This window comes from Talpa occidentalis, unplaced genomic scaffold (assembly GCF_014898055.3).
Source record: "Talpa occidentalis isolate TD23 unplaced genomic scaffold, MPIMG_talOcc4v2.1 talOcc4.12, whole genome shotgun sequence".
Lineage (NCBI taxonomy): Eukaryota > Metazoa > Chordata > Mammalia > Eulipotyphla > Talpidae > Talpa > Talpa occidentalis.
The window spans coordinates 40,332,301-40,454,196 of record NW_023601212.1 but is presented as its reverse complement, the minus strand read 5'-3'; the positions used below and the strand labels follow the sequence as shown (position 1 = coordinate 40,454,196).

At 50.5% G+C, this 121,896-nt stretch overlaps 11 protein-coding genes, 2 non-coding genes and 1 pseudogene across 23 annotated transcripts; 9 read left to right on the top strand and 5 right to left on the bottom strand.

Moving 5' to 3' along the window:
- The first annotated feature begins 277 nt into the window (after nucleotides 1-277).
- On the top strand, nucleotides 278-10,900 carry HOOK2 (hook microtubule tethering protein 2). Of its 2 annotated transcripts, none has more exons than XM_037505919.2 (22): nucleotides 278-404; nucleotides 903-988; nucleotides 1,058-1,130; nucleotides 2,082-2,132; nucleotides 2,226-2,358; nucleotides 2,439-2,506; nucleotides 2,866-2,928; nucleotides 3,350-3,430; nucleotides 3,541-3,701; nucleotides 3,789-3,929; nucleotides 4,872-5,073; nucleotides 5,409-5,519; nucleotides 5,629-5,716; nucleotides 6,070-6,139; nucleotides 6,771-6,908; nucleotides 7,005-7,092; nucleotides 7,288-7,322; nucleotides 9,449-9,531; nucleotides 9,615-9,715; nucleotides 9,915-10,025; nucleotides 10,094-10,165; nucleotides 10,246-10,900. In XM_037505919.2, the coding sequence occupies exons 1-22, from the start codon at nucleotides 360-362 to the stop codon at nucleotides 10,393-10,395; spliced, it is 2,151 nt and encodes a 716-aa protein (XP_037361816.1). In that variant the 5' UTR covers nucleotides 278-359; the 3' UTR covers nucleotides 10,396-10,900. The 2 variants fall into 2 exon arrangements, with proteins under 2 accessions (XP_037361816.1, XP_037361815.1); XM_037505918.2 differs by having other exon boundaries at nucleotides 9,612-9,715.
- Nucleotides 10,901-13,026: 2,126 nt separating this feature from the next.
- On the bottom strand, nucleotides 13,027-17,556 carry BEST2 (bestrophin 2). 2 transcript variants are annotated; one of them, XM_037504374.2, is made up of 9 exons: nucleotides 17,405-17,556; nucleotides 17,129-17,223; nucleotides 15,810-16,043; nucleotides 15,575-15,729; nucleotides 15,237-15,314; nucleotides 14,674-14,826; nucleotides 14,519-14,599; nucleotides 14,181-14,335; nucleotides 13,027-13,728 (listed from the first exon to the last, which is right to left on the bottom strand). In XM_037504374.2, exons 1-9 carry the CDS (start codon nucleotides 17,554-17,556, stop codon nucleotides 13,284-13,286), a joined length of 1,548 nt encoding a protein of 515 aa, XP_037360271.1. In that variant the 3' UTR covers nucleotides 13,027-13,283. The 2 variants fall into 2 exon arrangements, with proteins under 2 accessions (XP_037360271.1, XP_054549913.1); XM_054693938.1 differs by lacking the exon at nucleotides 14,674-14,826 and having other exon boundaries at nucleotides 17,405-17,447.
- A 4,798-nt stretch (nucleotides 17,557-22,354) lies between these two features.
- On the bottom strand, nucleotides 22,355-31,221 carry GET3 (guided entry of tail-anchored proteins factor 3, ATPase). Its single transcript, XM_037505917.2, has 7 exons — nucleotides 29,803-31,221; nucleotides 28,885-29,032; nucleotides 24,587-24,735; nucleotides 24,358-24,508; nucleotides 23,559-23,666; nucleotides 23,267-23,464; nucleotides 22,355-22,698 (listed from the first exon to the last, which is right to left on the bottom strand). Exons 1-7 carry the CDS (start codon nucleotides 29,961-29,963, stop codon nucleotides 22,567-22,569), a joined length of 1,047 nt encoding a protein of 348 aa, XP_037361814.1. The 5' UTR covers nucleotides 29,964-31,221; the 3' UTR covers nucleotides 22,355-22,566.
- A 172-nt stretch (nucleotides 31,222-31,393) lies between these two features.
- Nucleotides 31,394-34,512, top strand: TRIR (telomerase RNA component interacting RNase). 2 transcript variants are annotated; one of them, XM_037504372.2, is made up of 3 exons: nucleotides 31,404-31,804; nucleotides 33,693-33,770; nucleotides 34,066-34,512. In XM_037504372.2, exons 1-3 carry the CDS (start codon nucleotides 31,457-31,459, stop codon nucleotides 34,171-34,173), a joined length of 534 nt encoding a protein of 177 aa, XP_037360269.1. In that variant the 5' UTR covers nucleotides 31,404-31,456; the 3' UTR covers nucleotides 34,174-34,512. The 2 variants fall into 2 exon arrangements, with proteins under 2 accessions (XP_037360270.1, XP_037360269.1); XM_037504373.2 differs by lacking the exon at nucleotides 34,066-34,512 and having other exon boundaries at nucleotides 31,394-31,781; nucleotides 33,693-33,769.
- A 4,301-nt stretch (nucleotides 34,513-38,813) lies between these two features.
- On the bottom strand, nucleotides 38,814-38,913 carry LOC119242408 (U6 spliceosomal RNA; annotated as a pseudogene).
- Nucleotides 38,914-39,374: 461 nt separating this feature from the next.
- On the top strand, nucleotides 39,375-56,402 carry TNPO2 (transportin 2). Of its 8 annotated transcripts, none has more exons than XM_054693297.1 (25): nucleotides 39,375-39,589; nucleotides 40,936-41,047; nucleotides 41,705-41,780; nucleotides 41,863-42,012; nucleotides 44,690-44,796; nucleotides 44,888-45,021; nucleotides 45,112-45,193; nucleotides 45,269-45,391; nucleotides 45,484-45,602; nucleotides 46,431-46,491; nucleotides 46,616-46,781; nucleotides 46,982-47,134; nucleotides 49,796-50,021; nucleotides 50,219-50,390; nucleotides 50,792-50,878; nucleotides 50,958-51,065; nucleotides 51,162-51,320; nucleotides 51,776-51,863; nucleotides 52,055-52,153; nucleotides 52,682-52,777; nucleotides 53,066-53,141; nucleotides 53,391-53,490; nucleotides 53,570-53,644; nucleotides 53,752-53,858; nucleotides 53,960-56,402. In XM_054693297.1, exons 2-25 carry the CDS (start codon nucleotides 40,949-40,951, stop codon nucleotides 54,036-54,038), a joined length of 2,742 nt encoding a protein of 913 aa, XP_054549272.1. In that variant the 5' UTR covers nucleotides 39,375-39,589; nucleotides 40,936-40,948; the 3' UTR covers nucleotides 54,039-56,402. The 8 variants fall into 8 exon arrangements, with proteins under 8 accessions (XP_054549272.1, XP_037361809.1, XP_054549271.1 ...); XM_037505912.2 differs by having other exon boundaries at nucleotides 39,376-39,589; nucleotides 53,036-53,141; nucleotides 53,752-53,879; nucleotides 53,959-56,402; XM_037505916.2 differs by lacking the exon at nucleotides 39,375-39,589 and adding an exon at nucleotides 39,809-39,939 and having other exon boundaries at nucleotides 53,752-53,879; nucleotides 53,959-56,401.
- LOC119242466 (small nucleolar RNA SNORD41) lies at nucleotides 50,075-50,145 on the top strand. The gene has a single exon (XR_005124475.1). It is a non-coding gene; the product is annotated as a small nucleolar RNA SNORD41 (small nucleolar RNA).
- On the top strand, nucleotides 51,905-51,981 carry LOC129145565 (small nucleolar RNA ZL2). Its single transcript, XR_008551312.1, has one exon. It is a non-coding gene; the product is annotated as a small nucleolar RNA ZL2 (small nucleolar RNA).
- A 1,038-nt stretch (nucleotides 56,403-57,440) lies between the features above and the next one.
- Nucleotides 57,441-64,485, top strand: FBXW9 (F-box and WD repeat domain containing 9). Its single transcript, XM_037505908.2, has 10 exons — nucleotides 57,441-57,922; nucleotides 59,016-59,155; nucleotides 59,236-59,364; nucleotides 60,344-60,456; nucleotides 60,542-60,633; nucleotides 61,450-61,598; nucleotides 61,687-61,800; nucleotides 61,917-62,006; nucleotides 62,087-62,152; nucleotides 62,226-64,485. Exons 1-10 carry the CDS (start codon nucleotides 57,514-57,516, stop codon nucleotides 62,298-62,300), a joined length of 1,377 nt encoding a protein of 458 aa, XP_037361805.1. The 5' UTR covers nucleotides 57,441-57,513; the 3' UTR covers nucleotides 62,301-64,485.
- Nucleotides 63,144-70,371, bottom strand: GNG14 (G protein subunit gamma 14). Its single transcript, XM_037505910.2, has 3 exons — nucleotides 69,775-70,371; nucleotides 63,390-63,482; nucleotides 63,144-63,306 (listed from the first exon to the last, which is right to left on the bottom strand). The coding sequence occupies exons 2-3, from the start codon at nucleotides 63,480-63,482 to the stop codon at nucleotides 63,181-63,183; spliced, it is 219 nt and encodes a 72-aa protein (XP_037361807.1). The 5' UTR covers nucleotides 69,775-70,371; the 3' UTR covers nucleotides 63,144-63,180.
- Nucleotides 69,973-74,152, top strand: DHPS (deoxyhypusine synthase). Its single transcript, XM_037505905.2, has 9 exons — nucleotides 69,973-70,366; nucleotides 70,986-71,150; nucleotides 71,404-71,525; nucleotides 71,600-71,696; nucleotides 71,775-71,861; nucleotides 72,661-72,766; nucleotides 72,844-72,947; nucleotides 73,732-73,857; nucleotides 73,943-74,152. Exons 1-9 carry the CDS (start codon nucleotides 70,160-70,162, stop codon nucleotides 74,036-74,038), a joined length of 1,110 nt encoding a protein of 369 aa, XP_037361802.1. The 5' UTR covers nucleotides 69,973-70,159; the 3' UTR covers nucleotides 74,039-74,152.
- WDR83 (WD repeat domain 83) lies at nucleotides 74,044-78,537 on the bottom strand. The gene is made up of 9 exons (XM_037505907.2): nucleotides 77,754-78,537; nucleotides 77,554-77,674; nucleotides 77,367-77,472; nucleotides 77,059-77,107; nucleotides 76,843-76,969; nucleotides 75,723-75,790; nucleotides 75,541-75,649; nucleotides 75,349-75,463; nucleotides 74,044-74,353 (listed from the first exon to the last, which is right to left on the bottom strand). The coding sequence occupies exons 1-9, from the start codon at nucleotides 77,854-77,856 to the stop codon at nucleotides 74,204-74,206; spliced, it is 948 nt and encodes a 315-aa protein (XP_037361804.1). The 5' UTR covers nucleotides 77,857-78,537; the 3' UTR covers nucleotides 74,044-74,203.
- Nucleotides 78,170-79,589, top strand: WDR83OS (WD repeat domain 83 opposite strand). Its single transcript, XM_037505906.2, has 4 exons — nucleotides 78,170-78,285; nucleotides 78,401-78,506; nucleotides 78,994-79,091; nucleotides 79,183-79,589. Exons 1-4 carry the CDS (start codon nucleotides 78,236-78,238, stop codon nucleotides 79,247-79,249), a joined length of 321 nt encoding a protein of 106 aa, XP_037361803.1. The 5' UTR covers nucleotides 78,170-78,235; the 3' UTR covers nucleotides 79,250-79,589.
- Nucleotides 79,590-80,352: 763 nt separating this feature from the next.
- On the top strand, nucleotides 80,353-96,682 carry MAN2B1 (mannosidase alpha class 2B member 1). The gene is made up of 24 exons (XM_037505904.2): nucleotides 80,353-80,534; nucleotides 81,212-81,314; nucleotides 81,487-81,660; nucleotides 81,917-82,110; nucleotides 83,056-83,188; nucleotides 83,531-83,676; nucleotides 84,079-84,195; nucleotides 87,215-87,297; nucleotides 87,394-87,514; nucleotides 87,593-87,671; nucleotides 87,858-87,967; nucleotides 88,833-88,940; nucleotides 89,206-89,322; nucleotides 90,685-90,858; nucleotides 92,160-92,257; nucleotides 92,350-92,467; nucleotides 93,176-93,294; nucleotides 93,390-93,491; nucleotides 93,629-93,716; nucleotides 94,379-94,459; nucleotides 94,841-95,068; nucleotides 95,663-95,818; nucleotides 95,921-96,023; nucleotides 96,448-96,682. Exons 1-24 carry the CDS (start codon nucleotides 80,385-80,387, stop codon nucleotides 96,627-96,629), a joined length of 3,084 nt encoding a protein of 1,027 aa, XP_037361801.1. The 5' UTR covers nucleotides 80,353-80,384; the 3' UTR covers nucleotides 96,630-96,682.
- The last annotated feature ends 25,214 nt before the right edge of the window (nucleotides 96,683-121,896 follow it).

Sequence of the window (121,896 nt, the reverse complement as noted above, 5' to 3'; positions counted from 1 at the left end):
GGCAGCTCCGTCTCAGATCTCAAAAGAGGAGTGATTGTGAGGTCTCTGCTAACCCAGAAAGAGCAGGGGTAATCAAATAAGTGGTAGGGCCACCCTTGATATGCACAAGGCTAGCCCGGACTGACCTCTAGTGGCAGGGCGGGCGCCCAAATGCTGCCCGAATCCAAGATGGAGGTACTGGGGGCCTGAGCGGGCTCTGGGAGATCACGTGTCTGGGGCGGGGCCTGCGCCTAGGGGGCGGAACGGGGCGGCGCTCTAGGCTGAAAGGGAGGTCCCGGCTGCGGGTGCTCGCTGGTGGCAGATCTGGAGGCGGCTGCGTTGGTGGGGCACCGCGGTCGGGTTGAATTCGGTTGGGAGCCATGAGCGTGGACAAAGCCGAGCTATGCGGGTCTCTGCTCACCTGGGTAGGTCGGGGGGCGGGGCCAGGGACAGGTGTGCGCCCTCTCTTCCTGCCAGGAATCCCGGCCCTGGCTTGGTCCATCCCACGGTCCTAGGGCTGGGAGGTGGAAGGGGTCGTCGGCCAACGGGGCTGTTGGACTCTGGCCTGAGCACCCGCCCCCGTCACGTGGCAGGTCTGTAAGGAAAGAACAGATGAGGCCCCGCCCCCCGCAGCTGGGTCATGTGGGGCGTAGGTACAGGTGAGCTGACTTGGTCACGTGGTGCCTGTGGGGCCCGGGTGACTTGTGGTTCCGCCCTATCCTGGTCTTGCGGGGTTTGTTGAGCAGAGGTGAGGTGAGACCACGCCTCCTCTGGTCCCAGGTGAGCAGAAGCAAGGCCCCTGCAATTCTGGTACTCTGGAGCCCATAACCAACCATATGAGGTTTCTGGAGACCACGAAATCCTGCAAAAGGGGAGCAGGTCAGTGCTTCCCAGCCTTCACTGTGTTTCCCTCTCTTACCCAGTTCCAGACCTTCCAAGTCCCGCCCCCCTGTGCCAGCTCCCAGGACCTGAGCAGTGGCCTTGCAGTGGCCTATGTGCTGAACCAAATGTGAGTGGGGCTGTGGGGGAGGGGCCCCAAAGGGTTCCCCAGTAACTCATCCCACCTTCTCACCCCCAGAGACCCTTCTTGGTTCAACGAAACATGGCTCCAGGGCTTCTCAGAAAACCCAGACTCCAACTGGAGGCTAAAGGTGACAGATGGACTCATAACTGGGGGGCAGACTGTTGAAAAGATGACCAGGGGAGCATCAGCTAGTCATGTCCTGGGTGATGGACAGGCAGACCTACCCAGGATGGGGGCAAGTCTGGTGACCAAACATTTGCTCTTTCATTCATTTATGGAGCAGGTCTGGGCCTGCAGCTCCTAGCCAACTTGCCCTCACACAGTCAATAAATATTCTGATAATGCTTACAAACACATAAACATTAGCAACAATATAAAAACAGTGAAAACAGGACTCCAAGAAAAAGCAGCTAGGCTCTTTGGGTGGTTACTTGAGATGGACTGATCTTCTTGCAAGATTTGGAGGAACAGTATTCTAGGTATTGGGAACAGCAAATAAAAAGTCCCTGAGGTGGGGATAAGCTTCGTATGATCCCGGAATGGCAGGAAGTTTTCAGAACAGAAAGCCAGGGGGTAGAAATGAGGTCATCAGGGCCTGGCAGGCCTGGCTAGGGCTGTGGATTCTATTTTTAAGTGCTGTGCAAATTCAAGGAAGGGTTTTAGCAGAGGAAAGATACAACCTGTCTAGGGCTTTAAAAAGCTCCCTGTGGCTACTCTGAGAGAAATGGATTGTAGGCAGCAAAAGTGGAAACTGATAATGGGCTGGCACAATAATCTAAGTGAGAGATGATGGTGGCTAGGGCAAATAGTTAGCAGGACAGATTGTGAGATATTATTGGATTCTGGGGACAGAGGAACAAAGATGGGCAAGTAGATAAGAAGGGCAGGCAGCCACACAGGTCACCCCTAGGAGAGAGGACATTTAGACTGACAGTGGGATCACACAAGAGGATGTGATCAGGGATTGGAAGGGGAGGCAGGAAAAAAAAGGATCGATTAGACAGATTCAGGGTGGGGAGTGCTTGGTCTCTTTCTTGGGTATTCTGGGCCCTGAACACAATTCTTTGCATCTCCCCAGGTCAGCAATCTGAAGACAATCTTACAGAGCCTGGTGGAGTACTATCAGGATGTGAGTAACTAAAGGGATTTAGGTGGTTGGGTTGAGGGAGTCCCTGACACACACCTATGAGTCCCTGACACACACCTCCTCCCATATCCTCAGGTCCTGGGGCATCCTATTTCTGAGCAGCACCTCCCAGATGTGAGCCTCATCGGCGAGTTCTCAGAACCAGAAGAGCTCGGCAAGCTTCTCCAGCTGGTGCTGGGCTGTGCCATCAGTTGCGAGAAAAAGCAGGGTATGGAATGTTAGGAGGTTCCCAGGGGCAAACTATCCTCCCTCCCTTCACTTCTCAGTCTCCCCCACCTTGGTCCCCAGAGCACATCCAGAGAATCATGACGCTGGAGGAATCAGTTCAGCATGTGGTAATGGAAGTCATCCAGGAGGTAGGTGGGGGTGCCCAGTGTGGCAAAGAGCTTTGGGGGAGGAGATGTCTCCAAGACAGAGGGAACTGGACAGAGGCTGGGCTCTGCCTGGAAGTCAGCTGGCCATATTTCCTTGTCTCGTGTCTGGCAGCTCCTTTGGGCTCAAAGTCACAATCTAGCAGCCTCAAAGGACCCAGCCCCTGTGTGTGTTGGGGAATGCATGGCAGGAGGGCATCCTCTGGACTGGGGTGCTTTGGGAGACCTGGCTTTAATGACAGGTGAATGAGGGGTTTTTCAAGCTTATGAGATGATTGAAGCCTTGAAGTCTGCCCTCAGAGATACCAATTCATCTCAGTGTACCCGCCAATATCTCTCTCCAGCTCATAACCAAAGACACCCCTGACTCCCTATCAACGGAGACATATGGGAACTTTGACAGTCAGGTAAATGGTGCGGAACCTGGTTCAAGATCCTCACCCCATTATTATTGGGGCTGCCTAAGGAGTAGGCACTTGTCTTAAACCTATAAAACCCCCACTATGCCTAACCCTCCTACCCCCGCTATCCCTCAGGGTCCTAGTCTTTTCCCTTGCCAGGTTGTTAGACACCCATATTGCCTAAGAAAGTCCCCTGGGACTCTGTCTCTGGTGAATCCTCTCATCTCCCCCCTACCCCCGCACCTCTGGCCTGCATCCCAGTTCTTATATGCATTAAAAAAAAGTCCCCTGGGGTCCCAGCCCTCTCTTCTTCAGATCCTGAGGGTTTCTTGGCCCCCTCTCTGTCCCTAGAAATCCCAGCTTCCTTTCTCCAAGTCTTCTCCCCAGATTCTTGAATTCCTTGCCCCCCATTCCCTACCCTCCTCAGTCCCGCAGGTACTACTTCCTAAGCGAGGAGGCTGATGAGGGGGATGAGCTGCAGCAGCGCTGTCTGGATTTGGAGCGGCAGGTGGGGTGAGGTGGGGGATCACAGATGCTCTTGGGGCAGGGTTGCCTATAGAACACCCCCCCCCACACACACACACCAAGCTCCTGTTCATCTGCATGCCTTGCCTGCAGCTGGTGCTCCTGTCTGAAGAAAAGCAGATCCTGGCACAGGAGAATGCAGCACTGAGAAAGAGTGTGGGCCGGCCTGAGGGTGAGGGTGCCACAGGTCTCACGGCCAAGAAGCTACTGCTGCTGCAGTCCCAGCTGGAGCAGCTGCAGGAGGAGAACTTCAGGTGTGATCAGTGGGGATTTGGCCAGGCAGGCCAGAGGATTAGTGAGGTGTGGCTTCCTTCATGTGCCCTTTACCCTGCGTCCCTCAGGCTAGAGAGTGGCAGGGAGGATGAGCGGCTGCACTGTGCAGAATTAGAGCGGGAGGTCACTGAGCTGCAGCAGCGGAACCAGGCGCTGACCAGTCTGGCCCAGGAGGCTCAGACCTTGAAGGATGAGATGGATGAGCTTCGGTGAGTGGTGGGACCTCAGTCCTGATGCATAATCCATTGTCAGAGTGCCTGTTTGATGCCACAGTACCTCTTTAACTCCACAATGCCCAGGTGAGCCCCACAGTTTGTTCTCAACCCCACTGTCCTGGACTCTACCATGGCCCCTGATCCTTAGTGCCCGCCCCCGTCATGATCCCACAGTGTCCCTTGTTATCCCACATTGTATCCCCTAGACCTAACAGCATCCATATCAGCAAGCCTGGGAGGCTTCCCATGCCTCCCCTGTATCATTCTGGGTCTCATCATGCCCCAGGATCCCATAGTAGCTTCTAGGACCCCACAATACAATAACCTTTTAGCCTCCTATATCCCCATTGTGCCACCCTAACACAACTGTACCTTCTCACAACTCCATAGCATCCCTGTACCCCAGCATGCTTGATGGACCCCCATAGTCCTCATCCCTTCAACTGCACTGTACCTTCTGTATTCCTGAAGGGCTCCCTGTTTGGTCTCATGGTTACTTTGTAATGTTCAACTTGCTAGTGAACCCCTACTGTATCTTTAAGAACCCCATTGTGCCCTGGCTCCAAAGCCCCTCCTCTCAATGGCCCCTGCAACCACGGTGCCCTTTGTTCCCACAATTTCCTGACCCTAAAATGCCCATGGGGGCACTCCTCAGATTATCTTGATCCCTGTCATTTCCCCTGTAGTTCACATTCTGTGTTCCCACAATGTGAGGATTCCTAATTATGAACCTGGGTTGATCATTTGATGCTTAGGCCTCCCTTTTTATTCTCTCATGACCCCCAACTGCACCAGGCTGAGTCTCACCCCGACCCTCATGACCTCTTACCTAGAACCCAAAAAGACTGATACATTTCCTTGGCGTGAGGGCCTCACATCTAAACTAAACCCTGATCCCAGACCCAAACTGTCTTCCTCCTCTTCCCCCCTTCCCAGACAATCCTCTGAGCGTGCAGGGCAGCTGGAGGCCACCCTTAGCAGCTGCCGCAGCAGGCTGGGAGAGCTGAGGGAGCTGCGGCGGCAGGTGCGGCAACTGGAGGAGTGCAACGTGGGCCACGCAGAGCGCACGAGGCAGTTGGAGGATGAGTTGCGCAGGGCCAGCTCTTTGCGTGCCCAGCTCGAGGCACAGCGGAGGCAGGTGCGGAGGGGGCCCTGGGCTGGGGCCTAGGCCTGGAAGTGGGGCATGGGTCAGGTGAAATCTGCAGACCTAGGTGGTCCGGGCTGCAGGCAGCTCACTGTGTGGCCTCCGCCATCATGCTTTCCTGGCTCCGGTATGAGGTGACCTGAGTCCTGCCCAAGCTCTCTCCCTCATTAACCATAGACCATGCCCTTTAGGCCTTGTCAGTTCTCCCTGACCAGCTCTGTTTGGTTTGTAAGCCACACCTACCACTTAAGCCCTGCCCATCTATTTTCATTCCAGCAGTGCCCCTTCTCTTACCATTCCTGCAGTCCTCACCCATCCTTTCTCTTCAGGTTCAGGAACTGCAAGTGCAGCGCCAGGAAGAGGCGATGAAGGCAGAGAAATGGCTATTTGAGTGCCAAAATCTGGAGGAAAAGTATGAATTGGTGACAAAGGAGAAAGAGGTGAGGTTGAGATCCCACCACCCAAGCCCTGTCCTGCCCATCATGGGCTAGCCCAATCCCCAGGAGGCCAGTCTTGCTTCAAGTGGCTTCATGCACCCCTTTCCTCCAGCGGCTGTTGGCAGAGCGGGACTCCCTGCGGGAGGCCAACGAGGAGCTGCGCTGTGCCCAGCTGCAGCCACAGGGACTGACCCAGGCTGGTGAGTTGAAGCATAGAACTAGATCTGGAGGAAGACAGCCCTAGGGCGCTGTTAGGGCAAACAGAAAAAGCAGTGTCCCAGGGCTTGTCTAGGCTGAGGGATCACGCTGGAGGGAGACTGGGTAGAAAGGAAAGAGGCAATGTGGGCCGACAGAAGGCAATGCCTGTCTTTCAGGCTCAGGGTGGCAAAGGCAAACTTAGGCCAAGCATCACAGTCCCTGTCAAGCCTGGGGTGCACTCTCTCCAGTCAGATTTTTGACTCAACTGGAGCCTCCAAGGTGATTCTTAGAAAGAAAACCCTAGGAAAGGGAGCATGGACTGTGCATCAAGCTGAAGATTTCTTGCTTTCTCAAGATCTATCATTAGATCCCACCTCACTGGACACTGAAAACTTAGCAGCGGAAATCTTTCCTGCGGAGCTCAGGTATCCTGGGTCACTCAGACTCTTGCCAACCCTGGCCTGCCAGTGCCCACCCTCAGTCCTGCCCTCAGACCTGCATGCAATTCCCAGGTCCAAATCCCAGCCTGCTTCTTTGGCACAGCCACTCTTAAACTGCCCTAAATTGGACCCAGCCTCTGGCCCTACTTTGGCTCTGGCTCCATACTCAGTTCACAAATTAGGGCCAGTGCATCTGCCTCCTCCCCCAACACCCCCCAAGCAAAAAGTCTATGCCCAGCTCCACCAACATAGGGCTGTGACCACAAAGCACATCCTTGTCCCCACTGTAGCCTCTGTTAGGTTCAGGGACCAGTGACCTGTCTAGAGGTCCCACCTCAGCGCTCCCTGTAGGTGCATCTTTTCCTGTATCCCCAACCCCAGCATGCCAATCCTCTCTTTGGCCCCGCCCTTACGCATAGCCCCACCCACTCTGCCCCCCACCTCTAGAACTCTGCCCACCCACTCTTACTTCGAGTCCCAAGCAATATAATCCTACCCCAGGACTTTCCCCCAGAGTTCTGTCCCTCTCCTGGCCTCTTCCACCTTCACTGGCCTGATCCTGGGCAAGCTTGCAGAGGGTGACTGTCCCCAGTCCTGCACACTCCTTCCTCTGCAGGGAGACACTTCTGAAGCTTCAGCTGGAGAACAAGCGACTATGCCAACAGGAGGCAGCTGATCGCGACCGACAGGAGGAGCTACAGCGCCATCTGGAGGAGGCCAACCGGGAGCGCCACCGGCTGGAGACTCAGCACCGGTGAGGACCCAGCTGAGCAGGGCCCTACGTGGAAGGAATTACAAGACAGGTGCTGGCATTGAGATTTTTCACTTTTCCTCCCCTCTTCCTCCTCAGGCTGAACCAGCAGCAGCTGTCAGAGCTACGGGCCCAAGTGGAGGACCTTCAGAAGGCCCTGCAGGAACAGGAGTGCAAGACTGAGGATGTGAGTCCTCCCCTCCTCCCTGCCTTATTTCCCCTTGTGCCCCCCACAGTAACCCTCCTCTCTCCCCGCTCTGCTGCTGGATGTCTGCTGTAGTCCATTGTAAGTAGCGTGGGCCCAGGGTGGCACCTACTACCCTCACCCCTGGAAGGGGTTGGGTCCTCTGGATGCACCTCACCTGCCTCTTCTCTCCCCCAGCCCACGCTGTTGAAGAGGAAGCTGGAGGAACATCTGTGAGTCCCAGAGGGGGCACTCGTGGGAGGAAAGGCAGGGGCAAAGGTGTGGGGGGGTTGCATGGGGAGTTATTTAGGAGGAGAGCAGAGTCAGCTGAAACACAGACCAAGGCCTCAGATCAAGGGAAGGAATATGGGCTGTTTTTAGGGAGAAATGGGGAACCACAGAAGGGATTTCAGCAAGATGGTGTGACAAAGTTGTTGCCTATATACATTGTTTAAAAATAAGCTATTTTAGGGGCCTCCCTGGTGGCCTAGGGGTTAAGTCTCACTGCTATCACCACTGAAGCCTGAATTCCATCCCTGGCCAGGGAGATAACCCACATATGGGGTAGCAGACTTCTCCTGTCTCACCCACTGCTCCCCTTAGCAGTATAATTCAGTAGATCCACCTTTTCTGCTCCCAACTCCATCTCTGGTGAATCCAGTTGCCATCCTGCATTTCTGTCCTACACCCTAGATCTTCTACACCAAAAAGTCTCCCCATTAGCAGTTTTACCCCATCCCTGTTAGTTTATTATGGAAATCCTTCCAGTTTTTTTTTTTTTTAAAGATTTATTTATTTATTTATACAAGCACTGGGTACAGTGAGAAGCGCGGGAGGGCGAGAGAATTCACCAGAGTCAGAGAGCAGAGCAGGCAGAATGATGAGGTACACTGCTGAGGGGAGCAGTGGGTGGCAGGAGAGGTCTGTGTGCCATGTGGGACCCTCCTCCAGTGGCCAGGGAGCAGGCGGGGATCAAACCAGCGCTGCAGAGGCTGCTTCGCAACCCAGTGCTCAACCGCTGCGCCTCCAGGGAGGCCCCCTTCCAGTATTTTTTTAAAGATTTATTTATTTATGCATACAAGAGCTGGGGTGCAGGCCAGAGATGCTGTGGGGTGGTGGTGGTGAGAAGATTCACCAGAGACAAAGTGGGGAGCAGAACAGGCAGATCTGCTGAAATGCACTGCTGAGGGGAGCAGTGGGCGAGATAGGAGAGGTCTGCTGCTCCATGTGGGTCACCTCCTTTGCCAGGGATCAAACTCATGCTGCAGTGGCTGAGGATAGCTTCACAGTCTTGGATCTTAACCTCTTGTGCCACCAGGGAGGTCCCCTTCCAGTTTTTAAAGCAAATGTAAATGAATGTATATTTTTATTTTCATTCCTTATTTACAAGAAAGATGACTGGGAAATTTCTCTATATTAATAAATAGAAAGAGTCATTATTTTTTGTAAATATAGTGACCTTTGTCAACTAGGCATTACAAAACATGAATTGGGTGACTGCTTTCTCAGTTCTGCCAAAGTTGGAATGTAGCTAGTACTACAAAGCACAGAGACATTCTTTCCTTACAGAGGATGGATACCTAGAGACATTAAAACTTAATTTTCTGTAGAATTCTGGTCCAAAAGGACTGGCATGTACCATTTTTGTAGAATGAACTAATGTATTAACTCATTCTTTCAAGGTATTTGCAATTTCAAACAAGGCAGAAACATATAACCTGTAAATGCATCATTTTGCTTGACAACAAATCTATCACAAAAAGTAGAGTTAGTGTCTCAAATGGCACATGCCTTTGTAAGTTTAGTAAACATACCAATGATTTGCTATTAGATTTTTCTTGTTTTATTTTATTTCTTTATCTTTATTAAAGTTACATTGGTTTACATCTTTGTTATTAGATGCTATATCGTGTTCCATATCCAATGCACAATTCAAGAGAGGAGGAAGGAGTATTAGCAAATCTTGGGGGCTTTGGGACAGGTGGCAAAACTTTCAGAGTGTGTTTCCTTTTGTTATGAGAGATTTGCATCCTAGACAGATCCTTGGCTGCTAGGTGAAGAATGGAAGTAAGGGATTGAGGGTAGCAGAGGCTGGTGGGGGATGTGTGGCTGGATCAGGGAGAGGACTATGGAATGGGGAGCAATGGACTAATGGGCTGGTCCAGGGACCATCTGCTTAGGGTGTGGGGATTATGGCTCCAATGGCTGAGGAAAGGGCACAGAGCTCCAAAGCCGAGTTTACTGTGCAGGCAGAAAGGTCTATGCAGCCTTTCTGGCTGGCTGGAGAGCTATGGCTGCCACTGGGGGAGGAGAGATGGCCCTAAAGGTCAGTTTGCTGCTGCCTATCCCATGCCCATAGACAGAAGCTGCATGAGGCAGATCTGGAGCTGCAGCGAAAGCGGGAGTACATTGAGGAACTGGAACCACCTGCTGACAGCAGCAGTGAGTAGAGCTGGAAGGTCAGATGGATGGAGGGCCTCCCAGAGCTTGATGTGGAGCTGAGGGCTGCCTTGTTCCCTCAGCAGCCCGACGTATTGAGGAGCTGCAGCATAGCCTGCAGAAGAAGGATGCGGACTTGCGTACCATGGAGGAACGGTACCGCCGTTACGTGGACAAGGCACGCACGGTGAGGATGCTGGGTACCTCCTGTGGAAGGTGCTGCGTCCCCATGCCTCAAGTCTCTTGCCAGTTTGCTTATCTCTGCTCCCCATCCCATCATGTCACAGACTTCTATGCCACTGTCAGGAGTTGTCATAACGTACTCCAACAGGTAAAGGGGCCCAAGAGGCCAAGATCACTCTGGTTGTGTCTTTCCCAAATCCTAGGTCATACAGACCTTGGAACCCAAGCAGCGGCCACCTGGGGGTGCACCACTAGAACTCCACACCCTGAGGACACAGCTGCGGCAAAGGGATGTCCGCATTCGCCATCTGGAGGTGGGTGTCCACGTCCCTTGGTGCTATCCCCAGTGTATCCAGGTTCTTAACTATTGCCTCCCTAACAGATGGACTTTGAGAAGAGCCGAAGTCAGAGGGAACAAGAAGAAAAGCTGCTCATCAGTGCCTGGTATAATATGGTGAGTGTACAGTTACCATGGCTAGAGCACTGGGGTGTCCTAAGGGCTCATTTGACCTGAATCATGCCGTCTCCCTCCAGGGCATGGCTCTGCAGCAGCGAGTAGGAGAAGAGCGGGCACCTACCCATGCCCAGTCATTCCTAGCACAGCAGCGGCTGGCCACCAACACTCGCCGTGGACCCCTAGGACGCTTAGCATCCCTGAATATGCGCCCCCCGGACAAACATTGATGGACCTCAGGATTCTGCCACCTGCCCAGCCAGTCAGGGCTTAATCTACCCTGAATTTCCCCAACTTGTGGCAAAGAGCCCAGAATCATGCTTCAGCCACCTGTTGGGGAGCCTCAAAACTGTGATTGCCATCCTTTGCTCTCCCATATGGGACAGGAGTTCAGGATAGGACAGGTGGCAAATATGGCCCTATTCTTTTTAGCAATGTGATTCTTATCTGTGATTTTTCTCCCTGGGGTTCACAAGCTGCCAGAGGAGAGTAATTTTATATTCGAGAAAATAAATAAATAAATAAATAAGACTTTTAATCTGCCCTGGCTAGCCTCTGGGCACTGAGGTGAGAAAGAGAAGATGACCAGAGATGCAGACCATTGTTTTTAAGAAAGGCCTGACTTCTTACTAAAGTGTGAGTGACTTCTAGCACTCAGTGGGAGGTGAAGATCATGTTTATGTGACTGTGTGTTTGTGTGGTGGATTTTGAAGAATTTCAGATAAAAACCCCTGCCTCATGAAGCTGTCTTTTTTTTTTTTTTTTAGATTTATTTATTTATTTGTAAAGATTTATTTATTTATGCATATAAGAGCTGGGGTATAGGCCAGAGGTGGCGGGGGTGCTGGTGAGAGGATTCACCAAAGACAGAGTGGGGAGCAGAACAGGAGGATTGACTGAAATACATTGCTGAGGGGAGTAGCGGGCTAGACAGGAGAGGTCTGCTGCGCTATGTGGGTCACCTCCCTGGCTGGGGATCGAACTCATGCTGCAGTAGCTGCTCATTGCTTCATAGCGCTGTGCTTAACCCCTTGCACCACCAGGGAGGCCCCTATTTTATTTATTTATGTATACAAAAGCTGGGGTATAGGCCAGAGGTGTAGGGTGGGGTGGGGTTAGAGGAGTCACCAGAGAATCCTCTGGTGAGGAGAAAGAGTGGGGAGCAGAACAGGCGGATCTGCTGAAATATACTGCTGAGGGGAGCAGCGGGCAAGACAGGAGAGGTCTGCTGCGTGATGTAGGTTTGCTTTCTGACTGCGGTTCGAACTCGTGCTGCAGTGGCTGCAGATAGCTTCATAGTGCTGAGACTTAACCACTTGTGCCACCACGGAGGTCCAAAGCTGTCATTTTCATTGAAGGTAGAGACAATACATAAAATAGATAAAGTTTGGTGTAAAAAATACTACAATAAAAAATGAAACAGACAGGGCCTCCCTGGTGGTGCAAGGGGTTAAGTTTCAGCACTATGAAGCTATCCGCAGCCACTGCAGCAGGAGCTTGATGCCCAGCCAGGGAGCTAACCCACATGGCACAGCAGGCCTCTCCTGTCTTGCCCGCTGCTCCCCTCAGCAGTGTCTTCAAGTAGATTCACCAGTTCTGCTCCTCACTCTGTCTCTGGTGAATCCTCTCACCCCTGACCCCTACCCTGCACCTCTGGCCTGCACCCAGCAAATTATGAATAAATAAATTTAAAAAAACTTAAAAAAAAAAAAAGAAACAGACAAAAGTGAAGCTGATGCAGGAGGTGGGTTTGGGTAATGGCAATTTTTAATAAAAGGTCAGGAAAAGAGGCCTCATGAAGAAAGTGACAACTTAGGTAGAGGCCTGAACAAGGTAAGGGAGGGGCCACATAGGTATCTGAAGAAGTGATCCAGGCAGAGGGAACAGCATGTGCAAAGACCCTATGATAACTTACTTGAAGGATTAAAGGTGTAATGAGGAAGCCAGTGCAGATAAAGCAGAGTGATTTGGGGGAAAAGAATGTGAAGAGATGAGGGTAGGGATATTGTTCAGGGCCTACTTTAGCTTTTATTCTGAGTTGGGACTCATGAGGGTTGGGACTCATTAGTAAAGGAGCAACAGGATCTGGTTCAGGTATTCATTGGTCCCTTTGGCTGCTGTGTGAGAAACAGACTAGTGATGAGAAGGGTTTGTTAGGACTGGAATTAGAAGAACAGTGCATAAGGCAGTAGACCAGGTAAGTGGGTGGTGGGTTTCTGGCCAGGGCGGGAACCCTGAAGGAGTAGGAAATGGTTCGAATCTGGATACAATTTGAAGATTGAGCTGATGGGATTTGCTGCTGGGTTGATGAGAATGGGCTGAAAGAAGAGTTGAAAGCAACACCCAGGTTTTGGCGTCTGGAAGGAAAAAGCTGTGAGAAGATTGGGAGCTGATAGGGAGCTAGTATGGAGCTATGTTTAAGAGATCCCTACATGGAAATGTTGAACAGGCAGTTAACTTTCTGTGTCTAGAGTCAGGGGAGGAATTCTGGCTGGACTTCTAATGCAGGAGTCCTCAGCATGTAATTAAATTAAGACCTGGAACACAAAAGTGCTATCTGAGAGTGTAAGTACTTGGGACAGATGATTACTTGCAGATTCATAAAGCAAGGCTGGCAGGAAGAAGCTGCCCTCCTGGGGTGGCAGCTGGCACATTAATGAATGAGTAAAACCCTGGCCACTGAAGGGGACATTTCAGAAAGCAGAGTTTGGAAAGAAGTGGGGGGGATCATCAAATAATTTGGAAGAATTCTCAAGTCTTTGCTTTCCATTAAAAGCACTAATATTTTATTGAGCACCTATTATGTACCAAATACTCTGAGGTCATTTCATCTCATCCTCATAACTCAATGAGTAGGCATTCATCTTCATTTTACCAAAAGAATAAAGGCAAGACGCTAATAGAGGCCTCTCAGGCAGTAGGGGATGAGAAGTTGAGCTGCTGATAAAGAACTTTTCAAAGAAGTTGAAAGAATCCCTGGGCCACAGAGTTGCTCCAAAGCTGTGAAGGCAGTGTGCAGGTAGCAGGAACCAGTCAAAAGCTGGCGAGGTGGAGTCCACATGCAGCTTATGCAGACCTGTGTCTGCGAGGGTATGTCTTGATTTCCTATTCTGGGGGGTTATGTGTTCAGGTTAGACTCTTCTTCCTCACCAATGGGGCTGGGCAGCCAGGGTGGAGCTGGTCCCCGGGGTGCGGGCATAGGCACTGTAGTGAAGGGTTCTGCTGAAGTGGGCCCGAAGTTGAGGACAGGAGCAGGTGGCTCTGGTCCCATGGGTGGATCAGGCTCAGGTTCCCGCAGCCCAGAGTCAAGCAGTGGGTCCCCGCAGCCACATTCTGGGGCTGTGCCATCGAGGGCGCCTGTACAGGCACAACTGGCAGTTGTGGAAGAGTCAGACACGCAGCTGTTCTTGCGGCGCAGCAAGGACAGGCGCCTTCCAAGCAGGCCTCCTGAGGTCACATTTGCGCCCAACGGCAAGAGGCGCTGCAGGAAGTCACCATGTGCTTCACCCAGCCGCATATCCACACTGTCCAACCGTTGAAACTGCATGTCCTCCTTGGCCAGCCTACAGAAAGGACCATGGGTCATTGCTGTGGCCTTGCAACACACCCACCACTTTGTCCTATTTATCATAAAAGACCTTGGCCCCTCAACCATGACCCTGACTTTATCCTCTAGCTCTGGCTACATTCAAGCTTAGGCCTCAAAACCTAAGTTTGCCATGGTTCCTTTGATACTGCCTCTGGCCCATTCAACCCACATAGAATTTAGCCCTTAAGTCTGCCCTCAATTAGTGACTTGTTCCCAGACCTTGGTCACTTGGCCAGACCTCACTTGTCTCGATCCCTTATCCCTTGCCTAACTCCCCAGTTCCAGTCCTCATAGACTTTAGGTCTTTCTTAGCTCTGACGCTACAGAGTTTAGCTCTTATCCCTGTCCTGGTCACTTATATTACCATTCAATCAGATATACCCCATAGTGCTGTAAGCCCTGTTCCCAAAGGCCCTGCTGCCTCACGTGATGTCAAAAGTAGAGCCTTGGAAGGAGGGCTGCTGCATCAGAAAGGCAGTGGCTGCTGTGTAGGGGGCACGAGCCTCAGCTGCATCCCAGTACAGGTCCTTCTCCAGCATGGCAAGGTCATCGTACATCTCATCCACAGCTAGCATTGACACCTGTGAACACGAGGGGTGGGGTGACAAAGTACCGGCACCACGGGGTGTACCCCTCAGGTTGGTAGGAATGTGGTGATCAGCAACAGAGCATGGTTCAGGGGCGAGGTCTGGGCAAGCCCTGGTGGGGATGTCACCAGGGCCTCTTTGGGACCCTTGAGAGGGCCACAACAGAGTGAATCTAACCTGAAAGTTGCGGTCTATCAGAAAGTTGGTCTCAAAGTCGTCGTCGTCCTCTCCGAAGGGGTTGATGAGCTGCTCCGCTACCTAAGTGGGAATGGGGAATTAGGCAGAGCCCTGAGAGCAGCTCTCCTCTGTCTCAGATTCGGAGCCCCACGCACCTTCAGCCAGCCAGCGTAGAAAAAAAACTGAAGCAAGGTGAAGATGGGCACACACAGATCGAGGTTGTGGCCACTGTAGCCTTGCGCTGGGTCCAGGAACTGGCGACCAATGAGGCAGGCCAGGAAGTAGCTGTATACTGCAATGGTCACTACCTGGAGGCAGGGCATATTTCCAGGTCAGGTTTCTCCAGGCCTCAGGGAGTCATGGAGAGACCAGAGTGATGGGGTCTCAGCTGGTCTGTTTTCTTTTTTTTTTATTTTTAAATTTTATTTTTTATTTTATTTTATTTTTATTTAATAATAAATTTTGTTTTTATATTCCCCATACAATTGCAGCCCCCCCCATTCTGACCCCAATCCCTCCCCTCCCACCCCCGCCCCCCTAAAAGTGTCTCTGGTTCGTAGTTTTTTGTTGATTTTGATTTTCACTTTCTTATAGTTATTCGTTTTCCTGGTCCCTATTCGTTTTCCTGGTCCCACAGCTGGTCTGTTTTCCCTTGAGACTAGTGCATGGTCGGGGAGGGCCCTGATGTTTGGTATAAAGGGAGGCAGGACGGAGTTACCTGGGTGTAGACAAGGGGTATGCTGATCCAGTCGTAGTGAAAGAGCATTCCACACTTGCCCCGAAATACAGTCAGCTCCTGGCAGTGGATACAGGTCATGAGCTGTGAGCATGTTTTTCTGAACCCTCCAGGAAAAGCACTTAGTGAGTATACAGCTGGGGTAGCTACTACCCTTGAGGGTGTTAGATTTGGGCCTCAGAGATAAAAGTGCACCTGGAGACTGCTAGATAAGGGTGTTTGGAATCTGTTTCCTGGGAGGTGTGTGGAGGTCTAACACAACTCCAGATGGGGTACAATTTCCTTGGTATTTTATAGGAATGACCTCCTGGCGGGCCCACCTCCAGTAGTAGCTTAAGGGCACTGTTGTCTCGGATGCGACCCTCACGCCGGGCCTGCGCAGCCAGGTTGGAGAACCAGACACAAGGCACCCAATACTTGTTGTAGGATGAATTCAGGTTTTCGAACTTCTTGCGCTCCTCACGGGTCATAAACCCTGGAAGGGCGAGGTCAGGAGTTATTCGCCCTGTCCTCCATCCTGGCCCCACCCCACTCCGCTTCTGGTGGGAAACTCACCAGCTTCCACCACGTGGTCTATTGTGGGGAAGCGCTTGAAGACTGCTGTGCTGACAGAGCGCAGAATGAGCACGGCAGAGAGTCCTGCGTAGCGCATGAGTGTGCGTCGGTAGAGACGGCCGCGCTCGTCGCGCCCATGCACAGTGCCTGCTACCACACACATGAGTGCATCTGGCAGAGGCATACATAGATACTGGTTCCACCAGCGGTTTACCACCAGAGTCACATAGAAGCCTGCAGGAAAGCCAGGAATGGGGATGCTCAGAGGGGATCCGGATCGTGGGAAGAAACGTGGCATAGGGCCTGTATCAGGGACACTGGGCTGGGTGGTAACCCTGACCACGCAGAACTACTTGGGTTGGGAACTTGGGGGTTCAGCTCCAGAGGTCTGAAAGGTTTTAGCCGGTGGGGTCACCCTGGCTACTTGGGGTCATGTGGGGTGGGGATTGGGATCCTCCTACAGGCCCATGTTAGGGGCATAAAGGCAGGCTGTCACCCTTACCAGAGGGAACCTTACTCTGCTGTGGGCATGGGACCTCATTTCAATCAGAGATTGGGAATCATGTGAGCACTAAGGAGCAGGTCCTGTCAGATAAATGCCCCCAGACTGACTTGAGAGGATGGCATCTTATGGGGTCCCTAGCAGCCCAAGAGATGGAATGGAGGGTGCTAGCAGTCTCATACAGACACAGATGGGAATCCCTAAAGTGCTCAATGATAAGCTTGGGTGACGCAGAGCTCTCATTAGGGCACCTCGGAGAGCAAATCCATACCTGGCATGAAGGTAAAATGAGAGTCCATGTGGGCTGAATTTGAGGGAAGATTCTGGGAGGGGCAGGGATAGGGGGTTCTACAATGCATGAATGGAGGCCTCCCTGGTGGTGCATCGGGTTGAGCGCAGCACTGTGAAGCTATCCGCAGCATCTGCAGTTCAAGTTTGATTCCCTGCCAGCCAGGGAGATTCCCACATGGCATGGCTGACCTCTCCTGTTGTGCCCGCTACTCCCCTCAGCAGTGTATTTTGGTTGTCTGCCTGTTCTGCTCCCCACTCTGTCTCTGGTGAATCCTCTCACCCTCCCGCACCTCTGGCCTATACCCCAGCTCTTGTATAAAAAATAAATAAATTTTATTAAAGATTTATTTATTTATGCATACAAGAGCTGGAGTACAGGCCAGAGCTACATAGTGCTGTGCTTAATCCCTTGCGCCACCAGGGAGGCTCAAAAATAAATAAATCTTAAAAAAATCAAATAAAATGCATGAATGGAAATGGTTTTCTCGGATCAGGGGAATGGAGGAACTGAGGAGGGCAAACACACCCAGCACGAAAGAGACCGGGATGAGACTGGCGTACTGATCGCAGTAAATGACGAGTTTCTCGAAGTAGCGCTTCTGATCTTCCGTGAGCACCAAGCTGCGAGGGAGGAGTGGGGGTCACGAGCGATCACCCCGTCCCAGCTGCAGAACTCTCCTCCCGGGCGGCCCTCCCGGGCGCGGCCGAGACCTCTCCCCTGCTCGGTCTGCCGAGCCGCCCCTCCTTTCTCCTGGACGCGGGTTCCAGGTCAGTTCCCCGCCACACCCTGGGGCAGCCTCACCGATAGGCGGCACTCAGCGCCATGTAGAGCCCGAGGAAACAGAGCAGCTCACGCCACAGAAGTTTGTAGATGCTCCCCCGCCACAGCAGGAGCAGTTGCGAGAAACCGCCGAAGCGCGCGTTTGCTACGCGTGCGGTGTACGTGACCGTCATTGCGGCGCCGGGCGGGTCCCGCCAGAGGATTAGGGCTTGAACCGGACCCAGGCCTGTGGACCGAGGAAAGCGGGGTTGGGAGGCTGCCGACCTGGGGCTTCGGGCCGGGGTAGAGCGATACTGAGCCGGCTCGCCTCGGTGTCCTCTTCCGCGCCCGGGTCACCTGCTCGCTTCGTCTCTTGCCCAGTTTTTCGCCTTCTCCCAGCCTGGCTCAGTCTTGCCCTAGCCCCCAGTCCTTTAATCTCCCTTTTGGGACTCCAGGTCTCAGCGTCCTGTGCCTACTTTCCTCAGGCCTTCTCTACCCCACCTTCAAGACCACCCCCCTTTAGTGGACTCTGCCTACAGCCTTTCCTCTCCCTAAGTGCCTAGCGCCTCAGTTTCTAGGTTCTCAGGGCTCCGGCTACCAACCAACCCAACTCCCTCTCTCAGGTCCCACCTCCAGCCCCCTCACCCCCAGCCCCCCAGTCTCAGCCCATTCTCTGGTCCTGGATGCCCTTCTGAAGCCCTTGAAGACTCGTCCCCAAGCTTCCAGGCTGCTTGCCTCAGGCTGGCTGGCGCCTCTCCTCTGCCTTAGCCTATCCACCACCCCACTTAATTGCCCTGGCTCTGTCCCCTCCGCCTTCTGGACCCACCTTGACTTTTCTTCTGTCCAGTCTTCCAAGCCCTCCACTCCCCATCCTGAGGATCATCTATCCTCAGAATCCCCTGTTTCCCCCCACCCCCCAGCCTGGGTCCTTCTCACCTGGTGACTGGTGCAGGGACACTTGGGGACAGGGACTGGATAGGCGGGTGGCTGCTGCAGTTGGGTGGGGCTGCAGCCAGACCCTGGGCGGGAGGGGGCTGGGGAGTGGGCGTGGGCGGCCTGGCCCTGGCCCGCCCCCCTCAGCTGCTGCCTTAGAACTTTGTTTGGAGAAGCCAGTTTTGTTACCTGGGGCAGGGGGTAGAAATCCACCCTGTCCTCCTTGCTCCTCCCTGTCCCTCTCCCAGTCACTGGGAGGTCCAAGGGATCTTGGACTTAGAGCTCTAGGAGGGGCAGGTAACTTCTTCCCAGTCCCAGAAACACACACACACACATTCAGGCTTCCATGAGGCTGGGTCAGTCACTCCACAGTCACCTGTGATCACACAGTCACAAAGATGCACAAAGAAACACATATCATAGATCCAGACACAAATTCAGTTTCCCTCAACACAGCCTCCCACAACCAGAGTCACCCAGACAGCATGCCATACACACTGTCAAAAAAGACTTGCAGGGGCCCTCCCCGGTGGCGCAGCGGTTGAGCGCTGGGTTGCGAAGCTGCCCGCAGCCTCTGCAGCTCGGGTTCGATCCCTGGCTGCTCCCTGGCCACCGGAGGAGGGTCCCACATGGCGCGCAGACCTCTCCTGCAGCCCGCTGCTCCCCTCAGCAGTGTACTTCGGTCCTTCTGCCTGCTCTGCTCCCCGCTCTGGCTCTGATGAATTCTCTCACCCTCCCGCACTTCTGACTGTACCCAGTGCTTGTATAATAAATAAATAAACAAATCTTTAAAAAAAAAAAAAAAAAAAAAAAGACTTGCAGGGCCTCCCTGGTGGTGCAAGGGGTTAAGCACAGCACTGGGAAGCTGTCCGCAGCCTCTGCAGTACAAATTTGATCCCTGGCCAGGGAGCTACCCACGTGGTGCAGCAGACCTCTCCTGTCTCACCCGCTGCTCCCCTCAGCAGTGTATTTCAGTATATCGGCCTGTTTTGCTCCCCATTCTTTTACTGGTGAATCCTTCCCCTCACACGTCTGGCTTGTACCCCAGTTCTTTTTTTTTTTTTTAAAGATTCATTCATTTATGCGCACAAGAACTGGGGCACAGGCCAGAAGGTGTGAGGGGTGAGAGGATTCACCAGAGACAGAGTGGGGAACAGAACAGGCAGATCGACTGAAATACACTGCTAAGGGAGCGGTGGGCAAGGCAGGAGAGGTCTGCTACGCCATGTGGGTTGCTCCCTGCCTGGAGATCGTACTCGTGCTGCAGTGGCTGTGGGTCACCCCATAGGTTGCATCTTTACCCTTTGCACCACCAGGGAGGCCCTGTACCCTAGTTCTTGTATGCATAAATAAATAAATCTTAAAGACTTCCACACACACCTAGATCTACTCCTCAGCTCCCCAACACATATGCGGATATAAAGTAAATGGACACTGGGCCTCCCTGGTGGCGCAGCGGTTGAGCGCTGGGTTGCGAAGCTGCTCGCAGCCTCTGCAGCGCCAGTTCAATCCCCAGCTGCTCCCCGGCCACCGGAGAAAGGTCCCACATGGTGCGCAGACCTCTCCTGCCGCCCACTGCTCCCCTCAGCAGTGTACTTCGGTCCTTCTGCCTGCTCTGCTCCCCGCTCTGGCTCTGGTGAATTCTCTCACCCTCCCGTGCTTCTGACTGTACCCAGTGCTTGTATAAACAAACAAACAAACAAATAAATCTTAAAAATAAATAAATAAATAAATAAATAAATCTTTAAAAAAAAAAAGTAAATGGACCCTAATCCACACAGTACTCAGCTCTCAGGTGCTCACAGTGTGCTCCAAATAACCTCCCAGAAGGACATGGGCAGGGATCCAAGTGTCCTGCATTCCCTCATGATCACACCATGTAAAAAAGACACACATAAGGTTATACACCAGCTAAGCACAGACCCTAGACTGCCACATGGCCACACACCAGATGGGAGGTAGCACACATTTTTACTGACGGTCTCTTCTGTGGTCACATACCAGATGTAGGAACCCCTGTCCCCAACACAGTGGCACATGGTCCTGGTGGTCCCTTAGACTATCAATATTGTAGACACTCATGTAACAGTGATCACTCCCCAAAAGTCCCACAGACTCAAAGGGTCACATCCAGGCAGCGTCATGCCTGTAACCCCTTGTGAAACTCACCTGCATTTGCACCTCAACACATCAGACACCTACCCTTTGCTTCCCCTCCCTGCCATGAAAACGTAAGTTTGGGAACACATAACTTTGTTTCTACATTTGTCATGGATGCGTGACAAATACTCCCCCCGCACACACACCCCTATAAAGGGGACACTTCCAATGTGGCAAAAAAGCCAACTTCAAATGGCGCAGACTGGAGTGGGAGGACATGAGGCTCAGGTTTCCAGTCCTGAAGTACCCTGGGGTGCTCCTAAGCCCCTCAAGTCCATCAGGTGTCCTAGGAAGTTTCATGGCTCCCCACAGCCACGCCCAGAAGCCCTACCATCAAGGACGCTGTGTTCCTAGCCAAGCAGATGTCCGCCCCGCCCGGGGTAATTAGGAACCGGCCCAGGCTGGCCACCCTCTGACCCGCGCCTCCGCTATCCAGCTGCTGGACAGCTCATAAAAGGGGAGAGAGGTTGGTGCCACTAGGGGAGGGGACAGGCTGATGGGCCTTTATCCTGACCATCAGCCCCCACTTCCTAGAATGATTTCTCACTTTTACTGAAACTAGCCTCTATCCCAACTTGCACATGTCAGCACATACTTCTGACTGTTGGACCTCTGCTGTGCTAGGGCTGGATGCCCGGGTTAGTTCACATGATTAATAATTGTAACATGCCTTGGCAAGGATGTGCCTAGTGCTATTGTAAAGTTGTCAGATATTTCATCTCATTGAGTCCCTACAAGCAGGAGTGTTGTTATTCCTACCACCCAGGTAGGGAAACTGAGGCTTAGATGACACAGCCATGCTCATGACATGGCTGGGATGTGAACCCAGTTTGTGTTGGAGTCTTGGGTTGGCCACAGGCTACACATCTGAATTTGTTTACAAGCACCACCCCAATGTGCCCACACCTGCTTGTGCACACCCAGCAGTCAAGTTGGGGGACACGTTTAGGCTCGTGGCTGAGTTCCCCCTTACACACACACCCTGGCACGCCCAAACTGGGTGTGCTAGGATGTCTGAACACTTCCTGACTCATGTATGTCCTCACGCACTCCTCTGTCCCCCTCAGCCAGCACTGGCATGGCTCTTGCTAACACTCAGGTTCAAGGCTTCTCCTGGGTCTCTCAAGTGGGCCTCTCAAGTGGGGATGATTGTCGCAATGCAGACAACAGCAGAGAGGAGTGAAGAGGGGAGCTGGCTGGCTAGGTACCTTCTTGGCTGGACTATCAGGTAAATTTGTGCCGCGGTTCTGTGAATGGCCATACTTATCTCCATTTTAGGGATGAGGGGGCTGAACCTCAGACAGCAGCAAACATGATACAGACCAATTGGGGAGACAGCTCTAGAGGTGGCATGCGACTCCAAAGACCCCTCTAACCTGAGTTCTTTGCCATCCTGCTCCTCAGTCAGCCCCCATGTTGCAGCCCTGTGCTGGGAGTGGCCAATGTCATCCATGGGAGGCAGGAATTGGGGATGGGGGTGGGGTGTAGATTGTTAATCCCCAGTCTGGCAGGCCCAGCCTCTGCCCAGGGCGCCCACTAATTCCCAAACCAAACAGCAGGTAGTGCTGGGCTGACTGCTTACCTAATCCGCTCCCCATCAGCCAAGGGCTGGCCAAGGGGCCTTCTGGTTCCCACGTTCCCAGCCTTGAAGCAAGTGGGTAGGTGCCCCTTCTACTCCAGGCTTTACAGCCCCCATAGGGACACCCCTACCCATAAAGAGCTAAAAAAGGCATCTCCTTACTGAGAAACCCTCCTTCCAAAATTCCTACAATAAACATACATCTATTAGGTTTTTGTTGCAACCATGCCCCTCCATATTTGATGTCTTTATGCAGTGTACAACCTGTGCAACTGTTCATGAAGGTGCTGATCCCAATCCCTCCATTCAACATCACAGTGGTTTAAGATCATTTTATTGAAAGGCGAGAGGCGAGGAGAGGTGGGGAGGCAGCTACAGCCCCCATGAGCCCCACCAGGGGGAACAGACACCCTCCCTGCCTCCCACCCCTCAAGTGGCTCCCCCTGTACTAAGGGGGGAATTTGTGCAAACTCTGCCCCGGGATGGGGTGGAGGGTAGGTGTGAAATGGTAGGGGCTGGGGCTGGAGGTGTACTACTGGGAACTGGGGGGCTTGTAGGGCTCCAGGAGGAGGGCAGAGAAGGTATTGACCTTGTCTGCCCCCCGTACTTCGTGGGGCAGCAGCGGCAGCTTTACAATGTGGAAGTCTTCATACAGGTCCTCCATCTGTGGCCGGGCAGAAGGCAGCAGTCAGGGGGTCATAAGGCAGGTACAGGATATGGGTGGATGGAAAGGGTCATGGCTGGGGGTTTCCCAGAGTCAGGGAGAGATTATGGGGGAAGGGTTCACAGGGTCACAAGTGAGTTCAGTATAAGGTTAAAGATCACTAGGCTTGGCCTCCCACAGGCCAGAATTAGGGTGAAGGATCTGAAGTGGGGGAGAACAGGGGCCGGGGATGAGGGTTGGAAGACGTGGATTTTTTTCAATAAACAGTCGGTCCTCCATATCTATGGGTTGTACATTCATGGATCAAGAGGATGCCAGTGGGTTGAGTTTGCATCCTTCTGCAGATGCTAAACCCACGGAGACTCAACTATAAGGCACTTGAGCATCTTCAGATTTTGGTATCCGTGGGATTCCTGAAACTAATCTTGACTACAATAGTAGTTAAGGTTTTTTGGGGGGGATTTCAAGTTTTGGGGGGAATTTTCAATTGTGGGGATTAGTAATGCCTTGCCTGGGCTAGGCCAGGTCCAAGTTCCAGGGTCAGAAGGTGTAAGGCAGACTTGTGTACCTGGTCCAGGTACTTGGCCTGGATCTTGTGGCGGGCCTCACACATCTTGCAGGGCTTCTCGGGGTCAGGGAAGACGAGTTGGTTGACAATGATGTTGTGTGTGTCGATCTTGCACTTGGCCAGCTCCTGGATCAGTCGCTCTGTCTCATATAGGGACAGGAATTCAGCGATGCAAACACAAATGAAGGTTGTTTGCTCCTGCAGGGTGTCAGAGAGGATGGTAAGGGGAAATTCCTGCCTGCCCTGTCCCCATGCTTGGAGCTTCTTACAGCCTACCTGGACCGAAACTCACCGGGTCCTTGAATTGCTCGCTGACGGACCGGATGACTGGCAACGTCTCCTCCAGCTTGGAGGCCAATTGATCTGCATTCATGTCCCCTAAGCCTAGCATGTTGCACATCTGTGGGGAGGACATGGGAGGGCTCAAAGCTTCCCTGTGGCTTATCACATCCCCTGGGTGTCCAGTGATACCTCCCCCCAACACCTCCCAGTGGTTAAAGGCATGGGCCCTGGAGCTGACCCCTCGTCCTAGTTCTGCCATTTCCAGGGAACTGTGGTCAAAAGTTTCTGTTTCTCCAAGTGTAGACTATAATTCTAAGAGCTGTCATGCAAGAAAACTGACACAGGTAATAACTTCAAAGCAGTGCCTGGTACAGTGTTCAAATGTACTACCAAGGAACACATGCCTATAGGAGGACCACACACACCAAGGGGGTGGTGGTGGTATGCAGATGTGTAGGAGCACTGGGACTGTCATGTTGTAACATTAAGAATAACCTATGGAGGCACCTAATGATCTACATTTGATAAGGAATGTGAGGCCCAGAGAGGTGAAGTGACTTACTTGGGGGTCACAGAAGACCTCAAGTTGTGTCAAACCAGAGTAAGAACATTTGAACCTAGACATCTGGCTCTGGAATATGTGCTTTTTGGCTTTATCCTGGACACTGAGTCCTGTGGGTAAGAGTGTAGTCCCTCCATAGAGAACCACCCTACCCACTGGGAAATGCTGAGAAGGGGTGTGTGAGAAAGCCCTGGGGTAGAATAGGCAGAGATATGGGGGCCCACTGCAACTCAGGGGCCCTGCCTGCCTGTGAGATGAAGGGGCTGATCTGGTTCTTGATCTGCATGAGGCGGCCGAGGCCCCGCTCAACGATTGTGGGGAAGTTGAGCAGCCGCAACGTGTGGCCTGTGGGAGCCGTGTCAAACACCACCACTGAGAAGTTCATGCCCTTCACCAGCCTGTGGGGAGATGGGGGTCAAGGTCACTCTTCCACTAGAACCCACCCTCCAGTCCCAACCCCAACAGCCAGGCCTGACCTCATGACCTCCGCATAGCTCATGGCTTCATCAATGCCCGGGAAGGCGCTCATGGCTTCCTGCATCATCTTCTTGCCCATGCTCAGCATGTTGTCCTCCTCGAAGAACTCATCAGGTAGTTCAGCCACACCGAGGCTGGGATCAATCTCCTGGTGCCAAGGAATGGAGACTCAGGATGTGGCTACTGCCAGGGTTTTCCTACTTGGGTGCAGGGCATCACAGGGGACATCCCGGAGGTACCATGTCCTTCCCTCTGGCATGTAAGATTTTGTGGGGGGGTACAAATGGCTTAACCATTTCACAACAAATGAGAAACTGCAAATGGTGACCAGAGTCCCCAGAGGGAAGCCCAAACCCACTGCCGGGCCTTTTCACTGGCTGTTCCCCACCTGGGTCCCTGACTTCTTGCTTATCATTCCTCTAACATGAGTCTTCCCTCATCACTCTAATAATGCAAACCAACACCCTTGCTCCCTTCTCTTCTCCTTTACATCCAGCCATCTCACATCCTACAGGCCTTATAGGCATACCTCATTGTAGTGTGCTTTGCAGATAATGCGTTTTTACAGCACCAGAAAGATTATGACTTGCTGAAGGCTCAGGGATGGTGAGCGTTTTTAAACATATGTATTGGGCCTCCCTGGTGGCACAAGGGGTTGAGACACAGCCTTTGAAGCTACCCACAGCCACTGCAGGATGAATTCAATCCCGGCCAGGGAGGAGACCCACATGGTGCAGCAGACCTCTCCCGTCTCACCCACTGCTCCCCTCAGCAGTGTATTTCAGTCGGTCTGCCTGTTCTGCTCCCTACTCTGTCTCTGGTGAATCCTCTTACCCCCCATACCTCTGGCCTGTACCCCAGCTCTTGTATGCATAAATAAACAAATCTTTTTTAAAAAAAGGAATGACAAAAAAAGTATTGCTTTTTTTCAGACAATGGTTTTACATGTAATAGATTAAATATAGTATAAACATACTTTGATATACCTTAGAAATGAAAAAACTCATGTGACTTGCCTTATTGTGACAAGTGCTTTACTGAAGTGGCCTGGAATGCAGTATCTCCTAGGTTTGCCTCTATTTATAATGTTTATCATGTATCTCCCTAACCAGAATGATGGTCTCACAAGGGCAGGGTTTTTTCTGTCTTGTTCACTGCTGTGTTCCCATTACCTGGAGGTGGCTGGCACACAGTAGGTCTATAACATGCACATGGAATTCACCAGTAGATGACCATCCTTGGGGTCCCTGGTCAGCCCTGAATTCAGGTTCTCCCACTGTGTCTCCTTCCCATGTAACCTTTTTTTTTTTTGCTATCAAAAAAATTTTTTTTTAAATTTATTTTTGTGTAGAAGAACTGTGGTGTAGGCCAGAGGTGCAGGGGTTGGGGGATGAGAGGATTCACCAGAGACAGAATGGGGAGTAGAACAGGAGGCTCGACTAAAATACACTGCTGAGGGGAGCAGGGGGGTGAGACAGGAGAAGTCTGCTGCACTATATGTGGGTTAGTTCCCTGGCCGGTGATCAAACTCAGGCTGCAGAGGTGACAGTGCAGAGACTTAACCCCTAGGGCCCCATGTAACCTCCTCTTGGTGACTTCATGAGTACAACCCCAACTTGCTGGCCTCAGAGGTCATTCCCTGTAGGAAGCTTGCCTACCCATTGCTCCCCAGTTTCAGTTTGGCTGGGTTATTCCTAGCTATTGGGTCACTTGGCCTGGCCTCCATACCTTTTGTCTATTATTCCAAAGCTCTTTGAGCCCCCTCGTTTCCTCACACTGCTCCTTTTCACTGTCCCTCTTGGTCAGCACTCTTCTCCATCTCAGGAGTTTGCCTCTGCAAACACTCCCTCTTCCCTCTGTGGATGGCAAAGTCCCTACCCTGGTTATTCCCAGCCCTTTGCTATAGCTGCATTATGATTAACATGAGGGAAACATACCCAGTGACAAACACCTCGATCCCCAGTCCTTATCACAAATCTCCAATAGGCCCTCAACAACCCAGACAATCCACCCTTGGAAGTGTTTATGTTATTTCTTCTCCTTCCTCAAAATTTCTGTCCTAATCACGCCTTGCTTTTGTGTGTGTATGTGTGTGTGCAGAAGAACTGGGGTGTAAGCCAGACATGCGGGGGGCGGAGAGGATTCACTAGCGACAGAGTGGGGAGCAGAACAGGGGGATTGACTGAAACACACTGACAAGGAGAGCAGTGGGCGAGATAGGAGAAGTCTGCTGCGCTATGTGTGAGTTAGCTCCCTGGCCGGCGATGGAACTCAGGCTGTTGCAGTGAAAGCTGAGACTTAACCCCTAGGCCACCAGGGAGGCTCCCATCTCTCACTTTCTGCTGAGCACTGTCCCTCGCTTGTGCCTCAGCAAGAAAGAGAAGCTACTGCTGTCAACACCCCCTTCTTTCCCCAGGAGATACCCCCACTCTCCACCATCTTCCCTCCGAATTCCTAGTCCTGGTAGAACCCAAGTTCTGGGTCTGTGCACTGGATGGAGCTCATGCCTGCCTGAGATTTGTCCTCCATCAGTATCCTTGCTGCCTCCTGCACCATCAGCTGTCCCACCCCGAAGAAGCATTTGTATCAATAAACAATATGCTCTGGCATCTCCATTCTCAAAATGCCCTCCTTAACACCCCCTCACATTTTCCTCCAGCAATAGCCCTGTTTCTTAGCCCCCATAATGGTGATCACTGTTGCCGCCTTGGCTCACTCACATTTGACTTTTTTTTTCTTTTTTTTTTTTTAGAGGCATGTTTTATTTATTTATTTGTTTGTTTGTTTTGTTTATATATGCACTGGGTACAGTCAGAAGCGCGGGAGGGTGAGAGAATTCACCAGAGCCAGAGTGGGGAGCTGAGCAGGCAGAAGGACCGAGGTACACTGCTGAGGGGAGCAGCGGGCGGCAGGAGAGGTCTGCGCGCCATGTGGGACCCTCCTCCGGTGGCCGGGGAGCAGCCGGGGATCGAACCGGCGCCACAGAGGTCGCGGGCAGCTTCGCAACCCAGCGCTCAACCGCTGCGCCATCAGGGAGGCCCCCACATTTGACTTTTGCAACTACTCCCAGGGTGGTCTTTCTAAAACTGATGTGCTTGCTGGAGCCCATAGCCCATGACCTCTTCCTGACTAAACTGTCTTTGTTCTGGAGCTCAGGAACACATACTCTCTGGCTTTCCTTCTATCTCAGCATTGGCTCCTTCACTAGGGCCCCTGCTGGACCCAAAATGTTGATGTACTCTTGGGTCATTTCTGGAACTCTCTGTTCAATCATACTCAGCTCTACTCACACAGCGTTAAATACCATCCTATGACAACCCAAAATCAACACCAACTCTACCTGAGCTCCAGGCTCACATAATTAAGACACTCCTGATGTCTCCACTTGAATGTCTAGTAGGCATTTTAGATTCACAATTCTTGATCTGTCATTTCTAATTCTACTCTACTCTTAGTTCTCTCCATGGCAGCTGCTCAGGGAACAAACTATGAGATATACTTAATTCATTTCTCACTTATTACAACCAAGCAGTCACATTGCTTTACATCCAAAATATATCCATGTCTGGCCATCCAGCCACTTGCTCCCAACATTCTGCCCCTACACGAGTTTAGGCTGCCATTATCTTTCTGGTTATTGCCCTTGTTTTCTTGCTTCCATTTTTGACTTACAATCTCTACATGGCAGCTAGAGGATATTTTTAAAACATGCTTAAAAACTTGGGGCCTCCCTGGTGGTGCAAGGGGTTAAGACGTAGCAATATGAAGCCATTGTAGCCACTGCAGCATGAGTTTGATCCCCGGCCAGGGAAGTGACCCATATGGTACAGTAGACCTCTTGTCTTGCCCGCTGCTCCCCTCAGCAGTGTATTTTAGTACATCTGCCTGTTCTGCTCCCTACTCTGTCTCTGGTGAATCCTCTCACCCCTGCATCTCTGGCCTGCATCCCAGCTCTTGTATTGCATAAGTAAATAAATCTTAAAAAGAAAAAAACAAAACTTCTCATTAAGCTTGGAATCAATGATAAATGACTCTCAGTAGCTTGCATGGTCCTACTTGAGTCACATAGCTCTTGACATGAGCCTCCTTTCCTCTTGATCACTAAGTTTTGGTGACTTTGGCTTCCTTTTTGCTTTGAAAACATAGCTCACTTCTGGGTATGTTGGGAAAGGGATGAAAGTGGAGAGACAAGATGTAGAATGGGCAGGGCATAATGGCTGATGGTGAGTGTTCACAGGAAAGGGGTCTTTGAAAGGGGACTTTGCCAGAATGGAGAGCTGAGTCTTAGTCCACTCACCATGGCGAAGAGGTTGTCATAGCCTTTGACCTTGGTAGGCACCTTGGAGAACTTCTGGTCAAAAGCATCTGAGATGTTGTGGGCTGGGTCTGTGGAGATGATAAGAACACTCTCCCGCCCCTTAGATAGCTGGACTGCTAGGCTGCAGCTGGGTAAGGAAAAGGTTAAAAGGGGAGAGAGGGGTGAGATTCTGTTCCCTAGGACTGCAAGGGGCCCAGGAGCAGGAGACTAGGATCAGCAGGGCCTTGAGAGGAGATTATAGGTGATTACTGAGCAAGTCTCAATCCCTGCAGAGGGACCCTTTCAGACCTCACCTACTGACTCTTCTAGCTGACTAGACTGGTATGATTCAGCTGATTGAGTTGATCTGGCCTGAAGCTTCTTTGTTCTTTTGCTGGGCAGAGGGGTCTAGTTGTGCAGTCAGCATGGCTTGATCTTGTGCTCCCTTCCTCAATGCTAAGTCCACCGTGCACGATAATTTGCCCGGGGATCCTTCACCCTCCTCCCAGTTGGTTGGGACAGTCTGATAAAGTGCCCTCTCCTCCGCTTCCACCCCCACCCCGACGCCTGACATCGAATGGCAAGGTTCAAAGACTAGGATAGTTTGCTTCGTTGCCCCTCCCCCTAATCTGAGCACTGTATGGACAAGCTGCTTGGGAAATCTCAGTGCCCCTCTCCCCTCAAAGCTGGATTCACTGTGGTTCGTCCCTGGAGCCCCAATGGAGATAGTCCAAATGGATTGTGCCGGGCCTGCATTCAGGAGGTCTCTTCCACTTGTTCCATGTAACTTCCGGAGAGTATAGCCCGGGAGACCTGGACTCAATCCTCTTGCCCAGTTCTGGGTGGAAGAGCCGGTTCCTGACCTCCCCTTCGCCCGGTGGTACATCCCACCCGTCTTCCCACTCTCAGCCTACTTACCTGCAGGTGGTCTTGCCAACGCCACCCTTGCCCCCGACAAAAATCCATTTAAGGCTGCGCTGCTCGATGATGTTGCTAAGCGTGGGCTCCAGCGGCTCCACATCAGGTGCATCCTCGAACTCCTCCGCCTCAACCCCCCACCCGGCCACCCCAGCCGCCATCTTGGAACCGGCTCACGTGATCCAGCGGAGCACACCATACAAAACACCTACAGGGGAGATTCCCTATCACATCCCCATCAAGGGTAGAAGCCTGGATTAATTTCTCCGTGGTCTGACTTTTAGATGGTAATAGAGATATATTTCCAATGTCACCCCCTTTTGAGGTTCACCTTGTGGATCTCTTGTCTATATATTTTCAATGACTCCCCCTGCCTAATTAACAAATTGGTACGTTCCAGGATACTCCCCTTCACGGATTGGGCCCTAAGTCTTGCAGCATTCCTTGCATTGGCTACATCTTTTCTACTTTCACCAATCACTCTCACGTTCGGGTAGCCGCCAACCTCTCCTTAGCAACCAGCCAAACACCCGGTCCATGCCCTTTTTCTGAAAACACATCGGAGGGTCCTCCCTGGACAGACTCCCTAGGCTCCACATCGTGTCGATTATTTTCTTCCACTTTAAACTGGGTCCCTATATCGCCTCAGGGTTCTGTTATCCAACTGGCTGTGAACCACCTTCTCTTAAGGAAAACCAGTCAGAGACGAATGGATTAATTAGCTGCTGACAGTTTCCTGGGCGGCCAGTAGGTTAGAAGGCAGAACGACTCCAGTTGGGAGCAAGTTCTACAAATCCTCGTCCAGTGCATCCTGAAGCCCTGCATAGGGTAGTAATTACACCCGCAACCCGCTTCTTGTCATAGAAGGGACTCTATTTCTGAAATCCTTCTTGTACTTTACTTATTGTTGAAGGGGAAACTCCAATTCGGCGAATTTCCTGTTTGAATCTCTGCCCTGGGCAGGAATGTAAGCTGGGACGTAGTACGCCCTTGGCGGACACTTTTTACCTTAAACGGGAGCTCCATCCTAGGAATTCCTCGAGCTTCATTTGACTAATCCAGTCCATTAAATAATACCGTTATTTTCAGACGAGGACCCCAATTTCACGGAGCAATTGTGTCCCCATTTCTAAATGAGACTCCATCCCAGTGCCGGGTACCCAATCCAGAAATACCTCCATTTCTAGGCGAAAGACCTAAACTAGATACACCCTCTAGCTCTAGTTAGGGACTTAGGTTCCGGGGTATCAGCTGAACACACAGCTTCAGACGGGGTCTCACAGAGATTATCTGTAGTGTCGAAGGGGATTCTAGTCCCAGAAAGCTAATGCGCCTTCAGTCCCAGGCTCCGGAGAGATAGTCCCAGGCCCAGATGTCCCCTCCTAGTCCCGGGAAGACTTTAAGTAAAGTCGGCCCAAATCTAGCAGCGCTATAAAAAAAAATCCGTGGGGCGGGGCGCAGGTCCATCACCACACCAGCCATTCCGCGGTGATAACTCCTTTGCCGCGTTTCTCCAGGCCCCGCCCCCACTGCCGACGCTAGCGGACCAGACTGCTCCTCCCGGCATGCATTGCCCGGAACCAGGCAAGTCCGGCGCCAAGCGCCGGGCCGGAACGGCCTTCCCGGAGTCCTTTGCGCGGCACCTGGTGACAAAATGGCTGCCCGAGGGAGACGGGCGGAGCCTCCGGGTCGGGAGGCGCCGGGCCCTGCGGGCGGCGTCGGCGGCAGCGGGAGTCGATGGGCTGAGTCGGGCCCCGGTACGTCGCCCGAGAGCGGGGACGATGAAGTGTCGGGAGCGGGCTCGAGCCCGGTGTCGGGCGGCGTGAACTTGTTCGCCAACGACGGCAGCTTCCTGGAGCTGTTCAAGCGGAAGATGGAGGAGGAGCAGCGGCAGCGGCAGGAAGAGCCGCCCCCGGGCCCGCCGCGACCTGACCAGCCGGCCGCCGCAGCGGGCCCCGGGGATCCGAAGAGGAAGGGCGGCCCGGGCCCCACGCTCAGCTTCGTAAGGAGCCGCGGGGGTGGGGGCGGGCGCCAGGGCCTGCCGTGGCTGGGGGAATCGGGGCTCGAGAAAGGATCGGGATCCAGATTCACCCTCCCGTCCCCATGAAGGGTCCGTTTGGATTACCCGCTGAAGATGCGGAATCAGGATTCCTGACGAGAGGTCTGGGGGCGGAGGTGGGGATCCTCAGAGCCTACCCTCGGGAACCGAGGAATTGCATTGGTAACAGAGCCCCCGGGATGGGGATACCAAGATACCAGGATTCTTGTGTGGGTGGTAAGCCTAACTTTGGATACTGGAATCGTCTCTCAGTATGGGTAAGGGGGCAAATTCAGGTCTGGATTCTGAATCGCTTACTGAGTGATCTTATGAGAAGTGATGACTTCCTTAAGTTTCATTCGTCCGGTGTTCATTTACTGAGCACCTTACTATTGTGCTAGCATGTACTAGGTGCTGGATGTGCCGTGGTGTACATGACAGACAAGATTTTGGAGCGTCTGGGGTGTCCTACCCCTATTTTCGCTATTTGTAAAAACGGACACATCACATCTGATGTGATGAGGATTCAGAGTGCAATCCTGGAAAAATGGTTATTAGCAGGAGGCCTGCCTTATGGAAGGGACTAAGCTAATAGTTCTCAATTGGTGACAATCACCTAACCCCCACCTTTGGCAAAACCTGTAGATATATTTAATTGTCAGAACAGGGGGAAGTATGATACTGATATCTATGAGTAGAGATGTTATCCTACAAAACACAGGAGATGGGGAGGGTTCATGGAGTAGGGGGGAGGATGTTGGGGGGGAGGTAAAGCGCCTCTCCCAGCAAAGAATGTTCCAGCTCAAAATGTCATTAGTGTGAGATGGAGAAATTCTAGGCTTAACAATTGGCACCTATATTGATGTTCAGCTCTGCGCTTTCTTTGGTGTTAAGATCAAGTCCCTGTGGTTTGGAGAAAACAGTGGTGAATTGAGAACCGATAAGGCGTCAAATTTCCTGGTGTGTTAAAAATGAGTGAGAATAGCCCCACCCTCTCAGATCACTTAATGCCTGGTTTTGGGATAGAGATGAGATGTTGGTAAAGCTTGTTGAAGCCCTGGACACAGGAAATCCTAGGTCAGTAGACAAAGATGGATGAGTGTGTGTAAATCCAGAGTAAAATTTCTGTTGGAGGAAGGAGAAGTGTTGAGTTTTATCTGCTGGTGTGAGGCCTGGGGGTGGAGATCCAGTGCCCCCTTGGTAGGTGGGAGTAGCAGTAATTGTCACTGCCTTTTGCATTGTTCATCAAGAGGCTGTTTAGGGAGCATCCTCAAAGAGGCCAGGTTAGATGCAGGGGACACAGTGTCTTTGGTGGTTAATTGAGGGTGCTGCTCTGTGGCTTAGAGCTACTTGACCCCCAAGTCCAGCTCCAGTGTTTGCTGCTACCATGACTGAGGGTAAAGGACCTTGCCTTCTCAAATACTGTTTCCTCATCTATAAAAGAAAGTGAAAGTCGATGATACATCCAAAGCACTTGGCACAGGGCATGGCATACAGTAAGTGCTCAATAAAGGGAGCTGTTGCTGCCTGTATGGTTCCTTCTAGGAAGGGTGAGGCTTTGGCATGGAGAGTGAGGTCAGAGCTGCTGGTCCCCACCCATGTAGGGATTTTTCTTGTTTTCTGGGAGGGCATCCCGGGGCCCAAGGACTGCCTGGGCAAAGTGGGCCCAGGGCAGGTGCTAAGAGTTGCATGTGCTCCTCTCTGATTGCTGCGCAGGTCGGCCGGCTGGCGGAGCTGGGCGTGGCGTCAGGACGGGCCACCAGGCCGGGCTAGGAAGGTGTAGTGGGCCTCAGCGCCGCCAAGGGCGGGCCCGACTCCTGTAACCGTTGCAGTCTTCTGTCCCTTCACCCAGGTGGGCAAGCGCAGAGGCGGGAACAAGCTAGCCCTCAAGACGGGAATAGTAGCCAAGAAGCAGAAGACGGAGGATGAGGTGAGCAGGCCGGGTATGGGGGGCCATCCCTTATAACCTCTGTGTCTGACCATCTAGCCCTGCCCCTCCCTGTCCAGCATCCAGGCCTTGGATGGGTGTACTGGGTGGGATAGGAGGGCTTTCAACAGCTTCCCAGGTAACTTGACCTTAATATGTTGATCTCAAACCCATGACCTTCAGGGTGACACTGGGGTGGGTCAGCTCTGGACAGTACTGACCCAGGTTCCTGGCCTCCTTGACATACCCTTCCCAACCACCTGTGTCTTTCCTCCCCCTCTCCCCCAACCTGCCACAGGTATTAACAAGTAAAGGTGATGCGTGGGCCAAGTACATGGCAGAGGTGAAAAAGTACAAAGCCCACCAGTGCGGCGATGATGATAAAACTCGGCCCCTGGTGAAATGACCCCCTTCCCCTGCCAGCCCACGGCCTGGGACTCTCTGCGATGTACATAACTATTTAATGCAGCGGCAGCGGAGGCGGCGGCGGCAGCGGCAGCCTTCCCCCGCAAGGACTTATACACAGAAGGAAACTGAGATGCTTTTCGCAGCCGCGGACAATTCTCCAGGACTCTTTTTTACCTGAGCACTTGCCTCCTGAGACTTCATAGAACAGTGGTTTACTGTCCCTTACTTTCCCACCTCTTTACTCTCTCTGGCTCTTTTCTTTCTGTCTTCCTATTCTCACCCTCCCCTCCCCTCAGCCATCACTTCTGGGAAGTAAAGAACTTGACTTAGTGCTGGAGATGTGTGCTTGGTTTGTTTCTTTGCTCGATCCAGCCTGAACCCTCCCCATTTGCTGGTACCACATCCATCAAAGCCTGAGGTTGGCCTAGTGAGGAGGTTTTGGAGGCCTGGGGACAGGGGCACATTCTCTCCTGTGGAGGTCCTCAAGCCCCATCTTTCTTCACCCTTGACTACAGCTCCCTGTTTCTCCTCATGTTTAGTTTCTCTTCACAGTCCCATTTTGACTGGGCCAAAACAACACACCCTGTTCCCTCAGCAGAAACTTACTGAGAACCTGCTTTGTGCCCAGGCTGTTGTAGGGCCTAGGGCCACAGCAGCAGAACAGGCCAGGCCCCCTGCCCTGGTAAAAGGAGTCGGACACAAAAGATGGAATGCTATTTTGGGAGGTGACTACTAGGAAGTACAGGATAGAGGGGCTATGGAGAGGAGGGTCTCTTTCACTGACATCTGATCAGAGTCTTAAGGGAGGTAGACTAAAGAAAGGTGTGAAGGTAACCTGGCCCTAGTGGGGAGTTTTTTCTTTTTTAAAAGATTTATTTTTATTCATTTATGCATACAAGAACTGGGGTGTAGACCAGAGGTGTAGACGGTGAGAGGATTCACCAGAGACAAGAATGGGGAGCAGAACAGGCAGATGTACTGAAATACACTGCTGAGAGGAGCAGCGGGGGAGACAAGAGAGGTCTGCTGTGCCATGTGGGTTAGTTCCATAGCTGGGGATCGAAGTCATGCAGCAGTGGCTGGCTATAGCTTGATAGCGCTGAAACTTTAACCCCTGTGCCACCAGGGAGGCCTAATGGGAAGCTTTGAAGAGGCCCACATGACTGGGCTGGACCCCAGGAGTGAGAGGTATATGGACCTTGTGGGCTAAGACGAGAATGTGGGACTTTGTTCTTAAGTTAGAAGACTCGGAGGCGGGAAAGGGGTTGAGCTAAGGAGCAACAGGATTTTTTTTTCTCTTAACAAGATCCTCTGAATAAAGTGAAGGGAAGATGTGTCTGGGCCATGGGTGTCTTGGGAGGGGTGAAGACTAGGATCTGGATTTTTTTTTTTAAAGATTTTTTTATGCATACAAGAACTGGGGTACAGGCCAGAGGTGTGGAAGGTGAGAGGATTCACCAGAGGCAGAGTGAGGAACAGAACAGGCGGATTGACTGAAATACACTGCTGAGGGGAGCAGTGAGTGAGTGAGGAGAGGTCTGCCGCACCATGTGGGTAGCTCCCTGGCCAGGGATTGAACTCATGTTGCAGTGGCTGCAGATAGCTTCATAGGTTGCGTCTTAACTCCTTGCGCCACCAGGGAGACCCTAGGATCTGGATTTTAGTGGGTTGTATACCAGACCAGGGGTACCTGCAATCCTTCCAGGGAGGCTGTAAAGGGACTATTTGTGTCATGCACCAGTGGAGAACACTGAATGGGAAAATCACTAAGCAGCACACCTGGAACCTCTGGAGGGCAGACAACTGTGGTCCTGAAAGAAGCTTGAGGTGGCACTGGCCTGATCTCTCAAAATTTGCCAGATCCACCCTGGGTGGGGGTGAGAGTAGTGGGGTGGGGTAGGGCCTCCCAAATCCTGATCATCAAAACAAAACTCCCTTCCCTAATGGAGCTGACATTCTAGATTGGAAAACACACAAAACAAAACAGTACATATGGGGGTTGTGGTGGGCGGAGTATGAAAGGATGATGGAGGAGAAGAGATGACAATTTAAATTGATTGGAGTTGGCCTCCCCAAAGTGACATTTGTTCTAAGTCCTGAAGGAGATGGGGCAGGCAGTGAAGATGGTCTAAGTATTATAGGCAGATGGAATAGTGGGTGCAAAGACCCTGAGCTGAAAGAGTAAGCAGACTTTGGAATGGGATATCTAATCCCATCATGCTTCCTAAACACAAGTAATACTTTTCTGGTTTATTTTCCACATCAGCTGGAATATCCCTTCTACTTTGGGGATGTTGAGCTGGCCCCGTTGTGACTTTAGCCTTGGGGATGGAGTGTTGGGGAGGAGACATAGGAAGCCAATGGAGCCACCCTTACCACCTCCCTCAAAACTGTCAGCAACATGCACAGATCTTTAAAAAGAAATAGGAGTAGGTCTCCTTGCAGCATCTCAGCCTCTATTCTGGAGTGTCAGGAGGCAGGAGGAACTGATGGAGTCCTGATACCTCCCTTCACTGCACTCACCAGTCTGACCTGGGCAAAATCTAAAGGAGAATCAAACTCAGGTTTTGGTGAATCACACAGCCCTGATTTCAAACTATTCTGTTGCCTGTTAGCTGTGGGATCTTGGGTAAGTGAGCCTTTTTGTGGCTCAGGTCTTCATTATGAAATAGGGATAAAATACAGAAGAAGTATCTCTAGAGTCCAGTTCTAAAGTAGGGGCAATGTTTAGTCAAGTTAACCTTGTCATTATTTGAAATAGCTGTCATTACTTCTCTGGGTGTAACACTTGTGTAGTGCTAGGGGGCTGACTTTGAGAAATGCTGACCTTTAAATGCCTGGGTGTAGTGTGATGAGAGGCCCAGACAAGAGGCTATTGTAAACAAAGACATTGGTCTCCCATTTCAGATTCACAGTTGGGAGACAACTCCTTGAGTTTGTTTTCTGCCCTCAGCACTTCTAGTCCAACCGAATTAAGTCTGTCGCTGTGCACAGGGCTGTTAGGAGAATTACATTTGAAAACCCTTAACAAGCAGTAGTGCTTAAGAAATTGGGGGAGGGTGGTGAGTGGAAGGGGGCTGTTTCTCTATTCACTCAAATCTACAAGGCAGGGAGAGAAATTTTCCATGACCACACGAGGGCTTATATAGGCAACCAGTGCCACTTTATTCTGCCCCGACTCCTCTCTTCCCCAGGCTCGGGCAGGGCCGTGGGAAACTTGATCTATTAAGATTTATGCGAGCATTAAATTCACTCCAGCAGCTCCTCTCGCTCACCACCTGATCCTTATCTGGGGCAGTCCTCAACCCTGCACAAAAGACTCCTACACTTTGCACCTCAGCCTGAAACTTAAAGGCCCAGTCCCAGCCGCGTAATATCACCGGTACCTTCTCCGTTTCCGTAGGAGGAGGAGGAGGAGAAGTGAGGGCTCCACGCTCGGAATTTGAGTCTCAGCATACCCCGCGAGCACCGCGACGCCGGCGCACTGCTGGACGGGATTTGTAGTTTCAGAGCCTATGTGCGCGAGAGAAGGCCACTGCGCATGCGTGGGCATCAACTTTCCGTATTTGCTTCGTAAGCCAATTTTCTGTTCCCATCCCAGCGAGCTGATGTGGGAATCCCGGGTGGTGTTCTTTAGAACTGTTCCCCGATTCTCGAAGTGGAATTTGGGGTTAGCTGACCCTCCCCAAGTCTCTGCCAGTGACCCGCAAAAGAGCTGATTTTTATGAATGAATGGAGAAGATAACATTGGCGATGTTAGGTGGGCTGAGAAGTCTGTTTCCCCACCTCCAGACTGGGGCAAAAAGTGACCTTGTAATCTCCAGAAATCAAAAAATCTCTCAGGACAAGGCTGTGTTTTCCTTTGGGATTAGACTCCAGTTGATTCAGTAAATATTGGTTTAGGGAGAGGCTGACTACAGTGAAGGGATGGCCTTAAGCCTTGTTGGGTAAAAGCCACATTAAAAAAAAAAGATTTATTTATTTATACATACAAGAACTGGAGTACAGGCCAGAGGTGCGGGGCTGGTGTGTGACAGGATTCACCAGAGACAGAGTGGGGAAGAGAAGAGGCGGATCTACTGAAGGGGAGCAGTGGGTGAGACAGGAGAGGTCTGCTGCCCCACGTGGGTCAACTCCCTGGCCGCGGATCGAACTCGTGCTGCAGTGGCCGGGGATAGCTTCATAGTGCTGAGACTTAACACCTTGCGCCACCAGGGAGGCCCCAAAGCTACATTTAAAAAGAATAAGGGTCTTTAAATAACAGGTAATTCTTAACTGGTATTATCTCTAACCCAGAAAGTATTCTTATATCCTGCTGACAAGTGGAAAACTAAAGCTTGGAGTGGCAGTTCATTCACCTGTTAGCAGGACTAGGAGGGGAAAACCTAAGTGCTTCAAATTCCCTAGTGCCTCCCTGCCCCATCGCTCTGCTCTTGAGAAAGGAAAGAGGTGCCCTACTTTGTCCTCAAACGGCTTAAGGCTCACGAAGATGTCTTTCTTCATGACTCTGCCCTTGCCTACCTAAAATTTCTGGACTGTTCCACCTCATTAAGCTTCAGGTAGGCAAAGGATTAGCTCTTTTGCTCCTGCATCTACATTATTAATTTCATTTTAAATAATTTTATATTCTCGTGGATTTTTTTTTCTGTATGCTTCACGACTTTGTGTGTCATCCTTGCGCAGGGGCCATGCTAATCTCTGTAATGTCCCAATTTTAGTATATATGCTGTCAAAGCACGCACTCTTGTGGGTTTTTTCATATCCTTCTGAAAACTATCAAGCAGTACTGGAAAATAAATGTGGGAAAACGTGGTAGAGGCTTCTGCAGGAACCCAGCCTATCAGGCATTCCATTTGTTTGGCTTTCCACTCTCTGTCTCTGGGGGAGAAAGTTCACCCCACATGCTCAGTCTCACTTTATTTGCGCGCACATATTGTACCCCAAATTACCCTCTGAATGGGGTTACGGAGACAGCTAGGAGGGAGTGACAAAGGCGCAGCTGGTTCTGGTTGGGCGTTCCCGAGAACACCGCACACTGAAAGTCCCCACGCGCCACCACACTTGTTTCCCAACGAAGAGCTGCTGTCAGGTCAGGGAGAGACGCTGAGAAAACGAGATGCTGGGAGGACTGGCGGGCCAGAAGGGCCAAGAGTCGCCAACTCTTCGGTCACGTGACCCTGTATTGGCGGGGCCAGAGTCTCCACCGTGCCAGGCCACGTGCGATGGTTGCTTCTTCTAATTGGCTCTGCTGGGCCAGTTTGAACGGTATACGGAAGCCGCGGCGGCTCATCCCCGGCCGCGTTTCTTTCTTTCTTTCTTTTTTTTTCCCAATTCCCTCTCTTTGGCTCCCTCCTTCCGCGCGAGTCTCTGGAGAAGCCACATCGCAAGGAGACGCTGCTGCCGCCCGGGGCTGGGTAAGTAGGCCTTACCCGGAGCCCGACTGGCCCGGCCCCGACTTGCGTCCACTCGTGCTGGGCTCCCGACCAGCGAGCGCCGCGCGGGGTCGGGGCGTCGGGACCGCGCCAGACCGGGAAAGGCCGAGGACCCAGTTGGGCCCCCGATTCGCAAGGCATCGAGAACCCGCCGGCGCGGGGGAGGGGGAAACCAGCCAGGCTGAGGGGGGTGGGGCCTCGGAGCCAGGCCAGGACCCGGTGCCGCGAGAGTTGGGCCAGCGTGGCGGCTGGGGTTGGGCTGAAGGGGATCTGATTGGGGGAAGCGTCTGGGGACTGTTTAGGGCCTGATGGGGGAACGTCTCGAGTAACGGGTGTGTGTATGTGGCTGTTTTATAGGGGCTTGGATGGGTCTGATTAGGGGAGGCTGCATTGAAAAGTTGGGGTGGGGGCTTGTTAAGCTCTGATAGGAAGGGGCGTCGGGTTTCGGCCTAGAGGGCTTTGCCGGTATCCGTTAGGGGAAATCCTGGGGGCGGGGAGGGGGGGCTTGTTTGGCCAGGTCTAATTGGGAGAAGCTGCAGAGATCGAACGAAGGGAGTTTACAGCACCAGGTGGTCGAGGGTTTGCCCTCACTTAATTGTGGGAAGCGGAGAGTTCCTGCGACTGGGGTGGATAAGGGAAGGCTTGGCCGGACCAGATTGGGGAAACAAGGGGGCCCGTCTAGGGGGCTTCTGTTGTAGGGTGGGCGGGCTTAGTTGGCTCTCATTCGAAGAGGACCTGTCTAGGGACTGCTTCGGCCTAATTAAGAGGACTCCTTTCTGGTCGAGTCTTGCTAGGCCAGAAAGGGAGGGAGTCTGGCATCCTGCTGAGCTTGGAGGGCCCGATTAGGAGAGGTGGTAGGGATGTGAACAGCTGGAGCGCCTTGGGACGGTGCACCTGGGGAGACTCAGGACAGAGGTCGACAGGGATCTGGTGGAGATTGAAGGCTAAATTTCGGGAGAAGGGAGATCTTTGGGTTTCGTGCAAACACCGAAGTGATAACGGGGGTCGGGGGCTATCGTGGTCTCGGGGAGGGACAGAATGGGCTTCGGTGGTAGGAAGGCTTGGTGCTGGGTCGGATGAGGATCCGCTGGGTCCTGCCACCCCCTTCCATGGCATGCTTCCACATACCCCCTGTTCGTGACGCTGATACCCAGACTGGTGCAGTTGACGGGGACCTCACTCTTGGGCAGGTGTGGATGGGCGGCCACTGCCTGTTCGCTGAGGGCGTCCCAATCTTTGGCCGCTGCTTCCATCTCCATGGGGTCTAAGCCCAGGTCTCACATGCAACCCTTGGGACCCAGTGCTGACCACGACTCCTACCCCCGCAGCTCGCCTTGCACCATGGACTGGCAGCCAGATGAGCAGGGGCTGCAGCAGGTCCTGCAGCTGCTCAAAGACTCGCAGTCACCCAACACAGCTACCCAACGCATCGTACAAGATGTATCCACCCTTCCTTCCTTCCGGGCTTGGGGGAACCCCGCAGACATCTGCAGCCCCTGAGAACCCGAGAGGGAGGGCCTGCTTCCTTGTCCCCAGACTCTACAGTCTAGGCTAATTGGTCTTGACAGAAAGTTAAGGATTAGAATTCTTGGACCCTTTTCCAAAGGAAAAGAGGCCCTGCAGGACATTGGCTGGCATTTGGGTTTTGTTTAAATTTCATGGTTAAAAATTTTTTTCAATTGTTTAAAACAAGTTAACCTTCAAAATAATTAAAACATTAGCAAATTTTGCTTGAAAATATGGATTCCCTCTTTCAAAAATCTCTTAAAAAAAGCAATCAAACTTGGACTGTTAGTGAGTGGAGTTAAGTAGCAGCTACCACCTGGGTGTGTCAACCCTCTTCTGTTTTGACCAGGTGTTCAGGAGCTGTGGGAAGCCCAGGCTTGCTCACACCACCCCTTCTCAGCCCACCAGTAAACTTGATGTGCTGGGGATACAGTGTTGTTCCAGGCATGGTGGTTGACAGGCTGGGTCTGGGAAACCTGGCTGCAGGATCCTAATAATCAGAAGTGCTGTTAGTCACATGATGTTGCTAGTGTGAGGGGAGGACCCATCTGGGGATGTCCCTGTCTCCCAAGTCCCTTAACAACCTGACAGAAACTCAAACAACTGAACCAGTTTCCAGACTTCAACAACTACCTGATCTTCGTCCTGACCAGACTCAAGTCGGAAGGTACGCCCTTCGTGCCCCTCCATGCAGGCTGGACTCTGCTTTCTTCCTCATTGTCCCCTGAGCATCAGCCCTCTTCCCCCAGATGAGCCGACTCGCTCTCTCAGTGGCCTCATCCTCAAGAACAACGTGAAGGCACATTACCAGAGCTTTCCGCCACCTGTGGCTGACTTCATCAAACAGGAATGTCTCAACAACATTGGTGACGCCTCCTCGCTCATCCGAGCCACCATAGGTGAGGGGGACAGTGGAGGGTTGCCTGTGATGACTCATTAAGAACTCATTCTTGGCCTAGAAAGCTTCTCAGCCAACTTTTTGGTTCAGCACAAGTGTTCCCGCACTGTGGGCAGTAGTACTATTACTTTTGCCATTTTACAGATGAGGAAACTGAGACACAGAGATGTTAAGGGTAAGTAGCAGAGCTCAGAAGTGGTCAGTGAATATCTGACCTTCATCTTCCCCAACAGCTCTCCTCACTTCTGACATTAGCACTCATTGACTCATTGTTCAGAATTGAAAGCTGGGAGTGAATGCAAAGGATGTGGTAGGTTACAATACAAGGAGCTGAGTGTCATTAGCTAATTCTTACCAATGGTGATTTAGATGAAACATTTATAAAGTTTTTCATGAGGCCTCCCTGTGGCCTACATGTTAAGTCTCAGCACTTTCACTGCTACAGCCTGAGTTTGATCCCTGGCCAGGGAGCTAACCCAATATGGTGCAGTTTTCCCTTCAGCATTTTCATTGCTGATAAATACCAACCCTATTTCTTCCAATTAAATTCCCCTCCCTCCCAGCGTTGAGATATAATTGACATACTTTTTTTTTCCTGTCAGCTTTCAACAGGAAATTGTGTAACAGTGGAAAGGGTTTTTTAAAAAGATTTATTTATTTATGCATACAAGAACAGGTACAGGCCAGAGGTGTGGGGGGTGGGGTGAGAAGATTCACCAGAGTGGGGAACAGAACAGGTGGATTGACTGAAATATACTGCTGAGGGGAGCAGTGAGTAAGGAGAGGTTTGCTGTGCCATGTGGGTAGCTCCTTGGCCGGGGATTGAACTCATGTTGCAGTGGCTGCAGATAGCTTCATAGGTTGCGTCTTAACCCCTAACGCCACCAGGGAGGCCCAAAAAAGACAGATTTGTTTGCCCTAAGTGGAAGGTAGTTTTAAAGACATGTAATTAAAAAAAACAAAACAAAACAGGATTAAATTTGAACTAAATGCTGAGAACTGCAGTGCTGATTAGGACCTGCTGCCTCTGTTAAAAGTGAACCTCACCGGCCCCTCCCTTGTGGCGCAGGGGTTAAAGTCTCAACCTTTTCAAGCTATCAAGCTATCACCAGCCACTGTAGCCAGGGAACTAACCCACATGGCGCAGCAGACCTCTCCTGTCTCGCCCTCTGCTCCCCTCAGCAGTATTTTACTAGATCCTCACTCTTTTTTTTTTTTTTAAACATTTATTTTATTTATTTGTTTTGTTTGTTTATTTATTTATACAAGCACTGGGTACAGTTAGAAGCATGGGAGGGTGAGAGAATTCACCAGAGCCAGACCGGGGAACAGAACAGGCAGAAGTACATTGAAGTACACTGCTGAGGGGAGCAGCGGGCGGCAGGAGAGGTCTGCATGCCATGTGGTACCCTCCTCCGGTGGCCAGGGAGCAGCTGGGGATCGAACCGGCGCTGCAGAGGCTGTGCGCAGCTTCGCAGCCCAGTGCTCAACCGCTGTGCCACCGGGGAGGCCCTAGATCCCCACTTTCTGGTGAATCCTCTCACCCTCCACACCTCTGGCCTACTCCCCAGTTCTTGTATGCATAAATAAATAAATAAAATAAATCTTTTAAAAAAAAAGTAAATCTTACCACCACCACCACCCACACCCCCAGGCCAGCAAATCATAGGATTTGGACTTAATGAACTCATTCTAGGTAAGTATGCTAAGTACTTGAGTTAAGTCCTTCAAGCTTCCTAATAGCCCCAGGAAGCTCCTTTATCCCTTCTGAGGCACAGAGAAGTCAAGTGATGTGGCCCACAGTCATAGACAGGGACAGCACTAGAACTGTATTGGTGCCCTCATGGACTACCCAATGTAGGGATCATTTTTCCCTGCAGTTGTGTGAGCTGGAGTTATCTGGAGTCTTGGCAGTGGCAGCTTGCTCCTGGGGAATACTGCCATATCTGACTAAATACCATCTCTGATACCACCTGTGTTCAACTCAACTGCTAGACCATCCCACTGCCCTCACACTTCAGATACGCACTGCAGGTTGCACTTGGGTTTCTAACAAACAGAACAAGTCCTCCTAGAGGCCATGTGGCCCTGGCCCTGCCACCTCCCACCCTCACGTCCCTTCCCTGTCTCCCTTACTCTCCATATAGCCCCACAGGCTCCTCATCCATCTGAGAATACATCAGGCCCACTCTAGCCCTGGACCTTTGCACCTATTTTGCCTGGGACTCTTCCTTAGGTGGTTTCTCCCATACTTCATTCACATCTCTGCTCAGATAGCAAGTTGTCTTCTGTGTAAGCCCTGCTCTGGACAGCTAATTAATAGTCAACACCTAATTAAAAATCTTCACTCACACTCTCAGCTTTTGCTAGCCATCTTCTATGTTTTATTTCCCCCCAGCTCTTGGCTTCTAGCCTCTCATGTCTCTAGTTGATTTATTTTTACCTCACAGCCTGCCTTATTACACAGTCAGCTCCCAAGGGCAGGAATGTTGTGTTATATTCTGTGCGGCATCCTAGGTCCTGGAATGAGCTGGCTCTCAAGGCTCAGAATGTCTCAAAGGGTGTGTAGGAATTCCATGGGGTAGCATGTAAGTAGGTGAAGTGAGTGTGAGCAGGGAGGCCAAGTTGCCAGGGAGACCCACATCCAAACTAAGAAGCGTCCTTTTTGGTTGCTCCAGGCATTCTTATCACCACCATAGCTTCTAAGGGTGAGCTACAGATGTGGCCCGAGCTGCTGCCCCAGCTGTGCAACCTGCTCAACTCAGAGGATTACAACACTTGTGAGGTAGGCAACAAGCTGGTGCCCACCTGAAAGAGTGAGCTGGAGCTGAGCCAGACTGGGACCCATACCTGTCTGCCTGCTCCTCTCCACTTAGGGAGCCTTTGGAGCCTTGCAGAAAATCTGTGAAGACTCCTCTGAGCTTCTGGATAGTGATGCCCTCAACCGGCCTCTCAACATTATGATCCCCAAGTTCCTGCAGTTCTTCAAGCACTGTAGCCCCAAGATCCGGTGGGTGTGGCTTCCCAGGAGTCTGCAGGGGGGCTGGAGTAGGTGAAGTAGGCAGGGGCTTGGATGACTTGTGTGCCCACTCCCCACTAGGTCCCATGCCATCGCCTGTGTGAACCAGTTCATCATGGACCGGGCCCAGGCACTGATGGACAACATTGATACCTTTATTGAGGTGGGTCCCTGGGCTATTGATGGGGGAGGGAGACGGTCCAAGGCCCTGCTGCTACTGACCCTGCCTTCCCCACAGCATCTGTTTGCTCTGGCCGTGGATGATGACCCTGAGGTGCGGAAGAATGTCTGCCGAGCCCTGGTGATGCTGCTGGAAGTGCGGATTGATCGGCTCATCCCCCACATGCACAGCATCATCCAGGTATGCATGCCGATGCTGAGACTGGAAAGGGGGGCAGATGGGGAGCCGCCCCCAGCTGGACGAGGCCTCAGTCTTTTTCCTACTCTCCCTAGTACATGCTACAGAGGACCCAGGACCATGATGAGAATGTTGCCCTTGAAGCCTGTGAATTCTGGCTGACGCTGGCCGAGCAGCCCATCTGCAAGGAAGTCCTGGCTTCCCACCTGGTCCAGTGAGTGCTGCTTCCTCCCTTAGGCCCACCCCAGACTGAGCCTTCCTTTCTGGTCACCTCCTGTGCTAGTCTCAGATTATGTGTCTAGCTCAGTGTGCTTTCTATCCTTGTTGCACTTATTTTATCAAGTACTAATAATGTAACTTGAATGACTTAAATATTAGGCAAAAATAGGTGGAAAAAATGGAATATCAGTAACAGCTCAGGCATAGCTGGATCTAAGTACTCAAAAAATGTGAAAGGCCTGTGCCCAGTCTCAGATCTATTTCCTGTGTCAGCTTCATTCTCAGACCTGACCTTTCTTCATGTAGTGCTATAGCCTTCCAACTTAGGCACCTTAGAGTAAAGAAATTCTCAGGTAGTATCCCCAGCAAAACCCCTGTGGCTTACTTACCTGTGACTCACCTTAAATCACTCAGTGTTGGATCACTGAGGGTATGTTCTTGGTCCCCCATATTCTTAGATGCCCTGCCTGATTTTTCCCCTAATCTGACCCCATCCAGGGAAGTGCCCAGTGACTAGATCACATGTCCCTAACTTCTGGCGTGCTAGAGTCAGGCACTTTTTCCAGTTTTCAGTGTATTAGGGCTGTTGGGAATTCACTGAGTAACCAGGCTATGTGTCAATTCTGTCATAATCATAGTAGCTAAGACTAGGTTGGGATAGCACTCCCATGGGGAATGAATGGATGCAAGACAAGCAGAATCTGACTGCTCTATAGTCTCTTCCTTGACTTTTTAACCTCCTACCTGCATCTGTTTCCATCTCACCTGGTCTTTGAACCCCACTCTGGACCTCTGCATCCTGATGAACAGCCTCTCCCAACAGGTTGATTCCTATACTGGTAAATGGGATGAAGTACTCAGAAATTGACATCATCCTGCTGAAGGTAAGTCAAGGCTAGTGGCCAGGCCTGGTTGAGCAGGCTAGGGCCTAGGCAGGCAAGCAAGTGTCTGGTGTCAGGGTCAGGGCCTGATGTTTTTTATGGTGCTCAATGTCTCTTTGGCCCTTAGGGGGATGTGGAGGAGGACGAGGCAGTTCCTGACAGCGAGCAGGACATCAAACCTCGCTTTCACAAGTCTCGCACAGTGACACTGCCCCATGAGGCTGAGCGGCCTGATGGCTCTGAGGACGCTGAGGATGATGATGATGATGATGCTTTGTCCGACTGGAATCTGAGTGTGTGCCCTGGTCTGGGGGAGTGGTCTAAGGGAGTGGGGGGACAGCATGCCCTGGGCTGTTTACCTTTTGTGATAAGTCTGCGCAGAGATGTGAAGATGTTAATCTCTGATCCTGGGGGTTTAATCAAGTGCCGGTGGCCTGCCTGTGGAGCTCCCTGAGCCAGCCCTCCATCAGCCCTCCATTCCCTCCCGCCCCAGGAAAGTGCTCAGCAGCAGCCCTGGATGTTCTGGCCAATGTCTTCCGGGAGGAACTTCTGCCCCACCTACTCCCCCTGCTCAAAGGTCTCCTCTTCCACCCTGAGTGGGTAGTCAAGGAGTCAGGCATCCTGGTGCTGGGTGCCATCGCAGAGGGTGAGTGCCCCCAACAACCTGGCTGCACCTGAACTCTGATGATGTAAGACTATTGGGCTGACCCAGACAGGGCTGCCTTGGGGTACAGCTGCACAGTACTGGTGACATCATTCCTAGGTTCTCTCCAGAGACCTACTCACTCCCTTCTAGGATTTGAATTTTCCCCTCAGTCCATGGGCCGGAAAGAAACCCTGAAATCTGCAAATGCAGGCCTACTCCTTAAATCGCCCAGGCAGGTATTTCTCTGAGGTTGTAAAGACAATTACAGATACAGCGACAGTACAGTTACTTTTTTTTTCTAAAGATTATTCATTTATGCATACAATAACTGGGGGACAGGCCAGAGGTGTGGGGGCTGAGAGGATTCACCAGAGACAGAGTGGGGAGCAGAACAGGCAGATTGACTGAAATACACTGCTAAAGGGAGCAGTGGGCGAGTCAGGAGAGGTCTGCTGTGCCATGTGTGTTAGCTTCCTGGCCAGGGATTGAACTTGTGCTGCAGTAGCTGTGGACTGCTTCATAGTGCTGATGCTTAACCCCTTGCGCCACCAGGGAGGCCCAGTACAGTCACTTTTGTAGTGGTTCCCTATAGCAGGTGGCCTGGTCTTGTGGGCTTACCACAACCTTATGGGCTGGGTTTCGTAGAATGGTAACCTGAGATCCAGTCAAGTATATCCATGGTGCAGCTGGGCTTTGAACCTACCCCAGACTGTTAGCCTGGCCTGCCAGAATCAGAAGTGGGTGGTGGTGTTCCCTTAAACTTAACGTGGTGTGCTGATACTGGTGTGGTTTTCCGGTCCTTTTGTCCCCTTGGGTGTACAGCTTGAATTACCAGAGGACTTTGTTTTTTATTTTATTTTTTTAAAGATCTATTCATTCATGCATATAAGAATTGGGGTACAGGCCAGATATGCAGGAGGGTGAGAGGATTCACCAGAGACAGAGCGGGGAACAGAATAGGCAGACTGACTGAAATACAGTGCTGAGGGGAGCAGTGGGCGAGACAGAAGAGGTCTGCCGTGCCATGTGGGATTCCCGCCTGTTGGCTGGGATCGAACCCGCGCTGCAGAGGCTGTGGATAGCCTCACCGCACTGTGCTCAATCGCCTGCACCACCAGGGAAGGCCTACCAGAGGACTTTAAATCTGTTATAGTTATTACCCATGACCATCTCAGCATCCAGCCCTGTCATAAAAAGTGTAGGTCTTAATCTGAAGACCTTTTTATTTATTTATGTATTTATTTATTTGAAAGATGCATTTATTTTTATACAAGAGCTGGACTACAGGCCAGAGGCGCAGGAGGGTGAGAGGATTCACCAGAGACAGAGCAGGGAACAGAACAGGCAGCTGACGAATTACACTGATGAGGGGAGTAGCAGGCGCAACAGGAGAGGTCTGCGGCACCATGTGGTATTCTCGCTGGCTCGCCGGGATCGATCCCGCACTGCCGAGACCGCGGACAGCTTCACAGCATGGTGCTCAACCCGCTGCGCCATCGGGGAGGCCCATATTTATTTATTTTTTAAAGATTTATTCATACATGAACTGGGGTGCAGGCCAAAGGTGTGCAGGGTGAGAGGATTCACTGGAGACAGAGTGGGGCGCAGAACAGGCAGACTGAGTGAAATACACTGCTAAGAGGAGCAGCGGGCGAGTCAGGAGAGGTCTGATGTGCCATGTGGGTTGCTCCCTGGCCGGGGATCGAACTGGTGCTGCAGTGGCTGTGGATAGCTTCATAGGTTGCATCTTAACCCCTTGCACCACCAGGGAGGCCCTGGAGACCTTTTAAAAATTGTCCAAAGAGGGGCCTCCCCAGTGGCACAGCGGTTGAGCGCTGGGTTGTGAAGCTGCCCGCAGCCTCTGCAGCGTCGGTTCAATCCCTGGCCGCCTACACGAGGGTCCCACATGGCGCACAGACCTTTCCTGCCACCCGCTGCTCCCCTCAGCAGTGTGCTTCGTCACTCTGTCTGTTCTGCTTTCTGCTCTGTCTCTGGTGAATTCTCTCACCCTCCCGCACTTCTGACTGTACCCAGTGATTGTATAAATAAATCAATCTTTAAAAAAAAAAATTGTCTAAGGAGAGGTTTCTTCATATAATTGGTATAACATAGCTTGCATTATGGGTGCTATGCCATGACACACACAATTTGTATATCAATAGAGACTGTCTTAGGTGTTCAGTGTGCTAATGGGAAAGAGCTTAAGGGATTGACTCTAAAATGGTAAAACTGGACTTAAGTTATCAGAAGTGTGCGATCATCTGTATTCTCTAAAAGAGCCATGTTGTGGTTTTAAAAAAAAAGGTGAAGAAGGAAAAATCTCAAATATCTGAGAAGGGTTTTAAAAAGAAATTACTTTCCTTTCATTGGGTCACTGCTGCCCATAAGTCCCTGTGCAGTTAAGGACATCTGAATATTTGAATGAGTGCCTGACTGATGTAACAGAAGCCCTGGGATGGCGTGGGTGGGAGGCATCAGAGGGGAAAGACTCTGCCACTTCCCATTCCGACCGTGCCTTTTACTGGCTCTGACTCTGAGCCAGTTATTTGATCTCAGAGCCCTTTAGTTTCCCCATATGTCAGATGCTTCAGTTGATTCCTCAGCAGGGTGGATGTGGCAGGCCCAACTAGCTCAGGCTTGCCCCTGTGCTGGTCCTTTCAGGTTGCATGCAGGGCATGGTGCCCTACCTGCCTGAGTTGATCCCACACCTCATCCAGTGCCTGTCAGACAAGAAGGCCCTCGTCCGGTCCATTGCCTGCTGGACGTTAAGCCGCTATGCCCACTGGGTGGTCAGCCAGCCGCCGGACATGCACCTCAAGCCCCTGATGACGGAGCTGCTGAAGCGCATCCTAGATGGCAACAAGAGGGTGCAGGAGGCAGCCTGCAGGTGACCCTCAACCCCTGGCTCACAGCCCCCATTTTCCCATGCTGGCTGTCCTCCGGGAAGTGATGACATTCATGTAACCCTGACCTCTTGGTGATTTCTCATGTATTCGTACTGGCTGATCCCGCACGCGCCTTTCTGATCCCTTCCTGCACCCAGCCCTTCCTGCTGCTGCCCACTGAGTCGCTCTCTTTCACCAGTGCCTTCGCCACCCTGGAGGAGGAGGCCTGCACAGAGCTGGTACCCTACCTCAGCTACATCCTGGACACCCTTGTCTTTGCCTTTGGCAAGTACCAGCACAAGAATCTGCTTATCCTCTATGATGCCATTGGTACCCTGGCTGACTCTGTGGGCCACCACCTCAACCAGCCGGTGAGACCTTTTAGAGACCCTTCCCAAACCCTATGCCCCTTAATACCCTGTGACCTGGTGGCAACCCTGTGTCACATGCCAGAGACATGGCCATGACCTCAACACCTCAACAAACAGACCTTGCCTTGCCCTGAGCCTACTCCGAGTCTAGCGGGAGACACAGTTATGAGATAGTGTGGTAAGTGCTGTGTCAGCGGAGCTCAGAGAACTGTGGGAACCAGGAGGCACTGAGGGAGTGGGAAAACAGACACAGGATGGATGAGAAGGGTGTGCATGGCAAGGATTTGCAGGGCTCCATGAGCCACTATGATGAGCCCAGACTACTCAGGTGACAGGTGCCTCAGAGTTGTAGAGGCCCCCACTTCCACCCAGGGAGTGCCAACTTCCCACTCCCCCTCCAGGAATACATCCAGAAGCTGATGCCTCCGCTGATCCAGAAGTGGAACGAGCTCAAGGATGAAGACAAGGACCTCTTCCCTTTGCTGGAGGTAGGTGAGCTCCAGGCCCGCTCCTGAAGCCCTGCCCTACCACATCTGAGTTCACCTCTCCTGCTCTCTTCCCCACCAGTGCCTGTCATCTGTGGCCACTGCCCTGCAGAGTGGCTTTCTGCCCTACTGTGAGCCTGTCTACCAGCGCTGTGTCACCCTGGTGCAGAAGACATTGGCCCAGGCTATGGTGAGCACCCACCTGACACTAAACTGCCGCCCACTGTGCCGCTGGCCTGGCCTGGTCCACTTCCCTCATCCACCTGCCCACTCCATCTGTGCGCAGATGTACACCCAGCACCCTGAGCAGTATGAGGCCCCCGACAAGGACTTCATGATTGTGGCACTGGACCTGCTCAGCGGCCTGGCCGAGGGCCTGGGTGGCCACGTGGAACAGCTAGTGGCCCGCAGCAACATCATGACACTGCTCTTCCAGTGCATGCAGGTGGGTGGGTGCCCTTGCAGACCTCTACTGGACAGTGACAGTACCGGGCAGCTGGTGCAGGCCACTCGGGGGTGAGGGGGGTGCTCAGGGCCCCAAGAGACTTTAGGAAAAAAGGGGCCTGTAAAAAACAACCCTTGTAATTATTTTACAAGGTGATCCGAACAATACATGAGTGAAATCCCACTGAGAAATGCAGATGATGTAGAAAACAAAAGTGGAAAACAGGAAATACAAACCATCCCTTGGATGTTACCCCAGCACCATCCCTGAAAGTGTATCAGAATGGTAGCAGTTATGTCTGCTCCCCTCTGCACAGTACTTGAGCAGGCATTCTTGTTACCTGAGTCCAATATGCACAGATGGGGTCGAAAGCCTTGGTGCTGGGAAGTGACAGGGTCAACTGTTGGTTGTGGCGAGGTATACCATCTCACACTGACTGGACTCTGACCCCCCAGGACTCGATGCCTGAGGTCCGACAGAGTTCCTTCGCCCTCTTGGGAGACCTCACCAAAGCCTGCTTCATCCATGTCAAGCCCTGTATCGGTATGACACCCTTCTTGTCCCTACCCCGTGAACCCAACCCTGGCCTCAGGTGATGATGAAAAATGACCAGGAAACACCGTGAACAAACTGGAATGCATTCGTACTGTCTGATGGGGCCTGCTGGGTCAGGTCTGGGACCTCATCCTGGCTGGCTGGCCTGCCTGCTCAGCACCATTCTTTCTCCCCACCAGCTGAGTTCATGCCCATCTTGGGCACCAACCTAAACCCTGAATTCATCTCTGTATGCAACAATGCCACCTGGGCCATTGGTGAGATCTGCATGCAGATGGGTGAGTGCCACTCAAGTAGACCTGTTCCTAACCTGGCTTTGACTGACTGGTCCCTGGTATCTTTGAGAAAGGCCCTGAACATTTTCTTCAGGGCTGGGCCCAGTGGCCAAAAGACCATTTGTGATTGACTTTTCCGAAGAGACTGGACAGAAAGCCTGTTGTGATTATATTTTTGAGAATTCCCCTCTTGTTGACTAAAAGGCACGCTGGGGTTGGTTGGGAGACCTTGGCTGCTTCCCCTGCCCACTTCCCCTCACATGGATTGCGGGGGAGAGTGGAGAGGGAGAATTTGGTCTCATCCTGTTGTTCAGCAGTACTCAAGGAAAGTTACTAGTGTTTAGGGTGTGTGGGTTAGTCTGGTTGGATCTTGGGCTGGGGGCCAGCCAGAGGTTTTTGTTCTGTTAATGTCATGGTTGTGGCCAATGTCTGGATGAAAGTGGGGGCCAAACAGTGAGATGGGACAGTTCCCCAGATTGGCCCCCATGCATGATGTGGGCTATGCTTGGCTCTGACTGGCTGGTCTCCCAGGGGCAGAGATGCAGCCCTATGTGCAGATGGTCCTCAACAATCTGGTGGAGATCATTAACCGGCCCAACACTCCGAAGACGCTGTTGGAAAACACAGGTGGGTGCCCAGACCTTGGCTGATGCCTGCTCTCCCTGTCCTGGAGATGGGGTTTCTGCTTGGGAGGGTAGTTGAAAAGGGCCTTGGGAAGAAACCAGGGAGGGCATCTGCAAGGGCTTCTGGGAAGAGCCCAAAGAAAGCTCCTGGCCTTGAGAGAGACCCAGGTAGCAGGAACTGTTCCCTTGGGCCCCATGGGGCGGGGCTGGTGCCTCAGAGAGGCCCCGCCATGTACCGTCCCGGGGCCGCTCGGGGTTGCAGGTCGCCTGACGAGTTCCTCTGCCATTCCAGCCATCACCATTGGCCGCCTGGGCTACGTGTGCCCACAGGAGGTGGCACCTATGCTGCAGCAGTTCATCCGGCCTTGGTGTGTGCCTACCTTTGTGAGGCCTGCTGTACGGTGGGCCAGGCAGTGGGGTGGGTGGGACAGGCCCTGCTGGTTCCCTCACCTGAGCCCACTGCCATGCCTAGATGCATGTCCCTACCCCACCACCTCCTTCTCCCCATGCCCTTGAGTTACATGTCCTGCGCCTGCCCCACTCCCTCTCCTCCCATAGATGTCCTTCCTGCTGTAGCCCTGCCAGTGGCTGATACCTCATTGTTCGCTTCCCCACAGGTGCACCTCCCTCAGGAACATCAGGGACAATGAGGAGAAGGACTCAGCCTTTCGAGGCATCTGCATGATGATAGGCGTCAACCCTGGGGGCGTTGTGCAGGTCAGGGCATCTGGGTTCTGAGGGAAGGCACTGGGACTGGGCTGGGGCGGCCCCTCACATGGGATCCATCATGTTTCAGGACTTTATTTTCTTCTGCGATGCTGTAGCCTCCTGGGTGAGCCCGAAGGATGACCTTCGGGACATGTTTTATAAGGTAAGCTTTCGCTTGTCCCTTATCTAGGCTTGGCAGGTGGTGAGAGCACCCCCTCTGGAGAGGGGAGGCCATGCTCATGTTACTCTGCTGGGGCATCCCCACCACAGATTCTCCATGGTTTCAAAGACCAAGTCGGGGAGGAGAATTGGCAGCAGTTCTCGGAGCAGTTCCCACCACTGCTCAAGGAGAGGCTGGCCGCCTTCTATGGGGTCTAGAAGAGCGTGGGGACCATCAGGTGAGGGGACCTTGTATGGGGGGAGGTGCCATGATGAGCGCCAAAAGGGTGCAAGCCCTGACCTTTTCTCTTCCCACAGGTTTCTGTGTCCTCGTAGGAGGGGTTGCTGGGGATCGCACTGCGTCCAGAAGTCGCCGAGCCCTGGTCGAGGGGGGTTAGGGAGGAGTGAGCGGGACCCAAATCCAGATGCCTTGCCTGTCCATCTACCTGCCTGGCCCAGCCTATGCGGATGGGCAGGTGGGTGGGGCCTCCATGCTCACCTACAAATGGGAGGGGGGGGTGGGACTTCTTGGCGGCAAGGGCCCCTTGCTCTCATTGGGGTTCACCTCAGGCAGCCCATTTGGACCAGCCAAGTGGGAGGGAAGAATCAACACAGCCAACTGAATCTGGCTTAGGATGAGGCAAGGGAAAGCAGGCGGGGAGGGGGGTCCTTGTAGACAAGTACACTCACACGTACACACGTGGTCACACGCATGTGTGGGCGCTGCAGCCAACCAGGCTGGGCCAGCTGCCCCACCATTTCCCCGACTGCATGGAGACAGTAGAATTAGTGAACCCCTGAGTTAACCTGTAAGGCCTTCCGTGTAACCTGCATCTAGAGTTTAAGAAGCTTCTGCTGTTTTGCGAGAATTGGCGGTGATTGGGGAGGGCTGGGTGGGTTGGGGGCCTCTGCAGGGACCCTAGGGCGGGGTGGGGGGAAGAGATCAGCCATCTTGGGGCTACCCAGTCAGCACGTGCACGCTTTGGATCTGCTCAGCACACTTCCTGCCAGCTCTGGCAGCCTCAGCCAGTGTGTCCCCTTCAATGTCCCGCCCTAGCCTGGAAAGTGGGGACCTCCAGAGTGGCTGGGTCTGCCCAGCGGGCACCCTTTCTCCCTCCCCTGTGCTCCAGCGGTTTTTGAAGACCCTGCGTGGGGGGCCTTTTTCCTGAAGAGACCTGGGGTGGCCACCTGAGTTGCTGATACCTACTTCTCTGTGACTTCTTCAGCAAATTTGTTTCAAGGGCAGTCTATTTCTCTGCTTCTGCAAACCCCCTTCTCAAGTTCCAGGCCTAAGTTTTAACACGAGGGTCAAGGCAGGGGCATTAAATTGATCAATGGCAGAAGACTAAGGTATAAGTTTTGCCAACAAGATGGAAACCGAGGACTTGGAAAAGGGAAAAAGGTCATGTAACTGCTGAATCCCAACTCTGGGCCTGGCACCCTGTTCATCCTAGCTTGCAGTGGGTCCCGGGACCCTGCCAGATTGGGGCAGTGAATCTAGAGAAACTTTGGGGATTGATTAGGGGGACTGAGTCATGATGGGAGAGTCTCCTAGAGAGGGAGGGGCTATGGCTACTTTGCAGTTGGTCTTAAAACTGAAACCTGACCCTGTAGGCCTCCTTATATTTTCCTTTTTCTCTTACTTTCTACTTTGCGGGGCCCTTTTGGCATCTTGTGTGTGTGGGGGGGTTTGACAGGAGTCCTGTTTTCTGGGACCTTCTCCAACCATCCTCTGGGGCCCTGGATTTCACCCCCATTAGCCCTGTATCTTCTCAGACAGGGTCAGACCCTGCTTCTGTGCCCAGGGGCACTTGGTACACATTCCATAAGCACAGTTTTTCCCCCTGTGAAACTCCAGCAGGTCCTCTGGGAACCATTTGTTAAAAAAAAATTGTTTAATTTTCTGGTAATTCCAGTTCTTTGGAGCAGCCTCTGCTGGAACTTGGGGTTTGTGGATGGGTCTGATGGGATTGGTAATACCCTTTCTTCACCCAGGATTTTTTTTTTTGGGGGGGGGGGTTCAAGCCACCTTCAGGGAATGGAAGGAGAGAGCCTGGTTCTAGTTTTTTTTTTTTTTTTTTAAAGAGATCTATTTAATTTTTTAATTTATTTTTGGTTGATTTTTGCACAACGAAGTTTCAACTTCTCAATCTTCTCCCCTGCCCGGGGCTGCAGACCCTAACTGGCCTGGATCTGCAGTCCCTCTCACCCTGTTTACCACATCTCCCTGTACCCCTTCCCCTCCTCTCCACGGGCTCCGGGGTCTGTCCATTTGTTACTGTGCTGTGCTGGGGATTGGTGCTGAGATGGTGTGGTGAGATTCCACTTGTGTAGAACTTTGTTGAGTAAAGATCAGTTTCTTGTGAAACCCTTGGTCTCCATCTGGCCTGCTATGTCTACGGCTTTGACAGAAGAGGGGGGAGCCTGGGAAGCTTTAGAAATGGGGATGCATAGGACTCAGACCAGGAAAATTGGGGGAATGGGGAAGTAAGCAGGCACTAACCAGGCGCATTTCTTGGAAACCCAAAGCCTCTCAATTCCCTGTAAAATGCAAAGGTGAACCTGAAAGGCAAAGATTAAATGTGATAACATGCAGTGTGTTCTCTGTAGCATAATCACAGCTCATTAAACATCCTGAACTCACTAGAGGGAACTCAGCCATTAGCCTTACAGCTCAGGTTTATGAACCCCCATCTGCCAGATTCTGAATTGAGTGGTAACAGTTCTGTCATCATTGACTGATCTTGCAAGTCTGGATTGTTGTAGTTTTTGTAGAAGACTCAGCCCAGTGCTCGACCTGGGGGCGGGGGATGTTGGCGGGGTGTGTGTGTGTGTGTATGGGTGAGTTACTGTGCAAATGAGGAATTGGTCAGCTCTGGGATGTGCAAGGCTCAGTACTGCCCAAGGATCATCTATCTGGAAAACGAAAAAATTGACACCCAAACTTCATGCAGCTGTGTGCATTTTAGTAGGGGCCCCAGAGAAAGAGGACAATGGCATGTCCCATGGACAACGGTATAGCAGGGAGTGTAGAGAAAAGGTGTGGTGGGCACATGAGAGAATGGTCACAGTCATGGCAGGGTACTCCAGGAAGGTCTCACTGTCGGGATGGTGTTTGAGTGAAGAGCCATCAGAAGAATCAACCGGAGGGAAAGAGGCAGGTATTCAAGAATTACGGATTAACACAACATGGTTCAAAATAGGTTTTCAGTAAATAAGATCAATACGATTTTAGGTAAGTTAGTTTGTGGCCTCTACAGTGTATTTCTGGCTCTGAAGGAGAAAGGCATTGGAGTCACCAGTGTCACAGGCTGCCAAATTGGAAAAGGAACTTTGCATTTCGATAGTGCCGCGTTTTTCAAACCGGGAGCACTACCAAATACATGTTTTAAAAAACGCAGAAGGGCCTCCCTGGTGGCGCAGGGTTTAAAGAAAGCACTATCAAGCTATCTGCAGCCACTGCAGCACAAGTTCCATCACCGGCCAGGGAGCAACCCACATGGCACGGCAGACCTCTCCTGTCTCGCCTGCTGCTCCCCTCAGCAGTGTTCGTCAGTAGCCCCGCCGGTTCTGCTCCCCACTCTCACTGCCCCCCCACCTCTGGCCTGTACCCAGTTCTTGTATGCATAAATAATATTTTTTACAAATAAAGGCAGGAGCCAGGGACATGAGTTCAGCAAAAGGACGTTGCAAAATCAGACCCCTCCAACTAGCGGGAATTGGGTAACACGCTAGTTTCCACGAGGGCACCTCACTTCCGGCGGGAGTGTAGCATCATCAGCTAGCGCCGGAAGTATCCTCGCGCTACCTAGGAGACAGGACGCGGGGGCCCTCAGCTGACAGGGCCGGTCAGGGCCGCACCCACCGGTCGCCATGGAGCTACCCCCAGGGCCGCGCGACTATCCCCGCGCTTGGGACGATGACTCCGACTCGGAGCCAGAGCCTGACCCCGACTCGCAGGCCGAGGCTTACGTGGCCCGTGTTCTCACTCCGCCGCAACTCGGACTGGCGCCGCCGCGCGCCCCTCCACTGTCAGCTCCTGCCGCATCGCCTGGAGCCTTGGAGACTCGGGCCGCATCCAAGGGCCCGGTCATGGGCGTCCCGGGCCTGCTGAGTCTTCCCCCGGAGCTGCTGCTCGAAATCTGCGCCTACCTGGACGCACGCCTCGTGCTCCACGTCCTGCCGCGCGTGTGCCACGCGCTGCGCGACCTCGTGCGTGACCATGTCACCTGGAGGCTACGTGCGCAGCGACGTGTACGCGCGCCCTATCCAGTGGTGGAAGGTGCGCAAGCTTGGGGGCTGGGGTTCACCCAAGTCAGGCTTGGGGCAGAAAAGGGGGTGCTGTGAGCACAGCTTTTGGAGCAGGCTCTGGCTGTCCTGGCTCTGATAGGCACCTGAGGTAGTTACTGGTGGGGGCAAAGCTCCTCACCTCTGGTTGGACCATGAGACAGGCACTTGTGGTCCTGAGGCTGAGGCAGTCTGTGTGGGAGCTGGGGTCTCTCAACTCAGGATCTAAAGTATCCAAGGTTCTCAGGCTTGAGTTCTGGTGGTACTAAGACCTTGACTCCTGCCTGGTGTTTGATACGGAGACTTGAAGTCTCAGGCTGTCAGAATCTATGCTAGGGGCTTAGGTTAAACCCAAGACTACTCAAACTCTTATGTCTAACCTAGATGCTGAGGTAGCAATTGGTGAGCCTCAAAACCCTTGAACCTAGGCTGATGTTTAGAGGTTGGGATACCTGATGCCAGCAATACACATCTGATTCTCAAGTATCCCGGAATTTTAGGCAGTAGCCAGTAGCCTAGGCAGGGATGGAGGGAGGAGGGGGAAAGAGAACTTGGGGAACTTGAACTGTTTGGGCTTTCTTGAATAGCTTAATGCTTGGGCCACATTTCTAACACTGAATCTCTGCACTCAATACTTGGGTTCTATACCTTGGCAAAGCTCTCTGGTTTACAGATACTAGTTTGAGAAGCACTTCCCTGGATCCAGTTAAGATGACTGAGGCAGGAAGTATTGGTTAATGAAGTTCTAGCTTGAGGATTGAGGGCTGAGGCTGGACCTCAGTAAGGAGTTGGAGGAGAACTTAACATCATGAGGTTGATATCCCCCTGGCTTGGGTGACCCTGAGGCTCCAATTCCCCAGTTTCTGGAAACAGAAATTGGTGAGAATTAATCAGATCTACTTGGAGGTAGTTGGGCTAGTGGTCCCAAAGCCAGAAGCTGGTCCTCCTTAGGGGAGTGGGAGGGATACAGGTAGGCCTATCTTCTAAGACTGTTGCAGTTTGTACTCCCTGGAAGCCAGAGATGGGCTTAGACAGTGTGGGTGGCAGGGTTCCTGCCATCTGGGAACCCTGCTCATGGTGCCCCACAGAGGAGGACTTTGACTGGCCAGCGGCATGCATTGAGCTAGAGCAGCACCTGTCACGCTGGGCAGAGGATGGACGCTGGGCTGAGTATTTCTGCCTGGCCGATGGGCACTTTGCTTCCATTGACTCCGTGCTGCTGCTCCAGGTGAGGCAGGAATTGGGGGAGGGGGTTAGGTGAGGGTGGGCCAGGGTAAGCCTGACAACATCCCCTTACTCCCTTCCCAGGGTGGGACCCTGTGTCTGTCAGGTTCCCGAGATCGCAATGTCAATCTGTGGGACCTGCGACAGTTGGGGGCAGAGCCCAGTCGGGTCCTGGTCAAGGCCCTGGGCTCCCAGCAGAACAGCACCCACAAGGTAAGGGCCAGGTAGGAGACACGAGGTCTGGGAGGGACTCTGGCTAAGTGCATGGGTTTGGGCACCAGGTCTGACAGGTTTAAATCTAGCTCTGCTATTGTTGGTGTGATGTGTGACTTTTTTTGGCCTCACTTTCTCTTTCTGTCCAGGGGGCACTTAGTATGAGGATGAATGAAATGAACATGCATCTTTTTTTTTTTTTTAAAGATTTGTTTATTTATGCATACAAGAGCTGAGGTACAGACCAGAGATGCGAGGGGTGAGAGGATACACCAGAGACAGAGCGGGGAACAGAACAGGCAGACTGACTGAAATACACGGCTGAGGGGAGCAGTGGGTGAGACAGGAAAGGTCTGTGGCCCTCGGGGATCAAACCGGCACTGCAGAGGCTGCGGACAGCTTCACAGTGCTGCGCTCAACCGCCCGTGCCACCAGGGAGGCCCGAGGCCCCATTCTTTCTTTCTTTTTTTTTTTTTTTTAAAGATTTATTCATTGTGCATACAGGAGCTGGGGTACAGGCCAGAGATGGGGGGGGGGGTAAGAGGACTTGCCAGAGACAGAGTGGGGAACAGAACAGGCAGATTGACTGAAATACACTGCTGAGGGGAGCAGCGGGCAGTCAGGAGAGGTCTGCTGCGCCATGTGGGTTGTTCCCTGGCCTCCTGGGGATTGAACTCGTGCTGCAGAGGCTGCAGGTTCCTTCATAGTGTGGTGCTTAACCCCTTGCACCACTAGGGAGGCTGAGGCCCCATTCTTAATCATATTACTATCTGACCTTAAACCACCATTGGTACTTAATTTAGAAACATTATTGGGTGGTAGTGCAAATGTCCTAGTCTTTAAAGTCAGACAGACCCACTGACCTAAGCTCTAATTTATACTGCCTACTTGTTCTGTCTTCTGGGTACAGTTGTCTTCCTCCTTAGACTCTGTTTTGTTTCTTGTGAAATGGGAATGATCACAAGGGTCCCATCCACAGGGCTGGGTGTGGTCTTTGGCAGCGCTGGACCATCGAGTGTGCTCTGGTTCCTGGGACAGCACGGTGAAACTCTGGGACATGGCAGCAGATGGGCAGCAGTTTGGTGAGATAAAGTATGAGGGGTCCTGGACAGGGGGATCCTGGAGAACAGGGCCCTGTCTGACTCCAGCCCCAGCACTGTGGTCCCTATGTCCCCAGGGGCAAGGCAGCTGTTCTGTGCTTGTCCTACCGGCCTGACATCTTGGTGACGGGCACCTATGACAAGAAGGTGACAATCTACGACCCCAGAGGTGGGCCAGGGCTCTCGGGCACCAGGTGGGGAGAGCAGCGCTGCTTGGGGGCTGCAGGGTCATGCTTATAAAGGGGATGGTTGAGACTCACAGCCTAGCCAGGGTGACAGTCACATAGCCCATACTGCGCAATGAGTGTCTGGTACTGTGTGTAGGGGTAGAGTTTGGGGAATGGGACTGAGTGGTGATAGGAATGGGACTGGTGGGTAAGGAACATGGAGGACTCTCAGAGGAGGGGCCTCTGAGCCTGAAGCTTTGGGTAGGACACATAGCCCTGGAGGTGGTTAGAATCCTGACTCGTTTCCCCATCTGTAAAATCTTAACAACTCCAGTCCCATGTGGTTAATGGGATATGACATAAAACATCGTGGGTTAAATAAGTTTGTTTACATAAAATCCCCTAGAACAAAAGAACACTGCCAGGTATATGTCTTTTCTGTTATTTATTTGTTCTTATTTTGTTTAATTGAAGTAGTGCCCTTAGTCAGACAGCTAGGGGTAGTGTTTGGGTGGGTGTGGGGAGCTTGTCTAGGTGGACCCTTGAGCTGACTAGGTGGTTTGTGCTGGGATCTGCCAAAGTCTGGTCACTCTGATCTGAATTGAGAATAGACGTGACTGGAGCAGATGGAGGGCACAGGTTTTGTGGTCCTGGGAGACTGGATCCAGCTGGGGTGAGGAGAGACTATATTCTGCAGGATGGGGGTGGAGGGGCATTTGGGAGAAGCAGATGGAAAGTTTTGTCAGGTACAATGGAGGCCCAGAATTCTCAGTGGTGGAGGCTGTGATGTCGCCCCATCCTGCCCATTGTCCACAAAGCCGGCCCGGTCCTGCTGAAGAGCCGGCGGCTGCACTCTAGTGCTGTGCTGGCGCTGCTGGCGGACGACCGGCACATCATCTCGGGCAGCGAGGATCACACCCTTGTAGTGTTTGACCGCCGGACCAACAGCGTCCTGCAGCGGCTGCAGGTGGGCTCTCCTTTGGAACCCTTTGGGACCAGGGCTTCTGTGTGGCTAGGCCCAGCCTGAGCTGCTTCAACCCATGTCCCTTCCACAGCTGGACTCCTACCTGCTTTGCATGTCCTACCAGGAGCCCCAACTCTGGGCTGGAGACAACCAGGGCTTGCTGCACGTATTTGCCAATCGTGATGGCTCCTTCCAGCTTGTCCGGGTCTGCCAGGGCCCTGCCTGTCTCTCCTTGGCCCTTTGATACCAGGGTGGTGGTGGTGGTGGTGGGGCTGGCCCTGAGAGCCATGCCTGAGTGTTTCTTGTCCCTCCCTCCTGCAGTCCTTTGATGTGGGCCACAGATCTCAGATCACAGGGATCAAGCACTCACTGGGGGCTTTGTATACCACGTCCACTGATAAGAGCATCCGGGTAAGACCCCTGGATTGGCCATATCCATACCCCACCCCCACAGTTGGAGGTCCTGACCTTCACTCTTTGCTTCTCACTAGATACATGTGCCCACAGACCCACCAAGGACCATCTGTACTCGAAGCCACCACAATGTGCTGAATGGGGTAAGGCCCTGCCCTCTGTGCCTTGCTCAGCTGCCCAGAGTGCCCCTGACTCCTGGTGTCCTTCCCTTCACAGATATGTGCTGAGGGCAATCTGGTGGTGGCTGCCTCTGGGGGCCTGTCACTGGAAGTCTGGAGGCTGCAGGCCTGAGCTGATGGAGTGGATGTGGATCTGCCTGCTGGCTGACTGATCCTCAGGCTTTGTTCTCAGGGGAAACCTCCCCAATGTTGGTGCTGCCTCTGCCTGCCCACATAGGCCTAGGACACAAGAAGTCTGTACCATGGTGGGGCAGGGTCCCAGGCCACAGGAGGGGAGGTTGGTGTTGTGTCCCCCCGCCCAGAGGACTGCTCCCCTGCTTTGGGGCCCTGTATTATGATTCGGATTCCTGCTTTCTGTTGAGTGGGAAGGAGAAATAAACCTTATATGTTGGTGCTCTGGTCTTCCCCAAGGATGCTGCCTGAGTCTGCTTGGGCTGGGATCTGGGGACTCATTTGTGACTGTGTCTCAGCAGCTTCTGAGATAGTCATGGCTATGTCTAGGCGTACCTGTGCCCATCTAAGAGCATTTCTGCAGCTGAGCGTGTCACCTGGGAGATGGGTTTGGAGGTGGGTTTGGGGTAACCCTGCATGTATATGCATGTCTGTGCATTTGAGGTAGGTGTGTATAAGGAAGGGTGAGATTATCACATGTGGGTACCTGTTTGCATTATGGTGTCTGAATGATCATATGTGGGTATGTGACGAGTAAACAGGGACTCTGACCTGAGCTATGTTTTGGCAGTGTGAGAGGGGACTTGCTAATGCCACCCCCTAGGTGCAGGGCTGTGTTCTTCCTTGGACAGCCCAGGTCATGTGTGCCACTATGGCCATGACCCTGAGTGGGTGGGAAGGGAGGCTGGACTAAGTGTATACTTGACTCCCACAAGCATGCACTCCCCCCTGTGCCCTCTATGCTCCCCATTGTAGCCCAGCTGAGCCATGCCCTGGAGAGATTCACTTCATGTTTATTGAGGTCCCCTGGGTCATCAAGGTCACAGGATGGCACAGGGCTTCTTCTCCTTGAAGGGGTTGGTGGCAGCAGGGATGCCCACAAGGAAGGGATCGCTCTTGGCCTGCTCTGTGCAGAACTGCAGCAGATCAGCAGCCGCCTTGGATACCTGCAGGGCAGCCCAGTTAGTCAGAGCCCAGCTTATCCACCTGATCTCCGACCCAAGCATGCCCACCTTACCCCAGCCCTCACCTTTACTCGGTCGATGCCTGCCTCCATCCGCAGCTGTTCCACAGCCCGCCGGGCCTGCCCGATGTCAGTCCCAATGGCCACCTTGCCAGACATCTGGAGGAGGGTAAGCATGTCCATAGGCAGTGGGTTTGACCCCAGACCCCAAGCCTCAAGGTTACCTGAGGTCCCTGTATGTCCCCTGTGTCTCCTGGGGACTGTGGGATGGGGGTGGCTGCTCCCCAACCCCCATCAGGACCACATACCTCAGCTGAGGACTCGACCTGACTGCTCAGTCCTCCAGCGGCGCTGCTCTTGCTCTGGCTCCCTCCACTCACTGGCCTGGCCTCTCCAACCCCCTCCAGTGTCCTTCCCCAACCCCTGTGGAGACTTTGAAGCCAGGATGCTCATGGAGCGAAATGTCACCAGTGGCAGCAGCAGCTGCCTTAGTGGAGGGGGCCCCTGTCCCAAGGGGCCGGGTGCTGCCCTGTTGTCACATGGCACCTGGGTCCCTGCAGGCTGAAAGATTTGGCTGGGGGTATGGGGGGACCCTGGTATGACCCTTGATTTCTGCTAAGCCCACCACTCCTCTTTTGCCAGTTTCTTTGTCCCCCAATATACAGAGTTTTCTCCAGACTCCAGCCCTGTCACTCCTGTCAGTCTATATTCAGCACCCCCAGGGGATTTCATCTACAAATGATAGTCCACATGCTTATGCTGATGGTTTCCAGTGTCCCCATCCTACCCATTCTCTGACCTCAAAACTCCAAGGATCTTTCTGCCTCCTGTGATGGTCCATCACATCTGTCTCCTCAAATTCAGCCAAAGCTGGACTCTGAATCATCTTCCTCCTAGATCTTCTGTTCCCAAGTTCACCACCATCAACCCAATTGCCCTGGCCCAAATCTTGAACTCTTTCATTCTTCTCTTTCTGTGTCCCTACATCTAATCATTCTCAAGAGTCATCAGCTCAACTTTCAAATTAGGTTCTCAAGTTGGTCACTTCTTTCTACCATGTTGGTACTACCTGGTCCCATGCCATCTCTACTCCCTGGACCAGTGTGCCCTCCTTGCCTTGGTCTCCCCTGTCCTTCTACTTCCCTGCACCTGCTCTCCCCAAAGCAGCCATGGAATCTGTTAAAAATAAATCTGATTATGGGGACTCCCTGGTGGACGAGCGGTTAAGTCACAGCACTATGAAGCTATCAGCAGCCACTGCAGCACAAGTTCGATCCCTGGCCAGGGAGCTAGCCACATGGCACAGCAGACCTCTCCTGGCTCTCCCACTGCAGTGTATTTCAGTAGATCTGCCTGTTCTGTTCCCCACTCTGTATCTGGTGAATCCTCTCTCCCCCCACACCTCTGGCCTGTACCCCAGTTCTTGTATGCATAAATAAATCTTAAAAAAAATCCAATTACAGGGCCACCCCTGGTAGCGCAGCGGTTGAGCGCTGGGCTGAGATGCTGCCCGCAGCCTCTGTAATGCTGGTTCGATCCCCGGCCGCCGGCGAGGGTCCCACATGGCTCGACAGACCTCTCCTGCCACCCGCTGCTCCCCTCAGCAGTGTATTTCGTCACTCTGCCTGTTCTGTTCCCTGTTCTGGCTCTGGTGAATTCTCTCACCCTCCCGCGCTTCTGACTGTACCTAGTGCTTGTATAAATCAATCAATCAATCAATCTTTTATTTAAAAAAAAACAACAACCCGATTACAGGGCCTCTCCTGGTGGCGCAGGCAGTTGAGCGCCGCGCTGTGAAGCTGTCTGCAGCCTCTGCAGCACCGGTTCGATCCCAGCTGGCCTGTGTGGGTCCCACATGGCGCAGCAGACCTCTCCTGTCGTGCCTGCTGATCCCCTCAGCAGTGTATTTCATCACTCTGCCTGTTCTGTTCCCCTCTCTGTCTCTGGTGAATCTTCTCACCCTCCTGCGCATCTGGCCTGCAGAGGCTGCTGATAGCTTCATAGTGCTGCATCTTCACCCCTTGCACTCCCAGGGAGGCCTCTCTCAGTGCTCTTTTTTTTTTTTTTTTTTTTAAAGATTTATAAAGCACTAGGTACAGTCAGAAGCGCGGGAGGGTGAGAGAATCCACCAGAGCCAGAGCGGGGAGCAGAGCAGGCAGAAGGACCGAAGCACACCGCTGAGGGGAGCAGCGGGCGGCAGGAGAGGTCTGCGGCAGGAGAGGTCTGCGGCAGGAGAGGTCTGCGGCAGGAGAGGTCTGCGGCAGGAGAGGTCTGCGCGCCACGTGGGACCCTCCTCTGGTGGCCGGGGAGCAGCTGGGGATTGAACCGGCGCTGCAGAGGCTACGGGCGGCTTCGCAACCCAGCGCTCAACCGCTGTGCCACCAGGGAGGCCCTCTCAGTGCTCTTTTAAAACTCCCTGATGGGGCCTCCCCTGGTGGCGCAGCAGTTCAGTGCTGGGCTGCTAAGCTGCCCACAGCCTCTGCAGCGACAGCTTGATCCCCAGCCACCGGCGAGGGTCCCACATGGTGCGTAGAGCTCTCCTGCCGCACCCGCTGCTCCCCTCAGCAGTGTGTTTCATCAGTCTGCCTGTTCTGCTGCCCGCTATGGCTCTGGTGAATTCTCTCACCCTCCTGCACTTCTGACTGTACCCAGTGCTTGTATGGATAAATAAATAAATCTTAAAAAAACAAAACTAAACAACTCTCTGATGGTTTCCCAACCTGTTAGCATCAACCCACCTTCCTTACAACAGTTCACAGGACCCTGACCATTTTGGCATCTTCTGCCCTCTGAATCCATTTATCAACCTCTCTTTAACTTCATTCCTTTTGGATTACCCTAATCACCTTGTGTATGTTTGTTCATTTAGCATCTATACCGGCATGCCACCACTGAGCACAGTAAAAAGAACAGCAGGGGCCTCCCTAGTGGCCTAGGGGTTAAGTCTCAGTGCTATCACTGTGATGACCTAAGTTAGATCCCCCACCAGGGAGATCCCACATGGCTCAGCAGATTTCTCCTGTCTGGCTCTCTGCTTCCCTTAGCAGTATATTTTGTAAATCCCTGTTCTGCTCCCCACTCTGTTTCAGGTGAATCCTCTCTTGCCCTGTACCTCTTGCTTAGCTCTTCCATGCATTAAAAAAATAAGTAAATCTTCAAACAAACAAACAGCAGTAAGACCAGATAACCCTGCCCTCACAAAGCTGCTGCCATTTCTAACCAGGGAGGAATGGACAATAACAAATTTATTAAGTGCCGTGAAAGATAACAAAAAAGAAGGTAAAGTTGAGAGGGTAGTCAAGGTCTGTCTTTTGGAGGAGGTGACATTTGGACTGGGGCCCAGAAAAGGAGCTGGAACAGGGTGTGTTCCTGGCAGAGAGCCGCAGGCAGATGCATCATCCAATCACAAAGCTGAAGTCTGTAGAAACATTTTTTAAAAAAGATCCATTTATTTATGCATAGAAGAACTGGGGTACAGGGCAGAGGTGCAGGGGGGCGGGGGTGAAAGGATTCACCAGAGACAGAGTGGGGAACAGAACAGGCAGAGTGACCGAAACACACTGCTGAGGGGAGCAGTGGGTGAGCCAGGAGAGGTCTGCTGCGCCATGTAGGCAGTTCCCTGACCAGGATTGAACTCATTGCAGTGGCTTCGAGCCAGCCTCACAGGCTGTGTCCCAACCCCTGGTGCCACCAGGGAGGCCCTGTGAAACCATTTTTAAGGTGGAGCCAGCTAGGTAATACAGAGAAACTGCATTACCCACCTTGTTTGTACTGGGATAAAGAACTTTGGACTGGGCAGGAAAGCAATTGTTTTAAGAAATCATCAAGTTAACAACTGTTTGAGAACTGATGATTGTATACTTTTTGCCAGAGAGTAGAATTGGTAACCAATTAAAGTAATAAAGTTGGGCCTCCCTGGTGGCGCAGCAGTTGAGCGCTGGGTTGTGAAGCTGCCCGCAGCCTCTGTGGCGCCGGTTCGATCCCCGGCTGCTCCCCGGCCACCGGAGGAGGGTCCCACATGGCGCGCAGGCCTCTCCTGCCGCCCGCTGCTCCCCTCAGCAGTGTACTTCGATCCTTTTGCCTGCTCTGCTCCCCGCTCTGGCTCTGGCGAATTCTCTCACCCTCCTGTGCTTCTGACTGTACCCAGTGCTTGTATAAATAAATAAATCTTAAAAAAAAAAAAAGAATGGCTGTGAAAAAAAAGTTCAAAAAAAATTTACCTTTAAAGTAATAAAGTTACTTAGTAATAATCAATTCCTTTTTTTTTTTTAAAGATTTATTTATTTATGTGTACAAGAGCTGGGGTACAGGCCAGAGGTATGAGAGGTGAGAGGATCCACCAGAGACGGAGCAGGGAACAGAACAGGCAGACTGACTGAAATACACTGCTGAAGGGAGCAGTGGTTGAATCAGGAGAGGTCTGCTGTGCCATGTGGGTAGCTCCCTGGCCAGGGATGGAACTTGTGCTGCAGAGGCTGTGGGTAGCTTCACAGTGCTGTGCTTAACCCCTTGTGCCACCAGGGAGGCCTCCGTTATAATAATCAATTTTTTTCTTTAACTGCTCACCTCATCTTCCTCTTTTCCTTCCATGAGACCCGCTAAATTTATCCCTTCTCCAGGTACATTTTAAACTTCTGACTAAGTCTGTGCACCCCAAATTGCAAGTCATAGACTCCTAAACAAACACACCTTTTTATTTGCCTCCAAAACTTTTAGGATACTAATCCCTTGACTAGGAAAGAGCTGGTGGGTTTTAGAACAGTGAGGGAGTATGTGAAGGTGGAAGAGAAGTGTGAGAGCAGGGAAGTTAGTATCCTCCAAGAGCATGGTAAAGAGCCTGTATTTTACTCGTAGACAGAAGCCAGTGTTAGAAAGTTTTAACAAAGTGTGATGTTATGATGTGTTTATGTTTAACAAGCTCTGGCCACAGCTGGGAGATAAAGTGGAGGGAAGGGATCTAGCATGGAGGTCATGGGGACTGTGAAGGATGTCAAGGAGGATGTTCTGTTCTTCCTTAAGTAGGCTCATTTCCAGCCTAAGAGACTGCACTGCCTAGTCTTTCTCCCAATGAGGGGAGCTGGGGAAATGGCCTCTTAGATTGTCACATTTGCAGTCTTTCTGGCTTTCTGGACTTGGCTCACGTTACCTTCTTGGTGTAATTTCCTAGCCACCTGTCCCTCCAACTATGATCACCAACCCCTCCATCCACCCCAATCCAAAACATTCAAGCATTACCCTGTTTAAATCCTGAATAGCACTAGCCATGGTTGTTAACTATCTCCCCAAACTGTGGGCTCCAAGAGAGCAGAGTCCACATCTTTTATAGACAGTGCCCTGCAGACACCATCATATAATATAGATTCCATAAATTGTAGAGTGAGTGATTAAAGGGTTCCTTTTTTTATATTTTATATAATTCTTACATCATTTTTCATTTTTGCATAATGTATGCATTTTCATTTTGGTTATATTCCCCGTACAATTCCCACCCCCCTTATTTGTCCCTAATGCCTACCCCCCAACCCCCTAGTGTGTCTCTGGTATACAGTTGCTTGTTGATTTTGACTTTTTCTTTATTATAATTGGTCTTTTTCCTTGTCCCTTATTTAGGTTTTCTAAATTCTTGCTATGAGTGAGACCATCCATCCGATATTTTTCTTTTTCTTTCTGGCTTATTTCGCTGAGCATGATCCCTTCCAGCGCCATCCATGTTGCTGCAAATTGCTTGAGTTTATCTTTTTGAATGCTGAGTAATATTCCATTGTGTATATGTACCACATCTTGATCCAGTCATCTATTTTTGGGCATTTGGGTTGTTTCCATAGCTTAGCTATTGTAAATAGTGCTGCTATAAACAAAGGGGTGCAGGTGCCCTTTGAATTAATGTTTCTGTGTCCTTTGGGTGAATACCTAGGAGTGGAATTGCTGGATCATATGGAAGCTCTATCTTTAGTAGGTTGAGGAATCTCCACACAGCTTTCCATAGTGGTTGGACCATTTTGCATTCCCACCAGCAGTGCAGGAGAGTTCCTTTTTCTCCACATCCTTGCCAACATTTGTTGCTGCTAGTTTTTTAAATATGTGCCATTCTCACTGGTATAAGATGGTATCTCATTGTAGTTTTGATTTGCATTTCTAAAGGGGCCCCATCTGAACCAGATGCTATGCATGATGGTTAAGGGGGCCCAAGAGATAGACCCCATTCCCGAGGGTCTCACAGTTGTTCTGGAGGAAAAGCGATGTGTTAGATCCCAGAGGAGGTCCTTTACCCAGAGGAAGGTCAGGGAAGGCTTCCTAGAGGAAGTGACAGCTACCTCTACCAGGGAAAGATATAGAGGCCTACAGGCTGGAGGCCTACATCATGTGGAGCCTCTGGAGACTTGATAAGCACCAAAAGGAGTCATTATCCCATTTGACAAGACTCTGAAAGACAGAAACGGTCTGACACTACCTGATGACTTAATTCCTGTCCAAGGGCAGTATCTAGGAAGACATCTCTCTTGGAGACAGACACGAACAGGCAAGCGCCGTGCAATGCGTTGAGTTTCCAGCAGGCGGCTGTAAAAGCAGGGTTCTAAAGTCTACCAAAGATTGAAAACACGTGAAAAAGGAAAATAGGCTCCTCCAGGCTTCCGTACACGGAACACACACGCAAAGATGGCCGCGCACCCGCTCAAAGAGGGTCATGTGACTAAGTACTTCCTGCGTCCTCCCCAGCTTTACCGGAGCCTGATTTCCTGCGCTCTTGTAGAGAACACTAAGCCGGGGCTTGGTGTTTCAAGGCCGCAGAAGCCCATCCTGGGGCAGCTCTAACCTGGCTGTGCGGCCGCAGGAGCATGGAGGATCCCCGGGAGGGGAAGGCGCCTGCGGCGGCACTGGCCGCTGTGCTAAAGCACAGCTCAGCGCTGCCGACCGAGAGCGCCCAGGTCCGGGGCTACGACTTCAACCGCGGCGTGGACTACCGCGCGCTGTTGGAGGCCTACAGCACCACCGGCTTCCAGGCCACAAACTTCGGGCGCGCAGTGCAGCAAGTTAACGCCATGGTGAGAGTTGGGGCGGGACTTCCTGGGTCGAGGGGGCGTAGCCTCCAGAAACGCCACCGCGGTACCGGCCGGGGCGGGGTTTCCCTGAGGAAGGAGGCTTGTCCTTCGTTGGGGCGGTCCAATTGTTGGAGGTGGGCGGGGTCCATCCTAGGCGGGCGTTTGTGTGCTTTGAAGGGGACGTCGTTCCCCAGTATCGGTATCGTAGTGTCTACATGGGGTGGGAACTGTTTCTAAATGGCAGGTGGGTTATAGAAAACGTGTGGAAGTGTTTCCGAATGGGCGGATCCGGTGATCCGCTTGGTTGAAGGAGGCGCACAGATCATAAGGGGATCTTGGATTTGCTCTTCTCACTGCGAAAGGGGCCTGGACCTGCAAAGGAGATGCTCTTAGATTCTTGAAAGGGGGCAAATCCCTGGCTTGTTCCCTGAGGTTCCGACTGTGAAGTGGGCCGAGCCCGCACAGGGACTTTTCTTCCCTGGCTCAGGCAGAAGCGGTCCGGTCCCGTATCTCTGGGCGGGCAGAACCTAGGGGTGTAGTCTGACTAAGACAGAAACTCATTTGGGATCCTAGGACTGGAGTTTGGGGCCAGAGGTTAACTCGACTTGGCCCTTACGTCTAGATAGAGAAGAAGCTGGAGCCCCTGTCACAGGATGAAGACCATCACGCAGACCTGACCCAGAGTCTCCGCCCACTCACTGGCTGCACCATTTTCCTGGGCTACACCTCCAACCTCATCAGTTCAGGCATCCGTGAGACCATCCGTTACCTCGTGCAACACAACATGGTGGGGACCGGGTGGGGCTGTGGCCTTGGCCTCTCAGGGTCTCATTGGTTATCTAAGTGAGATAGGTTGATATGGATCAGTATTAAGCAGAGTAACAGCATGGAGTTTTGCTTTGCAGCAGAGTTCCCCCATCTTCCAGTGGGGACTCCTGATGGATGGACCATCAGGATGGGCCTGGATGAGAATTGGGTTCTGCCTGGTATGTGGGCAGAAGCCCCTTTCCTGGGTCAGCTACACTGTCTTGTGACTGTAGGTGGACGTCTTGGTGACCACAGCTGGGGGTGTGGAGGAGGATCTCATCAAGTGCCTGGCGCCCACATACTTAGGCGAGTTCAGCCTCAGGGGGAAGGAGCTTCGTGAGAATGGGATCAACAGGTAGGGGCCCGGAGTGGTGCTGGGTGGGGAGCTGAGCTAAGGGTCCTGGGCTCCCACTTGCCTCCTGTCCCCAGGATCGGGAACCTGCTGGTGCCCAATGACAATTACTGCAAGTTTGAGGACTGGTTGATGCCTATTCTGGACCAGATGGTGCTGGAGCAGAACACAGAGGTGGAGCAATGGAGGTGGGGGATAGAGCATGGTGGAGTCAGGGAGGCACTGCTGACTGAACCCCATGTTTCCTCCCAGGGTGTGAAATGGACACCTTCTAAGATGATCGCCCGACTTGGCAAGGAGATCAACAACCCAGATTCAGTGTATTACTGGGCCCAGAAGGTAAGGGGTGGTTGGGGGCAGAAATGACAAGCCTTGGCATGTATTATTTCATCTTCAGTCAGCTGGGTTTATTATTTTTATCATCCTCACTCTTAGGTGAGGAACCTCAATCTCAGAAGGCAGTTTGTGTGAAGTTACGCAGCTACTGAATGTGGTCTAGGCTCTAGATTACCTGGGAACATTGATGGCGAGGTGAATGTTCCCATGGAGTCTGGTATAGCCTCATGTTCCTCAGAGGCTGTGAGACCCAGCAATTGAAATAATAGGAGCTACCATTTTTTTTTTTTTTTAAGATTTATTTATTTATGCATACAAGACCTGGGGTTAGCCAGAGGTGCAGTGGGGTGAGAAGATTCCCCAGAAACAGAGTGAGGAGAACAGGTGGATCTACTGAAATACACTGCTGAGGGGAGCAGCGGGCAAGAAAGGAGAGGTCTGCTGCACCATGTGGGTTAGCTCCCTGGCCGGGGATCGAACTCATGCTGCAGTGGCTGCCGATAGCTTCATAGTGCTGAGACTTAATCACTGGTGCCACCAGGGAGGCCCAGGAGCTACCATTCTTATGTATTTTGGCAAAAATGGCCTGTGTGTTATCTGCCATTCCTTATGTATTTTATGTGGATTTTCTTGCATATGCCTTATCTCTGAGGGAGGTGTTCTTTCTATCCCCATTTTACAATTGTGGAAACAGAGAGTTTAACATCCTGACCACATTCAGGCAGGGGAGGGGATGCTATTAGGATGGGACCAGGCTTCCTCCACTGGGCTCAGCTCCAGCCATTGTCTTGTCTTTCCCCAGAACCACATCCCCGTGTTGAGCCCAGCACTCACAGATGGCTCCTTGGGTGACATGATCTTCTTCCATTCCTACAAGAATCCAGGCCTGGTCCTGGACATCATTGAGGGTGAGGTGCCAGTGCCACTACGGAGCAGGGAGGAAGGCTGATTGGGCCCACATCCTGACACAGCCTTTCCCCTCCAGACCTGAGGCTCATCAACACACAGGCCATTTTCGCCAAACGCTCTGGCATGATCATCTTGGGTGGGGGTGTGGTCAAGCACCATATTGCCAATGCCAACCTCATGGTGAGTGGGGATGCAGTGTGTGTGGTCTGTAGTGGGGGTGGCTTGCTATGCCGATGTGCCTGTTGGGCCAATAACATGTGCAAGGGAGACAGCAGTGTATTAGAACTGCCTAAGGTTTGCAAGCCCTCTTGGCACACACCTATATACCTTTATACATGTTACCATTCTAGTTGGGGAGACAGTACCAAGTCAGGTGGCAGTTACTGCTATGGAGAAAATAAGGACATAATAAAAAGGGGCACTGTGCAAAAAAAGGGAAGCCTTCCTGGGAAATGTGACCCAGGAAGTGTGAACAGAGGTTTTTGGCAAGTACTTCTCATGAGCCATGTGATTGTCCCTAGCAGAGGGAACAGATGGTGCAAAGGCTCTGAGGTACCAGAAGTAAGTCAAGGAACAACTAGGCCAGTGGGAGGTGACAGGCAAACCTGTAGGGCCTTGAGGGTTGCAACTTGTGTGCTCACAGATACCCTGTGGCTGCTGTGAGGGGAACAAATGTGGGGTCCCTATGAGTAGATGGGGCTAGGACCTGGGTAGGGATGCAGAGGTGGGTGGTAACTCCTGCTGAGATGTGGAAGGTTGTTGCTATGAAGGTGGTAGATTTGGAGAAATGTTGCCCATCATCTGCTCAGCAACCCCCATCCATCCAGTTGACTTGGGCCCCTTCCTTGGAGCCAGGGGCTAGCGAGGGCTTCTTTCATCTAGGACATAGCTGTTAGCCTTTCTACCTACAGTGCCCTGCCTCTTTGTCTCCCTCTTGTGACTGGCTGCCCTGCCCCTCCCACAGCGTAACGGGGCAGACTACGCGGTCTATATCAACACGGCCCAGGAGTTTGATGGCTCTGACTCGGGTGCCCGGCCAGATGAAGCTGTCTCCTGGGGCAAGATTCGGATGGATGCACAGCCTGTCAAGGTGAGAGCTGGTCAGCTAGCGGGGGTGCTGGGTCTCCCAGGCTGCTGCCACAGAGTCGTATGGCTCATTTGGGTCCCCTCTGCAGGTCTATGCCGACGCCTCTCTGGTCTTCCCCCTGCTTGTGGCTGAAACCTTTGCCCAGAAGATAGATGCATTTCGGCCTGAAAAGAAAGAGGACTAAAGGGCTGCAGCCCAAGGGAAGCCTCACTTCCTTCTTGATTTATTCATTTGTAGACCCAGCCCCTTCCCCATTCTTTGGTCAGCAGCATGTCTAGAATAAATGGTGTCAGTTGTCCTTCTTGAGTCTGTGTCTGTGTCCTTAGTGGTGGTGGTGGGTCCACTGACTTCAGCCTGCTCCACCCTCAGCCTCATAGGCCTCTTCCCGCCAGCACTGGATGCTACCTGCCATGGCGGTCAGCAGACAGGGCTCCGTGGGATGAAAAGACAATGACTGCACCACGCCGGGACCAACAGGCAGGGTCAGCGCCAGGGCACCCTGTGGAATGAGGGGATGGGAAACAGTTATGAGTGTGTCCCCGTCCCCTGATCTTCAGCCACCTGATTCTAACTGCATCTCAGACATTGACAACTGAATCTGCCCCCCTAAACCCCAGCTGCTCCAGCCTTCTGGGTGCTCAGGCCAAGTATTTAAGGAGTCTTTCTCACACCTCACATCCCTTTATCAGTATATCCTCTTGACTCTGCCTTGGAACCCTGCCAGGAGACTGCTCATTCTCTCCTGTCCTGTATTGCTCCTAGCTTCTCTTCCTGGCTTCTGGGCTCTACTGGCCCAGTTCAGAGCCTCAATGCTCTCACTTCCCTGATGACTCCAGTCACAGTATATACAGTTCTTCCTTCCACTGTGAGAATGTCCCTTCATGTGCCCTTCCCCTAGGATGATTTCCAGTCTGACGGACCCTCCAGAAGTAGAACATTTCACTTTCTAGTTCCAGAGCCAGATCTGGCCTTTTGAGTCTCTGGGTCCCTTAATTCCTTTCATCCTCTCTTAGGGGGCTTAATACCCCTAGCCCAAAGGCTCCTTAGCCCTGACCACACTAAGCCTGGATGATCTGTTCCCAGCCTGATGCCCCCACCAGGCTGGGACATATCAGGACAGGGCTTACAAGGCTTGAGGCTGGGAACCATGGGGTTGCTCAGGCTCTTGAATAACTATAGTTCCATCTCACTTAGAGTGAGATGCTGTCAGGCCCCATTCTCCAGGGTCAATCTCAGTGGCCTTTGTGGTCCTGCCTGCCTTAGATCCTGCTGCTTCCACCAGCATCCCAAAGTGTTACTTCCTAACTAGTGTGTACATGCCACACCTCCAAGCCTTAGCACATATCATTCCCTTCGCCAGGAATGCCCTTCCTACCTTGTCTTCTCATTCCCTCCTTGGAGATACCAGCTCTAACAGCCCTCCCTTTCCCAGGCCTGGGAGTGACTGTGGAAAGGACAGGTGCTCCAGTGTGGAGTCGGGTTGGGAAGGCTCACCTCTACCAGATCCCAGAAGAAAACCTTCCCATCCTCAGAGCAGCTGACAACATGTATGTCACGTTCACTCAGGCAGCAGTCCAGCTTGTACTCCTGGTTCTTATGGCCTGTGTACCTAGGGGATGGGAGTGGGGTCAGGGAGGCTTGGGCCTCAGTGGATGGGTATGGGACACCACAACTCCAAGGACTCACTCGCCCAGCAGCTCCCCTGTGTCCTTGTCCAGAAGCCGCAATGTGGAGTCTAGGCTGGACACCAGGATGCACTGCCCATCCCGACTGAAGCAGATACAGGTGATGGGGCCTGGGAGGAGGGTTTAGGCTGGGGAATGTGTTGTCTTGCCTTCCCTTCCTCCCACAGCCCCAGTCATACTCACTGCCCACATAGTCTGAAAAGAGCTGCCCCATCCTCATGTCATAGCGCCTCACTCGACCATCCACTGAGCTGCAAGAGAGGGTGGATCCAGCTGAAGCATGGACTTGGGCCAGTGGGTTTGTGGCTCTAGGCACCTGTACCCTCCCACTCTGCGAGGGTCCTCAGGGCAAGGTTGGGCCTTCCCTGCCTGTGCACCTCTCACTGTCATGCTCAGACTCAGGACTTAACAGGGAAACATGGATTGAACTGAACTCACAAGTGGAATTCTGAGGTAGTGGCTTTGAGCCTCAGACCCAAGGGCCAATTGGGTCCCATCTGTAATGAGCATCCTCAGTTGGGACTTAAAAGGATAAAAATATGCAGTCTAAGAGGAGATGGGTGGGAACAGGGCCAGCCACAAATACTGGGCTGTCCCAACTGTCCCCATAGTGGGAATGGCACTCTCCAGGGTTGTGGCAACACTTGGGCAGCACTGCGGGAGTTATTTATTTATTTAAAAGATTTATTTATGCATACAGGAACTGGGGTACAGACCAGAGGTACAGGGGGTGAAGGATTCACCAGAGACAGAGTGGGCAACAGAACAGGTAGACTGACTGAAATATACTGCTGAGGGGAGCAGTGGGTGAGTCAGGAGAGGTCTGTTGCGCCACGTGGGTAGCTCCCTGGCCGGGGATTGAAAATGGTGCTGCAGTGGCTGCGGATCTCATAGTGCTGGGACCTGAGCCCTTGAGCCACCAGGGAGGTCCACGTGAGAGTTTTGTTTTCTATGACCAGAATATCAGCCCTACATTGGCAGGGCTTTTCCCCTGTTTTCCTATTTTGTTCATTGCTGTATGCTCAATAACCAAAAAAGTAGCCTGTAATACGTGCTGAAATACACTTTCAACAAGTAGTAGAAGGGTAAGTTCAGGCAGAGAAAGAGCAATCGCAAAGGTCCTGGGTAGGAGCATGCTTGATATTTAACAGAAACAAGGCTTGAAATGAATAGAAGGTGATACGTCAGCAGGAACCAGATCATTCAGGGCCTTATGAGTTGCTGCGAGGAGAAAGGGTTCTTAATCTAAGTACACAGGCAGCTTGTGTCTGGGGAAGAGAAGCTAGGTTCTGGCTCCACTCACCCTGCCAGGATCTCATGGTCTGACACCTTCACACTAGATATGCCATCCCTTGCTTCATCCATTGTCTGCACTGGCTCAGGCCTCCGAGAGCGGCAGTCCCAGCAGCGAATACTGGAATCAATTGAGCCTGTGAGGCCAGCATGGAGGTTAAATCAGGTTTGGTGGAAGAGGGCAGGGGCAGCACCATGGGCCTCCCTACCTAGATCCTAGACTCACCAGACAGGATGATGGTGGCCTCTTCATTAAACTGCACCGTGTTCACCTTCTGAGAAACAGGAACTGCCACTCAGAGGAGGCTGGGCTTTGGGGGATTGGGATAAATGCCACAAAGGCTAAGGGTAGGGGATGTGAAATACATGTTTGGGGGAAATATAAAGTGAGGGTTTGAAAAAATGCTGGGCCATGGGGGAAGAATACTTGCTCTGTAAGGGTGGGGGTGTGTGTCCGTGTCACCACCTACACGCTAATGCGGGTCACTCCCGCAAATCCACGCTCTAAGGAAACCTCTTCTTGCTTGCACTCACCCCCGCGTGGCCCCGGAATTTGCGCACGGCTTGCCCCGATGCTACATCCCAAAGCACCACCGCCTTGTCCCCGCCACCAGAGCAGAGACTACTGTTGTCAAAGGAGCTAGGGGGCAGAGGAGGGAAAGTCAGCGTCGACCTCCGGTTCCGGCCTCAGGGTCCAGACCCCGGCTTGTTCCCAGCTCACCCGGCCGCGTCCAGCACCTCGTAACCGTGGCCGCTGTACGTTCGCAGCAGCGTCCCTCGCAACGGGTTCCAAAGCTTCAGGGTCTTGTCGCTGCCACACGTCAGGCAGTAATTGCCATCCACTGGGGAACACCAGCGGTGGTTACAGAGCCGCCGACCTCAGCAGGAGGGAGAACCCGAAATGAAGATTGGGGTGCTCACCATTAAATCGCACCGCTCGCACCGCCCCCTGCCCGCAGTCCAGCGTCTTCAACCGTTTTTGTGGCAGTTCCGGACTCCGCGGTTTTGGCTCAGGGAAAGCCATTGCTCCAGGATCCTTTCCTTGCTGCCTTAGAGTGGGCACGGAGGATTCCGAGCCCTCTGAAAACACGCTCGGGTGTAACCATACTATTGTCCTCCGGGGTCTACTTCCTGTTTCTCACTTTTGGGTTTAAAAATTCCTAATTTTTTGAAGCTAGCTTTGGGAATTTTGAAATCTGTTTCCAGGTTTCTATCCCCACTTCCAGTTTTTAAGGAACATTTCCCCCTCTTTTAATTATGTCTCCCCAACTAGGGGAAGACTCGGCCACAGGCGCTAGGAACCGAAGTGGGAGGGCTGCGGGTGTTACTCTAAAAGCCACTCTCCGTTTCCACGCCGGAAGCTGGCACTCCAGCCGCGGAAGAGGCGCCACCTTCGACTTGCAATGTCCGCGAACAATATGTCGGACCCACGGAGGCCGAACAAAGTGCTGAGGTGAGGACCCCAGCGTCATGGGAACGGGGCTTGGACTGTGGGTCGGGACCCAGGGACGCGCTTGTCCTTCCCAGGAGCGGGACTTGAGCGCCTCTGACCCTTGAGCCTGCCGCAGGTACAAGCCTCCGCCGAGCGAGTGTAACCCGGCCTTGGACGACCCGACGCCGGATTACATGAACCTTCTTGGCATGATCTTCAGCATGTGCGGGCTCATGCTCAAGGTGGGCGGGGCTGAGCTTACTATTGTGTAGCTCCACCTGCGAGGCTGGGGGCGGGTTCGGAATGAAGGGGGCTGCCTGCCGTCGCAAAGTGGGCGGGGCCTGGGTATTGCTGGGGGCGGAGTTGGGTGACGCCGGGCGTTGGGGGCGGGGAAGGGAGGTTAACTGGGGAGGAATCCGGGGGTCCGATCCTGGGTGGGTGCTTGGAATGTCGGTCTGAGGCTGTGGCCAGGCTTTAAAGCAACTTAGAGGGGAGGATGATGAGGGATGTCAAAGGCCAGTCTTAGGCTTCAGGAGATGCTGTGGGGTCAGAGATGCAGTTGTAGGACCAGAAACCAAGGATTTGGAGTGCTCCATCGGGGATGGGGTGGGCCGGAGATAAGCCGCTTCAATGGCTTGAAATCATTGCCTGGGACTGTCCCTAAGGGGACCTCATTGGTATGCTTCTCAGTGAGCCACCCCACTCACTTATCCACCTGTCTTTCCCCAGCTGAAGTGGTGTGCGTGGGTGGCCGTTTACTGCTCCTTCATCAGCTTCGCCAACTCTCGTAGCTCTGAGGACACTAAGCAGATGATGAGTAGCTTCATGTGAGGCTGGGCCTAGAGAGGGATGGTCTCCTGAGGGGAGGGGAACCCAAGCCTACTCACTTGGAGTACTAACATCTCTCTCTTGTCTCAGGCTGTCCATCTCTGCTGTGGTGATGTCTTATCTGCAGAACCCTCAACCCATGACGCCCCCCTGGTGATGAGCCTAGAGAATCACACCCTGGACCCCTATGTACACCTTTCCTCAGGCCTGGACCTTGGCTGCTCAGCCTCCTGCCCTCAGCTAACACTCTGGGCTTCTGTGGGTGAGGTCCTCTCAGGGCCTGTAGCTGAATGAAGGCCCCCCGCCCCAGCCCATTCCCACTTATGTTGGGGCAGAGAGGGGAATATTGTAGTCCTCCTCTTGCCTGCCTTCCCCACCCTGCCTGTTGCTGGGAGAGATGCTAGCCATGTTTCTAGATGTATCCACCTGTTTTCTTGTTGAAACCAGTGAAGAATAAAGATTTGCAATCTAACTGCTGTGACCTTTGTCCTGTGTGTCTTAGCTCCTCCAGAGGGGGAAGGGCTTCAGTCTGAAGACTTCTGGTGGTTCACTTGTTTATTTCATAAGCCTCATGCCTTAAGTCAGATGCCTAGAACAGGACAGTGACCTCAGACAAGTCAGCAGATGACCCTGCTGACATGCGGAATCTGGGCTTTGGTTTTCTTATCAGAGAAATTGGATGATATTTGCAAACTGGATCGACTTTTGTAGGGCTTGGAAAGGCAGTGTCCTCTTGCATCTCTATGGCTCTCATTCCCCACAGATGGAACCTGGTATTTGTCCCAACCAGGCTGAGTGCTTTCTGTCTCCAGCACTCCATGGCTAGTTCCTTTGCCCAACGTCTCAATTCCCATCAGCCTTTGCTCCCACCGAAGCTAGGTCCCACTAGACCCTAGCCCTGGTGTCAATGGGACACCCTAGGGTTCCATGCACTCATTCCATTTCCTAGGTAAACTTAGCATCCATAGGAAAACGAGACTTATGCTCCCAAGGGGACATAGGGGCGCTGGAGGCCACATGGAACTGGCGAGACACTAGTGGTCCCTCTGGCCATATCAAGGGTGCAAGCGCTCGAAACTCCCTTTGGTTTTGGAGCCCCACCCATCCTCCCCCCCCCCCCACGCCCCTGCTACTCGCAGTTACCGCCGCAGTCCCGTGACAAGTCGGGCTCCGCCTTAGCCCCGCCCCCGCCAGCGCCCATTGGCCAGGCCGCGTTCTGGGGGGGTGGGCGTTTCCCTTGCCTTAGCCAGGCCGCGGAACCCCCGGGAGGCGGCAGCAGCGGCGGCGGAGCCATGAGTGTCCGCGCGCGACTTTCTGGGGTCCGCGCTGGCGGCGGCAGGGGCGCGACGGGTTTCTGGATGGACTCTAGTCTGCCGCTGCCGCCGCTCTCCTTCCTCTTTTTGTTCCTGGCGGCACCAGGCGCTTGGGCGGCGGGGTACCAGGTGAGCAAGGCCGGGGTGGCGGGGGCGGAAATGTACTCCTGGGCGGAGTGAGATCTGGATCAGGGTCCGGAGGTGTGGGTTCTATGGGTTCCTAGGGAATGGATGCTAATTTGACAGTGTCGTCTGAGTGCTCTGTGTCACTGTGCGAGCCTGAGAATGGGATCGTCTGTAACAGCTGCCTCCTTGCTTCTGCGGGTCGGCTTGCCTAGACTGCATGCACTTAACTAGGTGATTGGGTGTCTTTGGGGGCGATTGGGAGCTGGGGCCAGGAGTCAGTCTGCTGGAAGTGTCTTCTCCACTCCTGGAGCCAGGCTGTGTGACCTTGGGCAAGTCACCTCACCTCTCTGATCTTCAATGCTTTCTTCTGAAAACTAGAGATAATATTACCCCCACCTTCCCGGGTGGCTGTGTGATATTTGCAAATCCTTAATAAACATTAGCTACCGTATTATTTCCTCTGGGTATGAATGAGAACTGCCCTGAGGGGTTGTGCCAAGTGGGACTTGTGTCCGAATATAACTATGTGTGTTAATATTCCTGGGAGGGCCTCACCCCACTGCTTGGAGTCACTTATCTCTAGATCAAAATTTATCTTGTATACTTCCACTCCCACCCCTGCCTGCCTCTTTGGAGTTACTGATGAGGTGTGCGGGTGTGTGTTTGGGTTCCCTATGTAGACATGCCCCAAGGTGATGCCGGACATGCTCAATGTGCACTTGGTGGCCCATACTCATGATGACGTGGGATGGCTCAAGACGGTGGACCAGTACTTTTATGGAAGTGAGTAGAGGGTGGGGACTGACCCCTGGAACTTCCATGCCTCTCTCCATCCTTCAAATCCCTTCTGGACCCTGGACACTTGGGTGAGGGCATTGACTAGCTTGGGCTCCTGTGTCTAAGAGCATGTCCATAGGTTCCCTTGGCCCTGACTGCCTGACTCTTGTGCCCACAGTCCACAATGACATTCAGCATGCTGGTGTGCAGTACATCCTAGACTCAGTCATCTCCGCTCTGCTAGCAGACCCTACCCGCCGGTTCATCTATGTGGAAATTGCCTTCTTCTCCCGTTGGTGGCACCAGCAGACAAATGCAACACAGGAAGTTGTGCGGGACTTGGTGCACCAGGGTAAGCCTACCCTGAGGAAGTGAAAAGAGGAAGCTCAGCACAGAGTTTTTATTACTCAGCTCAGTCAGTGTTTTTATTACTCTGACATCTGTGATTTTATCATGGCTGTGGCTCTGGCTGCCTGGAATTTCCCTTTATTTGGAGAACTCCTCTGCATCTTACAAAGTCCCATCTCCGATGTATTCACCTTCCCCACCATTTTCTGCTCCACTCTTGCCTCTGATAGCTGAGTTGGACTTTGTTCCTCCTTGCACAGGGCGCCTGGAGTTTGCCAATGGTGGCTGGGTGATGAACGATGAAGCGGCCACCCACTATGGAGCCATCATTGACCAGATGACACTTGGGCTGCGCTTTCTGGAGAACACGTTTGGCAGTGATGGGCGCCCTCGTGTCGCCTGGCATATTGACCCCTTCGGCCACTCTCGGGAGCAAGCCTCCCTGTTCGCACAGGTGCTTCTCCTTTTCTTGGATCCACCCGTCTCTTGGCTATTCCAGCTCATCCCTTCACTGCACTCTCACATGTACCGGATCCTGTCCCTATTCTCTGGTCCCCTGAGACTCTGTGCCTTGGGTGACCTGTGGATCTTATTCCTTTTCTTCTCTGGCCTTGGTTCTGCTTTGCCCCAGCTCCAGACTGACTACTCATTTCCCTCTTGACATCTGGCTCTGCCTTCTCCTCTGGCCTGGCTCTCTAGTGCTCTGGCTTTACCCCATTTGGTAGGGTCAGGCCTCTTCCTCCAGCTGGGTGGTAGGTAGAGACCCTACTGTGTCTTCTTTTTAAAAAGGTTTACTTTATTTATGCATACAAGAACTGGGGTATAGGCCAGAGGTGGGAGGAGTGATGAGAGGATTCACTAGAGATAGAGTGGGGAGCAGAACAGGTGGATCTACTGAAATATACTGCTAAGGGGCACAGTGGGCGAGATAGGAGAGGTCTGCTGCACCATGTGGGTTGGCTCCCTGGCTAGGGATTGAACTCATGCCCCAGTGGCTGCCAATAGCTTTATAGCGTGAGACTTAACCCCTGCGCCACCAGGGAGGCCCAATCCTACCCTGTTTTCTACAGGCTTCATTACATAGGCTATGACCCTGACCAATTCCATCCTCAGGCTGTGGAAGTGGGAATGTATCCTTGAGTCAGGCCCCCTTTTTGAGTGGGGAAAGGTGGGCATTAGAATTGGACCCACCCCTTCCCTGCTCTAGGGGTACCTTCTGGCCCTTCCTCAAGCTTGGAAATGAGCTGTAGGTCTCTCTGGTTTCAGACTTGCTGTTTCTACCTGGACTCTGACCCATCCCTCCAAACTGAGGGGGCTGATAGTTGGTGGATTGGTGGGGAGAGGCTGGGCACTTACTGAGTACCCTCCTATCTTGATCCACATTCTGCCCCACCATCAGATGGGCTTTGATGGTTTCTTCTTTGGACGCTTGGACTATCAAGACAAGATTGTGCGGAAGGCAGAGCGGGAGATGGAGCATGTGTGGCGAGCCAGTGCCAGCTTGAAACCCCCTGCTGCCGACCTCTTCACGAGTAAGGGGATGGGGAATGAGGACATGGGTGTGTTCACTTGGGGCTGCAGGTTCAGAAGAAGCTTATACTTGTTTTTTACTCTGCTGTCATTTTCTTGAAATGCTTGAAAATTTATTTTTAGCATCGGCCCTGTAAATTCTGAAGCCTGTCCTGGGTGGACCATCACAGGCTTTCCCCCCCACCCCCTGCATTTTAAAAGGACAGGTTTATTAGGAAAAGGAGAATGTAAAAGAGAGGCACCTGACTAGTCACAGATGGGCAGGAGAGCTGCTCATGGCAGGCTTTGACCTCAGGGCAGGTCTGGGGCACTGGGCCACCCCCTGAGCTTGGTGTGGCCCACAGGTGTGCTTCCCAACATGTATAACCCACCGGACGGTATGTGCTGGGACACAGTGTGTGCTGATAAGCCTGTGGTGGAGGACCCCCGCAGTCCTGAGTACAATGCCGAGAAACTGGTCGCTTACTTCCTGCAGTTGGCTGCTGCCCAGGTAACCTTGGTGTTCAGACCCTTTGACACTGATGTACATGATGTACATAGCTCTTCCCATGTCCAGGCATTTCCTAAAACCTCCTCATAAACCTGGAGGAAGGGTCACAGTCACCATGACCCCTCCTAAATTTTTATGTGTATTCTTGATTAGAAGCATGGAGAATCCTTCACCATTGCCCACACTCCTCATGGTGGTGAAACAGCATGACACACTGTCTCAGGACCCTCATCTGTGTGGTGGGCCCAAGAGAATTAATTATGCAGCACACAGTGGCTATTTTTCTCTTCATCCCTGTGCTCCCACTCTACACCTCCACATAGTCCTCAGTATCTACCCACACCCTTGACAACACATATATCAAGACACACGTATACATAGGTGACTCTATCTCTCTTACAGGGCCACAGTTACCGAACCAACCACACAGTGATGACCATGGGCTCAGACTTCCAATATGAGAATGCCAACATGTGGTTCAAGAACCTTGACAAGCTCATCCGGTTGGTCAATGCCCAGGTCAGTGTGCCTACCTTGTGTGGCTGTGTGCTTGTATCCTGGGCCTTGGGGCACATGCAGAGCTATGTGTGCTGTCTTACTTTTCTTTTTTTTTTTTTTAAGATTTATTTATTTATGCATACAAGAACTGGGGTACAGGCCAGAGGTGGGGGTGGGGTTGAGAGGATTCACCAGAGACAGAGTGGGGAACAGAACAGGCAGATTAACTGAAATACACTGCTGAAGGGAGCAGCAGGCGAGCCAGCAGAGGTCTGCAGGTCTGCTGTGCCATGTGGGTCACCTCCCTGGCTGGGGATCCAACTTGTGCTGCAGTGGCTTCGGATAGAGTAGCTTCATAGTGCTGCGACTTAACCCCTTGTGCCACTAGGGAGGTCCTGTGTCTTAGTTTTCTATTGTTACTATAACAAATTACCACAAACATAGTGGTTTAGAACAAGAGAAATGTATTAACAATTCTATAGGTCAGAAGTCCGACATGGGTCTTACTGGGCTAACATCAAGATGTTAGTTAGCAGGATTACATTCTTTTTAGAAGCTCTAGGGGAAGTTTCCTTGTTTTGTACAGCTTCTAGAGGCTGCACATATTCTTTGGGTGTTGGCCCCCTTCTTCCATCTTCAAAGTTAGCATATCCTCTTTCTGTTCCGGTTTCCGTTGTTACAGACCCTTGCAATTACATGGGGCCTGCAAGATACTGTGGGATAACATTTCTATTTAAAGGTCAGTTGATTAATAGCCTCAAATCCATCTGCAACCTTAATACCCATTTGCTTAGTAATTTGGCAAACAATCATGTGTTGCTTTACAGTGGGGACATGTTCTGAGAAATGCCTCATTAGGTGATATTGTCAGTGTGCAAACATGGTAGATTGAAACACATAAACCCAAGAGGCATAGCCTATTATACACTTTGTCTAGATGGTACAATCAGCTTTTGGGACCACTGTTGTATGTGTGGTCCATCCTTGACTGAAACATAATTAAGGAACACAGGACTGTAGTCACAGGTTGTTGGGATTAGGGCATGGACATCTTTGGGTGGCCATTGTTCTGCCTACCAGAGATGTGTTGATGTGTCCCATCCGCCCAGCACCCTGTCTTTCCTCTCCCATCTGAGGTGTCCCTTCCTATCATTTCATTCCTCAGGGCTCTCTAGTGGCACAGTCTTGGTGTCCTCACCTTCTACTAGCTCCGTGCACTGCTGTTTCACCAAAATTATCTTAGTCCCATCACCATGAGCCTTTAAGAAGACATTTACTTCTGATGAACCTTCCACAGCTTGATTACCTTTGCTTGTATGTGCTTAGGCTGCCAGGATGTCACATTCTTGGTTTCCTGTTGCTATTGACTGCTTCTTTACCCATTCCATTTTACTGGAAATTGAGTCCCTTGGTTCAAATCCTAGTTTTGCCTTTTCTTGGATCTGTGATCTTGAGAAATATTCTCAAGATTTCAGCACCTTAGTTTTCTTATTTAGAATATGGACTTAATGATGGTTCCCACCTGATAGGATTGTTAATGTGAATTTTATGAGTTCATTTGCATAGATCAATAGAATGGTACCAGGTAAACAATGAACATTAGGGTTTTTCATTACTTTGGGCTGATACCACTGTAGTGTTTCCCTTGGGAAGCCCTTCCTGCATCCCAATTGGAGCTCTTGCTTTTTCCTCTGTTCACACCAGTCCCTACAAGTACCTATGATGCTATGTCCTTTAGACACCTACTTCTATGAGCATATTGCAGCCAACTGACTGTTCAGTCTTGATCCTCCACTTGACTCAATTCTGTGAGAGTGAGGCTAATCTCTGATCCTGGAACGTGTCTGTAATCCTGAGCATACTGAGTGATTGTTTGCTGAAGAGTACACATGTGTGTCTATTTGTGTGTGTAGGCAGGTGTATGTACTAGGGTATGCACATAAAGGCATATAATCTCATGTACTTCTCTTCATTACTAAGCACCAAATGTATATGAGGCACTGGGGACACAACATGAGCAAAACTAACATTCTTTTCTTCACAGAAGCGTTTACCTTCTTGTTCTTTTCCTTCCCTTTGTTGAACTTGAGCACCAGTTCATTACAAAAATTGTGTCAATGGGCCTCCCGGTGGCGCAGTGGTTGAGCGCTGGGTTGTGAAGCTGCCCGAGCCTCTGTAGCGCCAGTTCGATCCCAGGCTGCTCCCTGGCCACCGGAGGAGGGTCCCACATGGCGCGTAGACCTCTCCTGCCACCCGCTGCTCCCCTCAGCAGTGTACTTCGGTCCTTCTGCCTGCTCTGCTCCCTGCTCTGGCTCTCGTGAATTCTCTCACCCTCCCGCGCTTCTGACTGTACCCAGTGCATGTATTAACAAAAACAAACAAACAAACAAACAAATAAATAAATAAAACATGCCTCTTTAAAAAAAAAAAAACAAAAAAACCCCTAAAAATTGTGTCAATGCTGCAAGATGAGTATTCCTGCCTTATAATGTGAAATTTCCCGTGAATGTTTGAATTATTAAATTAGAATTATTTCAAAAGTTTAGTAATTTTCAGGTTTATTCTTGCATTCCTGAAATTCTTTTCAGGATGGTATTACTTAAGTTTTGGCCAAACTTCATTTTCATACTTGCTCATTGGTTTACACTAAACTATGTATTCAAAGAATCAACCTGGGGCCTCCCCGGTGGTGCAGCAGTTGAGCACTGGGCTGTGAAGCTGGCCGCAGCCTTTGCAGCGCCGGTTTGATCCCCGGCCGCTGGCGAGGGTCCCACATGGCGCGCAGACCTCTCCTGCCGCCTGCTGCTCCCCTCAGCAGTGTACTTTGGTCCTTCTGCCTGTTCTTCTCCCCTCTCTGGCTCTACAAGCACTGTACCCAGTGCTTGTATAAATAAATAAATAAATCTTAAAAAAAAAAAAAAAAAAAATCAACCTGCTGGATGCATGGATGTGGGCATGTGCATGTGAGAATGTATTGCATACTTGTGGGGCCTCCTGGAAGGTGGACTCTCACACACACACACACACCTGCCCCCTGCAGCAGGCCAACGGGAGCCGTGTCAATGTTCTCTACTCCACTCCTGCCTGTTACCTCTGGGAGCTGAACAAGGCCAACCTTACCTGGTATTTGGGGTGCTGAGAGCTTCTTGGGGGGGAGGGGGTTGGGGTTGGCATGCTCTGTGGGGCATGAGCTTGCCCTCAATTCCTCTACTGCTGCAGGTCATTGAAACAGGATGATTTCTTCCCTTATGCGGACGGCCCGCACAAGTTTTGGACTGGCTACTTTTCCAGCCGGCCAGCCCTCAAACGCTATGAGCGCCTCAGCTACAACTTCCTCCAGGTGGGTGGGTACAGAGATCCAGGGGGTGCCCAGGGGTCCCCACATTCTGGATGCCCCAACATACCCCATGTCCCCCAGGTATGCAAGCAGATGGAGGCGCTGGTGGGTCCAGCGGCCAACGTTGGACCCTATGGCTCTGGAGACAGTTCACCCCTCAGTAGGTGTCTGCTGGGGGAGTGGGGTAGGGGTATGACTGAAACTGGATAGCAGACCTGTGTCACTGCCCTAGCCCTTTTTTAAAGCCCCTAAATCCTCCCCCCGCCCCAGCACATGACCTTTTGCGCATCCTTGGGGACAGGGCAAGAGCCCTGTGGAGACTCCACTGGCTTCCCTCTGCCTGCAGATGAGGCGATGGCTGTGCTCCAACACCACGATGCGGTCAGCGGCACCTCCCAACAGCACGTGGCGAACGACTACGCACGTCAGCTGGCTGAGGGCTGGGGGCCCTGTGAGGTGAGAGGGGCAGGGCCGAGAAGGGTGGAGACAGGAAGAAGTGTGGTCAAAGACACTGGGGTGGGGGGGGAAGGCTGGAGATGCCTGAGGGAGCGGGGCTTGTGAGAGGCGGGGCAATGAGATGGGGTGGGGTGGAACTTGGGGGAGGGGTGGAGAAAGACAAGCTGGGAGAGGAACAGGGAAGCGGGGAAGAGAGACCAGGAGGGGTGAGGAGGAGGTGGGCTTCCTGAGTGTAGCCACCTCTCAATCTCTTTTTTTTTTCAAATTTTTTTTTTTATAGAGGCATGTTTTTATTTATTTATTTATTTGTTTGTTTGTTTGTTTATACATGCACTGGGTACAGTCAGAAGCGCGGGAGGGTGAGAGAATTCACCAGAGCCAGAGCGGGGAGCAGAGCAGGCAGAAGGGCTGAAGTACACTGCTGAGGGGAGCAGCGGGTGGCAGGAGAGGTCTGCGCGCCATGTGGGACCCTCCTCCGGTGGCCGGGGAGCAGCCGGGGATCGAACTGGTGCTGCAGAGGCCGCAGGCAGCTTCGCAACCCAGTTGCTCAACCGCTGTGCCACCGGGGAGGCCCTCTCTCAATCTCTTTTAAGATTTATTTATTTATGCATATAAGAACTGGGGTACAGGCCAGAGGTGGGGGGAGGTGAGAGGATTCACCAGAGACAGAGTGGGGAGCAGAACAGGCGGATCTACTGAGAGAGCAGTGGGCGAGACAGGAGAGGTCTGCTGTGCCATGTGGGTCGCCTCCCTGGCTGGGATGGAACTTGAGCTGCAGTGGCTGCTGATAGCTTTGTAGTGCTGAGACGTAACCCTTTGCACCTCCAGGGAGGTTCCGTAGCCATCTCTTTATCCTCCTTCACAGGTTTTGCTGAGCAATGCGCTTGCGCGGCTCAGTGGCTCCAAGAAGGACTTCATTTTCTGCCGAGAACTCAATGTCAGCGTCTGTCCATTCTCCCAGAAGGCCAAGAGTGTGAGCCTGCTGGAGCTGGAGGGGCAGGGTGTAGAGGAGGCGGGATTCTTGAGGTTGATGGGCTCTTCAGGGTGGGGACTGGTTGCAAAGTCCTTTTGGTGGATCCTACTGGGGTGAGATCACATGGGGTGCGGTGAAGCAGGGGCAGAACTGGGACCAGTGTACCAGTTGGGAGCTTGGAACTCACAGGGACATTGCTGCACATGGTGGGTGGATTTGGAACAAGACTGCCATCACCCGTTCTACCTCTGACCACCCACCCCAGTTCCAGGTCATCATTTATAACCCCCTGGGACGGAAAGTGGATCACGTGGTGCGGATACCAGTCAGCAAACACGTTTTCATTGTGAAGGATCCCAAAGATGCAGTTGTGTCCAGTGATGTGAGCCTATTCAATGAATATCTGTCCTATGAATACCACCCCCCTCAATTTTCTCCCCCTTTAGACACCTACTTCTATGGGCATTTCTCCCTTACCCAATGGACACCTTCCTCTCTTGGGGTGCCTCACCTCCACGGATACCCCCTGAATGATATTAGCTTTTTCTTCTGAGTATCTTCCCCCTCTGTCTTATCATACTGCAACCCCTTGGGGAGAAATCCCCTCCATCAGTATGTTCCTATTTATGAATATTCCCCTCCTTAGCACCTCTTCCTTCCCCAAGGCTGTCATTCCTTTTCTCCCCTGCCTCAAGATCTCTTACCCCAACTTCTCCCTCACTTCTCCCCCTTCCCGCAGCTGCATCATCCTAGTGGATTTTTTCTATCTTATGAATCATCTCTATTCCTTTACTCAGAATTTCTTATTTTTTTGAAAAAAAGATTCATTTATTATGTAAGAACTGGGGTACAGGCCAGAGGTGTGTGGGTGAGAGGATTCTCCAGAGACAGAGTGGGGAGCAAAACAGGCAGACTGACCGAAGTACACTGCTGAGGGGAGGAGTGGGTGAGTCAGGAGAGGTCTGCTGCGCCATGTGGGTAGCTCCCTGGCTGGGGATTGAACTTGTGCTGCAGTGGCTGCAGACAGTTTCCTAGGTTGCGTCTTTTTTTTTTTTTTTAGATTTATTTATTTATGCATACAAGAGCTGGGGCACAGGCCAGAGATGTGGGGGGTGAGAAAATTCACCAGAGACAAAGTGGGGAACAGAATAGGCAGACCTCCCGAAATACGCTGGTGAGGGGAGCAGCGGGCGAGCCAGGAGAGGTTGGCTTCGCCATGTGGGTTGCCCCTTGGCTGGCCGGGGACTGAACTCGTGCTGCAGGTGCTGCGGATTGCCTCATAGTGTGGTGCTTAACCCCTACTCAGAATTTCTTTCTTTCTTTTTTTTTTTTTTAAAGATTTATTTATTTATTTATACATACATACAAGCACTGGATACAGTCAGAAGTGCGGGAGGGTGAGAGAATTCACCAGAGCCAGAGCGGGAACAGAGCTGGCAGACTGATGAAATACACTGCTGAGGGGAGTAGTGGGCGCAGCAGGAGAGGTCTGTTGCGCCATGTGGGACCCTCGCCAGTGGCCAGGGATCGAACAGGCGCTGCAGAGGCTGCAGGCAGCTTTGCAGCCCTGCGCTCAACCGCTGCGCCACCAGGGGAGGCCCCTACTCAGAATTTCTTAAACCTCCATCCCCCTGATCAATATCTGGGACTGCTTCTCTTTTTGGAATTGAGCCCTATATGCATGTGTGATTTGATATGTGTATTGACAGCCTCCTGGCTCTCTTTCCTTTTTCCCTTTCTGGAGGTGGTGACACTTTCCAGCTCTGACAGTCAAGAGCTGCTTTTCTCAGCCTCAGTGCCTGCCCTGGGCTTCAGCATCTACTCAGTAACTGAGGTGCCTGACCAGCTCCCAAGGACCCACACCTTGCAGCCCAAATTCCACAAGCCCTTGTCTACCATCTTGACCATCCAAAATGAGGTGAGACCCCATTCATATTCTCTTTCCCAACCCCATGACAAAATTGAGGTATTATGTTTAGGTGCATGGGTCAGTGGGTCTTGGGTTTGTGGTGTAGGGTTATCAGTCCTCTGTTGTGTTTCCTTGAGTGAGTGATTGCCTTCAGTGTCCCTTCCTTGGGCTGTTGTGGGGACCTAGTGTAATTATGGGGACACTTGGTGGCAGTAGGAGTTTGCAAGTTAAGTGAGGTGTGTTAGAGACTTGAGGGAGGCAGCCATGTGGCCATTTGGGAGAAGCCTTTCCAGGCAGGCAGGGAGTAGCAGACACAAAAGCCTTCAGAGAAGAGGGTGTTAGGTGTTTGAGGAGTCCTTTGTGACTGAAGCAGGATATAGGGTGGAGTGACAGGTTAGAACATGCAGGCCTTGATGCTGTAGGGGACTTCAGCCTTTACTGTGAAGGAGCTGGGGGAGAACAGGGCTATCTTAAGACTGCTTTTGTGGGTCCTTTCTTGCATAAGAAAATGTTAGAAATTATATATGTGTGTGTGTATATATATATATATAAATATTTTTTCTTTTTTTTAGATTTATTTTTATTTACTTATGCATACAAGAACTGGGGTGTAGGCCAGAGGTGCAGGGGGTGAGAGGATTCACCAGAGACAGAATGGGGTACAGAACAGGAAGATCTACTGAAGTACACTGCTGAAGGGAGCAGCAGGCGGGACAGGAGAGGTCTACTGCGCCATGTAGGTCAGCTCCCTGGCTGGGGATCAAAGTCATGCTGCAGTGACTGGTGATAGCTTGATAGTGGTGAGACTTAACCCCTTGCGCCATCAGGAAGGCCCCCCAGGTTATATTTCATGACTATGGATATAAAAATGACTGTTAACCAGACAGGCTTCATTAGAATATTAATTTTTATTACTTTTAAGTTTTCTTTTGATTGTAAAAAAGAATCAAATGTTTGTGTATTTCCTGAGCTCCTGGAAACCTCTGGGTAGTGGCACTGTAATTCCATGGTCAGATGCATGAAGCACCCCTAATCCCAGCTGACTGTAGGATGGGATTAGGGTGCTCACAGGCACCCTCTGGTGGCTATGCAGGGAATAGAGGGCCTGCAAGCACAGAAGTGGAAAACCAGTCCTCCAAGGCCATGAAAGTGGTGAGAAGCAGTCAGCCTGAGGATGAGCTTGAAGGTGGAACAGTTAGGGAGGGAGAGGGGAAGAGTACTTCAGGATTTTGTCCTGGGCTCTAGGAGGGATGAAGCTGCTATTGGCTAAAGTGATGTTCATTAATATCTGTCTGCCTTTTTCTGCCCAGTACTTGCAGGCTAGGTTTGATCCTGAGACGGGGTTCTTGATGGAGATACGTAATCTGGAACGGAACCTGCTGTTGCCTGTTCGTCAGGCCTTCTTCTGGTGAGAAAGTCAGCAAGAGCGCGAGGGGAGGAGCGAGGGGGCCTGAGTGGAGTTGTGGTCCCTTACCTGACTCTTACCTGCCCTGGCTTTAGGTACAATGCCAGCGTAGGCAATAACCTGAGCAGCCAGGTCTCAGGTGCCTACATCTTCAGACCCTACCGACAGGAACCACTGCCTGTGCGCCGCTGGGTTCAAACCCGCCTGGTGAAGGTCAGAGACCAGGGTGTGGGGTATATTGGGCCTGGGAGGGTGGTGTGCCATGTGCTGGGTGGGGTTGGGGAGGATTTATCTCTCCATCAGATAAGAGGGTTAAGACGTGAGGGAAATACTTGGGGATCCTTTCTTGGGGCCTGTATTTATCTCTAACTGTGCAAAATCATGCCATGTAAGCACATGAAAAGGCATTCACATCTGCTGTGCTTGAAAAATGGGGGTGGGATGTTTCCTCTTGGTCCATAAATGAGGAGTCAGGTGCTTCTTGAGTTTACCTAGGATCTGTAATGGTAGATTATATCTGGGGTAGATATTTGGGAATTCATACCTGGATAGGGCTTGTGTGATTTTTGCTTAGGGTGAATATCTGAGGGCATCTGAATGGGAGCAGAGACCTCTTGTTGACGCTTCTTAGGATGTGAATGGGACAGGTCACAGGACTATAGATAGCCTCAGGGCAGTCTGGACTATGTATTCTTTATGCCAGGTGGCCATGTGCCAGTTGTATTTTGGGGAGGGGATGTAGGTAATAGTGGGCAGTGCAAAAATTATGTGACAGTGACTCAGGTGAGAAGTGCAGGCATCCCATGAAGGCAGGTTCCCATGCTGTCTGTCAGTGGGATTGATCTGGATATAGGCCTTTGTGCAGAGACACCTCTGCTCAGGTTAGGCTCACACCTGCCCTCCACCCCCATGTGTCTGCAGACAGCCTTGGTGCAGGAGGTGCATCAGAACTTCTCAGCCTGGTGTTCCCAGGTGATTCGCCTGTACCCGGGACAACGGCACCTGGAGCTTGAGTGGACAGTGGGACCAATACCTGTGGGGTGAGTGGCACAGGCTGGGACTGGGGGTGGGTGGGTACCACGAACTGAGTGGAGGTTAGGCGAGGCTCACAACCTTGTTATCCCATTGGGTGCAGTGACAGCTGGGGAAAGGAGATCATTAGTCGCTTTGACACTGCACTGGAGACAAAAGGACTCTTCTACACAGACAGCAATGGTCGGGAGATCCTGGAGAGGAGGTGGGGTGACGGGCACTGATGTGTTTTTGGCGACTGGGGGTGGTGATGGGGCATCTGTTCATCCCAAAGGTGGGTGTGGGAGGATTGAAAGGGTGTGGGGAAGATCTGGGGCCAGACCCAAGCCCACCCCTTTCCAGGCGGGATTACCGGCCCACCTGGAAGCTGAACCAGACTGAGCCAGTGGCAGGAAACTACTATCCAGTCAACAGCCGAATTTATATCAAGGTATTCCACCCTGCCCCCATACTGCTTCCTGACACACCCTTTTTCAGACTGGGATCACCCCTCCTTTTTTTTTTTAATTTAAATTTTATTTTTTATATTCCCCGTACAATTACAACCCCCTTATTTTGGCCCCAAGCCCTCCTTTCCCCGCCCCCACCCCCCATAGAGTGTCTCTGGTTCATAGTTATTTGTTGATTATGATTTTTTTCTTTCTTATAGTTATTCTTTTTCCTGGTCCCTTATTTAAGTTTTCTAGATTCCTGCTATGAGTGAGACCATCTGGTATTTTTCTTTTTCTTTCTGGCTTATTTCACTGAGCATGATCCCTTCCAGCGCCATCCATGTTGCTGCAAATTGCATGTGTTTATCTTTTTTTGATTGCGGAGTAATATTCCATGGTGTACATGTACCACATCTTCTTGATCTAGTCATCTATTTTTGGGCATTTGGGTTGTTTCCAAAGCTTAGCTATTGTAAATGGTGCTGCTATAAACATAGGGGTGCAGGTGCTCTTTGGAATTGATGTTTCTGTGTCCTTTGGGTAACACCCCTCCTTTTTAGCATCTCCCCACTGTCCTCAGCAGGCTCCATCATCCCTTGTTGGGTCTGTCTGGGACCCAGGGATGGCAGCCCACCCCCTCATTCTACCCCTCACCTCCCAGGATAGTGAGATGCAGTTGACTGTGCTGACTGACCGTTCCCAGGGAGGCAGCAGTCTGAGAGATGGCTCCATAGAGCTCATGGTGAGTGTTCTGAGCCCCATCTACCCTGGGGTCCTTCCCCTAGTTCCCGCCCTGGTCCCTACTGGACCCTGAAGCCCGTTCTGTCCCAGTTCTCCTCAGTTGCACTTTTTTCTTTGTTGTTCGTGCTAAACCTCCTTTCCTATGTGAGACATTTACTCCAACTTTCATACAATCCCTACTTAGTCCCTGACTTGCCCCACCCTTGTTGGATCTTTACTTCCCTCTGTCCTTAGACCCTTGCCAGGTGGGATCCCCACCTCTCCTGAGGTCTCATCTACCAGACCTTATCCTTATCCATTCCCCCCACTTTTCCATTTCTCTTGAAATTCCCACAAGCTCTTACCCAAGAGCCTTACCCTTCCCTGGCCACTCTGCCCCCAGGTACACCGTAGGCTGCTTAAGGATGATGGACGTGGAGTAGGGGAGCCGCTACTGGAGGAAGGATCTGGCCGCTGGGTGCGAGGGCGCCACCTGGTGCTGCTGGATGAGGTCAAGACAGCAGCCGCTGGGCACAGGTTGCTGGCAGAGAAGGAAGTCCTGGCCCCGCAGGTGGTGCTGGCCTCTGGTGGTGGTGCCCCCTACCACAATAAGATCACACCAGTTAAGCAGGTGAGGGGCTGCTGGCTGGCTGATAGAAGCATGCCGGGGATGGGCTTGGGAGCAGGTTTTCCAAGCCTTAGCTGGGACACACTTTTGTAGTCACTACTGACCCCCCTCCCCTCAGCTCAGCACCATTGTGGGGTAGTCCCTGTGGGCATCCAGGTCCAGTCCCACCTCAGTAGCATCCCACCTGGACTGCATCCTGGCTCAGCTCTGGCCCTGGCACCTATCTACCTTAGCCCCACCCAGTCTCATGGGGAGGGTGGGGGTGAGGTAGGAAAGTGGGGTGGGGTAAGGGGTGGACCCTCACACCCCTTCTCACCTCCTCACCTAGGCCCTGCTCAGTCCCCACCTACTTTGATCCCACCTTCATCTGTTGTCCCCCTCTTCTTACCCTGCCAAAGGTTTCATCCAGACTTGAACTCCCTCAGGTCTCAGGCCAGATCAATTCTGTGGTTTCAAGCTAGGGCCCGCAAGGTGGAACTCCCCCACCTTGACAGACCCTGCCTCAGGGTCTGCCCCATGCTTTCATTAGCTCAGCTCTCCACTTTCCCTGATGAGCCTGTCTGCTTCCTGGGACTCAGTGTTACTCTCCCTTCTCAGTTCTCAGGGCTGCAATGGGAGCTGCCACCCTCGGTGCACCTGCTCACTCTGGCCTGCTGGGGCCCGGAAATGCTGCTCCTGCGCCTGGAGCATCAGTTTGCAGTAGGGGAGGACTCCGGCCGCAACCTGAGCTCCCCAGTGACCTTGGACTTGAGGGTGAGGAGGGCACAAATGGGAAGGGGACAGGAAAGAGGCAGGAGAGAGAAGTGGGGAAACCCTGCTTTATCCCCACCCAACTTGGCCCGTCCCTGCTTGCAGGACCTGTTCTCCACCTTCACCATCACTCACCTGCGGGAGACTACGCTGGCGGCCAACCAGCTCCGCGCCAGCGCTACAAGGCTCCAATGGACTTCAGACATGGGTGGGGACCTGCGTGGGGTGCTGGGATCTGTGGGAAAGTTGGCCAGTACCTGGATGTAGAACTTCAGGGTCAGCTCTGATCCAGGTTAGGGATTTAAGGGTCTGATGTGGGTCCAGCAAACTAGTGGATCTTAAAGATGGATTTCAGTGACACTAAGAAGGTTTGTCTAGTGTGGGTTTGTCTACTTATTTAATGGTCCTTGGGGTGGGGCTTAGGAGTGTGAGGGTGGTGGCCAGGCATTGGGGAGGAATTTGGGGGTCTAGGATGGTATTTAGGTCCTGGAAAGAAGTTGAAGTGTCTGGGAGTGAGGCCGTGGGGACAGATTTGAGAGTATATGTCTAGGCCCAGAGAGAGAGTATAAGGGATGCTGGCTGAGGCAGAGGAGGAAGTTTATGCCTTTCATTCCTTCTCCCCTACACCTCAGATGCAGGACCTGCACCCCATCCCTCTGGCTCTCAGCAGGACCCTACCATCATCACGTTGCAGCCTATGGAAATCCGTACCTTCCTGGTCTCAGTCCAGTGGAAAAGGGTGACTAGGCCTACTGGGGGCCTACGCCCCCATCCTTTACCTGCTGCTGCTGCCGCCACGAACAAAAGCCATTAAAGTGCCACTACCAAGACTTGGCTCAAGGTGTGACTGGATTTTTTGGGGGAGAGGGATAGAATTTATGAAGGTCAGCAAACCCTATCTGACCCTTCATCTGAGGCTTTGTAGGGAGGCCACTGGTGAGCCTGAATGTTCATACTGGACCATACACTGGTCATGTCCTAATTCGTCCTCTACCCCTGCTTCACCTTGGTGTCCACACAACAGGGTATCTTTAAAGATTTATTTATTTATACGAGAACCGGGGTACAGGCCAGATGTGTGGGAGGGTGAGAGGATTCACCAGAGACAGAGTGGGGAACAGAACAGGCAGACTGATGAAATACACTGCTGAGGGGAGCAGCAGGCGAGACAGGAGAGGTCTGCTGTGCTATGAGGGATTCTTGCCGCTGGCCAGGATCGAACCTGAGCTGCAGAGGCTGAGGACAGCTTCACAGTGCGGCGCTCAACCACCTGCGCCACCAGGGAGGCCCACAACAGGGTATCTTGAGGTGTCACAGAGGGTAGGCCTGTGCTTGATGCCGGGAAGCAAACATACACCAGGGTCTCCCGGACTCAGTCTTGAAGGCTCCGGGCTCTGAGGACAGGTGGGCTGGGCTGGGATCCTCCTAGGAGAAGAGACGGGGAACCTAGAATATTCTGGTTCTGGTGTCCACTGGGGTTTTATGGAGGAAGGAGAGTTTAGGATGAAACTTGAGGATTAGCAAGGCTGTGTGCTGGTCCCTTAAAGGCACATGGAGGGCAGGAGGACATCCCAAGCCCACCTGCAGCCCAGTGTGGCAATACAAGGGTCTGTGATTGTCAGATGTGCCTTTAGAAAATATTTCTGTCCCCTTGGGGGGGACACCTAAGAGCCTGGGCAAGCTAGGAACCACTGAGAGGGGAAGCCTGGGTCTGGATGAGATCACAGGTGGGGACTGGGTGTGCATGTACCTATTGAAAATTTCTGACTCTTCCTCTAAATGTTAGTCTAGCTGCTACAGTCCTGGTTGTACTTCCTAAAAACCTTTTTGAAAAATTTTATCTTGATGCTTTTTCCCTGACACATTTTTTATTTTATTTTCAAAATGCATCACTTCATTTTCCTTATAAGGCAGCGACACTTATAAACCTTACTTGTGACAGTCATGTTATTTCTTCAGGAAGTTCCAGGGCTTCCACCTTCCTGGGACTTACAGCTGGGCAGTCCAGGGTGTCAGATAGGAAAGCTTTCTTCACATCCACATGTTCTTTGATATTTGGGTTATTGAACACAAACTCACTGGAAAATTTATCTTCCACATAGTCTATTTCTGTTCCTATAATTGTTAGCTGTACTTTCTTTTTGTTGAATACTCTCTTAGACATCAGAATCCCCTTTGTCTTCATATATTCTAGTATATAAGAAGGGCCTTACTGGCTATTAAAGTCCTTGGGTTGGACACCAGCTTTCATATCTATGTGTTTAGGCTTATCTTTTTGTTTTTTTAAGATTTATTTATTTATGCATACAAGAACTGGGGTACAGGGCAGAGGTGTGGGGGGTGAGAGGATTCACCAGAGACAGAGTGGGAGCGGAACAGGCAGACTGACTGAAATACACTGCTGAAGGGAGCAGCGGGCTAGTCAGGAGAGGTCTGCTGCACCATGTGGGTAGCTCCCCGGCTGGGGATTGAACTCATGCTGCGGTGGCTGCGGATAGCTTCATAGGTTGCATCTTAACCCCTTGCACCATCAGGGAGGCCCTGTTTAGGCTTATTTTAAGTTGTTTCATGTTTATCGCTGAAGGTTAGCCAGGGTGGGCTGCAGGTTCCTCTTGCTCACCACCCTGACAGTGGGCCAGCAGTGGGCCAGATGAGCAAAGCTGACATCAGTGCCTGTCTTAGTGCCTGGGGGGCTTTGGGCCTCAGCTCGGCCACCTCAGCCTCTCTCCATGGACATAGGGGAAGGCAGCAGAAGAGGAGGACAGTGGGTATATTCTTTAAAACTTTTTGAAGTTTCCCCCTAGAACAGGAAGGCAGCAGATCTGGCAAGGATGTCTGGGACATGTGTGCCAGGGCTACCTGCTGTCCTGTGTGGAAACCTGTCATATGAGATAGCCATGAAGTTACTTGAGTATCCCACTGGTGGCAGGGGTCAGACTGGGCCAGCCAGTGTGCCCCAGGGGTAGTTTCTTGGGCTGGTTGTCCACCTACCTTCTTAGAACCTATCCAAATCCCTTTTCAAAGGTGGGCACTATGCTGGGCTGGCCAAGGAGATCTGTGGAGGTCACCCTAAATCTTTCCTCAGTTCTAAGACTGGATGCATCCCTGTAGGTGTCTTTGGGGATGGAGATAGGCATAGGTAGTCAGGCAGGCTCAGGGTGGCTGCCTGGCCAGGCTGTGGTTCTGCTGGGTCTTGTATTTGAACCATTTGGTGGTGCCTCCTGGAGACATGTCTGCATTCTGGATTAAAGGGGAAGCACTGGAGTAGAGCCAGTTAATATTAAGGGAATTACCTGTATTCATTTTGAGGTGGCCAATATGGTGATGTGGAATTTTTTTTTGTGGAACCCTTGCCGGTGGCTGGGTAACAAACCAGCGCTGCAGAGGCTGCGGGCAGCCTCGCAGCCCGGCACTCAACCACTGTGCCACCAGGGGAGGCCCGGTGATGTGGAATTTTTATACAAGTTATTAATGTTTGGCATAGTACTTTGGGTGCATTGTGGCTTCCCAACGGCCATTGTTAGAACTGCTTTCATGTCTGAGCAAAGAAAATTGCCTGCATATTGGTTTGTCCTGGTGGGGAATAAAAGAGATAATTGGTTCAGTCAACAGTGTAGTTCTGTGGCTACTTTCAGATTTGGAGCACTTACAAGGCTGTAGTAGAAACATATATCCCATGAATATTACTTGTCAGAACATGTGTATCTGTGGAATACATAATGTACACAACTTTGCCTACAGGTGCAGAAAAGTGTTCCTTGAGACCAAGCTGTGACCCATTTTACCATGGTTCAGGGCAGATATGGTTCACATTCCATTATTTGTGAAGTTATCAGCTGTTTGTTTCACTACTTTTGCTACACTCATTTTATTTGTATTTAAATATTTTAGGCAAATTAAGAACAAATGCACAAGTAAAGATGCAGTAAAAATGAATTGCTTGGTGTCATTACGTCATGTAGATAAAACATAGCAGTAAAGGGCCTCCCCGGTGGCGCAGCGGTTGAGCGCTGGGTTGCGAAGCTGCCCACGGCCTCTGCAGCACCGGTTCGATCCCCGGCCGCTCCCCGGCCACCGGAGGAGGGTCCCACATGGCGCGCAGACCTCTCCTGCCGCCCGCTGCTCCCCTCAGCAGTGTACTTCGGTCCTTCTGCCTGCTCTGCTCCCCGCTCTGGCTCTGGTGAATTCTCTCACCCTCCCGCGCTTCTGACTGTACCCAGTGCTTGTATGTATAAATCAATCAATAAATAAATCTTTAAAACAAAAAAAAAAAACAAAAAAAAACATAGCAGTAAAATAAAAAACATATATTTTGCCGGGACCAGCCTTGGCAAACTGGGTGTTAGGGGTTTCTGAAGGATGGGAAGGCGTCGGCGGCACAATTGAGGAATGAGGCAGACACACACAATGTCTTGTGCAAGTATCTCCTACTGAGGGTCTCAGCAGGTCTTTATTTATACGTTCAGGCAAGCAGTGAGATTACACCAACAAATGCATGGAAGCAAAGCAGAAACAATCAGTGCATTCTTTTCCCATGGACATCTGGCTCCTACGGGTTTCAGCAAGAAGGTAGCCTTCAAGGTTAATAGATAAAAAATTAAAAAAAACTAAACCTTACACTAAAACTCATTATTTTAGCTTGGACAATTACCTAAGACAGCCGATAGCCGTCGGTACACTCCTATCAGCTTAAGCCTAAGCATCAAAAGACTCCTCTATCCATATGGCCTTCAGTCGGAGACCAACTGCTTTCTGGTATTCAGCTAACAAGGTTTTCTACCTAGAAACTTCTTAACACAATTAACTTCATAGATCATTTTTAAAAAACTTTCCTAAGAAGCTTCTAAAAAGGCAAAAGAAGAAATTGCTATAGTCGTTGTCCTGGATTGCTTGTCCGGCATGTTCATGTATAACAAATTATTTCCCATTGTTAAAAGGGCCGGATTTTTAATGTTTAATTTTTAAGCAGGTAATTCTTTTATTTTTTATTTTTATATTCCTCATACAATTGCAACCCCCTGATTTTGACCCCAATCCCTCCTTTCCCAGCCGCCCCCCCTTCCCCCCACAAAGTGTGTCTCTGGTTCATAGTTGTTTGTTGATTTTGATTTTTTTCTTTCTTATAGTTATTCTTTTTCCTGGTCCCTTATTTAAGTTTTCTAGATTCCTGTTATGAGTGAACCCATCCGGTGTTTTTCTTTTTCTTTCTGGCTTATTTCGCTGAGCATGATCCCTTCCAGCACCATCCATGTTGCTGCAAATTGCATGTGTTTATCTTTTTTGAATGCTGAGTAATATTCCATGGTATATATGTACCACATCTTCTTGATCCAGTCATCTATTTTTGGGCATTTGGGTTGATTCCAAAGCTTAGCTATTGTAAACAATGCTGCTATAAACATAGGGGTGCAGGTGCTCTTTGGAATTAATGTTTCTAAGCAGGTAATTCTTAGTGCAACTCATTTACAGTATTCTTATACGTATAATTTATTGCCCAATGTACTTTCCGAGAAGTTTTTTCTTATATGACCAAGAACAAAAAACAAGGGGATGTTTGTGGGTTGCAGATTAATCTTCGGCCTCACGGTGTGAGGCCCTTTCTCTTGTTTACCAGCATCTTAGCTGGTTGAGGCTAAGGGCCCCTGCATATTTAACTTTTTTTTAAACTTATTTTTGCATTGAAGACCTGGGGTGTGTAGGCCAGAGGTGCTGGTGAGGGTGGGGTGAGCGGATTCACCAGAAACAGAGTGGGGAGCAGAACAGGTGAATTTACTGAAATACACTGCTGAGGGGAGCAGCGGGCTGCACCATGTGGGTAGCAACCTGGCTGGGGATTGAAGCTGTCGTGTGATAGCACTGAGACTTAACCCCTAGGCCACCAGGGAAGCTTCCTATCTAACTTTTTGTGGGTTTTTTTTTTTTGCCTTTTTAATTTTTTAAATATTTATTTATTTGTGCATACAAGAACTGGGGTACAGGCGAGAGGTGCCAGGAATGAGAGAATTCACCAGAGTGGGACACAGAACAGGCAGACTGACTGAAAGACACTGCTGAGGGGAGCAGCAGGTGAGACAGGAGAGGTCTGCTGCACCAGGTGGGTTGCTCCTTGGCCGGCTGGGAATTGAACTCGTGCTGTAGAGGCTGTGGACAGCTTCACAGTGCCATACTCAACCTCTGCACCACCAGGGAGGCCCTTTTTTTGGTTTTTGTGATTTTTTTTTGATGCTTGCCTAACACGCTTGTGCTGTCAAAATAGTTAACAGGGAAATAGCTTGAGATGATGTCTAGCTTTGTTTAATGTCGTGAAATTTTCATGAACAATTCAAGCATAATTGTTAAGTACACATGTATTGAGTTGATGCAAGTGGAATAAAATTTTATGAATGAAACAAAAAAATAAAAGGGCACAGGCCTGGGCTGGACAAGTAATCCCATGGAGGGTGTCAGAAACCCAGGTGCTGTCACTGTTGGGACTCAGTCATTGGGTGTACCTTTCTAAAAAGTTTCTATGCATGGAGGCCTAAGGGCACCCCAACCTGGTTAATCATGGGATCCTGTTGACAAAAGCACTCCCTTAAAACATTTCTAAGTTCTGATCTGGGGTGGTAGACAGGTTCAGGGCCAGACAGGGAATTCTGGGGTGGAAGGTGGCATGACCATGGTCTTGTCTGGGACCCTATTTTAGGAGATGTCTACCCAAAATATTTCTAGTTCTCTCTGATGCTATGGATGGGATATCATGGGCCAGTGTATCCTGGGGAGAGGGACGAAGATCTAGTTTTTGCTTTCTTTCACCTTTAGGGGTGGACATGGGTCCAGGCTGGCAAGAGAGGCTGGTTGGGGATGCTCTGACCTGTGATAGTCCTGAGTGGGTGTGAAAGTTTAAGATCACTTCCTGAAAAGTTTTCTAAGTCCCTCTCACTAGGCCTGGACTGGCCCAGGCTGAGTTGGAATACCGCTGCAGGGGATCTGGGCTGCTTGTCCACAGCTCACGTGAGGTCTGGATTGAAGCCCAGGGATGGCATCTGAAATCTATTCAATGGTCAATTAGGGCCTGGTCACTGGAGTCCCTCTCTGCAAAACAATTTTATGTTTCCTTGAGAAAGTTGTCCAGTCATGAAGGTTGAGGAAGGCAGCCAGCAGCTGGATGTGTTCCCGCTTGGGGTCCCATCCTCAGGACCTTGGGCACAGCCATGGTCCTGAGTAGGTACTGTGCCTCTCAAAAAAGTTTCCAAGTCCTACAGGAAGGAGGGCACTTGGCCTGGGTTTGGGGGGACCTTCCTGTCAGACCCACAGATTCCTGTGGAGCTCAATTGCTGGATTTTCCCTCATGTCTCCCTATTCTTCAAAGTCTCTACTGGAGGAGGTAACCAGCCCTACTGGTCCAGGGAGGCCCGGGAAGGCCCAGGAAGGCCCAGGGGGGGAAGTTCTGGGCCCAGTCAAAGTCACATATGGACTCTAATACTCATCTCCCTACTCCCACTCCCCCATCCCCTTTAGAGAAAGGTGGCAGGCAAGTGCATTAATAGATCACTTTGGAAGGACCCATGTGGGGCTGGGGTGCCACATATGTTTGGGGATCTACCTGAAGGACACAAAAACATTGATTCAGAAGGAGAGAGGAAGGAGTACAGGGAACTGTGGTGAGGGTGTATGAATTGCTAGAGGAAATTGACTACACCTGAGGGGGGGGGAAACAAACATTGTTTAAAAATGAACAGTGATGTAAATTATATATAAATAAATTCAAAAAATAATTTTGCTTGTTGATTTTTTTCTCCTTACAAATTTGCTGCTTTTAAAATTAGCTCTAAGAGTTTTTCCTACATATAATAAGATCATGTGAACAGAGATATTTTACTTTTTCCCTTTCTAATTTGGATAACTTTTATTTATTTTTCTTGCCTAATTGCTCTGACTAGGACTTCCAGTAATGTGTTGAATAAAAGTGGTGAAAGTGGGTGTCCTGTCTTAATTGTTTTGTTCCTGATCTTAGAGTAAAAGTTTATTTATTTCATTTTAAAAAAGATTTATTTATTTATTTATTTATTTTGTTATGCAAGAACAGGGGTACAGGTCAGAGACAGAGTGGGGAGCAGAACAGGAAGATGGACCAAAGGCACTGCTGAGGGAAGCAGCGGGTGAGATGGGAGAGGTCTGCTGCGCCATGTGGGAATCTCCCTGGCCAGCCGGGAATCGAACCAGCGCTGCAGAGACTGTGGACAGCTTCACAGCACTGCGCTCAACCCGCTGCACCACTGGGGAGGCCCTATTTCATTTTCTTACATCATTGTTCATTTTTGTACAATAATTGGTTTCTCCCCTCAGGTGAGGTCCCTATAGTTCTCCCATTACCATTTTACCCATGAACCATCACCATATCCCTTTGTGTTCTCCACTCCCCTGTTTTTTTTTTTAAAGATGTATTTATTTATATATGCAAGAACTGGGGTACAGACCAGAGGTGTTGAGGGTGAGAGGATTCACCAGAGACGGAATGAGGAACAGAACAGGCAGATCGACTGAAGTACACTGCTGAGGGGAGCAGTGGGCAGTCAGGAGATGTCTGCTGTGCCATGTGGGTTGCTCCCTAGCCAGGGATCGAACTCGTGCTGCAGTGGCTGCAGAGAGCTTCATAGGTTGCGTCTTAACCCCTTGCACCACCAGGGAGACCCCCCTCCCCTGTTTTAATCCTCTCTCTAACACTCTCGTGCTGTGTGCCTCAGATCTATGGTCAGCTTGTAAATTTTGTCTTTTTCTTGACCTTTTGCTTGGGTTCTCTGTATTCTGCATATAAGTGAGGCCATCCAATATTTATCTTTTCCCTTCTGACTGATTTTGGCTAGCATAATCCCTTCCAGCTCCATCCATAATACCACAAAGGCATGAGTTTGTCTTTTTTGATTGCTGAGTAATAGTCCATTGTGCAAATATAGAGCAGTTTTTTGATCCCTTTGTCTGTGTTGGAGCATTTGGGTTGTTTTCATATCTTGGCTATTGTAAATAGTGATACAATAAACATAGGGGTGCAGGTTTCCTTTCAAATTAGTGTTTTTATGTCCTTTTGGTAGAATCCTAGGAGTGGAATTGCTGTGTCATATGGTAGCTCCATTTTTAGTGTTCTGAGGAAACTCCAGACAGCTTTCCATAGTGGTTGGACCAGTTTCCACTCCCACCAGCAATGTAGGAGAGTTCCTTTTTCACCACATCCTTGGGAACATTTGTTGTTGCTAGTTGTTTGATATGAGCCATTCTTACTGGTGCAAAGTGGTATCTCATTGTGATTTTGATTTGCATTTCCCTAATTAATTATAAGGGAGGTTGAACATTTTTTCATATGCCTGTTGGCCATTTGCATTTCCTCTTTGGAGAAGTGTCTTTTAAGTTCTTCTGCCCATTTCTTGGCTGGATTGTTTACTTTGCTTTTGTTGAGTCATGTGAGTTCTTTGTTTTCCTCCTTAGTAGGGAAAATGCACACAAACCAGTATGTCCCGACAGAACAGGAGTCAATTATGGGAAGAAGTTCTTTTTGCAGAACTTCTAACGTCCTGGAACTCCATATGCGGAGTACACAGGTATTCTCCAAAAACTCCAGCTCCAAAGGGAGGCAGGCTCCCAACAGAGTACTGATTCTTTCTTCCATTTTATCTATTCTAGTTTCGTGCATTTTCCCAGAATTTTTTAGTTTCTCTATTGATCTTTTAATATCCTGAAGTTCCTTTATTTTCTTATTTAAAGATTCAATTATATCCTTCTGTTTGTTGATTACATTCCCAATAGCATTCTTTTCTTTCATTTATCCTTTCTGCATCTTCTAGTTTTTTAAATTATGAAGCTTTTGAAGTCTTTATCTGTCAGGCAGAGAAATTCTTCCATTGTCAGTTTTGTTAGGTTGTTGAGTTCTGGGGGCTGATTTTCTTTCTTTCCTTTTTTTTAAAGATTTATTTATTTATGCATATAAGAGCTGGGATGTAGGCCACAAGTGTGGAGGGTGAGAGGACTCACCAGAGACAGAGTAGGGAGCATATCAGGCAGATCTACTGAAATACATTGCTGAGGGAGTAGCAGGCATGGCAGGAGAGGTCTACTGCACCAGGTGGATTAGCTCTCTGGTTGGGGATCAAACTTGTGCTACAGTGACTGGCAATAGCTTCACAGTGCTGAGACAACCCCTTGAACCACCAAGGAGGCCCTGATTTTCTTTTTGTGGTGTCTTCTTCCTAGGAGGACTTGATCAACCATTTGTATTTTTCTTTCTCCCCACTGTTTGCTTTGGGGTTTGTTTTAGCCAAAGAGCCACCTGACTGCTGGTTCTGGTGGGCATGACTTCTGGAGGTTCTTATGGGCCATGAATGGATCTGCCACTGCTTGGGCTGCTGTGACAGCTTGGTGGGTCTGGGGTTGTTGACCCCCATAGCACCTTTCTACCAGACCACTGCTGTTGCTGTGCAGGACTTCTGGGCTCTCTTACTTGGGTTTGTATGGATCTTCATGCTTCCTGAGCCATTGTGACAGCCTGGTGGGGACAGGGGCATGGGCTCCCATTAGCAGCCATCAAAAAGACTGTTGTTGGTCAGTGAGACTTCCAGGTGCACTTACTTGGGCAAGTGGGACTCTGATTGACCGGACCTCTTGGAGTAGCTAAAGGTCCCTGTTGCAGGGCCTGGCTCCAAGATGCCCAGGCTGAGCCCAATCAGGGAATTTCCAAGGGTCCCCAAAGCCACAGCACCACAAGACTCTGGCTGTGGCCCAGTCCACTGGTGGGTTCAGCAGGCTGAGTGGGATGCACTTCCTGGTGCAGCTGGAGACAGCCATTGGTTCCTGATGCAGGGCACAGCAATGCAAGGCTCCGGTTGTGGCCTGGTTGAGTTGGAGGTGTGGGCTGATTGAATGGCATGACTAGAGCTTTGTCTTGTAAGATTGAGCCTCAGGAAGGAAAAATAAAGGAAGAAATAAGAAAGAGAAAATATAAAGTTTGCAGCGTGGTGTTCTCTCTGCTCAAGAGGAGCTGGTAGCTGGTGTTGTGGCCTTGTTTGCTAGGTGGTGCTGAAGGACTGAGTGGCATGTGCTTCCCAGTGTATTGGGGGCTTAATCCTTCTAAATTTGCTGTTCAGGAAAAAGAGAAAAGAAAATAAATTTTGTGCCTCAAAGTTCTGTCTGCTCCTGAGAAGCTGATGACAAGTGCTGAAGTCTGGATTGGTCTCCTGGGGATATCTGAGGGTTTCCAGATCTAGAGTGAGTCACTGGACATTCTGGGCTGGGTCCCAGTCTGCTTAGAGATGATGACTGGCTAGTCAATAGGAGTTTTTAATCTTTCACTATTGAGTCTAATGTTAGCTCTGGTCTTTTCATATATGGCCTTTACATGATAATGTAATTTCCTTTTATTCCTACTTCATTGAGTTTTTTTTTTTAAATAATGAAGGGTCATTGAATTTTGTCAAATGACTTTTCTGCATCAAATGAGATGACCACATTCTTCCCTGCCTTTGGTCTATTAATGTGGTGTATTACATCAATTGATTTTCATATGCTGAACCATCCTTGCTTTTATTTGTTTAGATTTATTTATAAATGCATGCAAGAGCTGGAGTGCAGGCCAGAGGTGTGGGGGGCTGGGTGGTGAGAGGATTCACCAGAGACGGAGTGGGGAGCAGAACAGCCAGATCTACTGAAATACACTGCTGAGGAGAGCAGCAGGCAGAGAGAGAAGAGGTCTCCTGCGCCATGTGGGTCACTTCCCTGGTTGGAGATTGAACTCATGCTGTAGTGGCTGCAGATAGCTTCATAGTGCTGACACTTAACCCCTTGCACTCTTGAATAAGTGTATTCATAGCCCAATTGGTCATGATGTATAATACTTTTATTTGGTTTGCTAGTATTGTTCTCAAGTTTTTTCACATTAATATTCATCAGGGTTGGGCCTCCCCATGGCACAGTGGGTTGAGCACAGTGCTGTGAAGCTATCCACATCCTCTGCAGCATGGGTTCGATTCCTGGCTGGCCAGGGAGTTTCCCACATGGTGCGGCAGACCTCTCCTGTCATGTCCACTGCTCCCCTCAGCATTGCTTTCAGTCTGTCTGCCCATTTTGTGCCCCACTCTGTCTCTGGTGAATTCTCTCACCCTCCTGCACCTCTGGCCTGTACCCCAGATATTGTATAAATAAAAAATAAATCTTAAAAAAAGAAATATTCATCAGGGATATTGCTGTATAGAATCTATTCTAGTTGTGTCTTTCTGACTTTGGTATCAAGACAATGCTGGCCTCAATGAATTAGTTAGGAAATGTGCTGTCTTCTTTACATTTCTTTTTGAAGACTTTGAGAGGGATTTGTATTAATTCTTCTTTAAATGTTGAGTAGCTTTCAAAAAATTGAAAAAGAAGGAATACTACCAAATACAATCTACGAAGCCAACATTACACTAATACGAAAACCAAACAAAGACAACACACAACAAAGAAAATTACAAGCCAATCTCCCTAATGAACACTGATGTAAAAATCCTCAACAAATTCCTTGCCAACATATTCCAACAATGCATCAAAGGAATAATACACCACGATCAAGTGGGATTTATCCCAGGGGCACAAGGATGGTTCAACATATGAAAACTGATTAGTGTAATCCAACACATCAACAAAAAGAAAAATAAAAACCATATGATAGTATCAATAGATGCTGAGAAAGTATTCAACAAAGTCCAACATCCATTTATGACGAAGGCCCTTGAAATTCTCAGGATAGATGGAACATAGCTTAAAAGCCATATATGACAAATCCATAGCCAATGTTATTCTTTTTTTTTTTTTTTTTAAGATTTATTTATTGGGCCTCCCCGGTGGCGCAGCGGTTGAGCGCTGGGCTGCGAAGCTGCCCGCGGCCTCTGCAGAGCCGGTTTGATCCCCGGCCACTCCCCAGCCACCGGAGGAGGGTCCCGCATGGTGCGCAGACCTCCCCTGCCGCCCGCTGCTCCCCTCAGCAGTGTACTTTGGTCCTTCTGCCTGCTCTGCTCCCCGCTCTGGTTCTGGTGAATTCTCTCGCCCTCCCACGCTTCTGACTGTACCCAGTGCTTGTATAAATAAATAAATAAAATAAAATAAAATAAAATAAAATAAATCTTTAAAAAAAAGATTGATTTATTTATTTATACAAGCACTGGGGTACAGTCAAGAGGTGCGGGAGGGTGAGAGAATTCACCAGAGCCAGAGTGGAGAGTAGAACAGGCAGAGTGATGAAGTACACTGCTGAGGGGAGCAGCGGGCGGCAGGGGAGGTCTGCGCACCATGCGGGACCCTCGCCACGCAGCCGGGGATCAAACCGGCATTGCAGAGGCTGCGGGCAGTTTTGCAACCCAGCGCTCAACCACTGTGCCACTGGGGAGGCCCCGTCAATGTTATTCTTAATGGTGAAAAGCTGAAGGCCTTTCCTTTAAGATCAGGAACAAGACAAGGATGTTTTCTCTCATCACTGCTCTTCAATATAATACTGGAGGTCATAGCCAGAGCAACAAGACAAGAGAAAGACATACAAGGAATCTGAATAGGGAAAGAAGAAATAAAACTATCACTATTTGCCAACAATATGGTAATATACACAGAGAACCCTAAAAACTCCACAGAAATACTAAGCAATCAACCAGCTTAGTAAAGTAGCAGGATACCAAATGAACACACAAAAATCAGTAGCCTTCCTATACACAAACAATCAATCTAAAGAAGAAGAAATCAAGAAAACCTTTTTATAATTGAAACAAGAGAAAAAATCAAATATTTGCAATAAACTTAGTAAAAGGTGAAGGACCTATACAAAGAAAATTATAAAACACTGTTAAAAGAAATAGAAGAAGACACAGAGAAATGGACAGACACCCCCTGCTCATGCATTGGAAGAATTAACATTATTTTAATGGCCATCCTACCAAAAACAATTTACAGATTCTCACTATTACAACAAAAATCTCAATGACATTCTTCAAAGAAATAGAAAAAATACTGATGAAATTAATAAGGAACCCCCAAAAAACATGAATAGCCAAAGCACTACTCAGGAAAACAAAGGAGAATTGAGGTATCACACTTCTGAATTTCAAACTATACTACAAAGCCATAATAATTAAAACAGTATGGTACTGGAACAAAAACAAACACACAGACTAATGGAACTGAATAGAAAGTCCAGAAATAAAGCCACACATATATGGACAACTGATCTTTGACAAAGGAGCAAAGAATATGCAATGGAACAAGGACAGTTTGTTCAATAAATGGTGCTGCGAAAACTGAACCACCACATGCAAAAGAATGAAACTAGACCACTACCTCTCACCATGCACAAAAATCAGCTCAAAATGGGTAAAAGATCTGGACATAAGACCTGAAACCATAAAATATATTGAAGAAAATATAGGTAAAACACTACAAGACATACATCGCAATAACCTCTTTAAAGACTCATCACCCAAAGCAAAGAAAGTGAAGGAAAGATAAACAACTGTGATTATGTCAAACCGAAAAGCTTCTGTACAGCAAAAGAGACATTAACCATTGGGAAAAAAAATCTTTGTATTCCATACAACTGACGAGGACTGATTGCAAAAATATACAAAGAACTCTCACGATTCAACAAAAACCAAGTAAACAATCCAGCCAAGAAATGGGCAGAAGAACTGAAAAACAATTCTCCAAAGAGGAAATGCAAATGGCCAACAGGCATATGAAAAAATGTTCAACATCCCTTATCGTCAGGGAAATGCAAATCAAAATCACATTGAGATACCACCTTACACCAGTAAGAATGGCACATATCAAAAAAACTAGCAGCAACAAATGTTGGCGAGGATGTGGTGAAAAAGGAGCTCTCCTATGTTGCTGGTGGAAGTGAAAACTGGTCCATCCCACTATGGAAAGCTGTCTAGAGGTTCCTCAGTGTGCTAAAAATGGAGCTACCATATGACCCAGCAATTCTACTCCTAGGGACCTACTCAAAGACATGAAAACATTGATTCAAAAGAACACCTGTACCCTTATGTTTATTGCAGCACTATTTACAATAGGTAAAACCTGGAAACCACCCAAATACCCCAAAATAGATGAGTAGATTAAGGAGCTGTGGTGTATATATACAATGGAATACTCTTCAGCAATCAAAAACATAAACTACACATTCACAGCAACATCGATGGCTCTAGAAGGAATTATGCTCAGTGAAATAAGTCAGAAGGAAAAAGAAAAATATCAGATGGTTTCACTTATAGAATGAGTATAGGGGAACCAAATAAGACATCAGGGGAAAAAATAATAACAATACAAAACACAACACAACAAAAACACACAATTATAAACCAGAGACATCCTGCAGGGGAGGAGAAGGGAGAGGGATCAGAAGGGAGGGGGAGGAAAACAGGGGACTGAGGTGATGGTGCATGGGCGCATTGGTGAAGGAAACTCTGTGGGGACTACACCTGAGGAGGGGGGGAAGCAAACATTGTTTAAAAATGAACAATGATGTAAAAAATATTTAAATAAAAAGAAAATAAAAAAATAAATCTTGAGTAGAACTCACCAGTGGATCCATGCATGTGGCTTTTTGTTTGTTGGGAGGTTTTGTTCCTTTACCCTTTGCACCACCAGGGAGGCCCTGTACCCTAGTTCTTGTAGAATAGGCAGAGTGACGAAGTACACTGCTGTGGGTAGTTCCCTAGCTGGGGATTGAACTTGTGCTGCAGTGGCTGTGGATAGCTTCACAGTGCTGCGACTTAACCCTTTGCACCATCTGGGATGGAACTCTTGCCACAGTGACTGGTGATTGCTTGATAGCACTGAGACTTTAATCACTGTTCCACCAGGGAGGCCCCCAACTGTTTATTTTTGTTTTCAATTCCATTGCCATAAGGGTTGAGTCACCAAAAATATCTTCATTGTTGATATTGTGGCAGTTATTGTCAATGTTTTCTTCTATGCATTTTATTATGCAAGTCTTATATCTAAACCTTTAGTCCATTTGGAATTTATTTCTGTGTGTAGTGTTAGTGAGTAATCAACTTCATTCTTTTATATGCAGCTTTCCAATTTTCCCAACACCATTTATTTATTTATTTATAAAGATTTATTTATTTATTTATACAAGCTCCGGGTACAGTCAGAAGCGTGGGAGGGTGAAAGAATTCATCAGAGCCAGAGTGGGGAACAGAACAAGCAGACTGACGAAATACACTGCTGAGGGGAGCAGCGGGCACGGCAGGAGAGGTCTGCGTGCCATGTGGGACCCTCGCCAGGCAGCTGGGAATCAAACTGGCGCTGCAGAGGCTGCGGGCAGCTTCACAGCCCAGCGCTCAACCACTGCGCCACCAGGGGAGGCCCTCCCAACATCATTTATTAAAGGGACAGTCTTTTCCCTATTTTATGGCATGAGTATTCTAGGTGCCAGTCTATGCATGGTTTTATTTCTGATTCTGATTCATTGTTCCACATTTTTGGGAGCCTGCTACCCTAAAGGGAGCTGGAGTTTTTAGAGAATACTTACTTACCCTGCATATGGAGTTCCAGGATGTTGGAATCCTCAAACAGAACTTCTTCCCAGAATTGACTCCTGTTCTCTGAGGATGTTCTGGCTTGTATGCATGTTCCCTACTAACCAGAAAAGCTTGTTTTCAGCAGTAACTTATTACTGTATAAGCATAAACATGATTGTGTGCTATTTTCTTGCTCCTTTGTTTATATCTTTAATAAAAAGTTGGGCTGGGAGAGTGAAGGCAGAGCTGCTCTCGGTGGCTCTCTCCCCAGCCTTCCCCCACTGCAAATTCATTTAGACTCTGAGTCTTCATTAGTGGCAGAGAACTTCATCAGCTGTCCTGACCGTGGTAGTGGCGCCCAAACAGGGACACCATAATACCTATTTTTGTTTTACTACCATACACTGTTTTTAATACTCTTGCTTTATAATAAAGTTTTTAGTCTGATAACACAAGACCTCCACTTCTCACCTTTTTTTTTTTCTTAATATTGCTTTTGCAATTTGAGGCCTTTTGTGGTTTCTTATAAACTTCAATATTTCTTATTCGATTAAAAAATATTGTTGGAATTTTGATGGACATTGCATTAAATTTGTATAGGCAAGGCAGTAATTTTGTCTACATTGATCTCCCCATGTATGAGTATGGGATGTCCTCCCATCTCCTTAAGTCACTATCTAAGTCCTTTAATGTTGGGGTATCATTTAATAAAGTTAAAACTTACTCTCTGCACTTTGCTCAACTAAACAAAGTGAGAGACACAAAATAGATAAGCAAGGGGAACTGATAGAGTTGCCATGGGAACCTGAACAAGGGTCCATGACCCATAGGGGGCCATCAAGAGTTCTGGGCAAACAACCCAGCAGGACACCTCCCTTGCAGAAGGACCACATAAACCTGATATCTTAGCAGATAACAACCAGCAGAGTTGTCCCAGCAGAGAATTCCCCCAAGTCATGAAAAGCCCACCAAAACAGTTTATAAAAGGGAACCCTAAATCCTTCTTTGTGTGCAGACTTCTCCCAATTCACCTGCTGCTTCTCTTGGCAGTGTATTTCAATAAATCCACTCTGTTCTCCACTCTGTCTCTGGTGAATTCTTTCACCCCTGTACCCCTAGGCCCACACCCCTATTCTTCCCCAGTACATTTAATATATTGAGAGGTTTTGGCTTAATGATTACTTCTTCTTTCTAGTTGTAAATTTACTAGATTTTCTTTTTTCCCCTCTTAATTCACTTTGGTGTATTCTGTGTTTCTAGGAATTTGTCCTCTTCTTCTCATTTATCTAATATATTTGTGTGTAATTATTCATGGTATTATTTTATAATCCCTTTTTATGTAAAATTGGTAATAATGTCCCCTTACTTCCTTATTTTAGTAATTTGAATCTTCTCTTATTATATCTAAAGGTTTGTCAATTTAGTTGACCTTTTCAAACAACCAACTTAATGTCATGATTTTCTCTGTTAAAAAATCTTCTTGTGGGCCTCGCCGGTGGCGCAGCGGTTGAGCGCTGGGTTGCGAAGCTGCCCACGGCCTCTGCAGCGCCGGTTTGATCCCCGGCTGCTCCCCGGCCACCAGAGGAGGGTCCCACATGGCGCGCAGACCTCTCCTGCCGCCCGCTGCTCCCCTCAGCAGTGTACTTCGGTCCTTCTGCCTGCTCTGCTCCCCGCTCTGGCTCTGGTGAATTCTCTCACCCTCCCGCGCTTCTGACTGTACCCAGTGCTTGTATAAATAAATAAATAAATCTTAAAAAAAAATAAAATAAAAAATGTATAAAAAAATTAAAAAAAAAATCTTCTTGTTCTAATTAGTTTAATTTCTGGAATTCTTAGGGACAAAATCTGTCAATTAATTTTGTTTCTTTGAATGGGTCGTGCTTTTCTGTTTCTTTATAGGACCTGTTAAAAATTGGATATTTGACTATTTTAATGTGGTAATTCTAAAAATCAGTTTTTTTCCCCTTTCCCAGTGTTTGCAAGGTTTTATTTTTTAAAGTTGCAGTAGTCTCTTGGTTTTGAGACTTTTCCAAACAATTTTTGCAAACATCATTCATTTTGTGTTATCATTGCAGAGTCTGGTCTATTACTTTAGCTTGCATTTAACTATTTTTTTGGTTATTGCTCATTGAGGCATTTTACTTTCATGTATATATTACATCCCTAGAAAAAGAATCCCAGGATTTCTTTTCATGTGTGTTTTGGTTTTTATCTTTCTTTTTAATGGTTGATGATGCCAGCTGAGATTGTCAGGCAATCAAACCAAACTTGACAGGTGGAGAGCAGGTTATTCTGCCATTTTTCTACATCTTTGAGTTGCACATCAAATCTGTGGTTGATAACTCTACACTTGCATAACGGACCTGAAGTTCACAACAATTTCCTGTGAGGCCCCTGAGTACTGAGGGACCCCGAGGTTCTTGACTTCTATGCAGGAAAGAATTCATTCAGGAGTCAGTATGTCACCAGGGCCCTGTGGTATGAACTGCAGGGCACGAGTGGCATTTTATTTTATTTATTTATTTTTAAAAGATTCATTCTATTTTCATGTATACAAACCAGAGGTGTGTGTGTGTGGGGGGGGGTGAGAGGATTCGCCAGAGACAGAGTGGGGAACAGAAAAGGCAAATTGACCAAAGTACACTGCTGAGGGGAGCAGTGGGCGAGTCAGGAGAGGTCTGCTGTGCCATGTGGGTTGCTCCCTGGTTGGCTGGGAATCGAATTCGTGCTGCAGTGGCTGCGGATTGCTTCAGAGGTTGCATGTTAACCCTTGCGCCACCAGGGAGGCCCAAGAGTTGCATTTTATGACAGCCTTCCTCTGGAGTGGGAGCCTTGGAAAAATGTGCCAATTTCCTCCCTTCCCCACTCACACCAAAGGCTGCTACAGGTAAGCATTTCTGCCCTGAGGGCCAGAGGGAGGAGGAGAGGACTCTGAAAGGAGAATATAAGGAAGTGTAGGAACAGTCCCCTGGATCTCAGGATCCCCTGAGATGCCAGTCCCTAGCCTAGAGTTGTTGCTCTTGGTACCTAGCTTTATGAAGAAAGAAGAAAGAAGCAGAATTGGTGATTGACCTTAAAAGAGAGAAGCTGAAAAGTTTTGCAGGTAATTGGGTGACTGAATCTGCCTCTGGTGTTGTTGCTATTGACACCTTAAGAGAGACCAAAGGCCCCAGGCTAGTGTCTCATTGAGTTGTTGCTGTTAGTGTGGGCCAAAGCTCAACAAAGAAGGATGACTGTCATCACATCCCAGTGCTGTTGCCTGTTCCAGTCTTCAGTGCTGTTTATCCCAACCTTCAGACTGTTGCAATGGGCTGCTGTGGTGTCATTTCTGTATGTGAGCACTTTCTGCTGCCACTGTGAGTTGGATGCTGGCTCACTGCCTCTGGCTGCCACATGCTACAGGCCCTTATTGGCTGGATGTCACCATCTTGGAGGAGTGGCCTTTTGTTTGGGACTTCTGAACACTGTGAACACTATCCAGGGTGAGATAGCTGGTCATGTGTGGCTTTAGTAACTCTTTGTTTCCTTTGTTTATTAAATAACCCCCATTATTACTGTTCCCTGAACAAGAGTGGCCTTGTAATTGTGTGCACTGGTGAAGAACTCACAGAGAGTTGAAGTTGTTTGGAGATGCTGGGTTCAGAGAGTGGGGTCCTTAGCTTAACTTTGGGAAGTTTCACTAGAGCTCCCCTCTCAGTGGCACTGGCAAGTTTCCCAAGCGAGTTAGTTATATTCAAAAGAGCAGGTTTATTATACAAAGACAGAGAAGGAAATGGACACTTGCATACACATAAGTGGGCAGAAAGAGCTGCCCCTAAAGGGACAGATTTGCTAAAAGAGAGACCTGCATGGTTGTGGGTGGGCAGCCTTGAGGAGAGCTGCCTCTGCTGAGGGAGGTCAGTGAAGAGAAGCACTGGCATGGTCACAGTGATACTATAATGTCAGGTTTTCAGGCATAGTCTCCCAGCCAGGAATGGATCCCAAGATGCAGTGGCAGTGCTGAGTCCAGCCACTAGGCCACCACAGGTTGGTGTCTGATGAAGCCGCAGTGGGAAATTTGCTGATGCTCAAGCAAGCAAGTGAAAAGAGGCAGATTTGTTTAGAGCAGAAAGTTTATTAAGGGGAAAAGGGACAGAAATAAAGTGGGACTCTCAGGTGGGTGAAACCAGGCCAGGGAGGGGCAAGGAAGCCAAAGTGGAGTCGTGTCTCAGGGAATACATATATAGTCTTTCCTTAATTATTCTAAAGCCCCATCAGTCTCTTTGTGATTGGTTAGTTCTCGGTGGTCTCACTCACTCTGGCTTAATGTCTCTGTGCCCAATTAAAACTCTGTGTCCCAGCCCTTATTTGAGCATACTTTTCTTTATCATCCTTGTTTCAGAATGTCCTGTTGCCCCTTGTCCTAAGTGTTTCATTAGTTCCCTTTGGAATTTGTTTCCCTTATGTCTGGAGCTTCTTTAACTCTCCTGAAGTGCCTGCTTACCCTGTCCCTGAAGCTGCCTAATTAACCCTAACTTGCCCTGGGACTCATTCCCCCTTCTATGGATGGAGCCCCTAACTGCTGTTAGGACAAACGATGTCGATCTGATCAGTGACTGATTCCTGCTGAAAGTGAGCGACGCTGGGGGGCAGTCAGAGCTCCACTGCAGGGTGATGATCTAAGGGACCTCAGAAGCAGTGTAACAGGGTGGTCCCCAGGAAAGGGGGAGGTTCCAGGTTTCCTGCCCCACCCAAGGGAGGGTGGAGCTGAGCAGAGAGAGAAAAAGCTGCAGAGGAGACTGAGGAAGGAGGGAAGCTGGATGGAGCCAGAAGGAGACCTGGAGGAGGCACATGGAGCCGAGAGACATGTGAAGAAATTGTTAGGGGGAAGTGATGTCCTGAGTTAATCCCATACAGGATTAACTTTGTGGACTCCACCCCCACTCCAGACTAAAGCCATCAAGACTCTGGGAAAGACAAATCCCATCACCACCAAGGGAGGGTGGCTGGGACCTGAGGGTGGAGTTGGGCAGCCAGGTTGGATATAAAAAACCAAACAAGTGGGCCTTGGGCGCTCTCTCTGGCTCGCGATCGCTCGCCTCCTGGCTTCACCGCTCCTGGCTGGCGGCCAGCTCTCAGAGCGCCATTTTGGGATTCCTAATCGGCGGATCGGGTAGGACTCATTTAAAACTTTGTCTCCCACTTTTCTCCCAGAGCTGTACATTTCCTCATTTCCCCTTCCCTTGTAAATAAACCTTTTATTAACCTTTCACGTGTGCCTGCAGTAGAGCATTGATAAGTCCTTTTAAGCACGCGGGTGAGGACCCACAGTCAGGCACCCCGTTTTATATTGGGGTTGCTCTACAACAGTTTGGCGCCCAGCGTGGTTTCCAAGTTACACCCGCGGTTGACCAGCCCAAAGTAACATTCCTTGCGTTGGTCACCATAAGCGCACTAGTTCTGCAGGACTAGCAGTATAATATTTGTCTCTAGTCCTAAAAAGCCTACATCGACCGGATGCCAATGGTTCGCTCTGATCCTATATGGAGTATTTCAACAAAGCCAGCTAAAATTGCTGCTTAGTTATTCTGCCCTGTGATTTTATGCAAAAATAGGCAAATGGTTTAAAAGTAGACTTAATTTGCAAACTTTTGCTATGCTGTTAAAGTTTGGGATCAAGGTTGAAAAATTCATTTTTGCATAAGTTGAACCATTTTAACATTTTTTTCCCTGTGATTTTGACATATCTGCTGTCTTGTTCTGGCTAATGCCTCCAGATGTTTTCTTTCGGCTGGGACTGATGAACTGTTTTTCCAGGAATGTAGGACTTTTGCTTTCCACAATGTACAATACCTAGAGGGATTCGTTTTCTTTCAGACTGGAACCCTAGAAAACTTTCATCTGAGACTGTATCCCAACATCCATATGTTTGATCTTTATCACCATGGAAATGGTGGCAAAAAGTAAAAGGGGGGAATTGTTAAGGGGAAGTGATGTCCTGAGTTAATCCCATAAAGGATTAACTTTGTGGACTCCACCCCCACTCCAGACTAAAGCCATCAAGACTCTGGGAAAGACAAATCCCATCACCACCAAGGGAGGGTGGCTGGGACCTGAGGGTGGAGTTGGGCAGCCAGGTTGGATATAAAAAACCAAACACGTGGGCCTTGGGCGCTCTCTGGCTCGCGATCGCTCGCCTCCTGGCTTCACCGCTCCTGGCTCGCGGCCAGCTCTCAGAGCGCCATTTTGGGATTCCTAATCGGCGGATCGGGTAGGACTCATTTAAAACTTTGTCTCCCACTTTTCTCCCAGAGCTGTACATTTCCTCATTTCCCCTTCCCTTTGTAAATAAACCTTTTATTAACCTTTCACGTGTGCCTGCAGTAGAGCATTGATAAGTCCTTTTAAGCGCGCGGGTGAGGACCCACAGTCAGGCACCCCGTTTTATATTGGGGTTGCTCTACAACAGTTGTTCTGGGAAAAGATGTGATTGTTATCTTCCCTAATGTGTATGCTTATGCACTCTCCCAATTTGCTTGAAATGTATAAATAAAGGGCTGCTGAGACCCTCAGCAGGACGATGCTTGCACCCTGACCGAGTGTCCATGTCTCCTCATTCCCCCTCCCTTATCATTCTCTACAATTGTGCCGATGCCTTCCCATCCTTCAGGAACCCCTGACACCCAGACTGCTGTGGCTGGTTCCCAACAGTCTGGCTTGGCTTTTAAGATTTACCTCTTTAGAATTGTTAATCCAAAACCAGTAGGTTTTATTTAGGAGGGCACAAACTCTCAAGCAAGTCCAGGGCTCTAATTTTTACATAACCATTGAGACTAGGGAATTTAAGGAGCATTGTTGGGCTTTTTCTTGAGGAATAGTGAATCCTAGGACAAGTTAGGGATAATTAGGCAGCCTCAAGGACAGTGCAGGGACTTCAGGAGAGTTAAGGAAGTCTTCAGAGATAAAGGCAACAAATTCCAAAGGGGACCAAAACAAACACCCCAGGACTTATGATGTTAGGGACTTACTTTATGACCTTAGGGTCAACAGGACAATCCAAATAGAGGACAATGAAGAAACAAAGATAAGGGCTGGGACACAGAGACTTAGTTCTGGGCACAGAGAACACTGAGAAATAACTAATCACACACAAAAAAATAACTAATCGCAAAGAGACTAGTGGAGCTTTAGAATATTTAGGGAAAAAATGTATATATTCTGGTATCAATAGTATGGTTCCATCAGTAAGCTATGATGTTCCTTTAATTGCCCTTTAACAGGGGTGGCAAAGATGACTGTAACGTTCCAAACACCTGGAGGTGCTGTAGCCAAAAATGACAGAATCAGTGAGACCTAGGACTTCTGTACTATTCTTATCTTTTGTAGCAGTGGCTAGGAGAGCCAATAGTGTCTGGGGAGACTGCTAGTTTGGAATTTAGTTACCATGTCCTGTCCAAATGATTCTGGAATTGCAGGTTTTCAGGCCTGGTCTCCCAGCCAGGAATGGATCCCAGGCTGCAGGGGCAGCGCTGAATCCCAGCCACCATGGGTTGGTGTCTCATGAAGCCGTGGCAGGAACTTCGCTGACACTTGGCAAGCAAGCAAGAAGAGGCAGGTTTGTTTAGCGAAAGAAAAAGTTTATTGAGGAGAAAAGGAACAGAAATAAAGTGGGAACCCAAGGCCATGGAACCAGGCCAGGGAGGGGCAAGGAAGCCGAAGTGGAGTTGGGCCTCAGGGAATATAGACCTTCTTTCCCTGATTATTCTAAAGCCCCACCAGTCCCTTTGTGATTGGTTAGTTCTCAGTAGTTTTGTTACGGAGCAACCCTGATATAAAACGGGTTGCCTGGCTGTGGGTCCTCACCTGCGCCCTTAAAAAGGGACTTATTAATACTCCACTACAGGCACACACAAAAGGTTAATAAAAGGTTCATTTACAAGGGAAAAGGAATTGAGGAAATGTACAACTCAGGGAGAAAATAGGGAAATAAAGTCTTTTATGCGTCCTACCCAATCCGCCAACCTGGAAACCCAAAGGCACTCTCAGAGCTGGCCGGACGCTGCTCGCTGGTGGAGAGCCAAAATGGGGGATCCCCCAAAGCCCACGTGTCTGGTTTTATACCAAACCTGGCTGCTTAACCCCACCCTCAGGTTCCAGCAACCTTCCCTTTGGTGGTGATGGGATTTGTAGTTCCCAGTGTCTTTTGGCTTTGGTCTGGAGTGGGGGTGGAGTCCACAAAGCCTGTATGGAATTAGCTTTAGGACATCCTTTTCCCCCTAACAATTCCCCCCTTTCACTTTTTGCCACCATTTCCATGGTGATGAAGATCGAATATATGGATGTTGGGATGTAGTCTCAGATGAAAATTTTTACTGGGTTCCAGTGTGAAAGAAAACCAGTCCCTCCAGGTATTGTCCATTGTGGAAAGTAAAAGTCCTCATTCCTGGAAAAACAGTTAATCAGTCCAAGCCAAAAAAAAAAAAAAAAAAAAAACCCAAAACATCTGGAGGCATTAGCCAAAACAAGACAGCAAAGCATCAAAATCACAGGAAAAAAAATCTTAAAAAGTGGTCCAACTTATGTAAAACACAAATTTTCTTAATCTTGATCCCAAACTTTTAACAGCATAGCAAAAGTTAGCATACTAAATCTACTTTTAAACCATTTTACCTATTTTTGCATAAAATCACAGGGCAGAATAACTAAACGGCAATTTTTGCTGGCTTTGTTGAAATACTCCATATAGGATCAGAGTGAACTGTTGGCATCGGTCCATGTAGGCTTCAGGAACAAAGCTGGTCTCTTTGTTCCTGGGCTTTCCTCTTCTTGAGGGTACCAGGACTTTTCGTTGGCTGGGTTGTCCTGTCCTGCCAATGGAGGCAAGCTTCCTCACCTTCTTTGGAGGTCTCTGGAACCCTATGAACAAAACAAACAGGTTCTCCTCTTCTTGGTTCAGCTCTTTTTCAACTTTGTAGAAGAACTCCACACAAAGCTACACAATTAAACTCATGTCCAATTTTTTAGTTTAAGCAGAAAAAATCCCTATGGAAGTTATGCAAAAACAGACTCTGAGGTGAGTAGTAAAATATTACTACCACTGTTTGTATGCTGTGTTGGTATCAAGGGGAGAGAAAATGCAAACACAGGTTAGCTTTGCTGGAAAAAAAAATTGCAACCTTGCTGCAGATCCTGGTCACCAAAACAAGAAAACTTTGTGGATTCAGAACAAAATGAAAAAAAAAAAATTACCAGTATTATGTCAAAGAAAACTTAGTAAATATCAGGTGTATTTCCAGGTCTATTCAGTCCTTTGTAGGAAAGTTTTACTCTCAACAGTTCCATCAATAGGAATCTGTTGAGACCTTTTCTCCCTATATTTCCAGAAACAATTCCTGTAGATATTAAACAATTGAAGTATACAATATTACAGGCGACAATCACCATTGACAATTTACATACATATCAGGTACTGAGAGGTTTTATACACATTTTAGAAAACCACTGTTAACATTTCTGTACATGCCAAAGTTTTACCATTTTCCCATTTTTTACCATTTTCCCATTTACCATTTTCCCAATGCTTCCCTT

Bases quoted from the DNA above. Each gene is read 5' to 3' on its own strand.
- TRIR (XM_037504372.2), top strand. From the start codon at position 31,457: ATGGCTGCCCGAGGGAGACGGGCGGAGCCTCCGGGTCGGGAGGCGCCG. The intron at 31,805-33,692 runs GTAAGGAGCCGC...CCCTTCACCCAG, and splicing joins CGGGCCCCACGCTCAGCTTC to GTGGGCAAGCGCAGAGGCGG. The intron at 33,771-34,065 runs GTGAGCAGGCCG...AACCTGCCACAG, and splicing joins AGCAGAAGACGGAGGATGAG to GTATTAACAAGTAAAGGTGA.
- GET3 (XM_037505917.2), bottom strand. From the start codon at position 29,963: ATGGCGGCTGGGGTGGCCGGGTGGGGGGTTGAGGCGGAGGAGTTCGAG. The intron at 29,033-29,802 runs GTAAGTAGGCTG...TTCCTTACCCAG, and splicing joins GTTGGCAAGACCACCTGCAG to CTGCAGCCTAGCAGTCCAGC. The intron at 23,667-24,357 runs GCAGGCAGGGCC...TCCTCCCCACAG, and splicing joins TCAGCCCCTTCATCTCACAG to ATGTGCAACATGCTAGGCTT.
- DHPS (XM_037505905.2), top strand. From the start codon at position 70,160: ATGGAGGATCCCCGGGAGGGGAAGGCGCCTGCGGCGGCACTGGCCGCT. The intron at 70,367-70,985 runs GTGAGAGTTGGG...CCTTACGTCTAG, and splicing joins TGCAGCAAGTTAACGCCATG to ATAGAGAAGAAGCTGGAGCC. The intron at 72,767-72,843 runs GTGAGGTGCCAG...TTTCCCCTCCAG, and splicing joins GGTCCTGGACATCATTGAGG to ACCTGAGGCTCATCAACACA.
- TNPO2 (XM_037505911.2), top strand. From the start codon at position 40,865: ATGGGGTCTAAGCCCAGGTCTCACATGCAACCCTTGGGACCCAGTGCT. The intron at 51,066-51,161 runs GTGAGCACCCAC...ATCTGTGCGCAG, and splicing joins AGACATTGGCCCAGGCTATG to ATGTACACCCAGCACCCTGA. The intron at 53,142-53,390 runs GTGTGTGCCTAC...GCTTCCCCACAG, and splicing joins CAGCAGTTCATCCGGCCTTG to GTGCACCTCCCTCAGGAACA.
- MAN2B1 (XM_037505904.2), top strand. From the start codon at position 80,385: ATGAGTGTCCGCGCGCGACTTTCTGGGGTCCGCGCTGGCGGCGGCAGG. The intron at 83,677-84,078 runs GTAACCTTGGTG...TCTCTCTTACAG, and splicing joins TGCAGTTGGCTGCTGCCCAG to GGCCACAGTTACCGAACCAA. The intron at 93,295-93,389 runs GTGAGTGGCACA...CATTGGGTGCAG, and splicing joins GTGGGACCAATACCTGTGGG to TGACAGCTGGGGAAAGGAGA.
- WDR83OS (XM_037505906.2), top strand. From the start codon at position 78,236: ATGTCCGCGAACAATATGTCGGACCCACGGAGGCCGAACAAAGTGCTG. The intron at 78,507-78,993 runs GTGGGCGGGGCT...GTCTTTCCCCAG, and splicing joins TGTGCGGGCTCATGCTCAAG to CTGAAGTGGTGTGCGTGGGT. The intron at 79,092-79,182 runs GTGAGGCTGGGC...CTCTTGTCTCAG, and splicing joins CAGATGATGAGTAGCTTCAT to GCTGTCCATCTCTGCTGTGG.
- BEST2 (XM_037504374.2), bottom strand. From the start codon at position 17,556: ATGACGGTCACGTACACCGCACGCGTAGCAAACGCGCGCTTCGGCGGT. The intron at 15,730-15,809 runs GTGAGTTTCCCA...TCGCCCTTCCAG, and splicing joins AGACCACGTGGTGGAAGCTG to GGTTTATGACCCGTGAGGAG. The intron at 14,336-14,518 runs GTTAGATTCACT...TCGTGTTCACAG, and splicing joins TGATAGACCGCAACTTTCAG to GTGTCAATGCTAGCTGTGGA.
- HOOK2 (XM_037505918.2), top strand. From the start codon at position 360: ATGAGCGTGGACAAAGCCGAGCTATGCGGGTCTCTGCTCACCTGG. The intron at 2,929-3,349 runs GTAAATGGTGCG...TACCCTCCTCAG, and splicing joins ATGGGAACTTTGACAGTCAG to TCCCGCAGGTACTACTTCCT. The intron at 5,717-6,069 runs GTGAGTTGAAGC...TGCTTTCTCAAG, and splicing joins ACAGGGACTGACCCAGGCTG to ATCTATCATTAGATCCCACC.
- GNG14 (XM_037505910.2), bottom strand. From the start codon at position 63,482: ATGTCTGGCAAGGTGGCCATTGGGACTGACATCGGGCAGGCCCGGCGG. The intron at 63,307-63,389 runs GTGAGGGCTGGG...GCTGCCCTGCAG, and splicing joins CAGGCATCGACCGAGTAAAG to GTATCCAAGGCGGCTGCTGA.
- FBXW9 (XM_037505908.2), top strand. From the start codon at position 57,514: ATGGAGCTACCCCCAGGGCCGCGCGACTATCCCCGCGCTTGGGACGAT. The intron at 57,923-59,015 runs GTGCGCAAGCTT...GGTGCCCCACAG, and splicing joins GCCCTATCCAGTGGTGGAAG to AGGAGGACTTTGACTGGCCA. The intron at 59,156-59,235 runs GTGAGGCAGGAA...CTCCCTTCCCAG, and splicing joins ACTCCGTGCTGCTGCTCCAG to GGTGGGACCCTGTGTCTGTC.
- WDR83 (XM_037505907.2), bottom strand. From the start codon at position 77,856: ATGGCTTTCCCTGAGCCAAAACCGCGGAGTCCGGAACTGCCACAAAAA. The intron at 76,970-77,058 runs GTGAGTCTAGGA...CTGGCCTCACAG, and splicing joins GGCCACCATCATCCTGTCTG to GCTCAATTGATTCCAGTATT. The intron at 75,650-75,722 runs GTGAGTATGACT...CCCTCCTCCCAG, and splicing joins CTTTTCAGACTATGTGGGCA to GCCCCATCACCTGTATCTGC.